Source organism: Ranitomeya variabilis, chromosome 5, assembly GCF_051348905.1.
Source record: "Ranitomeya variabilis isolate aRanVar5 chromosome 5, aRanVar5.hap1, whole genome shotgun sequence".
Lineage (NCBI taxonomy): Eukaryota > Metazoa > Chordata > Amphibia > Anura > Dendrobatidae > Ranitomeya > Ranitomeya variabilis.
The window spans coordinates 667,449,333-667,571,228 of record NC_135236.1 but is presented as its reverse complement, the minus strand read 5'-3'; the positions used below and the strand labels follow the sequence as shown (position 1 = coordinate 667,571,228).

Sequence of the window (121,896 nt, the reverse complement as noted above, 5' to 3'; positions counted from 1 at the left end):
CCCTAGCAACCAGGCAACCCCCACATGTACTCAGGCAGGCTAACAGCAGTAAATCATCCAGCTGAGGCAAAGAAAACGAAATCTCCAAGCAGTCATAAATACTCGGAGAACCCCCGAGCGTGCTTGGGAAATCTCGAGTAACGAGTATATTCGCTCATCACTAATGATAAATAGAATCCACCTGTGTGTAATCAAGTCTCCGTATAAATGCACCTGCTCTGTGATAGTCTCAGGGTTCTGTTTGAAGCACAGAGAGCATCATGAAGACCAAGGAACACAACAGGCAGGTGCGTGATACTGTTGTGGAGAAGTTTAAAGCCAGATTTGGAAACAAAATTATTTCCAAAACGTTAAACATCCCAAGGAGCACTGTGCAAGCGATCATATTGAAATGGAAGGAGTATCATACCACTGCAAATCTACCAAGACCCAGCCATCCCTCTAAATTTTCATCTCAAACCAGGAGAAGACTGTTCAGAGATGCAGCCAAGAGGCCCATGATCACTCTGGATCAACTGCAGAGATCTACAGCTGAGTTGGGACAGTCATAGGACAACAATCAGTCGTACACTGCACAAATCTGGCCTTTATGGAAGAGTGGCAAGAAGAAAGCCATTTCTCAAAGATAGCCATAAAAAGTGTTGTTTAAGGTTTGTAACAAGCCACCTGATCTAACAACAAAAAACACCATAAGAGGAAAAACCTCCACTAACTATAGACAAAAAACACCAGTACACAGGCAAAGGTGCTTACCTGTCACGGCCTCTGAACAATTGCACTATCAAGGTGCAGCGGACCCAAGTTAAGATGGCAACTACACAGGTGCAGTATTATTATTATTATTTATTTATATAGCACCATTAATTCCATGGTGCTGTACATGAGAAAGGGGTTACATACAGAGTTATAGATATCGTAATACAGTATTTGCCGCCTCATCGGTATTACTGCACCTGTGTAGTTGTCATCTTAACTTGGGTCCGCTGCACCTTCATAGTGCAATTGTTCAGAGGCCGTGACAGGTAAGCACTTTTGCCTGTGTACTAGTGTTTTTTTGTGTTTTTTTTTGTCAACAAGCCACCTGGGAGACACACCAAACATGTGGAAGAAGGTGCTCTGGTCAAATGAACCCAAAATCGAACTTTTCGGCAACAATGCCAAACGATATGTTTGGCGAAAAGGCAACACAGCTCATCACCCTGAACAAACCATCCCCACTGTCAAACATGGTGGTGGCAGCATCATGGTTTGGGCCTGCTTTTCTTCAGCAGGGACAGGGAAGATGGTTAAAATTGATGGGAAGATGGATAGAGCCAAATACAGGACCATTCTTGAAGAAAACCTGTTGGGAGTCTGCAAAAGACCCGAGACTGGGACGGAGATTTGTCTTCCAACAAGACAATGATCCCTAACATAAAGCAAAATCCACACTGGAATGGTTCACAAATAAACGTATCCAGGTGTTAGAATGGCCAAGTCAAAGTCCAGACCTCAATCCAATCGAGAATCTGTGGAAAGAGCTGAAAACTGCTGTTCACAAACGATCTCCATCAAACCTCACTGAGCTCGAGCTGTTTGCCAAGGAAGAATGGGCAAGAATTTCAGTCTCGATGTACAAAACTGATAGAGACATACCCCAAGAGACTGCATCTGTAATCGCAGCAAAAGGTGGCGCAACAAAATATTAAGTTAAAGGGAAAAAAAGCCAACATGTTTATGGCAAGTGACAGGTCTTCTTTACAAGGAATGTCTAAAATTTGAAGAAAAGGTTCTGCTTTTCTTGGAAAGATTGACTTCTCTCTTGTCCTGTCGTGTTTTGCAGAATTGAAGTAATAGGGGTTGAGTGGTAATAGCAGTTTCTAGATTTTTGCATTATGGACAACTCCTTTAAAGATTAGGATCAATTTAAACAATCTTCCTTATTACTTCTGGGGGCACCACGAACACTATAACACAGTCCCGCGGTTTTCACGAGTCCTGTAGGCTTTTTAGTAGTGTCCACACATTACACCTTCTCACTAGACATCCATACTAGTATTTTTTAGGGTGGTCCCAGCAATCATAAATGTATCAGCTGTCATTAGGCTGTCACTCATTATACCACTAACTCCAACTATTCAGCTTTTTATTACCTTTATGAGCATAATTGTATGCAAACATTTGACAAAGGGATAATCTAACATCGAGATATAATCTGGCATATGCCTTAAAGGGGTATTCCCATCTCCAAGACGCTATACCAATATGTAGTAGGTGTAATAATAACAATATTAACAAATACTTTCCATTTGAAATGTAGTATAATTCACCTGATTAGCTATGTCGCTTACACCACGTGCAGGGCATTGCAGTAGCTTAGGTATCCATAGTTACTACCACTCATATAGTGACAGTCAGTTGCTAGTCGTCATAACCATGGATACCTAAGCTAAAGCAATGCCCTGTACATGAGGTGAGGGATATAGCTTATCAGGAGTACTACACCATATTTCTAAAAGCAGTTGAGTGGTCAACCAGCTTTTCCAAAATCAAATATTCAAGTGGGAAATGTACAAAAAAAGCAAAAAAAACCCCAATATATTAATATATTAATAATCAATGCGTATATAGTTATATTGTGAATTATATAGCGGTTTCTTTTATTTTTAGACATTTTTTTTAATAAAGCAGAAATAATATCATTGATAAACCATCAAACTCAATCAGCAGAAATCAGTGTTATTATAACGGCAAATACTCATGTACACTCTTCGGCCCAAGAAGACAACCCTTTTCTAAGAGAAAGTCAATGTAGCAATCAGTTGATCACCGTGGGAGTTATGACTTAGAGAATGTATAATTTTAGCCTATAATTTATAGCTAATTAAATCGAGATATTAATGTACATTGGATACAGGAAATTGTGGTCTGGAGGTCACGTATTGACTTTTATAGGAGCAATGTGATCGTGCTCTGTGACCTGTGCAGGGGTCATTGTGCAGAGAGGTCTACAGCTGTGTCCATCACCTATTATCAACCATGAATCCTGTATCATCTGTTACCTTTATTGTAATCCTGTCTGTGATGGTTTATTGACTGCTGAAAAGGAGAACAGTAAGTCAGTCTCACTGAGGCTCCGCGGCCAAAGCATAAACTCAATTTTTTGTATTCAGACAATACATTGAAAATCGTAAAAATGCTTACTATAAAAAAGTCACTTTCTCGTGTTATATTTCTCGTATGCTATTATCTTCAATGAGCTATCTATGTAGCACCTACCAAGTTGTACCTCAAATACACGTAATGCAGCATGAAGGGGCTCGGAGAAGGTGGCAGTGAAGGTGTGTAAGTGTCTGATGGGGTCACACAGCTCATAAAAGGACAACTGCCCGACCTCATAATCCAGACATATCCTGACTCTATCACTGGAGATCTTGTCAGGTAACCGGATCTCTTTACTGTCATGTCTCACTGAATACTGATTATTATAATATCTCCCCAAACTCCAGGACTTGTTATTATATCCAATCAGTGACTGATCTCCCCTCCTGTCTATACTGGGATAACACATCCCCACCCTCCAATCCCCTGATCTACTGCCCTCCACATCCCAGTAATGTCGTCCTGAGGTAAATCCTCTCCTGCTCATCACCTGATAATACTGGAATCTCTCTGCTGTTTCTGGACGTTTCTGCTCCTTTCTTGTCCAGGTTGCAGTTTTCAGGTCGTCTGATATAAGGACATTATTAGCAGCTGTGGTTACATCCAGTAATATGTCTGCAGGACCCTCCACATAGATCCCGCTCCTTATACCTGATATTACGTCACATAATGTGTGTAATGTGTGTGAGACCACAGCCACATCCAGGTCATCTCCATCATGGGGCTGTTTATCATGTCCTCCTGTGTCCTCATCACCTCCCTCCTCCTCAGGATCACACAAGTCACCGGTGTCTGGTTCCTGTAAGACAGTCAGTGGATCCGTCATGTTACACAGCTCCTCAATGTGTCTCATCTTCCTGGACAGCTCGTCCTTCTTTATTTCCAGCTGATGGATCAGAGCAGACAGTGACAGTGACTCTTCCTTTTCCTGCCTGGAGATCTCACTCAGGACCTTCTTCTCCAGGTCGTCCACCCGTCTCCTGATGTCTGTACACAGGGCAGTGACTCTCTCGGCTTCTCCAGCTGCTTTTTCTTGAGCTTTTCTCCTGCGCTCCTCCAGACTCCGGACTCTTTCCTCAGTCTCCCCTTTCTTTGTGATCAGTTTCTGGAGAACATTTCTCCATTTTTTCTTTTTCTTGCCTGAGGCCTCATCCAGTGACTCCATTTTATGTCCATTATGTTCCCCAATCAAACTGCAGGACACACAGATACAAGCAGCGTCCTCAGTGCAGTAATATTCCAGGATCTTCTTGTGGACAGAACATTTCCTTTTCTCCAGAGAAGTGCTGGGATCAGATAAGACGTGTTCTGGTGATTTGCTGTGAGCTCTCAGGTGTTTATCACACAGAGAAGCCTCACAGTGTAGACAGGACCTAACAGCAGGTACAGGAGAGTCCACACAGTAAGTGCAGTAGATCCCGGAGATCTCCTCTTGTTCTTGCTGAGTAATCAGGAAACGTTCTGCGACATTATGAAGATATAAGTTCCTCATCAGTACCGGCCGCTCCTGAAACTCTTCTCTGCATTCAGGACAGGAATAAACTCCAGACCCGTCCTGTGTATCCAGCACACGACCAATACAGACCCGGCAGAAGTTGTGTCCACATCTCAGCATTACAGGATCTTTAAAAATAGATAAACAGATGGAGCAGAGCAGCTCATCTCTCAGATCAGCAGACGCCATGGCTGATGGAAGAAGGAAGAAATGAAACTGAAAGTGTCTATTACTCAATACTTAGCAATGTTGTAGTTACACCCATTAACTTAACTTCTTGAAGGGAATCTGGCACCAGATTTTTTCTACCCCTGCTGAGAGAATCATGATGTAGGGACAAAGACCCTAATTACAGCAATTTATCACTTCCTTTAATGGGTCCTGTATGTTTTTATTAACCCTTTCACGTAATTTTAGATAAATATACGTCATGTTGGGGAAAGGGTTCACGCAAAATGACATACAGTACAGACCAAAAGTTTGGACACACCTCATTTAAAGATTTTTCTGTATTTTCATGGCTATGAAAATTGTACATCCACACTGAAGGCATCAAAACTATTAACACATGTGGAATTATATACTTAACAAAAAAGTGTGAAACAACTGAAATTATTTCTTATATTCTAGGTTCTTCAAAGTAGCCACCTTTTGCTTTGATGACTGCTTTGCACACTCTTGGCATTCTCTTGATGAGCTTCAAGAGGTAGTCACCGGGAATGGTTTTCACTTCACAGGTGTGCCCTGTCAGGTTTAATAAGTGGCATTTCTTGCCTTATAAATGGTGTTGGGACCATCAGTTGTGTTGTGCAGAAGTCTGGTGGATACACAGCTGATAGTCCTACTAAATAGACTGTTAGAATATGTATTATGGCAATAAAAAAGCAGCAAAGTAAATGAAAACGAGTGGCCATCATTATTTTAAGAAATGAAGGTCAGTCAGTCCGAAAAATTGGGAAATCATTGAAAGTGTCCCCAAGGGCAGTGGCAAAAACCATCAAGCGCTACAAAGAAACTGGCTCACATGAGGACCGCCCCAGGAAAGGAAGACCAAGAGTCACCTCTGCTCCTGAGGATAAGTGTATCTGAGTCACCAGCCTCAGAAATCGCAGGTTAACAGCAGCTCAGATTACAGACCAGGTCAATACCACACAGAGTTCAAGCAGCAGACACATCTCTACAACAACTGTTAAGAGGAGACTTGTGCAGCAGGCCTTCATGGTAAAATAGCTGCTAGGAAACCACTGCTAAGGACAGGCAACAAGCAGAAGAGACTTGTTTGGGCTAAAGAACACAAGGAATGGACATTAAACCAGTGGAAATCTGTGCTTTGGTCTGATGAGTCCAAATTTGAGATCTTTGGTTCCAGCCACCGTGTCTTTGTGCGACACAGAAAAGGTGAACGGATGGACTCTACATGGTTCCCACCATGAAGCATGGAGGAGGAGGTGTGATGGTGTGAGGGTGCTTTGCTGGTGACACTGTTGGGAATTTATTCAAAATTGAAGGCATACTGAACCAGCATGGCTACCACAGCATCTTGCAGCAGCATGCTATTCAATCCGGTTTGCGTTTAGTTGGACCATCATTTATTATACAACAGTACAATGACCCCAAACACACCTCCAGGCTGTGTAAGGGCTATTTGACCAAGAAGGAGAGTGATCGGGTGCTACGCCAGATGACCTGGCCTCCACAGTCACCAGACCTGAACCCAATCGAGATGGTTTGGGGTGAGCTGGACTGCAGAGTGAAGGCAAAAGGGCCAAAAAGTGCTAAGCATCTCTGGGAACTCCTTCAAGATTGTTGGAAGACCATTCCTGGTGACTACCTCTTGAAGCTCATCAAGAGAATGCCAAAAGTGTGCAATTTAAATATGCAAATTGCCTCTGCTGAAAAAAAGAGGACTTAACTATAGCGCCACCTATTGGAAGTAGCAATCCTACAAGTCACAATCAACCCTTTAACGAGTCGTGCAATATGACTTAGGATAAAAGCCAAATCAGTATCTCAATTCGCAGACACGGTGTTTAGGGCTGTTGGCCCTCGTCAGTGCGAAGCATGAGAACTGATTTGGCTAGGTGAGAGGCTCTGGACTGGGGTCTAAGGGGTAACGTTTCTCCTTATGGAGAGTGACATACCAGCTGGCTTGTCAAGGTAAAGAGGCTTATTCGCCGTGCAATGCTCCTCTGGGAATTTAAATATGCAAATTGCCTCTGCTGAAAAAAAGAGGACTTAACTCTATAGCGCCACCTATTGGAAGTAGCGATCCTACAAGTCACAATCAACCCTTTAACGAGTCGTGCAATATGACTTAGGATAAAAGCCAAATCAGTATCTCAATTCGCAGACACGGTGTTTTGGGCTGTTGGCCCTCGTCAGTGCGAAGCATGAGAACTGATTTGGCTAGGTGAGAAGTGTAAAGTGTGCAAAGTAGTCATCAAAGCAAAAGGTGGCTACTTTGAAGAACCCAGAATATTGTTATGATCCTTAGTGGTTGAGGATCACAAATTACTCAGCTAAGTAACAAAACATAGGACAAGCTCTAGGGAGGTGGTAAACTGGACTGACCGCAAATCTGAACCTATCCAAACACACTAGAGGTAGCCGGTGAACGTGCCTAAAATCCTAGACGTCTCGAGCCAGCCTGAGGAACTAACTACCCCTAGAGAGAAAGAAAGACCTCACTTGCCTCCAGAGAAATAATCCCCAAAGATATAGAAGCCCCCAACAAATAATAACGGTGAGGTAAGAGGAGGGCACATACATAGGGGTGAAAGCAGATTCAGCAAATGAGGCCCACTAATACTAGATAGCAGAAAATAGAAAAGGGATCTATGCGGTCAGTAAAAAACCCTTACAAAATATCCACGCTGAGATTTCAAGAACCCCCACACCAACTAACGGTGTGGGGGGAGAAACTCAGTCCCCTAGAGCAACCAGCAAGTGAGGAAATCACATTTTAGCAAAGCTGGACAAAAACATGATGAAAACTGATGATCAAAAAATGAACAACAAAAACTTAGCTTGTCTTGGAGAGACTGGGAGCAAGGTAGTCACAAGGAATCTGAAGAGCACTGAATACATCGATAGCAGGCAAGGAACTGAGTATCCAGGTGAGCTAAATAGGAAACTAACCCAGGATAACGAGACAGCTGATGCCAGCCAACCTGCAGAAAGACAGCACTACACAGTACCGCTCGTGACCACTAGAGGGAGCCCAAAAACAGAGTTCACAACAGTACCCCCCCCCTTGAGGAGGGGTCACCGAACCCTCACCAAGACCCCCAGGGCGATCAGGATGAGCCGCGTGGAAGGCACGAACCAAATCGGCCGCATGAACATCAGAGGCGACAACCCAGGAATTATCCTCCTGACCATAGCCCTTCCACTTAACCAAATACTGAAGCCTCCGTCTAGAGATGCGAGAATCCAAAATCTTCTCCACCACATACTCCAATTCGCCCTCGACCAGCACCGGAGCAGGAGGCTCAACAGACGGAACCACAGGTACCACATACCTCCGCAACAAAGACCTATGGAACACATTGTGAATGGCAAACGATGCTGGGAGGTCCAAACGAAAAGACACGGGTTAAGGATTTCCAAGATCTTATAAGGACCGATGAAGCGAGGCTTGAATTTAGGAGAGGAGACCTTCATAGGAACATACCGAGAAGACAGCCACACCAAATCCCCAACACGAAGTCGGGGACCCACACCTCGGCGGCGTTTGTCAAAGCGCTGAGCCTTCTCCTGTGACAACTTCAAATTGTCCACCACATGGTTCCAAATCTGCTGCAACCTATCCACCACAGAATCCACCCCAGGACAGTCAGAAGGCTCAACCTGACCCGAGGAAAAACGAGGATGGAAACCAGAATTGCAGAAAAAAGGCGAAACCAAAGTAGCAGAACTAGCCCGATTATTAAGGGCAAACTCGGCCAATGGCAAAAAAGTCACCCAATCATCCTGATCAGCAGAAACAAAACATCTTAAGGGCTTGTTCACACGATCCTTTTTTCACTGCGTATTTTTCAGGTCCTTTTTTGGGAAAATCCGCAGTGAAAACCGCGGTGCTTTTCACCGCGGATTTGTGTCCTTTTTCTACTGCGGATTCCACTGCGGGTTTCCAACTGCAGTTTCCTATTAGTGCTGTTGGAAACCCGCAGCGGAATCCGCAGAAAGAATTGACATGGTACTTCTTTTTTTCTGCAGGCAAATCCACGCGGATTTGACTGCGAAAAAAAGGATCGTCGGCACAGCGGTTTTTGTTTTCCATAGGGTAACATTGTACTGTACCCTGCATGGAAAACTGCTGCGGATCCGCAGCTGCAATTCCGCTGCGGATCCGCAGCAAAAACCGCATCGTGTGAACATAGCCTAAATAAGTTTCCAACGTCTGATTAGTTCGCTCGGTTTGGCCATTAGTCTGAGGATGGAAGGCCGACGAAAAAGACAAATCAATGCCCATCTTAGCACAAAAAATCCGCCAAAACCTGGACACAAACTGGGATCCTCTATCAGACACAATATTTTCAGGAATGCCGTGCAAGCGAACCACATTCTGAAAAAATAGAGGAACCAAATCGGAGGAGGAAGGCAACTTAGGCAAGGGCACCAAATGGACCATTTTGGAAAAACGGTCACACACCACCCAGATGACAGACATTTTCTGAGATACTGGAAGATCCGAAATAAAATCCATGGAAATGTGCGTCCAAGGCCTTTTCGGGACAGGCAAAGGCAAAACCAAACCGCTGGCACGAGAATAGCAAGGCTTAGCCCGAGCACAAATCCCACAAGACTGCACAAAGGAACGCACATCCCGCGACAAGGAAGTCCACCAGAAGGACCTAGCCACCAAATCTCTGGTACCAAAAATCCCAGGATGACCCGCCAACACCGAAGAATGAACCTCGGAAATAACTCTGCTGGTCCATCTATGCGGGACAAACAGTCTCTCTGGTGGACAACGGTCAGGTCTATCCGCCTGAAATTTCTGCAGCACTTGTCGCAAATCTGGGGAAATGGCAGACAAAATCATTCACTCTCTGAGAATACCAGCCCGCTCAGAAACTCCCGGAGAGTCAGGCACAAAACTCCTAGAAAGTGCATCAGCTTTCCCGTTCTTCGAACCAGGGAGGTATGAGACCACGAAGTTGAAACGGGAGAAAAACAACAACCAACGAGCCTGTCTAGGATTCAGGCGCTTGGCAGATTCGAGGTAAATCAGATTTTTGTGATCAGTCAAGACCACCACACGATGTTTAGCTCCTTCGAGCCAATGTCGCCACTCCTCAAATGCCCACTTCATAGCCAAAAACTCCCGATTACCAACATCATAATTCCGCTCGGCAGGCGAAAATTTTCTTGAAAAGAAAGCACATGGCTTCATCACAGAGCCATCAGAGCTTCTCTGCGACAAAACAGCCCCTGCTCCAATCTCAGAAGCATCAACCTCGACCTGGAAGGGAAGAGAGACATCTGGCTGACATAAGACTGGAGCTGAAGAAAACCGGTGCTTCAGCTCCCGAAAGGCCTCCACGGCCGCAGGAGACCAATTAGTCACATCAGAACCCTTCTTGGTCAAATCCGTCAAAGGTTTAACCACGCTAGAAAAATCAGCGATGAAACGACGGTAAAAATTAGCAAAACCCAAGAACTTCTGAAGACTCTTAACAGACGTGGGCTGAGTCCAGTCATGAATGGCCTGGACCTTGACTGGGTCCATCTCCACAGTAGAAGTAGAAAAAATAAAACCCAAAAAGGAGACCTTCTGTACTCCGAAGAGGCATTTTGAGCCCTTCACAAATAAAGCATTAGCACGCAGGACCTGAAACACCATCCTGACCTGCTTCACATGGGACTCCCAATCATCAGAAAAGACCAAAATGTCATCCAGATAAACAATCATAAATTTATCCAGATATTCTCGGAAGATGTCATGCATCAAGGACTGAAACACAGAAGGGGCATTAGAGAGTCCAAAAGGCATCACCAAGTACTCAAAATGGCCTTCGGGCGTATTAAATGCTGTTTTCCATTCATCTCCCTGCTTAATGCGCACAAGATTATACGCACCACGGAGATCTATCTTGGTGAAACAACTGGCACCCTTAATCCGAGCAAACAAATCAGACAATAGTGGCAAAGGATACTGAAATTTGACCGTGATTTTATTCAGAAGACGATAATCTATACAAGGTCTCAAAGAACCGTCCTTTTTGGCCACAAAAAAAAAAATCCTGCACCAAGAGGGGAAGAGGAAGGGCGAATATGTCCCTTCTCCAAAGACTCCTTTATGTAACTCCGCATCGCGGCATGCTCTGGTACAGACAAATTAAAAAGTCGTCCCTTAGGGAATTTACTACCAGGAATTAAATTTATAGCACAGTCACAATCCCTATGAGGAGGTAGGGCACTGGACCTGGGCTCATCAAATACATCCTGGTAGTCAGACAAAAACTCAGGGACCTCAGAAGGAGTGGAAGAAGCAATAGACACCAACGGAGTATCGCCATGAATTCCCTGACAACCCCAACTTGACACAGACATAGCTTTCCAATCTAAAACTGGATTATGAGCCTGCAGCCATGGCAGACCCAAAACGACCACATCATGCAAATTATCCAGAACAAGAAAGCGAATCACCTCCTGATGTACGGGAGTCATGCACATGGTCATTTGCGTCCAATACTGAGGCTTATTCTCAGCCAATGGCGTAGCATCAATTCCCCTCAGAGGAATAGGAAATTCCAAAGGCTCCAGGACAAAACCACAGCGCCTGGCAAACGACAAATCCATCAGATTCAGGGCAGCACCCGAATCCACAAAAGCCATAACCGAGTAGGACGATAAAGAACAAATCAAAGTAACAGACAAAATAAATTTAGGCTGTATAGTACCAATGGTGACAGGTCTAGCGATTTTTTTCTAAGCGTTTAGAGCATGCTGAGATAACATGAGTAGAATCACCACAGTAAAAACACAACCCATTTTGACGTCTATGACTTTGTCTCTCAATTCTGGTTAGAGTTCTGTCACATTGCATAGACTCAGGTCTCTGTTCAGAAAACACCGCCAAAGGATGAGCAGATTTGCGCTCCCGCAAACGCCGATCAACCTGAATGGCTAAGGCCATAGAATCACTCAGACTTGTAGGGGTGGGAAACCCCACCATAACATTCTTAATGGCTTCAGAAAGACCTTCTCTGAAATTTGCAGCCAGGGCACACTCATTCCATTGAGTAAGCACCGACCATTTCCGAAATTTTTGACAATACAACTCTGCTTCATCTTGACCTTGAGAGATAGCCAGCAAAGCTTTTTCTGCCTGATTCTCAAGATTTGGTTCCTCATAAAGCAGTCCAAGCACCAGAAAAAATGCATCTACATTCAGCAATGCAGGATCTCCTGGTGCCAGGGAGAAAGCCCAATCCTGAGGGTCGCCACGCAACAAGGAGATAACAATTTTAACTTGCTGAGCGGAATCACCAGAAGGTCTCAGAGATAGAAATAACTTACAATTATTCTTAAAATTTAGAAACCGAGATCTATCTCCAGAAAACAACTCAGGAATGGGTATTTTAGGTTCTGACATAGGGCTATGAATAACAAAATCCTGAATGCTTTGCACCCTTGCAGTAAGATGATCCACAGTAGAAGTCAGAGTCTGAATATCCATGTCTGCAGCTGAGCCCAAAACCACTCAGAGTTCAAGGGGATGAAAGAAGCCAGACAGACTGCAACAAGGAAGAGCGGGAAAAAAAAATGTACTCAGGTCTTCTCTTTATCCCACTTCAGCGATGCATTAAACACTTTTTGGCCTGCTATACTGTTATGATCCTTAGTGGTTGAGGATCACAAATTACTCAGCTAAGTAACAAAACATAGGACTTAACTCTATAGCGCCACCTATTGGAAGTAGCGATCCTACAAGTCACAATCAACCCTTTAACGAGTCGTGCAATATGACTTAGGATAAAAGCCAAATCAGTATCTCAATTCGCAGACACGGTGTTTTGGGCTGTTGGCCCTCGTCAGTGCGAAGCATGAGAACTGATTTGGCTAGGTGAGAAGTGTAAAGTGTGCAAAGTAGTCATCAAAGCAAAAGGTGGCTACTTTGAAGAACCCAGAATATTGTTATGATCCTTAGTGGTTGAGGATCACAAATTACTCAGCTAAGTAACAAAACATAGGACAAGCTCTAGGGAGGTGGTAAACTGGACTGACCGCAAATCTGAACCTATCCAAACACACTAGAGGTAGCCGGTGAACGTGCCTAAAATCCTAGACGTCTCGAGCCAGCCTGAGGAACTAACTACCCCTAGAGAGAAAGAAAGACCTCACTTGCCTCCAGAGAAATAATCCCCAAAGATATAGAAGCCCCCAACAAATAATAACGGTGAGGTAAGAGGAGGGCACATACATAGGGGTGAAAGCAGATTCAGCAAATGAGGCCCACTAATACTAGATAGCAGAAAATAGAAAAGGGATCTATGCGGTCAGTAAAAAACCCTTACAAAATATCCACGCTGAGATTTCAAGAACCCCCACACCAACTAACGGTGTGGGGGGAGAAACTCAGTCCCCTAGAGCAACCAGCAAGCGAGGAAATCACATTTTAGCAAAGCTGGACAAAAACATGATGAAAACTGATGATCAAAAAATTAACAACAAAAACTTAGCTTGTCTTGGAGAGACTGGGAGCAAGGTAGTCACAAGGAATCTGAAGAGCACTGAATACATCGATAGCAGGCAAGGAACTGAGTATCCAGGTGAGCTAAATAGGAAACTAACCCAGGATAACGAGACAGCTGATGCCAGCCAACCTGCAGAAAGACAGCACTACACAGTACCGCTCGTGACCACTAGAGGGAGCCCAAAAACAGAGTTCACAACAGAATATAAGACATAATTTCAGTTGTTTCACACTTTTTTGTTAAGTTTATAATTCCACATGTGTTAATTCATAGTTTTGATGCCTTCAGTGTGAATGTACAATTTTCATAGTCATGAAAATACAGAAAAATCTTTAAATGAGAAGGTGTGTCAAAATTTTTGGTCTGTACTGTAAATTGATTGCAAAACTATGGAATAAACTCAGAGCTGACCTTCCTCTGTCACGGCCAGGTGCAGGGCCCGCACAACCTCGGGGCCATTTAACCCTCTAAATGCTGTGATCGATATCAATCCAGCATTTAGGAGGCTGCGACAGGGAGGGGTGCTGCTTGTCCATTCAGATTGGCGCCCCTGCGATGTTATCGTTGCCATCGCAATGAGAGGTCATACTGACCACATCCTTCACCCAGCTACCGCAAGCCTCTTAGACCATGCTTAGAGCATGGTGTAAGAGGCTTGTGGCAATGCAGCACTGACAGGTATAATGCATTCTATTGCATTATACCAAGGATCAGACTAATTAAAGTTAAAGTCATATAGAGGGACTAAGCAAAAAAAATAAATTATAAAAATACTTTAAAAATAATAAAATTAAAAAAAGCTCTATTTTGTATAGTGCTATGTTATGTATAGTGCTGTACATAAGGGAAAAATTTGCATGGTGTGCATAGCGTGCCGCTATCTCTTACGTTTTCCATGTACAGATATCTACCAGAGCATCCGATTGTTACTCATATGACCTATCAGGCTATCACATGTTTTATCAAAGGAGACAATGTCACGTGATACATCAGGGTGGGGGGCTACGCATTCTAAACCCGAGGCCATGGCTATTCTTAATCTGCCCCTGACCGGCTAAAATTTATCCTGCTGTCTACACTGAGCTCTGACACTGGAGTTTACGTGTAAATCTCTGAAATATGTGATTCAGGAGGAATCCATGGCTGAAAATTCCATATATAAAGATGGAGACGCTGTGGACGCCGTCTGACCTTTGATACGGCAGTGTCCGTCTTTTTAAGAGTGCATGAAAAAGCAGTCCATCTGAAAAGAAGGACACAGCTGAACAGAGGCTGATGAAGTCCATAGTATGGAACCGTCCAGGGTTTAATCTGAATCCCATCATTCGTAGGTTTGGATGGGAACAGAGATGTAAGTGCTCAGCGTAGAGCACAGGATAAATGTGATCCGAAATGTTTTGTAAAATGTTCCTAATAATTGCTTCAACTCAATCCACAAAAAAGCAAGTCCCCAATCAGGTCCGTCAGGAGTCAATGGAAATATAGGGGCTTCCACACAAAGGTTCTGGAAAAGAGCTATGGCTCCTTGCTCCGCAAATGAAATCCAGTGAAGTCTGCTCTTCCAAATTCAAATGTACCTCTCCCTTCTGAACCCCAGTGTGCCTAAACCACATTTAACATCCACATGTTTGCCATTTCTGTAGCAGCAAAAGCCTGCTTAATTTATGGGTGCATGTCTCCAGAAGCACGAGTTGGGCATAATGTATTGGTCACTACAACTTATCTATGCAATGGCAGCTTGCCATTTTCATTTTGCAACATCCACTGCTGTTTGTTTCTGAAAAATACCTATGAAGTCAAGATCGTCACTCACTACACCTGTAGAAAAATTCTACAAAATGAGTTCACTTGAGGGGGAATGTGCTTTTCTGGCACTTAGGGGCTCTGTATATGGAGTCCGCAAACTGTTCTACGATAAATTGTCAAATAGAGCGCCGTCCCTCCCGAGTCTCGCTGTGTGGTTAAGCCGCACTGTACAGACACATATGGAGTATTTCCACTTTCAGCAGAACATTTGTGCAAATTTTGGTGCCATTTTTATCCATGTCTCCTTGTGAAATTGTAAAATTTGGGGCTAAAACAACATTGTTATGGTACAATGTAATTATTTTTTCTTCACTTCCCAATGGTATAAAATTCTGTGACCCACCTGTAGTGTCAATATGATCACTGCACCCCTAGATGGATTCATTGAGAGGTGTACTTTGTAAAATGGGGTCACTTACGGAGGGTTCTGCTGTGCTGCCACCCCAGACGCTCTCCCAGTGGGTCATGGCTCCAAACCACGACAGTAAAATCAGCATTATAATATGGTTCTTCTTCCCTTCTGAGCTTTGCACTCTGCCAATGTGACATGGTACCCTCAAACCAGTGCAGCAAAAGGTACTCCAATATGGTGCTCCTTCCCTTCTGAGCTGTGCACTATGCCTCAAATATAGCTTTCAAACACATATGGGGTATCGATGTACTCAAAAGAACTTGAGCAACAAATTGTACCATTCATTTTCTACTATTACCCCTTTTCAAAATGAAAAACTTGGGGCCAAAATAATATTTCAGTGGAAAAAATGGTAATTTTCCATTTACTCTGCCTAATGTTATACAATTTTGTAGATTAAAAATGCTTATTACAACCCTAGATGAACTCATTGAGAGGTGTAGTTTCCAAATTGGGGTCACTTGTGGGGGTTTCTGCTTTTTTGGCATGTCAGGGTTTCTTCAAATGTAACACGGCATTCACAATCTATTCCAGCCAAAATTGAGCTCCAGAATTTAATTGGTGCTCCTTCCCTTTCCGAGCCTTGCCGTGTGTCCATACAGTAGTTTTCCACCATATATGGGGTTTCGGCGTACTCAGGAGACATTGCAAAAGAAAGTGTATGATCCATTTTCTCCTGTTACTATTGTGAAAATAAAATTTTTTGGACAAAATCAACATTTTTGTGGGAATTTTTTATTTTTATTTTTAAGTCTTAACGTTATAACACTCTGTGAAGCACCTGTGAGTTCAAGGTGCTCGCCACACATCTAGATAAGTTCCCTGAAAGTGTAGTTTCCAAAATTTGGTCACTTGTGGGGTGCAATTTAGCCTGTTATCCTTGTGAAAATGCAAAATTTGAAGCAAAAAAACTATTTTGTGGTAAAAATGTAATTTTTTTATTTTTATCTAGATAAATTCCCTGAGGGGTCTAGTTTCCAAAATGATGTTACTTGTGGTGGTTTGCCACTGTTTAGACACATCAGGGACTCTCCAAATGTGACATGGTGTCTGCTATCTATTCCAATTTTGTGTTCCGAAAGTCAAATGGTGCTTCTTCCCTTCCGAGCCCTGCCATACTCTTAAACAGTAGTTTTCCCCACATATGGGGAATCAGCGTACTCAGGAGCAACTGCATAACAAATTTTATGGTCCATTTTCTCCTTTGACCCTTGTGAACATGCAAAATTTTGAGCTAAACTAACATTTTTGTGGGAAAAACTAAAATGTTTATTCTTTCCTTCCACATTGCTTTAATTCCTGAGAATCACCTGAAGGGTTAATAAACTTCTTAAATGTGGTTCTGAGCAAAAAGACAACATGAGGTGGGAAAAAATAAAACATGTGTTTGGGCCAGGTTTAAAAATTAGGCAAAGATATGTGTATGAAAAAAAAGATTGATGTAAAGTGATCTTCAGAACAGAATTTAGATGGCACAGTCTGTCTGGGGACAGTTGATAAGTTGGTCTTGTTGTTATGGTAGTTGGTCAGTTAACGGCCAATGTGGTATATCTCAGAGGCCGGCCAACCATTAGTTGGTGAGGAAATGGCTATAGTTATAATGCTGCACCACTATTTTGAGTACTATTCTTGGCTGCAGTTGCATAGTCTGCACCTAACAATTACATTGCACACCAGTGAAGCACAGTCCAAGGTCACTAGTTGGCAAACAGTTATCTGTAAGCCCCCAGTAGAAGACCGTAGAGCAGTCAGCCACGCTGCATAATGCCGAGACCCCTATTTGGTGCCAATCTGTCCCTTATTATGAGGTCTTCTACCTTCTCCAAAGATTGTAATGGAAATTAGGCCTCAGAACATTTGACAGTAAATCAGTGTTGGGCTGTGAGTAAAGGTACCGTCACACTAAACGATATCGCTATCCGTGACGTTGCAGCGTCCTCGCTAGCGATATCGTTTAGTTTGACACGCAGCAGCGATCAGGATCCTGCTGTGATGTCGCTGGTCGCTGAATAAAGTTCAGAACTTTATTTGGTCGTCCGATCGCCGTGTATTGTTGTGTTTGACAGCAAAAGCAACGATACCAGCGATATTTTACACTGGTAACCAGGGTAAACATCGGGTTACTAAGCGCAGGACCGCGCTTAGTAACCCGATGTTTACCCTGGTTACCAGCGTAAAATGTAAAAAAAAACAAACAGTACATACTCACATTCGCGTCCCCTGCCGTCTGCTTCCCACACTGACTGAGCGCCGCAAAGTGAAAGTGAAAGCACAGCGGTGACGTCACCGCTGTTCACCGCTGTGCCCTGCTACTGCCGGCGCTCAGTCAGTGTGGGAAGCGGACGCCGGGGGATGCGAATGTAAGTATGTACTGTTTGTTTTTTTTACATTTTACGCTGGTAACCAGGGTAAACATCGGGTTACTAAGCGCGGCCCTGCGCTTAGCAACCCGATGTTTACCCTGGTTACCCGGGGACCTCGGCATCGTTGGTCGCTGGAGAGCGGTCTGTGTGACAGCTCTCCAGTGATCAAACAGCGACGCTGCAGCGATCGGCATCGTTGTCGCTATCGCTGCAGCGTCGCTTAGTGTGACGGTACCTTTACCCTAGGTTGAAACTAGATTCCATCTCCTCTAATCTGGTAATGAGGTAATACTTCACTGTTCACCTCAGGCACCAGAAAGTCTAGGGGCACCAATGTCTTCAGTAGTGCAAGTAGCCCCGAGTCTAGATTCATAGCAGCAGACTTCCCTTTTAAGGGGCCATGTAGATGGTCCGACAACGGCCTTTAAATGCCCTCCAATCTGCAATATGTAAGCCAATGCGCAGTCGTTTGTTAAACGTGTTTAAAGCCAACCACACTACTATATGCATGGAACATCTCCTCTTGACTCAGTACAATGTGCTGCCGAGCATGATAATTTGTAAGCTTGCTGAAAAGTCATCTCACCTGATGAACGAGTGTTTTGCTCATTAGTCAGATGACTGCCGACCTGTTTAATAATCATGAAACGAGCATCGATTGGCACACACGTTCCCAATTATCAACCTGTATAAATAGGCCCTAAGGATCCTTTGCCACTATCTTTCCATCTTCCTGAAAAAGTCATCTCAAGAAATGTGCGTTGGGGCGGTGGGAGATCCCACATACCCTGCTCAGCACATGTAAGTTCTTACTACTATTTGGTTCCTTTATTTTGATGCACACTTTTTTGCAGCACCTTAGACTTTATGCACTTTATTAAGGATCATTCATATTAATTACCTACATCTGTATTAACTTTCCTCTGCTCTACTGTGGTCTAATATTAAGCAGGATCTCCTGCATTTTCTCTGTGGTATTGCAGCCTCTGACTATTTCTGTGTGAGTTTGCTGGCAACATGTCTAATATCCATATTTTCCAAGATATCGTGTAATTTGTCATCCTGATTGTGTGCACAATACTAAGTTGTGATACGGATCATCAAAAAATACATCTCCATGTTTACAGGAAAGATATATATCTTGGTACCGTGTTAGCCAGTAGATAGAAAAATGTTTAGAATTGAGAGTCCTCAGTGGTTGATACCTTTTAATGGCTAACTGAAAAGATGGTAACAAAGTGCAAGCTTTCGAGACTACTCAGGTCTCTTCGTCAGGCATAGACTAATACAAATTCTGAAGAATCACATATACTATGTTGTGCATAAATATGTGGTTCTTCAGAATTTGTATTAGTCTATGCCTGATGAAGAGACCTGAGTAGTCTCGAAAGCTTGCAATTTGTTACCATCTTTTCAGTTAGCCATTAAAAGGTATCAACCACTGAGGACTCTCAATTCTAAACATTTCCCTATGTTTAACCCCTTCCTGACATCCGACGTACTATCCCGTCGAGGTGGGGTGGGCCCGTATGACCGCCGACGGGATAGTACGTCCAGCGCGATCGGCGGCGCTCACGGGCGGAGCGCAGCCGATCGCAGCCGGGTGTCAGCTGCCTATCGCAGCTGACATCCGGCACTATGTGCCAGGAGCGGTCACGGACCGCTCCCGGCACATTAACCCCCGGCACACCGCGATCAAACATGATTGCGATGTGCCGGCGGTGCAGGGAAGCATCGCGCAGGGAGGGGGCTCCCTGCGGGCTTCCCTGAGCCCCCCGCAGCAACGCGATGTGATCGCGTTGCTGCGAGGGTCTTACCTCCCTCCCTGCCTGCTCCAGACCCGGATCCAAGATGGCCGCGGATCCGGGTCCTGCAGGGAGGGAGGTGGCTTCACAGAAGCCTGCTCAGAGCAGGCACTGTGAAGCAGCCTGCACTTCTCGCAGATCGGTGATCTGTCAGAGTGCTATGCAAACTGGCAGATCACCGATCTGTATTGTCCCCCCCTGGGGCAAAGTAAAAAAGTTAAAAAAAAAATTTCCAAATGTGTAAAAAAAAAAAAAAAAAATTCCAAAATAATGAAAAAATAAAAAATAAATATTCCCATAAATACATTTCTTTATCTAAATAAAAAAAACAAAACAATAAAAGTACACATATTTAGTATCGCCGTGTCCGTAACGACCCGACCTATAAAACTGGTCCACTAGTTAACCCCTTCAGTAAACACCGTAAGAAAAAAAAAAAAAAACGAGGCAAAAAACAACGCTTTATTATCATACCGCCGAACAAAAAGTGGAATAACACGCGATCAAAAAGACAGATATAAATAACCATGGTACCGCTGAAAGCGTCATCTTGTCCCGCAAATAACGAGCCGCCATACAGCATGATCAGCAAAAAAATAAAAAAGTTATAGTCCTGAGAATAAAGCGATGCAAAAATAATTATTTTTTCCATAAAATAGTTTTTATCGTATAAAAGCGCCAAAACATTAAAAAATAATATAAATGAGGTATCGCTGTAATCGTACTGACCCGAAGAATAAAACTGCTTTATCAATTTTACCAAACGCGGAACAGTATAAACGCCTCTCCCAAAAGAAATTCATGAATAGCTGGTTTTTGGTCATTCTGCCTCACAAAAATCGGAATAAAAAGCGATCAAAAAATGTGACGTGCCCAAAACGTTACCAATAAAAACGTCAACTCGTCCCACAAAAAACAAGACCTCACATGACTCTGTGGACCAAAATATGGAAAATTTATAGCTCTCAAAATGTGGTAACGCAAAAAATATTTTTTGCAATAAAAAGCGTCTTTCAGTGTGTGACGGCTGCCAATCATAAAAATCCGCTAAAAAACTCGCTATAAAAGTAAATCAAACTCCCCTTCATCACCCCCTTAGTTAGGGAAAAATAAAAAAAATGTATTTATTTCCATTTTCCCATTAGGGTTAGGGTTAGGGGTAGGGTTGGGGCTAGGGTTAAGGCTACAGTTAGGGTTGGGGCTAAAGTTAGGGTTAGGGTTGGGGCTAAAGTTACGGTTAGGGTTTAGATTACATTTACGGTTGGGAATAGGGTTGGGATTAGGGTTAGGGGTGTGTCAGGGTTAGAGGTGTGGTTAGGGTTACTGTTGGGATTAGGGTTAGGGGTGTGCTTGGATTAGGGTTTCAGTTATAATTGGGGGGATTCCACTGTTTCGGCACATCAGGGGCTCTCCAAACGCGACATGGCGTCCGATCTCAATTCCAGCCAATTCTGCGTTGAAAAAGTAAAACAGTGCTCCTTCCCTTCCGAGCTCTCCCGTGTGCCCAAACAGGGGTTTACCCCAACATATGGGGTATCAGCGTACTCAGGACAAATAGGACAACAACCTATGGGGTCCAATTTCTCCTGTTACCCCTGGGAAAATACAAAACTGGGGGCTAAAAAATAATTTTTGTGGGAAAAAAAAAGATTTTTTATTTTCACGGCTCTGCGTTATAAACTGTAGTGAAACACTTGGGGGTTCAAAGTTCTTACAACACATCTAGATAAGTTCCTTGGGGGGTCTAGTTTCCAAAATGGGGTCACTTTTGTGGGGCTTCTACTGTTTAGGTACATTAGGGGCTCTGCAAACGCAATGTGATGCCTGCAGACCATTCCATCTAAGTCTGCATTCCAAATGGCGCTCCTTCCCTTCCGAGCCCTCCCATGCATCCAAACGGTGGTTCCCCCCACATATGGGGTATCAGCGCACTCAGGACAAATTGGACAACAACTTTTGGGGTCCAATTTCTCCTGTTACCCTCGGGAAAATACAAAACTGGGGGCTGAAAAATAATTTTTGTGGGAAAAAATTTTTGTTTTATTTTTACGGCTCTGCATTATTAACTTCTGTGAAGCCCTTGGTGGGTCAAAGCACTCACCACACATCTAGATAAGTTCCTTAGGGGGTCTACTTTCCAACATGGTGTCACTTGTGGGGGGTTTCTACTGTTTAGGTACATTAGGGGCTCTGCAAACGCAATGTGACGCCTGCAGACCATTCCATCTAAGTCTGCATTCCAAATGGCGCTCCTTCACTTCCGAGCCCTTCCATGCGTCCAAACGGTGGTTCCCCCCCACATATGGGGTATCAGCGCACTCAGGACAAATTGGACAACAAAGTTTGGGGTCCAATTTCTCCTGTTACCCTCGGGAAAATACAAAACTGGGGGCTGAAAAATAATTTTTGTGGGAAAAAATTTTTGTTTTATTTTTACGGCTCTGCATTATTAACTTCTGTGAAGCCCTTGGTGGGTCAAAGCACTCACCACACATCTAGATAAGTTCCTTAGGGGGTCTACTTTCCAACATGGTGTCACTTGTGGGGGGTTTCTACTGTTTAGGTACATTAGGGGCTCTGCAAACGCAATGTGACGCCTGCAGACCATTCCATCTAAGTCTGCATTCCAAATGGCGCTCCTTCACTTCCGAGCCCTCCCATGCATCCAAACGGTGGTTCCCCCCACATATGGGGTATCAGCGCACTCAGGACAAATTGGACAACAAATTTTGGGGTCCAATTTCTCCTGTTACCCTCGGGAAAATACAAAACTGGGGGCTGAAAAATAATTTTTGTGGGAAAAAATTTTTGTTTTATTTTTTACGGCTCTGCATTATTAACTTCTGTGAAGCCCTTGGTGGGTCAAAGCGCTCAAAACACATCTAGATAAGTTCCTTAGGGGGTCTACTTTCCAAAATGGTGTCACTTGTGGGGGGTTTCAATGTTTAGGCGCATCAGTGGCTCTCCAAACACAACATGGCGTCCCATCTCAATTCCTGTCAATTTTGCATTGAAAAGTCAAACGGTGCTACTTCCCTTCCGAGCTCTCCCATGTGCCCAAACAGTGGTTTACCCCCACATATGGGGTATCAGCGTACTCAGGACAAATTGTACAACAACTTTTGGGGTCCAATTTCTTCTCTTACCCTTGGGAAAATATAAAATTGGGGGTGAAAAGATAATTTTTGTGAAAAAATATGATTTTTTATTTTTACGGTTCTGCATTATAAACTTCTGTGAAGCCCTTGGTGGGTCAAAGCGCTCAAAACACATCTAGATAAGTTCCTTAGGGGGTCTACTTTCCAAAATGGTGTCACTTGTGGGGGGTTTCAATGTTTAGGCGCATCAGTGGCTCTCCAAACGCAACATGGCGTCCCATCTCAATTCCTGTCAATTTTGCATTGAAAAGTCAAACGGTGCTACTTCCCTTCCGAGCTCTCCCATGCGCCCAAACAGTGGTTTACCCCCACATATGGGGTATCAGCGTACTCAGGACAAATTGTACAACAACTTTTGGGGTCCAATTTCTTCTCTTACCCTTGGGAAAATATAAAATTGGGGGTGAAAAGATAATTTTTGTGAAAAAATATGATTTTTTATTTTTACGGTTCTGCATTATAAACTTCTGTGAAGCACTTGGTGGGTCAAAGTGCTCACCACACCTCTAGATAAGTTCCTTAGGGGGTCTACTTTCCAAAATGGTGTCACTTGTGGGGGGTTTCAATGTTTACGCACATCAGGGGCTCTACAAACGCAACATGACGTCCCATCTCAATTCCTGTCAATTTTGCATTGAAAAGTCAAATGGCGCTCCTTCCCTTACGAGGTCTCCCATGCGCCCAAACAGTGGTTTATCCCCACATATGGGGTATCAGCGTACTCAGGACAAATTGTACAACAACTTTTGGGGTCCAATTTCTTCTCTTACCCTTGGAAAAATACAAAATTGGGGGCGAAAAATAATTTTTGTGAAAAAATATGATTTTTTATTTTTACGGTTCTGCATTATAAACTTCTGTGAAGCACTTGGTGGGTCAAAGTGCTCACCACACCTCTAGATAAGTTCCTTAGGGGGTCTACTTTCCAAAATGGTGTCACTTGTGGGGGGTTTCAATGTTTAGGCACATCAGGGGCTCCCCAAACGCAACATGGCGTCCCATCTCAATTCCAGTCAATTTTGCATTGAAAAGTCAAATGGCGCTCCTTCACTTCCGAGCTCTGTCATGCGCCCAAACAGTGGTTTACCCCCACATATGGGGTATCGGCGTACTCAGGACAAATTGTACAACAACTTTTGGGGTCCATTTTCTCCTGTTACCCTTGGTAAAATAAAACAAATTGGAGCTGAAGTAAATTTTTTGTGAAAAAAAGTTAAATGTTCATTTTTATTTAAACATTCCAAAAATTCCTGTGAAGCACCAGAAGGGTTAATAAACTTCTTGAATGTGGTTTTGAGCACCTTGAGGGGTGCAGTTTTTAGAATGGTGTCACACTTGGGTATTTTCTATCATATAGACCCCTCAAAATGACTTCAAATGAGATGTGGTCCCTAAAAAAAAATGGTGTTGTAAAAATGAGAAATTGCTGGTCAACTTTTAACCCTTATAACTCCCTAACAAAAAAAATTTTGGTTCCAAAATTGTGCTGATGTAAAGTAGACATGTGGGAAATGTTACTTATTAAGTATTTTGTGTGACATATCTCTGTGATTTAAGGGCATAAAAATTCAAAGTTGGAAAATTGCAAAATTTTCAAAATTTTCGCCAAATTTCCATTTTTTTTGCAAATAAACGCAGGTAATATCAAAGAAATTTTACCACTATCATGAAGTACAATATGTCACGAGAAAACAATGTCAGAATCGCCAAGATCCGTTGAAGCGTTCCAGAGTTATAACCTCATAAAGGGACAGTGGTCAGAATTGTAAAAATTGGCCCGGTCATTAACGTGCAAACCACCCTTGGGGGTGAAGGGGTTAATCAGGATGACAAATAACAATATTCTTACATTTCGTCATCTGTTCAGGGACATTTGCATATTTGTGACTTGAAACTGTGTGGGAATTTATGTCCTTTTGTTTAGCAGTTTGTAAATTATTATTGTATATACAACTTGTCTTATTCACTCACTATTGTTTTTAATGAACTTGTCTTTATCTTTCCGTGTGTCATGGGTTATCATTCCAACCGGTGATTTCACTTTGAATTTGGAATTAACAAACCCACGTGGTGAGTGATGTGTCAGTGTGGCCTGGCAGTGATATATATATATATAAGTAAGGCCAATGCACACTGATCCACAACCATGAATAAGACTCTTCTGAGCTGAAACGCGTCGGTGTATCCACACAGGCCAGAGCCGCATATCACCATCATTTTATTCATTTGATTCTTCAATAACTACTGGACTTTGTATCCACTTACCTACCATCACGCTGGATTCTTTTCTTTGTGCATTTTGAAGACTTTTTGGCTTATCAAAAACGTCAGCGACCACCACAAGACAAAAAAAGAACAGTGACTTCAATAAATCAGAACTGATGAATTTGGTCCGTATTTTTCTTAGATGTTTGTACATTGTACTTTAGGGGAGAATCCTATCTTAACTGCAGGTTACATTTGTTGAATTCATTTATTCCCTGAAGCGGCCCATCCCAGATGACTACTCCGGCATTTAGTAATGAGCAATATTTTTGGGAATTGCCCACCGTTCACCGTAGCTAATAGAAAGAAATAAACCTTAATATTTACTTGCACCAGAAATTCTGCTTTACTTATTCTTGACGAGCCCTTCTTTCCCATTATCGATGGCCTCAAACCACAACTTACCTTGTACATAGGACTCTTCTAATGTAGAACTTACACAAATGACATGCAGAAAGCTGGATGCAACACACAGAGAACATGAGAGAAGCACAGTCAGTGACCGGTGTAATTTACAGTAGCCATAGACAATTGGTATTGCTATTAAACAATCAACCATGAACCATATAATGATGCAAAGAAAGTAATAATGAACACTCTTCACTATGTGAAGTTAATGTTCTCTTTACAAGGGGGTTACGCCCATTCACGGGAGTTACCACGTAAGTTCTAACTATAATTCTGACCCTACGAGGCTCACTGTTATTTCCCGCTAGGATGCAAGTCTTTCTGACAAAGTCTATTAAAGCGCGTTGTGCCTCCCATGCACCAACCAGCCCCTTCCCCAACTGATGTCCTAATCTAGGCCAACCCCAGTACTGTAAGTTATAGCTGGACGTGATAGCCCTCCTCACTGACCTTCTCCAACTGTAGGCATGCTCCTCTGATTGTCATCTTCTAGCAGGCCTTTGGCGCTGAACCTCTGGCAGACGTCTGAGCTTGGGGTGGGAAAGACTGGGTCTCAACTCTTGATAAGTGTCGTCTGATCCCTGGAACTTAAACGGCAGGAGGCACAGATCCTGGTCTTGCTCAGCGCAGTGTGGACTCTGGGTTTTGGCTGGCGCAGTTCGAGACTCTAGGTTTTGACTGGTGCAGTCTGGAGTCTGGATCTCACTCTGGATCTGGACTTTGTCAGGCATTGACCGGCACCTTAGTGGTGTAGACTTTCCGCTGAGGCCTGTTATGTTTGCTCCGGTGCCATCCCTCTGAGCTTTTATACCCAGGAACTCTATCATGCGAGCCACCTAAACAGGCCCAGTACAATAACTTGATCATCCCATAATTCTGCTGGTACAACTTGGTTCCTCCTGGTTTTTCCCAGCCAGCAGATGGCAGTCTTCCCTCACTAATTTTAATTAAAGTGGATGTTTCAACTTAGCAAGTTATCATTTATCCATCAGTGGAACCACAAGCGATCAGCAAGGTATCACCTATCCAGCAGTGGGAATGCCAGCGATCAGTGGCTAGGTTCACATTGCGTTAGTGGGTGATCGCTAACGGACAGCGTTGCACGGCGAAAATGTCGCAATTAACGCCGTGCAACGGGTCCGTTAGCGCACCCATTGACAGCAATGTAAATTTCGCCTGTAGCGCATCACTAGCGCGTGCCTTTTTCGGCTCGCGCTAGCGATGTGCCGTTCTTTTGTAGCGCGCCTCGGACGCTGCTTGCAGCGTCCGCGGCGCGCCCGAGGTCCGTTCCCCGCTCTCGCAGATCGGGGATCTGCGAGAGCGGGGACGTTAGCGCGACCCCTAAATGCGGCCCCTACAAAAACATTGCGTTAGCGCAATCCGCAAGCGCTAGCGCTAAACGGATTGCCCTAACGCAATGTGAACCTAGCAGTAATCATTTATCCAGCAGTGGGACTGCTAGCGATCAGTAAGTTATCTCCAATCCAGCAGTGGGACTGCCAGGGATCAGTAAGTTATCATCTATCCATCACTGGGACCACCAGCGATCAGTAAGTTATCATCTATCCATCAGTGGGACCACCAGCGATCAGTAAGGGTACCGTCACATTAAGCGACGCTGCAGCGATATCGACAACGATGCCGATCGCTGCAGCGTCGCTGTTTCGTCGATGCCGAAGTCCCCGGGTAACCATGGTAAACATCGGGTCACTAAGCCCAGGGCCGCGCTTAGTAACCCGATGTTTACCCTGGTTACCAGTGTAAATGTAAAAAAAAACAAACACTACATACAGGGCCGTATTTGCCACTAGGCACCCGAGGGCACGTGCCTAGGGCGGGGCGATGCGGGGGGGGCGGCACCTGAGCAGTGTGTTTTGTTTTTTTTTTTTTTGTTTTTTTTTTACAGTCTGGTCCGGCTGGTCACCTTAAGACAGCACAACCCCCCCCCCCCAAGCCCCCCCCCCCCCCCCCCCCGTCGCCGCTTATGCCTCCCTGTCTCATACTCACCTCACCTGCTCCAGCGGTGCCGGCTGGTCTGCTCTCAGCGACTGCACGACTGCAGCTCGCCCTGTGTGAGCGGTCACATGGTGCCGCCTCATTAAGGTGATGAATATGCATGAATATTCATCATCTTAAATGGCCGTTACCATCTGACCGCGGCGCTCACACAGGACGAGGAGGACGGTGCAGTGCTGCGCAGGGACAGAGCGAGGTGGAGGATTCCGTTCTTCTGCTACGCGGTGTGTGAGGTGACTCAGGTGAGTATGAATCATTCCAGCCAGGGAGGACGGGGGAGCCGGCGGGGAGGAGGAGGTCCGCGGTGGACGGCCAGGACAGGGAGCCATGCCCATGATACAAGATGGGACTGGGAGCGTCGGGGAGCCGGCGATGAGCCACGCATGGGGGGGGGGCGGGGGGGGTGGGATGAATCATGAATCATCCCAGGCAGCCAGGGAGGATGAAGGGAGTCGGCGGGGAGGATGTAGGAGGTCCGCGGTGGACGGGGAGCCATGATACAAGATGGGACTGGGGAGCCGGCGATGATCCACGCATACGGGGGGGGGGAGATGAGCCAGTGCCTGACCCACCCATCATCTCCCCCTCCCTGTATGCATGGGTGGGTCAGGCACTGGCTCATCTCCCATCCCCCCCCCTGTATGCGTGGCCCACACATACGGGGGGGGGGGATGGGAGATGAGCCAGTGCCTGACCCACCCATGCATACAGGGAGGGGGAAATGAGCCACGCATACAGGGGGGGGGGATGAGCCACCTATGCATACAGGGAGGGGGAGATGAGCCACGCATACAGGGGGGGATGGGAGATGAGCCAGTGCCTGAGCCACCCATGCATACAGGGAGGGGGAGATGAGCCACGCTGCACATACAGGGGGGGGGGATGGGAGATGAGCCAGTGCCTGAGCCACCCATGCATACAGGGAGGGGGAGATGAGCCACGCTGCGCATACAGGGGGGGGATGGGAGATGAGCCAGTGCCTGACCCACCCATGCATACAGGGAGGGGGAAATGAGCCATGCATACAGGGGGGGGGATGAGCCACCTATGCATACAGGGAGGGGGAGATGAGCCATGCATACATGATGGGAGGGGGGGCCATTATACAGTATGCATGGAGCATAATATGTGGCCTTTATACAGTATGGAGCATCATGTGTGGTCATTATACAGTATGGAGCATCATGTGTGGCCATTATAAAGTATGGAGCATCATGTGTGGCCATTATACAGTATGGAGCACTGTGGCCATATTTTTTCGTTTATAATTATTGTATATAAAACAGTGTGATCAGCAGTGCTAAATGGGTGTGGTTGGGACGTGGATATGGGTGTGACTAGTTGTGAAATGGGTGTGGTCAGAGGCGTGGCCTAAAATTTGCCGCGGCGCGCTACGCGCGCTGCACACTTTGTGCCTCCTTCCCTTCTTCAAAAGTTGGGAGGTATGGTACCGCATTTGCCAGATCATGGCAAGTGCCGCAAATCCCATAGGGAATGAATGAGGCCAAACGCAGTGTTGCCGTAAGGCTACGTTCACACTAGCGTTGTGCGCCGCTGCGTCGGCGACGCAACGCACAACGCACGCAAAAACGCGGCAAAACGCACGCAAAAACGCTGCGTTTTGCGACGCATGCGTCGGTTTTTGCCGAAAATCGGACGCAAGAAAAATGCAACTTGTTGCGTTTTCTTGGTCCGACGCTTGCGGCAAAAAAGACGCATGTGTGGCACAACGCAACAAAAAAAAACGCATGCGTCCCCTATGTTAAGTATAGGGGGCGCATGACGCATGCGTCGCCGCTGCGTCGCCGACGCAAACCCGACGCACATTAGCCAAACGCTAATGTGAACGTAGCCTAAGTGATCTGTTACGCGGCACATGCAGAAAAACTACCGGATCTGCTGCAAAAGGCGACTTTCACATCAGCGATTCTTGCTAAAGTCACTGCCGATAGTGTCATACTCACCAATGGGGGGGGGCAGCACTAAAAGTGCCTAGGGCAGCAGAAACTCTAAATACGGCCCTGCCTACATACTTACATTCCGGTGTCTGTCGCGTCCCCCGGCGTCCGCTTCCCTGCACTGTGTAAGCGCCGGCCGTAAAGCACAGCGATGATGTCACCGCTGTGCTCTGCTTTACGGCCGGCCGGCGCTGACACAGGATGCAGGAGGAGTGCAGGGAAGCGGATGCCGGGGGACGCGACAGACATCGGAATGTAAGTATGTAGTGTTTGGTTTTTTTTACATTTACAATGGTAACCAGGGTAAATATCGGGTTACTAAGCGCGGCCCTGTGCTTAGTAACCCGATGTTTACCCTGGTTACCAGTGAAGACATCGCTGAATCGGTGTCACACACGCCGACTCAGCGATGTCAGCGGGAGATCCAGCGACGAAATAAGGTGCTGGCCTTCTAGCTCCGACCAACGATGTCACCGCAGGATCCAGATCGCTGCTGCGTGTCAAACACAAAGATATCGCTATCCAGGACGTTGCAACGTCACGGATCGCTATCGTTATCGTTGTTAAGTTGTTCAGTGTGAAGGTACCTTAAGTTATCATCTATCCAGCAGTGGGACTGCCAGCGATCAGTAAGTTATCATCTATCCATCAGTGGGACCACCAGCGATCAGTAAGTTATCATCTATCCATCAGTGGGACCACCAGCGATCAGTAAGTTATCATCTATCCATCAGTGGGACCGCCAGCAATCAGTAAGTTATCATCTATCCATCAGTGGGACCGCCAGCAATCAGTAAGTTATCAATGCTGGAGACACTGGGGCAGATTGCTGGACACACTGGTGGTAATATGCTGGACACACTGGTGGTAATATGCTGGACACACTGGTGGTAATATGCTGGACACACTGGGGGACCGCCAGCGATCAGTAAGTCATCATCTATCCATCAGTGGGACAGCAGGCAATCAGCAAGGTATCACCTATCCATCAGTGGGACCGCCAGCGATCAGTAAGTTATCATCTATCCATCAGTGGGACTGCCAGCGATCAGTAAGTTATCATCTATCCATCAGTGGGACAGCAGGCAATCAGCAAGGTATGACCTATCCAGGAGTGGGACCATCAGTGATCAGTAAGTTATCATCTATCCATCAGTGGGACTGCCAGCGATCAGTAAGTTATCATCTATCCATCAGTGGGACTGCCAGCGATCAGTAAGTTATCATCTATCCATCAGTGGGACTGCCAGCGATCAGTAAGTTATCATCTATCCATCAGTGGGACTGCCAGCGATCAGTAAGTTATCATCTATCCATCAGTGGGACTGCCAGCGATCAGTAAGTTATCATCTATCCATCAGTGGGACCATCAGCGATCAGTAAGTTATCATCTATCCATCAGTGGGACTGCCAGCGATCAGTAAGTTATCATCTATCCATCAGTGGGACTGCCAGCGATCAGTAAGTTATCATCTATCCATCAGTGGGACCGCCAGCAATCAGTAAGGTATCATCTATCCATCAGTGGGACCACCAGCGATCAGTAAGTTATCATCTATCCATCAGTGGGACTGCCAGCGATCAGTAAGTCATCATCTATCCATCAGTGGGACTGCCAGCGATCAGTAAGTTATCATCTATCCAGCAGTGGGACCGCCAGCGATCAGTAAGTTATCATCTATCCATCAGTGGGACCGCCAGCAATCAGTAAGGTATCATCTATCCATCAGTGGGACCGCCAGCGATCAGTAAGTCATCATCTATCCATCAGTGGGACTGCCAGCGATCAGTAAGTTATCATCTATCCATCAGTGGGACCGCCAGTGATCAGTAAGTTATCATCTATCCATCAGTGGGACTGCCAGCGATCAGTAAGTTATCATCTATCCATCAGTGGGACCGCCAGTGATCAGTAAGTTATCATCTATCCATCAGTGGGACTGCCAGCGATCAGTAAGTTATCATCTATCCATCAGTGGGACTGCCAGCGATCAGTAAGTTATCATCTATCCATCAGTGGGACTGCCAGCGATCAGTAAGTTATCATCTATCCATCAGTGGGACCGCCAGCGATCAGTAAGTCATCATCTATCCATCAGTGGGACCGCCAGCAATCAGTAAGGTATCATCTATCCATCAGTGGGACCGCCAGCGATCAGTAAGTCATCATCTATCCATCAGTGGGACTGCCAGCGATCAGTAAGTTATCATCTATCCATCAGTGGGACCGCCAGTGATCAGTAAGTTATCATCTATCCATCAGTGGGACTGCCAGCGATCAGTAAGTTATCATCTATCCATCAGTGGGACTGCCAGCGATCAGTAAGTCATCATCTATCCATCAGTGGGACCATCAGCGATCAGTAAGTTATCATCTATCCAGCAGTGGGACCGCCAGAGATCAGTAAGTTATCATCTATCCATCAGTGGGACCGCCAGAGATCAGTAAGTTATCATCTATCCAGCAGTGGGACCACCTGCAATCAGTAAGTTATCATCTATCCATCAGTGGGACCGCCAGCGATCAGTAAGTCATCATCTATCCATCAGTGGGACTGCCAGAGATCAGTAAGTTATCATCTATCCAGCAGTGGGACCGCCAGAGATCAGTAAGTTATCATCTATCCATCAGTGGGACCGCCAGCGATCAGTAAGGTATCACCTATCCATCAGTGGGACCGCCAGCGATCAGTAAGTTATCATCTATCCAGCAGTGGGACCACCTGCAATCAGTAAGTCATCATCTATCCATCAGTAGGACTGCCAGCGATCAGTAAGTCATCATCTATCCATCAGTAGGACTGCCAGCGATCAGTAAGTTATCATCTATCCATCAGTAGGACCGCCAGCGATCAGTAAGTTATCATCTATCCATCAGTAGGACCGCCAGCGATCAGTAAGTTTTCATCTATACAGCAGTGGGACCACCTGCTATCAGTGTCATCTATCCTGTGAATGGGTGATAATTTAGTAAGCTGAGACAACTTCATTAATGTCCATCATTTTATTTTTAGTTCCTAAATTTATTCTTTAATAATTTATTTGTAACTGTATGATGATTTTCAGTTATTCTGGCCACCACCAAGGGGAGTTAAATGTTAACAGATGAATACAGCCATATTTGAACTTAGAATGGTTTTCCACCTATAGAAAAGTGGTCCACAAACGTTTCCCAGCATGTCCTATAACAAAGTTAGACAGTACTCATCCTCACCCTGTTCAGCACCAGCTTTCCAATACCAATTAGGTTTGTGGGTTTGGCTGCACCGGTGACAAATGAATGCAACAAGCACGTCGCTGGGTCCAGACGCTGGACTGGGGAGGGTGAGTACTAACATAACTTTGATTTAACATGCTGGGAAACTTTTAGGGATCACTAGTCTATAAGTGGAAACCCCCTTTAATGAGAGCTGTATAAATCTGTCAGGAGTTCCCCTTCGTAGTGGCTTAAAGTAGCTGCTGTGACAGCGATATGGCAATCAGGGTATAGGTTGGGGGACTTTGATTTATTTGGCACATGTTAACCCCTTAATGCCACTTGATGGATAAATACTGAAATGACTTCTGTTAATGTTGTTGTTAATCACTGACAATGGCATATAAGCTCAGAGATCGAGTGCCCATTGGCCCTCCTGCAGCACGATTTTGGGGTGTTGATGAGCTGCCATGACAGCCGGTGACCTACTGAAAGTCCATATTCCTGTCAAGTTAATTTTCCTGTAATGTCTAGCCATGAGCTATGATTTTTACTATACTCAATACCATAGAATCATAGAATGGTAAAGTTGGAAGGGACTTCCTGGGTCATCTGGTCCAACCCCCTGCTCAAAGCAGGTTTCACTAAATCATCCCAGACAGATGTCTGTCCAGCCAATGTTTTAAGACTTCCATCGAAGGAGAACTCGTCACCTCTCATGGCCGCCTGTTCCACTCATTGATCACCCTCACTGTCAAAAAGTTTTTTATAATATCTAATCTGTCTCCTCCCATTCAGTATCATCCCATTGCTTCTAGTCTTTCCTTGTGCAAATGAGAATAAAGATGATCCTTCTACAATGTGACAGCCCTTGAGATATTTGTAGACAGCTATTAAGTCTCCTCTCAGTCTTCTTTTCTGCAAGCTAAACATTCTCAAATCCTGTAACCGTTCCTCATAGGACATGGTTTGCAGACCGGTCACCATTCTGGTCGCTCTTCTCTGAACTTGCTCCAGTTTGTTGATGTCTTTTTTTAAATGTGGTGCCCAAAGCTGGACACAGTATTCCAGATGATGTCTGACCAAAGAGGAGTAGAGGGCAATAATGACTTCGCGTGATCTAGACTGTATGCTTCTGTTAATACATCCCAGAATTGTATTTGCCTTTTTTGCTGCTGCATCACACTGTTGACTCATGTTCAGTCTGTGATCTATTAGTATACCCAAGTCTTTTTCACACGTGCTGTTGCTTAACTCTACTCCTCCCATTCTCTATATGCTTTTTTCATTTTTATTGCCCAGATGTAGTACTTTGCATTTTTCCTGGTTAAAAACCATTCTGTTAGTTGCTGCTCACTGCTCCAGTTTATTTATATCTTTTTGAATCTTCTCTCTTCTCTAGTATTAGCTATCCCTCCTAGCTTTGTGCCATCAGCAAATTTAATCATTTATCCTCAATTCCTTCATCTAAATCATTGATAAAGATGTTGAACAATACAGGGCCCAGGACAGAGCCCTGTGGTACCCCACTTGAGACATTCTTCCAACTGGATGTGCAGCCATTTACGACCACTCTTTGGGTCTGATCACTAAGCCAGTTATGAATCCATCTAACAGTTGCCTTGACCAGTCCATACTTATTCATTTTTTCAATAAGGATGGTGTGAGATACTTTGTCAAAGTACCGTATTTTTTGGGCTATAAGAAGCACTTTTTTCCCAATTTTTTTTGGGGGGGAAATGGGAGTGCATCTTATAGTCCAAATGTACTTACCAGGAGTGTGGTGTCAGCAAGAGTTGGGCGATTCTGTCGGTCCTGGGCTGGGAAGAGGGGGTGTTCGGTGGTCCAACTCTTCAGGGCAATGATCGCCCTCCCATCCCAGGTTGGTTTGGCACTGCAGGGCCCCCGTCGACATTTTGTGAACGCCTGGAGTCCCCCACACTACCACTGCTGCAATGCGGTGGCCTCAAGGCTGCACCCTGATCTCATTTTTCGAGATCTCAAGAAGAGATCTCGAGACGAGATCTTGTTTCCAAGATCTCAATCTGGATGGTCATTTTCAGGGGACTCCAGGCTTTCACAAAATGTCAATGGAGACCCCACACCACTGAACCAGCCTGGGATGGGGATGGGATTTCCCATAGGCCACCGCATTGCAGCAATGGATATGTGGGGCTTTTACAAAATGTCAGCAGAGCCCCCGCACCACCCTGCACCGCCGAACTTGTGCTCCATCCTGGGATGGGATACAGATCAACGCCGGACCACCGAAAAACTCCTGTGACCCTGCTCCACCATCACTGCCAATTTCCCCCCAGTAAGCTAAATTCAGACTGTAAGACGGATCCCTATTTGATGCATTATTTTTTTCCCTATTTTCCTTCTGAGTATTTGTGGTGCGTCTTATGGTCCGGTGCGTCTTATAGTCTGAAAAATATGGTAATACTTGAGCAATGCTGTGTGTACTATAAGAGATCACAGGTTAAAGTCCCTATTGAGGACTTAAAACAAAAAAACTAAGAAATAAAAAGTAGTTTTTTTAAAAATGTATATATAAAAAATCAAATCAACCTTCTTTTCCGGAGTTAAAAATAAAGATATGTAATAAATAAATATATACAGTACAGAGCAAACGTTTGGACACACCTTCTCATTTAAAGATTTTTCTGTATTTTCAGGACTATGAAAATTGTAAATTCCCACTGAAGGCATCAAAACTATGAATTAACACATGTGGAATTATATACTGAACAAAAAAGTGTTAAACAACTGAAATTATGTCTTATAGTCTAGGTTCTTCAAAGTAGACACCTTTTGCTTTGCACCTGACTGCTTTGCACACTCTTGGCATTCTCTTGATGAGCTTCAAGAGGTAGTCACCGGGAATGGTTTTCACTTCACAGGTGTGCCCTGTCAGGTTTAATAAGTGGGATTTCTTGCCTTATAAATGGGGTTGGGACCATCAGTTGTGTTGTGCAGATGTCTGGTGGATACACAGCTGATAGTCCTACTGAATAGACTGTAAGGGTATGTGTCCACGGTCAGGAAACGCTGCGTGTTTGACACTGCGCAGAGCTGCAGCGTCAAACACGCAGCGTCCAGATGTTTGTGATACAAATGAGACAAGAATGTCTGAATGTATGTGTAGATAGTGATTTCATGTATCTATTGCCATTAACTGAGTAAAACAAGACAAAATGGAAGCGGGGAAGTGCCCTCTGAGTGACCTATTTGTATTACATGAGGAGATGTGGCATGAACAACCATGTACGCACGCGAAGCAGCATTCTTGTAGTATGAAGAAAATATTCTCAGAGCGAATAACAAGATAAGCGCGAGATTTGCACAATAACAACTCGTGATCTGCACAATAATAAGAAAAATGCCAGTACGCATGACCAGACTAGATCCAGTTTTAAGTGTATAAAACGAGACGACATCTAGGTGGGGGTAGGGACTTTTCCAGACACTTCAAGTGGACGCACTTTGGTCTGTGATGTAAGCCGGAATTTTTTCCTCCCCCTGCCGATGCCGAGGTCCCCCGGTCAGGAGAAGTGATGCTACAATATCCGGTAATGTATTGATGCTTACTATCTCTATGTATATGTAGCGCCCCCACTGCCGCAGGACCGAGGGGTACCCGGTACCGGGCCTCTGAGTCTCTGCTCTGGGGTTGTCATGGTGGCTAGACCCGGTCCGTGACCCTGCTGAGGGGCGTATAGTAATAGATGTGGATGGTGGTGGTGGTGCGGTGCAGTAAATAACGAGGACACCAGGTTGCAGTCTCTTTACCTCTTTACTGAAGGCTTCTGGGTCCTCAATCCGGAATACGGTTAACAGGGCTGCGCAAGTCCGGCCGGTCCGATGGCACCTCCAGAGTTCCCTTCGCAGGTGGAAATCTGTGCCTTCCTTCTAGCGCTTATGTGTTGTGGTCCTCCCCTGCTGTGCTTACGGGATAGTCCCCACAACTGTTGTGTCTGTTTCTCGTGTTCCCTCACAACTCGATTCTGATGTTCTTCTTCTTCTCGTCCCCCAGATCTTATGGTAGGACGCACCCGTATGACGGGAAGGCTCGGAGCTCTTCCGGGACCCTAGAGTCGCCCCTCTCCACAAGTTGCCCCCTATGTCTGCGTAGGTGATGTAGGTGAGACAGCCAGCCTATAGCTCTCTGCCCTGCCGTTGGTTTGAAGTAATGCTTAGAGCTCTGTACTTCCTCAGCGTTCCGGCCACCGGTTATTTACGCCTAGGTAGGATGTTGCCTCGGTCTAACAGCACGACTCCTACTGGTATTTCTCCCTGTTGCGTTGATCTCGTTTCTCACTCAGCACAATAAATCTTGCTTCTTTTCCTTTCTTAGGGCACCGCCGCTATGAAGTGCAGGCGTGGTCCCGTAGCTTTCTCTCTGTTTGCCAGGTGTTATGGTTCTCAATGGCAAGAGAACATAGCCCAGCAAACATAAGTACTAGCTCTTGGAAGGATGGAAACTAAACTGACCATGAACTAAACCTGCCGCACAACTAACAGTAGCCGGGTAGCGTTGCCTACGTTTTTTATCCCTAGACGCCCAGCGCCGGCCGGAGGACTAACTAATCCTGGCAGAGGAAAATATAGTCCTGGCTCACCTCTAGAGAAATTTCCCCGATAGGCAGACAGAGGCCCCCACATATATTGGCGGTGATTTTAGATGAAATGACAAACGTAGTATGAAAATAGGTTTAGCAAAATTGAGGTCCGCTTACTAGATAGTAGGAAGACAGAAAGGGCACTTTCATGGTCAGCTGAAAACCCTATCAAAATGCCATCCTGAAATTACTTTAAGACTCTAGTATTAACTCATAACATCAGAGTGGCAATTTCAGATCACAAGAGCTTTCCAGACACAGAAACGAAACTACAGCTGTGAACTGGAACAAAATGCAAAAACAAACGAGGACTAAAGTCCAACTTAACTGGGAGTTGTCTAGCAGCAGGAACATGCACAGAAAGGCTTCTGATTACAATGTTGACCGGCATGGAAGTGACAGAGGAGCAAGGTTAAATAGCGACTCCCACATCCTGATGGAAACAGGTGAACAGAGGGGATGATGCACACCAGTTCAATTCCACCAGTGGCCACCGGGGGAGCCCAAAATCCAATTTCACAACAGTACCCCACCGAACCCTCACCAGAACCACCAGGGCGATCAGGATGAGCCCTATGAAAGGCACGGACCAGATCGGAGGCATGAACATCAGAGGCAGTCACCCAAGAATTATCCTCCTGACCGTATCCCTTCCATTTGACCAGATACTGGAGTTTCCGTCTGGAAACACGGGAGTCCAAGATTTTTTCCACAACGTACTCCAACTCGCCCTCAACCAACACCGGAGCAGGAGGCTCAACGGAAGGCACAACCGGTACCTCATACCTGCGCAACAATGACCGATGAAAAACATTATGAATAGAAAAAGATGCAGGGAGGTCCAAACGGAAGGACACAGGGTTAAGAATCTCCAATATCTTGTACGGGCCGATGAACCGAGGCTTAAACTTAGGAGAAGAAACCCTCATAGGGACAAAACGAGAAGACAACCACACCAAGTCCCCAACACAAAGCCGAGGACCAACCCGATGCCGGCGGTTGGCAAAAAGCTGAGTCTTCTCCTGGGACAACTTCAAATTGTCCACTACCTGCCCCCAAATCTGATGCAACCTCTCCACCACAGCATCCACTCCAGGACAATCTGAAGATTCCACCTGACCAGAAGAAAATCGAGGATGAAACCCCGAATTACAGAAAAAAGGAGACACCAAGGTGGCAGAGCTGGCCCGATTATTGAGGGCAAACTCCGCTAAAGGCAAAAAAGCAACCCAATCATCCTGATCTGCAGACACAAAACACCTCAAATATGTCTCCAAGGTCTGATTCGTCCGCTCGGTCTGGCCATTAGTCTGAGGATGGAAAGCAGACGAGAAAGACAAATCTATGCCCATCCTAGCACAGAATGCTCACCAAAATCTAGACACGAATTGGGTTCCTCTGTCAGAAACGATATTCTCCGGAATACCATGCAAACGGACCACATTTTGAAAAAACAGAGGAACCAACTCGGAAGAAGAAGGCAACTTAGGCAGGGGAACCAAATGGACCATCTTAGAGAAACGGTCACACACCACCCAGATGACAGACATCTTCTGAGAAACAGGAAGATCCGAAATAAAATCCATCGAGATGTGCGTCCAGGGCCTCTTCGGGATAGGCAAGGGCAACAACAATCCACTAGCCCGAGAACAACAAGGCTTGGCCCGAGCACAAACGTCACAAGACTGCACAAAGCCTCGCACATCTCGAGACAGGGAAGGCCACCAGAAGGACCTTGCCACCAAATCCCTGGTACCAAAGATTCCAGGATGACCTGTCAACGCAGAAGAATGAACCTCAGAAATGACTTTACTGGTCCAATCATCAGGAACAAACAGTCTACCAGGTGGGCAACGATCAGGTCTATCCGCCTGAAACTCCTGCAAGGCCCGCCGCAGGTCTGGAGAAACGGCAGACAATATCACTCCATCCTTAAGGATACCTGTAGGTTCAGAGTTACCAGGGGAGTCAGGCTCAAAACTCCTAGAAAGGGCATCCGCCTTAACATTCTTAGAACCCGGCAGGTAGGACACCACAAAATTAAACCGAGAGAAAAACAACGACCAGCGCGCCTGTCTAGGATTCAGGCGTCTGGCGGACTCAAGATAAATTAGATTTTTGTGGTCAGTCAATACCACCACCTGATGTCTAGCCCCCTCAAGCCAATGACGCCACTCCTCAAAAGCCCACTTCATGGCCAAAAGCTCCCGATTCCCAACATCATAATTCCGCTCGGCGGGCGAAAATTTACGCGAGAAAAAGGCACAAGGTCTCATCACGGAACAATCGGAACTTCTCTGCGACAAAACTGCCCCAGCTCCGATTTCAGAAGCGTCGACCTCAACCTGAAAAGGAAGAGCAACATCAGGCTGACGCAACACAGGGGCGGAAGAAAAGCGGCGCTTAAGCTCCCGAAAGGCCTCCACAGCAGCAGGGGACCAATCAGCAACATCAGCACCCTTCTTAGTCAAATCAGTCAATGGTTTAACAACATCAGAAAAACCAGCAATAAATCGACGATAAAAGTTAGCAAAGCCCAAAAATTTCTGAAGACTCTTAAGAGAAGAGGGTTGCGTCCAATCACAAATAGCCTGAACCTTGACAGGATCCATCTCGATGGAAGAGGGGGAAAAAATATATCCCAAAAAGGAAATCTTTTGAACCCCAAAAATGCACTTAGAACCCTTCACACACAAGGAATTAGACCGCAAAACCTGAAAAACCCTCCTGACCTGCTGGACATGAGAGTCCCAGTCATCCGAAAAAATCAAAATATCATCCAGATACACAATCATAAATTTATCCAAATAATCACGGAAAATGTCATGCATAAAGGACTGAAAGACTGAAGGGGCATTTGAAAGACCAAAAGGCATCACCAAATACTCAAAGTGGCCCTCGGGCGTATTAAATGCGGTCTTCCACTCATCCCCCTGCTTAATTCGCACCAAATTATACGCCCCACGGAGATCTATCTTAGAGAACCACTTGGCCCCCTTTATGCGAGCAAACAAATCAGTCAGCAGTGGCAACGGATATTGATATTTAACCGTGATTTTATTCAAAAGCCGATAACGATAATCAATACACGGTCTCAAAGAGCCATCTTTCTTAGCCACAAAGAAAAAACCGGCTCCTAAGGGAGATGACGAAGGACGAATATGTCCCTTTTCCAAGGACTCCTTTATATATTCTCGCATAGCAGCATGTTCAGGCACAGACAGATTAAATAAACGACCCTTAGGGTATTTACTACCCGGAATCAAATCTATGGCACAATCGCACTCCCGGTGCGGAGGTAATGAACCAAGCTTAGGTTCTTCAAAAACGTCACGATATTCAGTCAAGAATTCAGGAATCTCAGAGGGAATAGATGATGAAATGGAAACCACAGGTACGTCCCCATGCGTCCCCTTACATCCCCAGCTTAACACAGACATAGCTTTCCAGTCAAGGACTGGGTTATGAGATTGCAGCCATGGCAATCCAAGCACCAACACATCATGTAGGTTATACAGCACAAGAAAGCGAATAATCTCCTGATGATCCGGATTAATCCGCATAGTTACTTGTGTCCAGTATTGTGGTTTATTACTAGCCAATGGGGTGGAGTCAATCCCCTTCAGGGGTATAGGAGTTTCAAGAGGCTCCAAATCATACCCACAGCGTTTGGCAAAGGACCAATCCATAAGACTCAAAGCGGCGCCAGAGTCGACATAGGCATCCGCGGTAATAGATGATAAAGAACAAATCAGGGTCACAGACAGAATAAACTTAGACTGTAAAGTGCCAATTGAAACAGACTTATCAAGCCTCTTAGTACGCTTAGAGCATGCTGATATAACATGAGTTGAATCACCGCAATAGAAGCACAACCCATTTTTTCGTCTTAAATTCTGCCGTTCACTTCTGGAAAGAATTCTATCACATTGCATATTCTCTGGCGTCTTCTCAGTAGACACCGCCAAATGGTGCACAGGTTTGCGCTCCCGCAGACGCCTATCGATCTGGATAGCCATTGTCATGGACTCATTCAGACCCGCAGGCACAGGGAACCCCACCATAACATCCTTAATGGCATCAGAGAGACCCTCTCTGAAATTCGCCGCCAGGGCGCACTCATTCCACTGAGTAAGCACAGCCCATTTACGGAATTTCTGGCAGTATATTTCAGCTTCGTCTTGCCCCTGAGATAGGGACATCAAGGCCTTTTCCGCCTGAAGCTCTAACTGAGGTTCCTCATAAAGCAACCCCAAGGCCAAAAAAAACGCATCCACATTGAGCAACGCAGGATCCCCTGGAGCCAATGCAAAAGCCCAATCCTGAGGGTCGCCCCGGAGCAAGGAAATCACAATCCTGACCTGCTGAGCAGGATCTCCAGCAGAGCGAGATTTCAGGGACAAAAACAACTTGCAATTATTTTTGAAATTTTGAAAGCAAGATCTATTCCCCGAGAAAAATTCAGGCAAAGGAATTCTAGGTTCAGATATAGGAACATGAACAACAAAATCTTGTAAATTTTGAACTTTCGTGGTGAGATTATTCAAACCTGCAGCTAAACTCTGAATATCCATTTTAAACAGGTGAACACAGAGCCATTCCAGGATTAGAAGGAGAGAGAGAGAGAGAAAGGCTGCAATATAGGCAGACTTGCAAGAGATTCTATTACAAGCACACTCAGAACTGAAGGGAAGGGGGAAAAAAAAAAAAAAAAATCTTCAGCAGACTTCTCTTTTCTCTCCTTTCTCTGTCAATTAATTTAACCCTTTTGGGCCGGTCAAACTGTTATGGTTCTCAATGGCAAGAGAACATAGCCCAGCAAACATAAGTACTAGCTCTTGGAAGGATGGAAACTAAACTGACCATGAACTAAACCTGCCGCACAACTAACAGTAGCCGGGTAGCGTTGCCTACGTTTTTTATCCCTAGACGCCCAGCGCCGGCCGGAGGACTAACTAATCCTGGCAGAGGAAAATATAGTCCTGGCTCACCTCTAGAGAAATTTCCCCGATAGGCAGACAGAGGCCCCCACATATATTGGCGGTGATTTTAGATGAAATGACAAACGTAGTATGAAAATAGGTTTAGCAAAATTGAGGTCCGCTTACTAGATAGTAGGAAGACAGAAAGGGCACTTTCATGGTCAGCTGAAAACCCTATCAAAATACCATCCTGAAATTACTTTAAGACTCTAGTATTAACTCATAACATCAGAGTGGCAATTTCAGATCACAAGAGCTTTCCAGACACAGAAACGAAACTACAGCTGTGAACTGGAACAAAATGCAAAAACAAACGAGGACTAAAGTCCAACTTAACTGGGAGTTGTCTAGCAGCAGGAACATGCACAGAAAGGCTTCTGATTACAATGTTGACCGGCATGGAAGTGACAGAGGAGCAAGGTTAAATAGCGACTCCCACATCCTGATGGAAACAGGTGAACAGAGGGGATGATGCACACCAGTTCAATTCCACCAGTGGCCACCGGGGGAGCCCAAAATCCAATTTCACAACAGCCAGGCCTCTGTCAGGATCCCACCCCTGACAGGGACCCTACCAAATCTTCCCCTACAACACCCTCTGCCTCAAGGTGTTGCCTGGTTCCAACCCAGTCAGCGTTCTCTCTAACTTCCTGCCTAACCCCCAGTTTTACCAGACTGTGAGGAGTGGCCTAATGAATAGTACCCTTAGCTCCCCCTGGAGGCCAGACTGTGAAATGTATTGGTGTATGTGATACCTGGTCAGATGAACTCCTTCAGTGCCATCAGACGTACCATAGCCCCCCTTAGCGGCGGAGCCACAGTACTGCAACGACCAGGACTCTGGGGCGCTGCACTCCCCCCCGGTTAAATGCAGTACTCCTGGACTGGGAAGAAAACAATACACGTCAGCAAAAAGACTTACAATTTCGAAAATGCAAGTACAAGTCAACTTTTTAACAGAGCTTCCCTTTATGGGAGGTGAGGACTCTTGAACGTTACAAACATGGTTAAATACTTTTTAAATAACTTTACTATAAATAACTTTTCTTACCCAACCGGGTATTCTACTAAGTGCAAAATTTTGAACATTAATCCAACTTTGCCTTTAAGGACGTACTCGCTAAATCCACTAAAGACCTTCTTATATCACATATAAGGCTAATTAACTTTTACGCATTCTCCTACTTTAAGTCTGCAGGACCGCCTGTCCTAACTGCTCCAGACCTACTGCCTCTCCTTTCTGTTACAGGACCGCTCCTTTCCGCCCGAGCCTACTGTCCTTCCACTACTATACACAGTATAGAACATATCATTTTTCTTTCAGTTTAAGATCACTGAGCCATCTCTATATGGCTCCTAGGAGGACTCACTACTAACCCCTACGGGTTCACTTCCTGTCCTCATTCTTCTATTAACATTATTGAACATTTCTTACAATCAACTAGTTAGTTACGTTTAACTTTCACATATCAACATCATCAATACTTTCTTTTCAAGACATTATTGCCATTCAACCATCTTAAGGCAACACTGTTCATAAGTGCAGGATGTGAACATCCCCTTTAAGAGGGGACCAAGTCTCTATGAGGTAGTGCAACTTCTCAAGCCGCAAGTCCGTATGCAGCAAGGACTCCAGTGCAAGTTCCAAGAACCGTATCTTCGCAAAGAGTCCGTCTTTTATATAAAACCAGTAGAGAGCACCTTTAAGAAGGTGCAAACTATATACAAGGAGTTTGTATCATGCATTGTTCATGATTCAGCAGTTCTTGATAACTGGTGCAAAAACGTAGAAAACAAACAAAAACAATAGGGATCCCTGGTCAACAAAGGGATCCCTTTAAGAGTTAACCCTGGACGGGTTTTAGCAGCAAAATAGCAGAGGAAAACAATGAACTATGTACAATCATTAAAGCATTTTTGCTTACTCTGATGGTGGCTGTGCAGGGGGTGGTCTTCTTCCAGGCCTCACCCGGCCAACGGGTCGCGTTGGTGCAGCAAGGACCGGTCCTGGCTCCAGCAGTGACAGGATCCCTCGTCGGGATGCCCTCCTTGCTTGTGGGCGAGCGCGACCCAGAGGCACGCAGTGGACCCGGACCTCCTGAGGTTCCGCGGGGACGGGCTCCGGCACGTTCCCTGCAGATGGCTCGTCCTCCGGCGTCCCGGCAGCAGCCTGGAGGGCGACGCACCGCTGGACGCCTCGAGCTATCCAGCCAGTCTCGCCAGTTTCCCTCCTCCACCGGGTGTAGGTCACTGCATCGCCAGGCTCCAGATCGGAATCGTACCTTCCCCCGCAGGGCTCCACTTCTTCCTGATCCACACGGACCTGCAGTGGCTCCCCGATCTCCTGGATAACTCCCCTTCCTTTCCGGGAGTTAAAGGATATTACTACACCCCAGTGTGACAGTGGAACCTCCTCAACGCTCCTCAGATCGACCTGGGCTGCCGGTTGGGGCCTCTTCCGCCACGCTGTCATCAGGCGCTGCAGGTGCTCCGCCTCCGGCAGGATCCTCAGGCCCTGTGCCTGCAGCTCACACTCCGCCGCGGCCGGGATAAAAGAAGCGGGGGACACCGGAGACAGGCGGACCTCCGTAGGTTGGCCCAGCTGAGCGATCACACGGGCATCGGCTTCCAGGCGGCAGGCTATCTGCCGGGCCTCGGCTGCAGCCACACACTCCTCGGACATCGGCCATGGGGGTCGGCCTATCGGTAGCTCCGCCAGGGTCAATTCCCGCAACGATGGCGTGTCCGGGGCTGTGTCGGGTTGTACAGCCTCTTGCTGAGTCGGGTCATTCCCACGCGGTGCTTCCGGCGTCGCCATTTTCGCTTCCTCTTTGGTGTCCTCTTCCCGCGGTCTCTTTCGTGGGCAGCCCCGTCTCCATGGTCTCCATCCTCCAAAGAGAATGAGGAGGCGGACCTCGGCTGCTGACGGACACGTCCTCAGGACACAGAAATATTTAGACTGGGCGGCCATGGTCGTTCGCGCTCTCCAGCTTGTCTACGCCCACTCCACGCCCTTCTTCTTCTCCTGCGCTCTCCTCAGCGCTGTAATGGCGGCGGATTTTGGCGGCAAGTGGCACAGCACAGTCTTTGCAATAAAGTACAGTCCAAGCACAGTAAATCACAGTTCCAAGGCACACATGACCCGATTCTCCAGGCTGAAGTAGATCCTGTTCGTGACGCCAAGTTTGCAGCGCCCCCACTGCCGCAGGGCCGAGGGGTACCCGGTACCAGGCCTCTGAGTCTCTGCTCTGGAGTTATCACGGTGGCTAGACCCGGTCCGTGACCCTGCTGAGGGGCGCCCAATGAAAGGTGGTGGTATGGTGCTGATGTTATGGTGCGGTGTAGTGCCGGTCGCAGTCAATAACGAGGACACCAGGTTGCAGTCTCTTTACCTCTTTACTGAAGGCTTCTGGGTCCTCAATCCGGAATACGGTTAACAGGGCTGCGCAAGTCCGGCCGGTCCGATGGCACCTCCAGAGTTCCCTTCGCAGGTGGAAATCTGTGCCTTCCTTCTAGCGCTTATGTGTTGTGGTCCTCCCCTGCTGTGCTTACGGGATAGCCCCCACAACTGTTGCGTCTGTTTCTCGTGTTCCCTCACAACTCGATTCTGATGTTCTTCTTCTTCTTCTTCTTTAGGACGCACCCGTATGACGGGAAGGCTCGGAGCTCTTCCGGGACCCTAGAGTCGCCCCTCTCCACAAGTTGCCCCCTATGTCTGCGTAGGTGATGTAGGTGAGACAGCCAGCCTATAGCTCTCTGCCCTGCCATTGGTTTGAAGTAATGCTTAGAGCTCTGTACTTCCTCGGCGTTCCGGCCACCGGTTATTTACGCCTCAGTAGGATGTTGCCTCGGTCTAACAGCACGACTCCTACTGGTATTTCTCCCTGTTGCGTTGATCTCGTTTCTCACTCAGCACAATAAATCTCGCTTCTTTTCCTTTCTTAGGGCACCGCCGCTATGAAGTGCAGACGCGGTCCCGTAGCTTTCTCTCTGTTTGCCAGGCCTCTGTCAGGATCCCACCCCTGACAGGGACCCTACCGAATCTTCCCCTACAACACCCTCTGCCACAAGGTGTTGCCTGGTTCCAACCCAGTCAGCGTTCTCTCTAACTTCCTGCCTAACCCCCAGTTTTACCAGACTGTGAGGAGTGGCCTAATGAATAGTACCCTTAGCTCCCCCTGGAGGCCAGACTGTGAAATGTATTGGTGTATGTGATACCTGGTCAGATGAACTCCTTCAGTGCCATCAGACGTACCATAGCCCCCCTTAGCGGCGGAGCCACAGTACTGCAACGACCAGGACTCTGGGGCGCTGCACTTATATAGTTGTATAATAAAGATATTGATCATTGCATGTCAGAACTTTTGAACTAATCTTGTGCCAAAGGTCAAAATAAATCTTTTTAATCACAATTAATAAATTTTATAATCTTGTTTTACCGAAAAAGACTTTTGTCTGTGCCTAATTAGTATATTAGTGAGCGCTTCGTAAGTAAGGTGTAAACACCTCTTCATTTATGACTCGGTAAGACATAAATTGGCGTAGTCGGCAGGATTTTATGAAAGTAAGGTTTTTGGGTTTTTTTGCTAAAAAGAATTTTGTGATAGATAATAGATGGATTTTTGTAAGTTTGATTGTCTAGACAAAGGAAATTGTTAAGTTGCTAGAAGATTGTTTCTTTTTGGCACAAAGCCAATTTTTAGAAATCCTTATAACTTTTTGTCTGAACATAATTTTAAAATTCTGTTTTTATCAAAGTGATATGTTTTGATTGATAATTCTTCGTGCAAAAAATCAGAATTTGGCATTTTGCCAAAAAAATGTTTAAAAAGCGTAAGGAAAAAGCTGAAGAAGTTGTCGAGGTTCTCGGCTGGACTGCAGCCCCGTACAACATTTTGGCACAGCAATTGGTAAATTCGGGTCTGGCGGAGCAATGGTCAAGTAAGCTCAAGGGAAGTGAACCCACTGATGTTGTTGAAGTACTCAGGGGGGTCCCCGCAAAGGCGGGTGATGCAGTGTCGCTTGGGCGACGTGCATGGAACTAAGTGAACCCCATGATGTTGTTAATGTACTCATGGGGATCCCTGCAAAGGCAGGTGATGCAGTTAACCCCTCGATGTTGTTAAGTTACTCGAGGGTGTCCCTGCCAAGGCAGGTGATGCAGTGTCTCTATTGGGTGTTGGCCACCGCCTATAGAGCAGTTCACAAGAAGAACTCTCTGTTGTTGAAAAAAATTATCTTAAGCTGAACAGAGATTAACTGAATCTGAAGGAAGACGGGTAGTGCTGGAATGCAGTAAAAAAAAATTTACTAAAGGATAAATTGGAACACTATCAGGGTGTAGCAGAAAAAGCTGCCATCAAAGTTGCTCAAAATAAATACCGTAAACGAAAAGGAAAAATCAATAAGGAAAAAGTATATAAAAGTATAGCCGCTGCATCTGTAAATTGGGACCCGGATAAATGGGACGGGGATGTGTGGGATACCTCATCATCAGACGATTGGGAGGACCCACCAGCTCCTGTTATTGATCCTCCAAAAGGTTCATCAAAATTAAAAGCTAATCCTATTCAAAGGCGTATGGAACGTACGGAAAATGAAATAATCCGGGAGCAAGCCCGTGATGCAGCTGGTCACCTTCAATTTGGAGATGACGGACAGTCCATTATGGTGGAACGAGGTGTTCCCCATACTTGAACCAGGATCTCAACTGAGGATTATACTCAAAATGAAGTAGATAGCATCTTAACCCAGTTTAAACAAAAACCTGGAGAAACAGAAATTGCATGGTTGGTTAGGATGCATGATTATGAAGGTCCAGGATGAATGAGTTGTGGATATGTCTATATGTGGTTTGGCCGGACGCGGTCAGAATCAGCTTATTCAAGTTATGTAGTGATGTGCCTGTATAGAGAAACTGTTTTTAATTCCGAGAGGATGAATGTTTTATAGAGATTAAGTCTGAAAACTGCTGCATTCTGTTTCTGTGTGTGTGAGGTACCAAGCTCTTATCTCAGTGCCGTGTACCAGATGGGAGGAGGGAAGCGAGCCCCTGCGCGACTTGTTTGTGATTCCTCATGTCTGTGCTGTGGGCCAGCAATCTCTCTCCTGGATCTGTCCATACCTCTGGGTAAAAGGCTGCGAACACGGTTCAAAGAATCCACATCGCCAGTGAGTTTTGTGTCTTGTCTGTTTATGTCCGTATGAGAGTTGAATAATAGAGAAATAAGATCTCATCTGTAATATCTGTCAATATATTAATTGGTTGTGTATTTGTATAAGTGTGTAATACAGAGCTGGGATAGACTGTGCAGTGTTGTTATTTTGGTCATTTTGGATTGGCAGTACATTATATGAAGCTGTATTTTGTATAAGGCTGTGGTTTTTGTTGTTTGGCCTTAAAGTGCTTTCAGAGTGTCAGTGGACACTGCTGCAGTTTTATTTCTATAGAGGTAATGTGTTAATTCCAAAGTGCAAAATAGGCAGGCTGTGTGAGCCTTGTATGTATGTATGTATGTATGTCAATGAGACATTATTCAACTCAGTCTGAGCTGAATTAGGTGGAGTGATTGAGGTAAGGGATTTTCTTCTTGTAAAAATCAACTGAAAAGTGAAAGGAAAAAAAGAGAAAAAACAATCCCTGAATGCAGGGCCGTATTTGCCACTAGGCACTCGAGGGCACGTGCCTAGGGCGGCGGCATTGCGGGGGGCGGCACCTGAGCAAGTTTTTTTTTTTTTTTTTAAGTCCCGGGTGACGGGTCACAAACGCGACCGCCCCGCCCCGCCCCCGAGTCCCACCCACCCTCCTTGAAGAAGATACTCACCGTCACCCTGCTCCAGCGATGCCGGCTCTCAGCATCTATAGCGCGTCCTGAGTGAGCGGTCACGTGATACCACATGACCGCTCACTCAGGAAGAACTCGCACAAGTGTGACTGGGGCGCTCTGGCCACTCTCTCCAGCCACGAGCCGGTGCGGGGCCTGCCCTTCGCCAACGTGTTCTCCGTGAGTGACGGTCGGCGGGGCCAGAGCGTCGGCGTGCTGTACTTCTACCTGACCACCATGGAGATCTCCGTGCAGGACCTGCAGGTGAGCGGCCGCCGCCGAGGTGACGTCATGGCTTTCCCGGGAGGCCCGAGTGTGCTGTCAGCTCAGGAGGGGTTAAATGACTTTCTAGGTCTGCTGTTATTGCAGTCCGATAATCCGGAATATTCGATAATCCGGACGAGCAGGAGGCGGTGTAGCAGGGCGCGTTACTGGTGACAGTGGTAACATGATATTCCCTGCAGCGGCGGGAGGAGAAGCGTTATCAGCGCCGGCCTGCAGGGGGCGCCGCTTATCTCACACTGTGCAGCGAAGAAGGCGCTGCGGCGGGACAGAGCCAGAGGGAGGATGTCGGCGCAGCGTGTGGGACAGCTGACAGGTGAGTATGAGGGGCGGGGGGATGAAGGAGTTAGGTAAGCCGCCCGAGCCATGCAAGATGGGAGAAGGAGCGGGGGAGGGGGTGGAGAGATGAGCCATGCATACTGGGGAGTATGAGCCATGCATACAGGGGGGGGGGAATTAAGAGCTATGAGCCATGCATACAGGGGGGGGGGAATTAAGAGCCATCAGCCATGCATACAGGGGGGGGATTAAGAGCCATCAGCCATGCATACAGGGGGGGGGGAATTATGAGCCATGCATACAGGGGAATATGAGCCATCAGCCATGCATACAGGGGGGGGGAATTATGGGCCATGCATACAGGGGAATATGAGCCATCAGCCATGCATACAGGGGGGGGAATTATGATCCATCAGCCATGCATACAGGGGGGGGGGAATTATGAGCCATGCATGATACAGGGGAATATGAGCCATCAACCATGCATAGGGGGGGGGGGAATGATGGGCCATGCATACAGGGGGGGGAGAGATGAGCCATGCATACAGGGGGGAGGTGGAATATGAGCCATGCATACGGGGGGGGGGGGGAATATGAGCCATGCATACAGGAGGGGGGTCATTATACAGTATGGAGAAGAGAACTGTGTGTGGCCATTATACAGTAAGGAGCATCATGTGTGGCCGTTATACAGTGTGGAGCATCATGTATGGCCAATGGCCATTATACAGTATGGAGCATCATGTGTGGCCATTATACAGTAAGGAGCATCATGTGTGGCCGTTATACAGTGTGGAGCATCATGTGTGGCCAATGGCCATTATACAGTATGGAGCATCATGTGTGGCCAATGGCCATTATACAGTATGGAGCATCATGTGTGGCCAATGGCCATTATACAGTATGGAGCATCACGTGTGGCCATTATACAGTATGGAGCATCACGTGTGGCCATTATACAGTATGGAGCATCATTTGTGGCCATTATACAGTATGGAGCACTATGTGTGGCCATTATACAGTATGGAGCATCACGTGTGGCCATTATACAGTATGGAGCATCATTTGTGGCCATTATACAGTATGGAGCATCATGTGTGGTCATTATACAGTATGGAGCTCTGTGGCCATATTGTTTCGTTTATAATTATTGTATATAAAACAGTGTGATCAGCAGTGTTAAATGGTTGTGGTTGGGACGTGGATATAGGTGTGACTAGTTGTGAAATGGGTGTGGTCAGAGGCGTGGCCTAAAATTTTCCGCGGCGCGCTACGCGCGCCACACACTTTCTCCCTCCTTCCCTTCTTCAAAAGTTGGGAGGTATGGTACCACATTTGCCAGATCATGGCAAGTGCCACAAATCCCATAGGGAATGAATGAGGCCAAACGCAGTGTTGCTGTAAGTGATCCGTTATGTGGCACATGCAGAAATACTGCCCGATCTGCTGCAAAAGGCGACTTTCACATCAGCGATTCTTGCTAAAGTCACTGCCGATAGTGTCATGCTCACCAATGGGGGAGGCAGCACTAAAAGTGCCTAGGGCAGCAGAAACTCTAAATACGGCCCTGCCTGAATGAGCATTTATGAATGAGTGATCACATAAGTATCATTACTTATCTAACTGTTGTTGAAGGTCCAAGGACCGCCCAAGTGGTGAAATTTTTAGGAATTCAATGGAACAAAGGACATAGGGAAATCTTGCCTAAAGCTAGACAGAAAATAATCAGTTTTCCAGTTCCTAGATCTAAACAGGAAACTCAATCATACATTGGGTTATTTGGATTCTGGAGGCAGCACATTCCCCATTTCGGACAACTGTTGTCCCCATTGTATAAGGTAATTTGGAAAAAAAAAATATGAGTTCCACTGGGGAGAGGAGCAACAAGTTGCTTTTGAAATGGTAAAAGAAGCTATTCAACAGGCCGTAGATTTATGGCCAATGACACCCGGAGGGGTGGAACTACACGTGTCTGTATAAAATATGTATGCAAATTGGTCTCTGTGGCAGAAGCAACAAGGGATTCTGGAATCGCAAGCTACCTGATGCAGGGGAGAAATACACTCCCTTTGAACAACAATTGCTAGCCTGCTACTGGGCACTAGTGGAAACAGAACAGCTAACACTAGGCCATGAAGTGTTACTAAGACCGGCAATACCTATAATGCAATGGGTTTTGTCCAACCCAAAAACCAACAGAGTAGGACATGCTCAAGAACAAAGTATCATTAAGTGGAAATGGTACATTTCAGAGAGAGCTAAGAAAGGAGAAACCGGGATCGCTGTTCTCCATGAGAAACTAGCTGATGTGGGGGAAAATGAATCGTCTCCCATAAAACCCACTGTTCTGGAGGAATCCCCAGTGAAATGGGGAAAATCATATGAAGATCTTACTGCTGAACAACAACAGCATGCCTGGTTTACTGATGGTTCTGCCAGATATGTGTGGCGCCCCTAGGGGTATTTGCCACAAAAATAGTTATTGACACCAAATACAAATATTAAAATAGCAAGACTGCACTACCATCTCCGGCCAGAAGGGGGAGCTCCAGAGACTCCCCTTGATCTATTCTGGTCTGAGAGAGGGACTGGCAGTTGGGCTGAGGAGCTGAAAGTGAGAGGTCGTATAACTGAACTCCTAACAGCCCTATGACGGATTATAGGCCCGTAATACCCATAGTAGGAAAAGAGGAATAGAGAAAAAGGACATTGTGAGAACCGGGTAGCAATAATTTCTACCCAGAATAGGTGCAGAGACGGATACCGGATCCGTGGCTATATTCATTATATATAATACAGCAACCGGAAGGGAGGTGATATCAGCTTCACCAGGGTAAGACGCAGCAACAGACACAGAGTTCAGCAGTACTCCCAGAGGGGGTAAGCCGACAAAAAAGGACTCAGGTTGTCCGTCGAACCAGAGCACAGAAGAGACAGATTGGGTCGGCAGCCAGTTCACACACAGCAGCAGGGCCATACAGAAACTGCGCATAATAAGAGGTGGAAATCCTGACAGGGTCAAAGTAATCCAGAGTTCTTAAACAGACTCCGGTGACAGTATTGGTTGTAAATCCCTTTTGTTGAAGTAAACTGGTTATACGTTTCAGCGCCTCAGTCTTTCATTTGGACAATAGCCATCGATCCAGGATCGGGGTCATCACAGCTGAGAGGACCTGCTGCTGATCAAGTAAGTGTCTGTTCCTTCATGATATCCCTTACATTGTGCATCGCCTGAGGCCACAGCACCGGGTCAAGCCACTAGTGACATCCCCCTCAAGAGACAGACCTCATTGATCTGGTGCTGGGTACCTCGGTCTCCCGGGCGTCACATATGTCAATGGCAAAAGACAATGGAAAAGTGTGGCATATAATCCCAAATTGGAAAAACATATAAAAATGGAAGGTCATGGTAAGAGCAGTCAATATGCGGAATTGTATGCAATTTTCTTAGCTCTGAGTTTTGAGCAAGGACATGAATGTCACTTGTATACAGACTCTTGGTCAGTAGCAAATGGACTAGCCACCTGGATGATGGGGTGGAAAAAATATGGGTGGCTTATCCATGGAAAAGTATATGCAAAGAGAAAAAAAAAAAAAAAAAATTGCGGCAGCACTCACCAGGTGGCGTGGTTCATTCCTTTATTGAAGATACGAATTCCATTAGAGTAAATGCACGGCTCGGGGGAGTGCGGACATGGTGGAAGTGAGCAGGGAAGGACAACAGCTGTTTCGCGCTATACCAGCGCTTCTACAGGTCTAGCAAACTGGGAAGTGATGTCGGCCTAAGAAGGTGAGTCACAGATGGATCCTCCTACTATCAGCCTGCATTCACAACACAGTATTGCATGGTACACCTTGTGCAAAACATAAATAAATAAGTGACTACATATTCTAAGTGAATCATACATTAGATAAAAACAAATACAGAGACAATAATCATACCTAAATACCAACACTAGAAACAGTAAGCGGACTAACCATAGGAAAAAACTTGTTGTTATCCTATTAATAATTCATGACTCAGTATTATAATGGACTCAATTTTTTATAATTTATAGTACGACAAAAAGAGACAAAAAATAATAATGATGACAATTTGACTATTTAAAAAAAAAAAAAACCTGATGCAAAAAAAGTAAAAAAAGTCCTCCCTTACGGTGGATGAGTTAATTTGGCTATTATAAATAATACAACAACATGACATTAGATCATTCAGAGGCGGGCGTTCTTACCTAATCACTTAGAGAATAACAAAGATTAACGGAACACAACAAATCAGAGGAAGGACAAGTGGGATGGAGCAAACCGCACTGATCATAAAAAAACAGACATATCAGTTCTTTCATTAAAACCGGCAGCCCCTGCCGCCTGTGCCTGCAAGATCCACCACGCTTCTCGTCTCAGGAGAAGTCTATGGAGATCCCCTCCTTGTGCGGGTAATTTAACTCTCTCTATCCCTGCAAACATGAGAACGTCAGACCTCCCATCATGTGTGTCCCTGATGTGATTTATGAGGCGGGGTACCCCTTTGCCTGTACGGATGGACCTAAGGTGCTCCCTAAAGCGTACGAACATCTGGCGTTTAGTTTTTCCTATGTAATATCTCTTGCATGGACAGAACACGGCATACACCACATAATCCGTCCTGCAAGAGATAAATTGTTGGACCTTGTGTTGTATCGGTCCCACATTCAGAACTTGCCCAGTGAGGTGACTACTGCAGAAATTGCAATGGCCAATCGGAAGTTGCCTTTAGGAGACAACTGTTCCAACCAATTAGACCTTGCATCTGACAGACGATTCCGGACCAGCACATCTCTAATCCGAGTGCTACGTCTATTTGAAATTAGAGGGCCCCCTTGAACCCTCCCTGAAAGATCCTTATCACGTTCTAGAATATGCCAGTGTCTACGGAAGGAGGCACGTATTGCTGAGTCTAAAGGGCCGTATCTGAAAAAGAAATTAAACCGGGGTTCATTTATTTTTTTAGGTTGTGGAACATCACGTACCCGATTACGAGCATCCTCCAAGAGAGCATTAGGGTAGCCTCTATCTCATAACCTTTGGCATAGCTCAGCTGACTGTCGTTCGAAACCTTCTTGTGTATTATTTATTCTCCGTGTACGGAGAAGCTGGCTATAGGGCAGAGCACGTTTAGTGTGGACAGGGTGATAACTATTATAGTGCAGTAGGGCATTGGAGGCAGTCGGTTTTCGGTAAATGGATGTACAGATCTCACCTTCATGAATTGTGACAGACACATCCAAAAATTCTAATTTTTCCCTCCCAAAAACGGAGGTAAAACGCATCCCCATGTTATTGGTGACATTCAGATAGTCTACAAATTCTCCAAAGGCTTCTTCAGTCCCGTCCCACACCAGGAAGACATCATCAACATAACGTAAATAAAGTCTAATGTGTTTTAGGAAGACATTCCTTGCGGAATAAACAAAATCCTCCTCGAAAACCGCCAAATATAAATTGGCGAAAGTACATGCAACCGGGGTCCCCATGGCAGTCCCGGTGGTCTGGAGATACCAATTCTCCAAGAAAGTAAAGGCATTGTGAGTGAGGATGAAAGTTAACCCCTCACACACAAAATCAATGAAGGTGTCACTCCTATCAGTCGTGTGTAGAACACGTTGGATGGTGTCAACCCCCAAACGCTGCGGAATGCTGGTGTAAAGATTGACCACATCAATGGACGCCATGGAGAACCCCGGCTGCCAAGTAAAGTCACGAATGTACTTCAAAAATGAGTTGGTGTCCCTGGTGTAGGAAGGGACCGACCGAAGCAAGGGATGCAAAAGCCATTCTAAATACTGGGAGAGTGGTTCGGTAAGGGATCCCACCCCTGACACAATTGGTCTACAGGGGGGTTGAGAAATTGATTTGTGTACCTTGTGGAGGTAATACCAGTATGGTTTAGTGGGAAACTGTGGAAATAGCTTTTCTGCTTTTTTCTGAGTTATAATTCTATTTTCAACCGAAATCCTAAGAAAGGATTGTAGTTCACTATCCATGGAAAAGAAGTTTGGGGGAAAGAGGTGTGGGAGAGTGTGGGAGAGTATTGAGGAAATAATACAAACCACGCCTACCACTGTTTTTCATGTTGATGCACATGTACCTGCTGATTCACTTGAACGTTTGTTTAATTCCGAAGCAGATAGAGCAGCTGCCATTCGACAAACAACAGCGGAAACCGATAAAGCAAAAGAAACATGGCTTCACGGTACGGCCGTTTGGGCACATCAGAAAAGTGGACACCTGGGAGAAAAAGCCACTTACAGGTGGGCCCAGGAAAGAGGAGTTCCCCTCACCATGGACATAATGAAACAAATTATTGCACAGTGTCCTGTTTGTCAACATTCCCAAAGGAGAGAGGTGCCACACACAGTAATGGGACACATAGGGAGGGGGCAATTACCTGCACAAATTTGGCAAATGGACTTTATAGGGCCACTATCAGAAAGCAGAGGGTGTAAGTATGTCTGTACCGCAGTAGACACATACTCAGGCCTGATGGTAGGTTTCCCATGCAAGGCAGCCACACAATGGAGTACATTGAGTACTTTAGAAATCATAACACAGTATTATGGGGTCCCACTACAAGTACAGACAGATAATGGGTATATCACATGCCTTATTACCCTCAAGCAGCAGGGTTAGTAGAGAGAATGAATGGGTTACTAAAGGTCACCCTAAAAAAGTTGAACCAATCTGATACTTCATTTGGGCAATGGAGGGATAATCTAAGTGATGCCCTCCAGATAATAAACAATAGGCCCATAACTGATTCCATGACTCCTCTGATGAGGATGCTGACACCCAATCTCAGAATACATGAAGCACATGTAGTAGAGACTATTATCTACTGGAAAATACATGAAGAGGCCAGGATCCCTGAAAGGGCAACACCCCTGTCAGCCGGACTGGATTTGAGTGCACTAGATGTAACAGTCATTCCTTCAGGTAAGGTGGTTCCAATTTCCACTGGATTGGGTTGTCAGATCCCTAAAGGTCACTATGGTCAGATTGCTACTCGTTCCAGTTTTGCATTAAAAGGGGCCATAGTGGTGGGAGGAATTATTGATGCAGATTATCAAGGAGAGATTAAAGTATTGATGTTAAATTTGGGAACAGAGCCATTGATCATTGAGAAAAAACAGAAAATGGCTCAGATGTTATTAATACCCGTAAACTTATCTCTGGGGGAAGAAGGTCATGCCCCCACTGAATTAACTGTAAGAGGAGATAAAGGTTTTGGCTCCTCTGAAGTAACTAATGTTGGAGCTAAAATTTGGGTACAAAATGCTCAAGGACCGCCCTCAGAAGCTGAGGTAATTGCAGTAGGCAGGGACCGCACCTTGCTGATCATGAGGCCAGGTGTAGAAAAATGGGAGTATATCCCACAGGAAAAAATGTTATTTGCGGGAATAAAAGTGTTATGTTCTGATTTCTGCAGATTTCCTTCCTAATCGTATGTGGAATCCTTGGAGGCGTATTTTTTGGACATCGTTGAAGCATGGACTCCCGGTGTCCAATTAACAAGTGAGCGAGTGCCACCTTTGAGGTCACCCGGTGATTGGAATGTCTACAATTACACAAAGGATGAAAAAGGGAAAAACTTTAGTGATATACTGGCTACTGTAAATATAACTTTATCTAACACCAGTTCTGTATGGATGTATGGACCTGTAATTGAAGAACCGGCTCCATACAATTATCCAGGAAGGAAGTATTGGCCAAGTACTGTTTTGACCAACGGAACTGGAACTGTAAAGATAACACATGAAGAAAATATAGCATGTTGGGAAGCTAATAAACTAGGATTGTAAAATGGACGATATGTACTATGCAGACTATATATCAAATACAGCAAAAGAATAATATGCAAACACAACTAATGACAGGAAATGAACAAATTTGGAGAACTGTTTTTAACAAAACTATTCCTATATCTAGTTGGATTAAAATTGAAGCTCCTAAAATGGTCTGCAGTGATACAAATTGTTCAGGAATAATTCAAATGTATAATGTTAACGATATACAGGTAATGTGTAGGTATATAGTATTGCCATTGATGTTGGGGCTTCCGGGGAATATATTTTTCTGGATGCCAAAATTCAATGGACCTTATGTTGATAACAATAACAAAACTCATGATTCATCTATCTGTGAAGATACTCTGGAAGGCAAAATTTGTAAAATACACTCAGCAGTTTATGAACCATGTCTGCTACAAAATAGTATAAATGTATGTGAATTTACTATTTTGCCCATATCTTATAAAATGTTAGTAGAAATAGCTCCTCAAGAAGTATGTGCAGTTACAAATGAAGCTATAATTCCTAAAATGACAGTTCCTTTTGTAGGATGTTTGCAAAATGTAACCACCCTCATCTGGGACAATGACACATTTCAACTGAATCCAAATCAACAAACAAGTAGTAATGTTATATGGAAGCCAAAAAGTTTAGAAATACAGGCTTGGTATTTGAATTTAACTAGGCTAAAGCAAATAATTGAGCAATCCGCAGAGGGAAAAGAAATAATTAAGCAATTAAATCAAAGTTTGCAAAATCATATAATCACTACTACGATTATAAGTAATAAAATGGTTAAAATGGGTTCAGTAATAGCAGATGCCACTTCTCATCATTGGTATGATATTTTTCTTGGGTACTCGCCATCTGCTAAGAAAATGTTGGACTGGGTAATCCACCCACTCCTAGTGGTCATGGTAATAGTTATCATATTATCAATATGGAACTGTTATATGGCTTGCAAAGTGTTCTGTAGGAGACCTAAGGTCCTAATGGTCACCTATGGTAATGGCAAATAGTTACATGATATCAAGGACCGTTTGTGATACAAATGAGACAAGAATGTCTGAATGTAAGTGTAGATAGTGATCTCATGTATCTATTGCCATTAACTGAGTAAAACAAGACAAAATGGAAGTGGGGAAGTGCCCTCTGAGTGACCTATTTGTATTACATGAGGAGATGTGGCATAAACAACCATGTACGCACGTGCAGCAGCATTCTTGTAGTATGAAGAAAATATTCTCAGAGCGAATAACAAGATAAGCGCGAGATTTGCACAATAACAACTCGTGATCTGCACAATAATAAGAAAAATGCCAGTACGCATGACCAGACTAGATCCAGTTTTAAGTGTATAAAACGGGACGGCATCTAGGTGGGGGTAGGGACTTTTCCAGACACTTCAAGTGGATGCACTTTGGTCTGTGATGTAAGCCGGAATTTTTTCCTCCCCCTGCCGATGCCGAGGTCCCCCGGTCAGGAGAAGTGATGCTACAATATCCGGTAATGTATTGATGCTTACTATCTCTATGTATATATAGTTGTATAATAAAGATATTGATCATTGCATGTCAGAACTTTTGAACTAATCTTGTGCCAAAGGTCAAAATAAATCTTTTTAATCACAATTAATAAATGTTATAATCTTGTTTTACCGAAAAAGACTTTTGTCTGTGTCTAATTAGTATATTAGTGAGCGCTTCGTAAGTAAGGTGTAAACACCTCTTCATTTATGACTCGGTAAGACAATGTTCCAGCATAGTGGAGGGGATTTTATGAAATCCCGTGTCCACTATGCGTGGAAACACGCATCCGGCTTCCCTGCGACTCCGGACATGCTGCGCGTCTTTTCAGATCGCAGCATGTCCGTTTACCTTGCGGGGACGCTGCGTCCCCGCAAGGCATAACACAGGGCCCTATGCGAGGGGTGCGATGAACCCGGATGTGTACAATGAACACATTCGGCATCATCGCGTCCCAGAAGGGGGCGGGGCTTAGCGCCGAGCGGCTTTGCCGCTCCGACGATACCGCCGGCCATCCTGACCGTGGACACATACCCTTAGAATTTGTATTATGGCAAGAAAAAAGCAGTTAAGAAAAATGAGTGGCCATCATTACTTTAAGAAATTAAGGTCAGTCAGTCCGAAAAATTGGGAAAACTTTGAAAGTGTCCCCAACTGCAGTTGCAAAAACCATCAAGCGCTACAAACTGGATCACATGAGGACCGCCCCAGGAAAGGAAGACTAAGAGTCACCTCTGCTTCTGAGGATAAGTTTATCTGAGTCACCAGCCTCAGAAATCGCAGGTTAACAGCAGCTCAGATTAGAGACCAGGTCAATGCCACACAGAGTTCTAGCAGCAGACACAGCTCTACAACAACAGTTAAGAGGAGACTTGTGCAGCAGGCCTTCATGATAAAATAGCTGCTAGGAAACCACTGCTAAGGACAGGCAACAAGCAGAAGAGACTTGTTTGGGCTAAATAACACAAGGAATAGACATTAGACCAGTGGAAATCTGTGCTTTGGTCTAATAATGAGTCAAAATTTGAGATCTTTGGTTCCAACGACCGTGTCTTTGTGCGACGCAGAAAAGGTTAACGGATGGATTCTACATGCCTGGTCCCCACCGTGAAGCATGGAGGAGGAGGTGTGATGTGTGGGGGTGCTTTGCTGGTGACACTGTTGGGGATTTATTCAAAATTGAAGGCATACTGAACCAGCATGGCTACCACAGTATCTTGCAGCGGCATGCTATTCCATCCGGTTTGCGTTTAGTTGGATCATTATTTATTTTTCAACAGGACAATGACCCCAAACACACCTCCAGGCTGTGTAAGGGCTATTTGACCAAGAAGGAGAGTGATGGGGTGCTATGCCAGATGACCTGGCCTCCACAGTCACCAGACCTGAACCCAATCGAGATTGGGGTGAGCTGGACTGCAGAGTGAAGGCAAAAGGGCCAACAAGTGCTAAGCATCTCTGGGAACAACTTCAAGATTGTTGGAAGACCATTCCTGGTGACTACCTCTTGAAGCTCATCAAGAGAATGCCAAGAGTGTGCAAAGCAGTCATCAATGCAAAAGGTGGCTACTTTGAAGAACCTAGAATATAAGACATATTTTCAGTTGTTTCACACTTTTTTGTTAAGTATATAATTCCACATGTGTTAATTCATAGTTTTGATGCCTTCAGTGTGAATATACAATTTTCATAGTCATGAAAATACAGAAAAATCTTTAAATGACAAGGTGTGTCCAAACTTTTGCTCTGCACTGTATATATTTATTTTTTACGTATCTTTTTTTAACTCCGGAAAAGGAGGGTGATTTGAATTTTTATATATACATTTTAAATCTATATCTATATATAATTGTCTAAGGGGTACTTCTGTCTTTCTGTCGACAACTTCCGTCACGAAAATCCCGCGTCGCTGATTGGTCTTGCCAGCTGCCTGTCATGGCTGCCGCGACCAATCAGCGACGGGCACAGTTCAATTAGTCCCTCCCTACTCCCGTGAAGTCAGTGCCCAGCGCCCGCTCCATAATCCCCTCCAGTCACCGCTCACACAGGGTTAATGCCAGCGGTAACGGGCCGCATTATGCCGCGGTGTAATGCACTCCGTTACCACTGCTATTAACCCTGTGTGTCCCCAACTTTTTACTATTGATGCTGCCTATGCAGCATCAATAGTAAAAAGATGTAATGTTAAAACTAATAAAAAAACAAAAAACCTGCTATTCTCACCTTCTATCGTCCGACGATGCGCTCGCGCCAACCGCCATCTGCCGTTCCCAGAGATGCATTGCGAAATTACCCAGAAGACTTAGCGGTCTCGCATCGCCAGAGCTTCGCTGGATCCCGGCGGGTGAGTATATAACAATTTTTTATTTTAATTATTTTTTTTAACAGGGATATGGTGCCCACACTGCTATATACTATGTGGGCTGTGTTATATACTGCGTGGGCTGTGTGATATACTGCGTGGGCTGTGTTATATACTACGTGCCCTGTGTTATATACTACGTCGCGTGTGTTATATACTGCGTGGGCTGTGTTATATAGTATGTGGGCTGTGTTATATATTGTTTGTGCTGTGTTGTATACTGCGTGGCCACTGTTATATACTGCGTGGCCTGTATTAATGCATCGGGTATTCTACAATATGTGTGTATGTGTTGAGGAGAGCCATAAGATCAAATACTTAATTAACCTCAACACATAAGGTAATTGAGAGAAGCAACCCATAACATGTACAAATACAAAAGAAGATATGCGGCAGCACTCACCAGATGACGTGGTTCAGTCCTTTATTGAAGATAAAAGATTCATTACAGCATGTTCACGGCACGGGGGAGTACGGACATAGAGGAAGTGAGCAGGGATCGACAACAGCTGTTTCGCGCTATTCCAGCGCTTCTACAGGTCCTGTAGAAGCGCTGGAATAGCGCGAAACAGCTGTTGTCGATCCCTGCTCACTTCCTCTATGTCCGTACTCCCCCGTGCCGTGAACATGCTGTAATGAATCTTTTATCTTCAATAAAGGACTGAACCACGTCATCTGGTGAGTGCTGCCGCATATCTTCTTTTGTATTTGTACTGGAATGCCTGTTTTTCATGCGAGCACCTCCAGCTACTGAAGTTGCAACCAGAGAGAAAAAAACACCCACAATTGACTCTGTTTTATACATTGCGCTCAGTTCAGAGGCTGTGCAGCGCCACATTTTTTCTTGACCACTGACAACCCATAACATGTATTGTTTAACCTTACATAAGTTTTCCTCAGACAAAGTGAGACACTAAATATGGCCGCCATCTCCTGTTCCAGAGCCGTGTGCTCTGGTATCCAAGATGAACAATGAAGACACTGAAGATGGCCGCCATTTCCTGTATCAGCATGCCGTGTGCTCTGGTATCCAAGATGACACCCACCCTGATGACCTCATGGATCCACCCACAGCGACGCCCACCCTGATGACCTCACGGACCAACCCACCCTGATGACCTCATGGATCCGCCCATGGACTTGCTCATGCCCAACCCACTAACCAATGAAATACATCCGATCACTCCCATTTTAGAGCTAACCGAGCCCCCTTACAGGAGATATATAAGATGTGTTTTCACTAATAAAACCCCTTCTTGGAGCTGAGCCACACATTGATCAAGGAGAGTTACAGCTGACTGTGTCTGGTGTATTTCTTTAGTGCACATGATCAATATCTATTAGGCCAGGAGTAGGCAACTAGAGAATTGAACATTATATTAATTGTTCGACTCTAATATTTGGCCGCCCAACCTGGGGCCAGCAGAGGAGAGCCCTGAACCCTGAGGACCGGCGAGTGGAACGGCTGGATGCATTGAGTACCCCGAACCTGGAGACTGATCACCTCCTTAACAGAACACGGTAAGTCTGCTGATTTTTATAATCTGTAGTCTTTACCTGTGTCCTTCGGGGTATCCTGTGCAGATTGCCTGACCGTGTCCGGTTTTCTTGGTATCTGTAAGACGGCAGAAAGGGTATCTCCGCTGCTGGTCATTTAATTGCAAGAACCGTCACATATTTTAGTTGCCTGCTGCCTGTTACATGTTGTGAAGAGGGGAGATGACTAGTAGTTAAGAGAAGCAATGTTTTGTTTTTTTCTACAGAGGGAGAGGCAAGTGATAAAACAGGAAAAACAGGTTTTTACAGAAGGGGATGACTGGTAGTTAGGAAAAGCATTGTGTTTGGAACAGGAATAGCAGGTTTCTAGGAAAGAATAAGCAAGTGTTTACAGAAGGAAAAGCATGTGGTAGGACGGGAAAAACAAGTTTGTTTTTAGAGAAGGAAAGCAAGCAAGTAGAAAAAAAAAAATAACAATTTTTGTCTGTGGTATACGGTTGTCTCCTGTGATAAGATTTTCAGTTCTGTACAAGAGAGACTAGGACCTGGAGTGATTGACTCGGCCTAGGGGGGCCCGGTAAAGCTTGGAGTGATTGACTCAGTTCGGGCATAATAAATTGTGTAGCGGCTCATTGAAACTTGGAGCGAATTGGCTCAGTTCGAGCCAATTAAATTTATAGTTTTTCTTTTTTTTTTGCCCTGTGACATCGAGTGAGTTGACTCTGCACGGGGACCGGTAAGTTAGGGAGCAATTTGACAAAGTAGGGAATAATTGGTTTGTAAAGTACGGAGCACGGAAGTCAGACAGGGACCACGTGACAAGAAGCAATAGGAACTGAGTACTGTAGACTCAGTTCCCTTTAGAATCTCAGGTTTGAGTCATCTCCCCCGTCTTATTGTTTGTTTGGTGTTTGTTATCTTGATAGATAGATATATATACTGTATATCTATAGGAAGATGGAGAAATTAATGCAGTTCTGCCGTATGGGCACTAAGCCAAATTCAGATGGCAAGTTAGACTCATGCACATTAGTGGAAATTGTGTGGAATGCCAGAAGGGGGGATGGTTACAGCCCCTGGAGTGGAAGATTGTCTTAGAAAAAAAAAAAAAAAAAAAAGAAAGAAAGAAAAGGTATCCTAGAAGATAATGGATTGTTGTCTATTGCTAGGGCAGGAGAAAGAGTCTCTGAAAGTCTGTATAGAGAAAATTGGGTAGAGGAGGAAAGGAAAAAAAAAAAAAAAAGAGGTAAAGTTTTGACTTATGTGTATTACAAAAATATATCCTGTGAGCGGCCACCACCGTATAATGGTGGCCCAGAGCCATGTGCTAAATGTAATGGCGGCCATTTTGTTGATGGCGAATGTGTTAAATGTAATAGCAGCCAAAATGGTGGCCCAGAGCCATGTGCTAAATGTAATGGCGGCCATTTTGTTGGTGGTAAATATAATTCTGACGGCGGCCATTTTGTTGGTGGTAAATATAATTCTGACGGCGGCCATTTTGTTGGTGGTAAATATAATTCTGACGGCGGCCATTTTGTTGGTGGTAAATATAATTCTGACGGCGGCCATTTTGTTGGTGGTAAATATAATTCTGACGGCGGCCATTTTGTTGGTGGCAAAGGTGTTAATGCTAACGGCGGCCATGTTGTGGATGGCAAATGTAATTCTGATGGCAGCCATGTTGTGGATGGCGAATGTGCTGCTCCTGGTGGTGAACATCTCAGATTAAGGCTACACACCACATCACCAAATCCTTGTTACCCAGTAATGACCACTAACGGCCAATACTATATTCCTTCGGGAAGTGAACAGGCTTTACCCATGTTTCCTATCTCAGTTGTTTCCAATGGGGCACCAACCCTTTCCCCTATCACTCCTGTTGTGAATCCAGCAGTCCTCCCACCTGGATCGTCCCCAGCACCTACCCTTTCTACTGTCACTTCCACTGCCAATTTAGCCGCACACCCACATGAGATGCTCCAAGCAGCGGCCTCTCCTCCCAATGCTTCCACAACAGCACTCTCACGCAGTCTACATAACCCTATACCCAGTACCTCACAGGCTGTCTCGCAGCCAAGCGCACACCTGTATGGGACGGTGGCGACTGTATCAAGGGGGGGCTCAATGTGGGAGGGGGATACCAATAGCACAGGAAGCACAAAGGGGAGGGAATGTTGGCAACCTATTTTTGAAAAAGAACTTCCTGAGGGACCCTTGTTAGTGGTGGGAAAGGGTGACATAACAACAATGGAGACAGACGCTATTGTTAATGCTGCCAATTCTCGGTTAGAGCACAATGGAGGTGTAGCTAGAGCTATAGTGGAAGCAGGAGGGGAGACTATTCAAGCTGACAGTCGAATCATTGAGTCACGTGGTCAGATAGCTGTTGGGGACATAGCGGTGACTAAAGCTGGCAATCTCCTGTGTAGAATGATCATACACACTGTGACCCCTACTTATGACCCTATTCATCCAGATGTTAGTGCTCAACAACTTCATGCAGCAATAACTCGCATTAATGAGGACAGGACTGTTAAAGCTTTTAAGACTGCCTGCGTCACCTGGAGCCCACACCATGATACTGGAGCTGCCCAAATAGAGCCCCTCATTCCAGGACTGTTACCTCCTCCGGCTCCTCATACACAAGTGATTACATCTGTACTCGCGGTGCCATCTCTACTCCCGCCTCAGGTGCCACCACCAACAGTGCCAATGCTCATGTCTGAGGAGCCCACCCTCTACGTCAAGTTTACACCCCAGCAAGCTGCTACTCTGTTGAACCAAGTTCTAGATCCAGAAAAACAGCCGATGCCTTTCTACAGGAGCATGACGAGACATGGGACTCTGGTATTTTGTTCTGCCAAGAACCTAAGACAAGGGCCTCGGATGAGTTGGCTGACCTATCAATGATTATTGTTGCCAAAGGTTTCCAGATGCCTCAAAGCTGATGCAGCCATTGTACGATGACCTCAAGACGTCAGCGTTTCCACTATGTACTAAATCCGTGGAAGCTTTCTACGCTCTTAAACAGGCCATACAGTCTGCACCAGCTCTTTGAATCCCAAATCCTGATATCATCTGAGGACATCCAGTTCTCTTAATGGCTCTACACGACATAATTGCTATTGTTGGAACCTAAACATCTGTTGGTGCAGCATCATATGAGACTCCAATGTTCGCTCTTGGTTCCGGATAATGTCACTCTTGTCCGCTGCAGCATCTTCAAACTGTCCACGCTGCTTCCTCTTTCCAGGGGGGATGTGGATGATGATACTGATGCTCTCGGAGAAGATGCCTCTACACACTCAGAGGATCATGACTGTCTCAAACAAATGCAGGAAGAAGCAGCCTCCAAGAAAAACGTGTCTGAAGACCCACTCCCACATGCTGACCTGACGTTCTTCACTGATAGTTCCAGATTTGCAGATGAAACAGGAAGGTTCCATACGGGATATGCCATGGTTACACATGACCAGGTCATCTCAGCCGGATCCCTACCACCGCACGTCTGCACAAGAAGCGGAACTTAAAGCTTTGATGTTGGCTTGTCAGGAAGCGACGGAGAAGGTGGTCAACATCTACACGGATTCAAGATACGCTTTTGGAGTGGCTCATGACTTCGGCAGTATCTGGGCAGCCAGAGGATACCTAACGTCCAGTGGAACTCATCTAAAACATGCTGCTACCATGCAAGAACTTGTGGTCACTCTGGATCTACCTTCAAAGGTTGCAGTGATCGAGATCAAAGCTCACGGGAGACTGGATTCTCCAGAAGCAAGGGGAAACTAGTTATTTGCTGACAAAACAGCAAAAACCTATGCTGTGGATCCATTTGGGAAAGAGAAAGCAGCGGTGTACGTGACACAAGACACTGAAGAAGGGACTAAAGGCTCTCTTATGCTCTTATGAGGATCATCCATCTACATCAAGACAAGACATCAGATGATGAAAAGAACTCATGGCAGAAAGGAGGAGCTAAAAAAGGATGAAGATGGAGTCTGGAGGATGAACAAAAAGGTCTGTCTACCCCGTAATCTGTACCCTTCAGTGACAGAATGGGCACACGGTATCACCCACAGAGGCAAGAATCGGATGAATGACCTGATTTGGAAGACTTATATGGCACCTGGGATCTCTACTGTCACCCAAAATTATTTCAAGTCCTGCCTTGTGTGTGCAACATGCAATCCAGCACCACCTCAGAATGTTACTCAGAAACATTTGGCTAAACCACTTTATCCCATTCAGAAAATTCAGATTGACCACATTCGAATGCCAAAAGTAGGGAAGTGCGAGTATGTACTGGTAGTGACTGACATGTTTTCAGGATGGCCCGAAGCCTATCCAGTAACAAACATGACAGCCAGAGTGACTGTTCATGAAGTAGGAAGCAGATATGGGGTCCCAGAGGTAATTGAGAGTGACCAAGGACCTGCGTTCACTGCAGCACTGACTAAGGAACTATGGACATTGGTGGGAGCTGATTTGGGTTTACATACTCCATATCACCCACAGAGCAGTGGGAAAGTAGAAAGACTGAATAACGCCTTCAAAAATAAAATACTGAAAGCCAGTTAGGAGGTCAGACTTGGACAGACATTTTGCCCGTTGCCGTTCTACTAAACTCACACCATTCGAGATCCTTTTTGGGGGGGCCTCCAAGGTTGGGTCAATATTTTCCACAACAGCTAGCCTTAGGAAGTGATACTCTTGTAAATTATGTAATTGTTGTTACTAAAGAACTGTCAGTAACACATGTACAAGTTTTATTATCCATTCCAGGTCCAGATTCCAGTGACGGTACCCATGCTTTCCAACCTGGTGACTACATGCTGGTAAAGAAGTTCATCAGAAAAGACATGCCTGGAGTCGAGATTTAAGGGTCCCTACCAAGTGCTCCTGACTACTCCTACTTCGGTCAGGATTGCTGAGCGCCTCCTGGATCCATCTCTCACATTATAAATTTGATAGACAGTTAGGGACAGAGTAGGATCTGACCTGCTTGTCAAAGTCCAGCTACAAAGGGAGGTTTTCCACAAGGGAAAACTTGTCTCAAACTGGTGAAAACTCCAATTTCCCCTCCCGGGCAAGACGGTCAGATCTAGGATGTGTACATCAGGGTTAGTCACACATGTGTATTTTACTGTAAGTAACCATGGAGATGGGAGATTGGAGAGTAATACATCCAGCAGGTAGGGAAGTCCCGAGGACATGGGTAACGCGCTCCGATATACCTCCGCACTATACCCATAATAAGTCACACATTATCTGGTGTCAGTAGCATCCATATTGTCATGAAGCTTCTGATGTCATAATAACACTTAACATAGATGGGTTAGGGAACCACGGTGGGATCAAGATAAAAGAAAAGGTTAATAAAGTATTTAGGGGGGACTGTTGAGGAGAGCCATAAGATCAAATACTTAATTAACCTCAACACATAAGGTAATTGAGAGAAGCAACCCATAACATGTATTGTTTAACCTTACATAAGTTTTCCTCAGACAAAGTGAGACACTAAATATGGCCGCCATCTCCTGTTCCAGAGCCGTGTGCTCTGGTATCCAAGATGAACAATGAAGGCACTGAAGATGGCCGCCATTTCCTGTATCAGCATGCCGTGTGCTCTGGTATCCAAGATGACGCCCACCCTGATGACCTCATGGATCCACCCACAGCGACGCCCACCCTGATGACCTCACGGACCAACCCACTCTGATGACCTCATGGATCCGCCCATGGACTTGCTCATGCCCAACCCACTAACCAATGAAATACATCCGATCACTCCCATTTTAGAGCTAACCGAGCCCCCTTACAGGAGATATATAAGATGTGTTTTCACTAATAAAACCCCTTCTTGGAGCTGAGCCACACATTGATCAAGGAGAGTTACAGCTGACTGTGTCTGGTGTATTTCTTTAGTGCACATGATCAATATCTATTAGGCCAGGAGTAGGCAACTAGAGAATTGAACATTATATTAATTGTTCAACCCTAATATATGTATGTATATAGCAGCCACTTAGTATATAGCACAGGCTACGTAGTATTTGCTATATACTTCATGGCTCCTATATACTATGTGGCCTGTGCTATATACTATGTGGCTGCTATATACATACATACATACATATTCTAGAATACCCGATGCATTAGAATCGGGCCACCATCCAGTATATATATAAATATATATATATATATATATATATATTGTAGCGTGGCTAAAGGTTGTATAGTCGACGGGAGGTATGTATCACAGAGAAGGCTTGTTGCTGTGATGTAACCCGGAGTGTTTTCTTTAATACACATAAAGCAACAAGGAATTGTTTAGTATATTTGGGTCCGGGTTACGGGTAGCTATGAGAGATGGGAGGGTCTGGCTACCCATATACCTCACCCCTGGGTAAGGGGCATAACCATGCCTAGCTATGTTTGTTTCAGGACCTGTGGTGATGTCAGAACCACATGTCTAATCATGTGATGTTACCTCACCAATGGGTGTGGTTTCAGGCTACATAATGGAAATTGTAAACAAAGAACCAACCACCTCGAGCAAGGATACCAATCCCAGAAAAAAGGATAACAGAGCAGGGTATACGTATTAAAATATATAAATCTTTATTAGTAGTAGTGATACATATAAATAAAAAGTGCACATGTTGGATAATATAATTGAAATAAAATCTCCAAAAAATATATATATAATAGCCAATATAGGCATACGGTGTACCAATAAGAAATTTAGCAGTTATATAGTATCTCTATGTATATGTCTCCAGGGAAGGTAAAAAAAATGTGTAAAATCGTGAAATATTAAAAATGATAAAGAAATAACCCGTAATAGGGTTAAAAAGGAGAAAAACCAGTGTAAAATATAAAGTGCCAGATGTGCAAAGTGCAATCGTGCAACATAGGTTGGTGTAAATCACTCACACATATATCAAGTGCATTGCACACAAAAAGAGGTAAAGAGACCGAGATAAAAATGGAGGACATATACCTTATGGTGTCACCGTATCCAACAAAGCGCACCCCGACGCGCGTTTCAGATACACGATCCTTCGTCAGGATCCACCCCCAAAAGGGGGTGGAGTCCAAAAGGGGGCGGCAACCCAAATAAGGGTGGTGGCCCAAAAAGCGGCGGCGGCGAATGCGCTGATAGACTGTTGCCGGGTTCAGTATTCGAACAGCGCATGTTCAGAATATTGTACTGACTTTTCGTCTGACAAGATGACACATAGCTGTTCTGTAGAAGTCAATGGAGTGTGCGTGACTGGACTTCTGGACTCAGGGAGCCTGGTGACGCTGGTGAGCGCCACACTCCCTGTCTATCTGATTCCCGGAAGGAAGATGGAAGTCCACTGCGTTCATGGGGTCGCTAGGGATTATCCGGTGTCCAGGGTAATCATTGAGACGCCCACTATTATTGCCAGCCATGATGTACCTGTAGTCTCAGACTTGCCATTCCCTGTTGTAATAGGCCAGGACTTTGAAAGGTTTTGGGACTTGTGGGAGGAAAGGGGAGTGTCTGATTGCTCAGAATGGAGTCGGAATGACCCTAAGGGAGCCCCACCACAACAGGCGGATGTAGTGATTCCGAGTGGTGTGATGTATGAAAAGGAGATAGCGACACCTAAGGTTGATTGTTCAGAGTTCCGGGTGACTGAAAGAAAGTGTGGGTTTGACACTTGTTTAAATGGGGAATTGCTGTTCCAGGATGACAGAGTGAGAGGGGGTGACTCCTATCCAGACTGTGACTCGAGCGCAAAGGGAAAAGAGTGCAGTAAGGAGGAGCTGAGTAAAAATCACAGATCTTCATCTCGTCGCGGGGGCCGCAGAAAGGCGGGACAGGTTACACCCTCTGAAAAGAGATGATGAGGAAGAGACAGGGTCAGGTGCAGATAACATTATTGTCCTTGATGAGGAGGTCACTTTATCTCTGACAAACCCTAGCACTGAGGTAGTTAGTGACGGGCTGGGGTTAGAACAGACCTGTAGTAGACCCACATCTGCAATGCCCAGAAAGAGTGAAGTGGATCAGTATGATGAAGTACCTGATGCTGAAGAGATGGAGAACTCTGAAGTTACCAAGCGTTCAGAGGTACTTAAGAGTAAACAGACAGAAAGCCCAGGAGAGACCATAGAGGTGGATGCAGAAACAGGTAGAACTCTGAAGAGGCAGAGTGTGAGTGGGCAAGAGCACCCGTCTGAAAGTTTAATTAAAGAACTGGTGGTGCGACATGTGCTAGCCAAAAGAGAGCAGGACCATAACATAGAGCTGCTTAAAGAAACAGTCAAACAAGAAAGGGTCCTGAGGCAAGCAATTGAGCACAAAGTGGGAGACCTAGAGAAGGAGGTCTTTGAACTCAGACGTCAGCTGTCGGTGTGTCAGGCCATGAATAGGGCCATATTGAAAGATATGGACGTGCTCAGAATGGCTCAAGAGAAGCATCAGCACGAGCTTCTCCAGAGAGAGGAGGAGAGTCGCTGCCTGGCAGAGGAGTTGCCAATGCCCATCTTGGCGAAGGCTCAAGCAGAAGAAAAGACTGAGGAAGAGTTTGTGCTAAAAGCGGAACAAGACAGTCACCCGGTCATGGCAGATGTCCGTGAAGATGAGAGTCCGCTTTTCAAGAGCATAATAGAAGTACCCGAAGACATGCGAGAAGCGTGCGCCAGGAAGGGTGTGCATGAGGCATTTAGAAAGGCAGTAGAGGCGTGTAGTGTGCACTGGGCGCCTGAGACTCAGCAATTGGTCATACTGTCGACTAGGAAAGTCAGTGAAGCGGGTGGCTGTCCTGAGGGATATGCACCTACACTGCCTCCGTACAAAACGGAGGATCATTTTGAAGAATGATGAAGCCGTTCGACGTTTGGAGCGTGAAAGGAAAGCTCTTAGTCGGCTGGGCTTAGTGGAAGACACAGTCCAAGTACCCAAAGTTCTGGTGGCAAAAGTCATTGGGAAACTTGGGAGAGTGATGCAGGAGATGGTGGATAAATCCGGTCTGAAGAGACTGAGGATACCGGCTGATGAAGAGGTCCAGGTCATGGGTGAAGATGGGAAGGTTCCATTCCTGGTTGTCGGATCCAGAGAGAGTCTTGGGAATATCCGCATGCTCCTGGAATATCGCATGGCATACCTAAGGGAGGTAGAGCAGCTGAGACTTGAGAGACTGAAAGTTAATAAACAGCTGCCAGAGAGGTGACAAAGTTTGCGTAAGACCGGAAGTCCTCAAGCTGAAGCTAACAGAGGACATAGAGAAAAGTGGATGGATTGCTCTCCAGGCAATAAAGACCATGGGAGAAGGTGGTCTGATGAAACAGGTAGAAGCAGTGATGCCTCAGTTAGCTCAGGGTTAAGTGACCTAAGCAGGAGATCCTGTAGCAGACAAGATGACAAGGGGTCATCGTTATCAAAGGATGTGACGGAAAGGGATGACGAATGCCGACGAAAGGGTTCAATAACAGGCCCTGACTTAGACAGATGGTTTGACTGTCAGGGACGACTGAGAGGGGTCTCTAGTCGGTTTAGGACAAGTGCCAAGCCCCACGGCTTTAGGCAGAGGGGGGAGGTATGTAGCGTGGATAAAGGTTGTATAGTCGACGGGAGGTATGTATCACAGAGAAGGCTTGTTGCTGTGATGTAACCCGGAGTGTTTTCTTTAATACACATAAAGCAATAAGGAATTGTTTAGTATATTTGGGTCCGGGTTACGGGTAGCTATGAGAGATGGGAGGGTCTGGCTACCCATATACCTCACCCCTGGGTAAGGGGCATAACCATGCCTAGCTATGTTTGTTTCAGGACCTGTGGTGATGTCATAACCACATGTCTAATCATGTGATGTTACCTCACCAATGGGTGTGGTTTCAGGCTACATAATGGAGTTGTGTTTGGCACATGGGGGTGAGTTTTAAGGAGTCTGTGTGTGTGGAGGAGAAAGCCTCCACAGTGTGTTAAGGCTTCAGGACTGAGTCTGAAGGACTGGACATTTGTATTTTCCTTTCCTGAGCTAAAGGCTATTTGTTTTCTCCACTTACTATGTGGTTTATGGAGCAATAAACCTGTGAACTTTTAGTGAAACGTGCCTCCAGAGTGTCATCCTCCGCACCTAAGCGAGTACAATCCCTACAATACATATATATATATATATATATATATATATATATATATATATATATGTTATTGCAGCATCCGGAATAGTCCAGTCTCTCAAAATCTAAAAGAAATTTGCCCAATCTGTAAAGTCTATAAAAAACTGAAGTGCCGGGATTGTGAATTTTCAGTTGCCCCAACAGCGTAAAAATACAATAACAAGTGATCAAAATCTCCTGTGTATGTCAATATGCTCTAAGTATGAACACCAGATCCTCAAGCAAAAAAACAAAGCAATTGATGGAACAATAAAAAAAATGAATCTCAGAAAATATGGAACAAAACAATATTTTATTTTTACAATATTCAGATTTTTTTTTTAAGCAACTGAAATAGTAAAATAAAACTACAAGTTTAGAATCAACATACGGTAATTGTAGTAACCTGTAAAATCTTGTTGTCAGCACATTTTCATCATGCAAGTAACTATAAAAATAGAACAAAAAACAAAAACTCAGAATTGCATTCTGTCACCATTACACCGCACTTTGAATTTTTATGACTTTTTCCCTAACTCTATAGAAACTCTATCTGAAAAAAATGAATGTTATCAGTAAAATCTGCAACTCGTCCCGCAAAACACAAGCTCCTATAAGTCTGTGATGATGAAGAAATAAAAAAGTTATGGCGATTTGAAAATGTTTGAGAAAAAAATGAAAATCTGAATACTCTTTAAGTTTCTGTTATCTGAGAATTAAATGATATTATTAAGTTTGATCCATTATCTTTAACTCATTTTTATGTTGGATTATGCATTTTTATATTTTATTTTCTGGACATAATCATGGGGGCAATCATTATCTGAGCTGCTGCTTTTCCATCTAAAAGAATTCAAAGATGGTCTCCGCAGCAGACACATGGATGTGGGAAAGTGTAATCTAGAGAGGACTTGTGGGCATGCTCTGTGACCTGTGCAGAGATCACTGTGCGGGGAGGAGGGAAGCTGTTGTCAGTGATGGATCCTACGTTATCGTCCTCCAACTTTATAACAAACGTGTTATGTTCCATTACATTTTAATCCTTCCTGTGTTGATAATGAATGAGCCTGATGAGAAGCGAGATCTGTGGAAAAAGTATTGTGGGGTTCAGTGACTTCAGGAAACACTGGAAGATTTCAGAAAGCTCCAGTGGTAAATATATTTTATGACATAGAAGATCAGAAAAATGTTTCTCGTAAAATGTAGTTTAAAAACAGGTAATTTTCTGATGCTACTTTCTCTTTAAGTTATAATCTTCACCGAGCTATAGAAAACATGTTGCCCAAATACACGTAACACAGCATGAAGGGGCTCGGAGAAGGTGGCAGTGAAGGTGTGTAAGTGTCTGATGGGGTCACACAGCTCATAAAAGGACAACTGCCCGGCCCCATAATCCAGACATATCCTGACTCTATCACTGGAGATCTTGTCGGTTAACAGAATCACTTTCCTGTCATGTATCACTGAATACTGATCATTATATCTCCTCAAACCCCAGGACTTGTTATTATTTCCAATCAGTGACTGATCTCCCCTCCTGTCTATACTGGGATAACACATCCCCACCCTCCACCACCCTGATCTACTGCCCTCCACATCCCAGTAATGTCGTCCTGAGGTAAATCCTCTCCTGCTCATCACCTGATTATACTGGAATCTCTCTGCTGTTTCTGGACGTTTCTGCTTCACTTTTGCCTCGGTCGCAGTTTTCAGGTCGTCTGATATAAGGACATTATTAGAAGCTGTGGATACATCCAGTAATATGTCTGCAGGACCCTCCACATAGATCCCGCTCTTTATACCTGATATTACGTCACATAATGTGTGTAATGTGTGTGAGATCACAGACACATCCAGGTCATCTATATCATGGGGCTGTTTATCATGTCCCCCTGTGTCCTCATCACCTCCCTCCTCCTCAGGATCACACAAGTCACCGGTGTCTGGTTCCTGTAAGACAGTCAGTGGATCCGTCATGTTACACAGCTCCTCAATGTGTCTCATCTTCCTGGACAGCTCGTCCTTCTTTATTTCCAGCTGATGGATCAGAGCAGACAGTGGCAGTGACTCTTCCATTTCCTGCCTGGAGATCTCACTCAGGACCTTCTTCTCCAGGTCGTCCACCCGTCTCCTGATGTCTGTACACAGGGCAGTGACTCTCTCGGCTTCTCCAGCTGCTTTTCCTTGAGCTTTTCTCCTGCGCTCCTCCAGACTCCGGACTCTTTCCTCAGTCTTCTCTCTCTTTGTGATCAGTTTCTGGAGAACATTTCTCAGTTTTTTCTTTTTCTTCCCTGAGGCCTCATCCAGTGACTCCATTTTATGTCCATTATGTTTTCCAATCAAACAGCAGGACACACAGATACAAGCAGCGTCCTCAGTGCAGTAATATTCCAGGATCTTCTTATGGACAAAACATTTCCTTTTCTCCAGAGAAGTGCTGGGATCAGATAAGACGTGTTCTGGTGATTTGCTGTGAACCCTCAGGTGTTTATCACACAGAGAAGCCTCACAGAGTAGACAGGATCTAACAGCAGGTACCGGAGAGTCCACACAGTAAGTGCAGCAGATCCCGGTGATCTCCTCTTGTTCTTGCTGAGTAATCAGGAAACGTTCTGCGACATTATGGAGATTTATGTTCCTCGTCAGTGTCGGCCGCTCCTGAAACTCTTCTCTGCATTCAGGGCAGGAATAAACTCCAGACCCGTCCTGTGTATCCAGCACACGACCAATACAGACCCGGCAGAAGTTGTGTCCACATCTCAGCGTTACAGGTTCCTTAAATGTAGATAAACAGATGGAGCAGAGCAGCTCATCTCTTAGATCAGCAGACGTCATCTCTGACAGAAGAAGGAAGAAGTGAAACTGAAAGTGTCTCAGTACTTAGCAATGTTGTAGTTACACCCATTCACTTAACTCATTAAAGGGAACCTAGAACCTGCTTATGTTACTCCATTGTGAGAGTATCATGCTGTAGGGGCAAAGACCCTGATTCCAGCAATTTATCACTACCTTTATTGGATCCTGCATTTTTGATTAAAATCTGTTTTTAATCCCTTAAGGGCAGTAGCATAGCTACCAGGGGGCAGAGGGTGCGGGCGCCCCGGTTCCGGTGCTCTGAGGGGGCCCACCCAGAGCTACGCTACTGTAACTGTATCGGCATGCGCAGCATTCTGCGGCAGAGCAGGGAGAATCGATCTCCCTGCTCTGCCGCTATGGGGCCCCTGAGCAGGCGGGGGGGCCCGGTGCTAGCAGTGGGCCCCCCGCCGTCATCAGAAGGTCAGCTGTATCGGCATCTAGCTGATACAGCTGACCGCGGTGATGAGGGAAGGAGCGCTGCGCTGCGCTCCTTCTCCCATCATCCCCCACATCGTCTGACAGTGGGCGTGATGACATCACTGCCTGGCGCCCACTGTCAGGAGATGAGCGGGAGCAGGGAGCGCCGCTGGAACAAGGAGGAAGAGAGGTGAGTATTGTGTTTTTTTATGGGGGTGCTGTATTATATACTGGATCTGCCTATGGGGGGTGTGCTGCCTTTTATATAGGATCTGCCTATGGGGGTGCTGCCTTATATATAGGATCTGCCTATGGGGGGGGTGCTGTCTTATATACTGGATCTGCCTATGGGGGGTGTGCTGCCTTATATATAAGATCTGCCTATGGGGGGTGCTGTCTTATATATAGGATCTGCTTATGGGGGGTGCTGCCTTATATATAGGATCTGCCTATGTGGGGGTGCGGTCTTATATATATGATCTGCCTATGGGGGTGCTGCTTTACATACAGCATCTGCCTATGGGGGTGCTGCCTTATATACAGGATCTGCCTTTGGGGGGTGCTGTCTTATATACAGGATCTGCCTATGGGGGGTGCTATCTTATACTACAGGATCTGCCTATGGGGGGTGCTGCCTTATACTACAGGATCTGCCTGTTATGACCCCAATGGCGAGGGTCTCAGAGGAACGTGGAAGTCTGCAGAATACAAAAATCCAGCTCATAGGGCAGTGGTAACTGGGTTGACCATATATCTACTCCTAACGCCAACACTAGAAGTAGCCGGGGATCATTCCTACGTTGATTCTAGATGACACGCGCCAGCCGGAGAATCTAGCTACCCCTAGTAGAGGAAAACAAAGACCTTTCTTGCCTCCAGAGAAGGGGACCCCAAAGCTGGATAGAAGCCCCCCACAAATAATGACGGTGAGGTAAGAGGAAATGACAAACACAGAAATGAACCAGGTTTAGCACAGAGAGGCCCGCTTACTAATAGCAGAATAAAGAAAGGTAACTTATATGGTCAACAAAAACCCTATCAAAATCCACACTGGAAATTCAAGAACCCCCGAACCGTCTAACGGTCCGGGGGGAGAACACCAGCCCCCTAGAGCTTCCAGCAAAGGTCAGGATATAGATTTGGAACAAGCTGGACAAAAATACAAAACCAAAACAAATAGCAAAAAGCAAAAGGCAGACTTAGCTGATATAACTGGAACCAGGATCAGTAGACAAGAGCACAGCAGACTAGCTCTGATAACTACGTTGCCAGGCATAGAACTGAAGGTCCAGGGAGCTTATATAGCAACACCCCTAACTAACGACCCAGGTGCGGATAAAAGGAATGACAGAAAAACCAGAGTCAAAAAACTAGTAACCACTAGAGGGAGCAAAAAGCAAATTCACAACAGTACCCCCCCCTTAGTGAGGGGTCACCGAACCCTCACCACGACCACCAGGGCGATCAGGATGAGCGGCATGAAAGGCACGAATTAAATCGGCCGCATGAACATCAGAGGCGACCACCCAGGAATTATCCTCCTGACCATAGCCCTTCCACTTGACCAGGTACTGAAGCCTCCGCCTGGAGAGGCGAGAATCCAAGATCTTCTCCACCATGTACTCCAACTCGCCCTCAACCAACACCGGAGCAGGAGGCTCAGCAGAAGGAACTACAGGCACAATGTACCGCCGCAACAAGGACCTATGAAATACATTGTGAATAGCAAACGACACAGGAAGATCCAGACGAAAAGATACAGGATTAAGGATTTCCAATATCTTGTAAGGCCCAATAAAACGAGGTTTAAATTTGGGAGAGGAGACCTTCATAGGAACAAAGTGGGAAGAAAGCCATACCAAATCCCCAACGCGTAGTCGGGGACCCACACCGCGGTGGCGGTTGGCAAAGCGCTGAGCCTTCTCCTGTGACAACTTCAAGTTGTCCACCACATGATTCCAGATCTGCTGCAACCTATCCACCACAGAATCCACCCCAGGACAGTCAGAAGGCTCCACATGACCCGAAGAAAAACGAGGATGGAAACCAGAGTTGCAGAAAAAAGGCGAAACCAAGGTGGCGGAACTAGCCCGATTATTAAGGGCAAACTCAGCCAACGGCAAGAATGTCACCCAATCGTCCTGATCAGCAGAGACAAAACACCTCAAATAAGCCTCCAAAGTCTGATTAGTTCGCTCCGTCTGTCCATTAGTCTGAGGATGGAAAGCAGACGAAAACGACAAATCAATGCCCATCCTACTACAAAAGGATCGCCAGAACCTGGAAACGAACTGGGATCCTCTGTCTGACACAATATTCTCAGGGATGCCGTGCAAACGAACCACGTTCTGGAAAAACACAGGAACCAGATCGGAAGAGGAAGGCAGCTTAGGCAAAGGAACCAAATGGACCATCTTGGAAAAGCGATCACATATCACCCAGATAACGGACATGCCCTGAGATAGCGGAAGATCAGAAATGAAATCCATGGAGATATGTGTCCAAGGTCTCTTCGGGACAGGCAAGGGCAAGAGCAAACCGCTGGCACGAGAACAGCAAGGCTTAGCTCGAGCACAAGTCCCACAGGACTGCACAAATGACCGCACATCCCTTGACAAGGAAGGCCACCAAAAGGACCTGGCCACCAGATCTCTGGTGCCAAAAATTCCCGGGTGACCTGCCAACACCGAGGAATGAACCTCGGAAATGACTCTGCTGGTCCACTTATCCGGGACAAACAGTCTGTCAGGTGGACAAGACTCAGGCCTATCAGCCTGAAATCTCTGCAACACACGTCGCAGATCCGGAGAAATAGCTGACAAGATAACTCCATCTTTAAGAATACCAACAGGATCAGCGACTCCAGGAGCATCAGGCACAAAGCTCCTAGAAAGAGCATCGGCCTTCACATTCTTTGAACCTGGTAAATACGAGACAACAAAATCAAAGCGGGAGAAAAACAATGACCAGCGGGCCTGTCTCGGATTAAGGCGTTTAGCAGACTCGAGATACATCAGATTTTTGTGATCAGTCAAGACCACCACACGATGCTTAGCACCCTCGAGCCAATGACGCCACTCCTCAAATGCCCATTTCATGGCCAACAACTCCCGATTGCCCACATCATAATTTCGTTCGGCAGGCGAAAACTTCCTATAGAAAAAGGCACAAGGTTTCATAACAGAGCAACCAGGGCCTCTCTGCGACAAAACGGCCCCTGCCCCAATCTCCGAAGCATCCACCTCAACCTGAAAGGGAAGTGAGACGTCAGGCTGGCACAAAACAGGCGCCGAAGTAAACCGGCGTTTCAACTCCTGGAAAGCCTCCACGGCAGCAGGAGCCCAGTTAGCTACATCGGAGCCCTTCTTGGTCATATCCGTCAAAGGTTTCACAATGCTAGAAAAATTAGCGATAAAACGACGGTAGAAGTTAGCGAAGCCCAAGAACTTCTGAAGACTCTTAACTGACGAGGGCTGAGTCCAATCAAGAATAGCTCGGACCTTGACTGGGTCCATCTCCACAGCAGAAGGGGAAAAAATGAACCCCAAAAAGGGAACCTTCTGTACACCAAAGAGACACTTTGAGCCCTTGACAAACAAAGAATTTTCACGCAAAATTTTAAAGACCAACCTGACCTGCTCCACATGCGAATCCCAATTATCAGAAAAAACCAAAATATCATCCAGATAAACAATCAAAAATTTATCCAGATACTTCCGGAAAATGTCATGCATAAAGGACTGAAAAACTGAAGGCGCATTGGAGAGCCCAAAAGGCATCACCAAGTACTCAAAATGACCTTCGGGCGTATTGAATGCGGTTTTCCATTCATCACCTTGCTTAATGCGCACAAGGTTGTACGCACCACGAAGGTCTATCTTGGTGAACCACTTGGCACCCTTAATCCGGGCAAACAAGTCAGACAACAGCGGTAAAGGATACTGAAACTTGACAGTGATCTTATTTAAAAGCCGATAATCAATACAAGGTCTCAAAGATCCGTCCTTTTTTGCCACAAAAAAGAATCCCGCACCAAGAGGGGAAGAAGACGGACGAATATGTCCTTTCTCCAGAGACTCCTTGATATATGAACGCATAGCGGTATGTTCAGGTACCGACAGATTAAACAGTCTTCCCTTAGGAAATTTACTGCCTGGGATCAAATCTATAGCACAGTCACAGTCCCTATGAGGAGGCAGTGCACTGGACTCAGACTCACTGAAGACATCCTGATAATCAGACAAATACTCCGGAACTTCCGAAGGCGTAGAGGAAGCAATAGACACAGGCAGGGAATCCCCATGAATACCACGACAGCCCCAACTTGAGACTGACATAGCCTTCCAGTCCAGGACTGGATTATGGGTCTGTAACCATGGCAGCCCTAATACAACCAAATCATGCATTTTATGTAAAACCAGGAAACGTATCACCTCGCGGTGTTCAGGAGTCATGCACATGGTAACCTGTGTCCAATACTGCGGTTTATTTGCTGCCAATGGTGTAGCATCAATACCCCTAAGAGGAATAGGATTTTCTAATGGTTCAAGAGTAAAACCACAGCGCTTAGCAAATGAGAGATCCATGAGACTCAGGGCAGCACCTGAATCTACAAACGCCATGACAGGATAAGATGACAGTGAGCAAATCAAAGTTACAGACAGAATAAATTTAGGTTGCAAATTACCAACGGTGACAGGACTAACAACCTTAGCTATACGTTTAGAGCATGCTGAGATAACATGTGTAGAATCACCACAGTAGTAGCACAAGCCATTCCGGCGTCTATGAATTTTCCGCTCATTTCTAGTCAGGATTCTATCACATTGCATTAAATCAGGTGTCTGTTCAGACAACACCATGAGGGAATTTGCGGTTTTTCTATCACATTGCACCGAATTAGGTGTCTGTTCAGACAACACCATGAGGGAATTTGCGGTTTTGCGCTCCCGCAACCGCCGGTCAATTTGAATAGCCAGTGCCATAGTATCATTCAGACCTGTGGGAATGGGAAAACCCACCATAACATTCTTAATGGCTTCAGAAAGGCCATTTCTAAAATTAGCGGCCAGTGCACACTCGTTCCAATGTGTCAGCACGGACCATTTCCGAAATTTTTGGCAATACACTTCAGCCTCGTCCTGCCCCTGAGACATAGCCAGCAAGGCCTTTTCTGCCTGAATCTCAAGATTGGGTTCCTCATAAAGTAAACCGAGCGCCAGAAAAAAACGCATCAAGATCAGCCAATGCCGGATCTCCTGGCGCCAGCGAAAAAGCCCAATCCTGAGGGTCGCCCCGTAAGAACGAAATAACAATTTTTACTTGCTGAGCAGAATCTCCAGATGAACAGGGTCTCAGGGACAAAAACAATTTACAATTATTCACGAAATTCCTAAACTTAAACCTGTCTCCGGAAAACAGTTCAGGAATCGGTATTTTAGGTTCTGACCTAGGATTTCTGATAACATAATCTTGTATGCCCTGCACACGAGTAGCCAGCTGGTCCACACTTGTAATCAAGGTCTGGACATTCATGTCTGCAGCAAGCATAGCCACTCTGAGGTAAAGGGGAAAAAGGAAAAAAAAAAAAAACTCAGAATCTTCTTTCTTATAATCCCTCTTCTGCAATGCATTAAACATTTAATACTGGCCTGGCAAACTGTTATGACCCCAATGGCGAGGGTCTCAGAGGAACGTGGAAGTCTGCAGAATACAAAAATCCAGCTCATAGGGCAGTGGTAACTGGGTTGACCATATATCTACTCCTAACGCCAACACTAGAAGTAGCCGGGGATCATTCCTACGTTGATTCTAGATGACACGCGCCAGCCGGAGAATCTAGCTACCCCTAGTAGAGGAAAACAAAGACCTTTCTTGCCTCCAGAGAAGGGGACCCCAAAGCTGGATAGAAGCCCCCCACAAATAATGACGGTGAGGTAAGAGGAAATGACAAACACAGAAATGAACCAGGTTTAGCACAGAGAGGCCCGCTTACTAATAGCAGAATAAAGAAAGGTAACTTATATGGTCAACAAAAACCCTATCAAAATCCACACTGGAAATTCAAGAACCCCCGAACCGTCTAACGGTCCGGGGGGAGAACACCAGCCCCCTAGAGCTTCCAGCAAAGGTCAGGATATAGATTTGGAACAAGCTGGACAAAAATACAAAACCAAAACAAATAGCAAAAAGCAAAAGGCAGACTTAGCTGATATAACTGGAACCAGGATCAGTAGACAAGAGCACAGCAGACTAGCTCTGATATCTACGTTGCCAGGCATAGAACTGAAGGTCCAGGGAGCTTATATAGCAACACCCCTAACTAACGACCCAGGTGCGGATAAAAGGAATGACAGAAAAACCAGAGTCAAAAAACTAGTAACCACTAGAGGGAGCAAAAAGCAAATTCACAACATCTGCCTATCCAATGGGGGGTGCTGTCTTATACTACAGGATCTGTCTATGGGGGGGGGTGCTGCTTTATACTACAAAATCTGCCTATGGGGGTGATGTCTTATACTACAGGGTCTGCCTATGGGGTGCTGCCTTATACTACAAAATCTGCCTATGGGGGTGATGTCTTATACTACAGGGTCTGCCTATGGGGTGCTGCCTTATACTACAGGGTCTGCCTATGGGGGTGCTGCCTTGTTTTATATTGATGACTATCTGGCACATTATACTATATGGAAGTTATCTAGTGGGCCATCATACAGTGTGGAGATTACAGTGAAGGGGTCATTATACAGTGTTGGAGACATCAAACAGTTTGGAGGCTACTAAGGGGGTCAGTATACTGTGTGGATGGTACTATACAGTGAGGGGGCATTATACTGTGTATAGGGGAAATATACAGGGGGAGACTCGGGACATTATTAAATGTAAAGTGGGCACTTATTGTTATAGGGGAACTCAGGTTATTGTGACTATCAAAGGGGCACACAGGGCAATATTACTTTCTAGGGGGCACAATGTGGGCATTGTTTTCTAGGGCACTTGCACCCGGCATTACTATATTATTAGAATTTAGAGGGTACAGAGAACCACGCAGCAGGTGCAGTAATAGGGTCACAAACAGCAGCAGAGGCTCAGTATTGGGGTATCAGGGGCAGTAATAGGGTCACATACGGCAGCAGCGGCTCAATATTGGGGTATCAGGGGCAGTAATAGGGTCACATACAGCAGCAGCGGCTCAATATTGGGGTATCAGGGGCAGTAATAGGGTCACATACGGCAGCAGCGGCTCAGTATTGGGATATCAGGTGCAGTAATAGGGACACATACGGCAGCAGCGGCTCAGTATTGGGGTATCAGGGGCAGTAATAGGGACACATACGGCAGCAGCGGCTCAGTATTGGGTATCAGGGGCAGTAATAGGGACACATACGGCAGCAGCAGCTCAGTATTGGGGTATCAGGGGCAGTAATAGGGACACATACGGCAGCAGCGGCTTAGTATTGGGGTATCAGGGGCAGTAATAGGGACACATATGGCAGCAGCGGCTCAGTATTGGGGTATCAGGGGCAGTAATAGGGACACATACGGCAGCAGCGGCTCAGTATTGAGGTATCAGGGGCAGTAATAGAGACATAAGGCAGCAGCGGCTCAGTATTGGGGTATCAGGGGCAGTAATAGGGTCACATATGGCAGCAGCGGCTCAGTATTGGGGTCTCAGGGGCAGTAATAGGGACACATATGGCAGCAGCGATCCAGTATTTGGGGTATCAGCAGGATGAGGAGTTTGTGCAGGTTGGGAATAGATGGTGATGGGGCTGGAATGTGAGAAGTGAAATGTGTCTTTGTTATATTCTCTGTAGACGAGTTGTAGCTGGAAGAAGTTGTCGTGTCGGTCTGGGCCAGATGGAAAAGACGGGATAAGTGAACGATTCCATCAAAGAGAACGTCAGCAGTAAGAGATAATCTGTAACTGTGCTGTAATCTCTTATATGTTCTGTAGGACTGGTATCTACCACTGACCATATGGCGGTAATATCCATGTTGGTCTTTATATAGAGATTATTTTCAGTAATAGAGCGGTCAACTGCTGAGGTTCTCCTCCGCTATTAGGCCGGGGTCACACATGCGAGTTTTACGGACGTAAGAGCGCAGAAACTACGTCCGTAAAACTCACATTACATACGGCACAATTATTCTCAATGGGGCTGCTCCTATCAGCCGTATATTACGGTTCAGTATTATACGGCTTTCTACGGCCGTACAAAATCGCAGCATGCTGCGTTTGTCAGCGTATTGTGCAAAAAAATCGCCAATGAAAGTCTATGGGGGCGAGAAAAATACGGATTCCACACGGACCATGCGTGTGCATGGCGAGAAATACGCAGCGGTGTTAGTGAAAAGTCGGTAATTCAATTGCCGGCTTTTCATTTCTCCTGCCTAAACCCGACAGGATATGAGACATGGTTAACATACAGTAAACCATCTCATATCCCCTTTTTTTTGCATATTCCACACTACTAATGTTAGTAGTGTGTATGTGCAAAATTTCAGCGCTGTAGCTGCTAAAATAAAGGGTTAAATGGCGGAAAAAATTGGCGTGGGCTCCCGCGCAATTTTCTCCGCCAGAATGGTAAAGCCAGTGACTGAGGGCAGATATTAATAGCCAGGAGAGGGTCCATGGTTATTGGCCCCCCCAAGGCTAAAAACATCTGCCCCCAGCCACCCCAGAAAAGGCACATCTGGAAGATGCGCCTATTCTGGCACTTGGCCATTCTCTTCCCACTCCCTGTAGCGGTGGGATATGGGGTAATGAAGGGTTAATGCCACCTTGCTATTGTAAGGTGACATTAAGCCAGATTAATAATGGAGAGGCGTCAATTATGTCACCTATCCATTATTAATCCAATTGTCTGAAAGGGTTAAAAAACACACACACATGATTTAAAAGTATTTTAATGAAATAAACACAGCGGTTGTTTTAATAATTTATTGCTCTCTCAATCCATCAGCAACACCCTCGCTTGGAAAAATAATAAACGCACAATATACATACCTTCTAATGTCCGATCACGTCCCACGATGTAATCCATCTGAAGGGGTTAACTAATATTACAGGCACGAGCTGCGATAAACCACTCGCTCGTGTCTGTAATCCCCGGGTGCTGAAAGGAAAGCTGGATCTGTACTTACATTGAGTCGCGGTGATGCGCCCCCTGCTGGATGTTCTCATGAACTGCAGCCTGGGAACTTTTTCCCACGCTCCAGGTCATATGAGGACATCCACCAGGGGGCGCATCACCGCGACTGAAGGGAATGTAGGTCAATGACCTACATTTCATTAATTCTCCGGGGAATTACAAGCTGCATTTGCAGGGCTCCTGCTTGTAAAATATTTTAACCCCTTCAGATGGATTACATCGTGGGACGTGACGGTTCAGCTGAGGGTATGTATCTTGTGCATTTATTGTTTTGCCAAGCGAGGGACTGCAAATGGATTGAGAGAGCAATAAATTATTAAAACAACCGCTGTGTTTATTTCATTAAAATACTTTTAAATCATGTGTGTGTGTTTTTTAACCCTTTCATACAATTGGATTAATAATGGATAGGTGTCATAATTGACGCCTCTCCATTATTAATCTGGCTTAATGTCACCTTACAATAGCAAGGTGGCATTAACCCTTCATTACCCCATATCCCACCGCTACAGGGAGTGGGAAGAGAGAGGCCAAGTGCCAGAATAGGCGCATCTTCCAGATGTGCCTTTTCTGGGGTGGCTGGGGGCAGATGTTTGTAGCCACGGGGGGGCCAATAACCATGGACCCTCTCCTGGCTATTAATATCTGCCCTCAGTCACTGGCTTTACCACTCTGGCGGAGAAAATTGCGCGGGAGCCCACGCCAATTTTTTCCGCCATTTAACCCTTTATTTTAGCAGCTACAGCGCTGAAATTTTGCACATACACACTACTAACATTAGTAGTGTGGAATATGCAAAAAGAAGGGGATATGAGATGGTTTACTGTATGTAAACCATGTCTCATATCATGTCGGGTTTGTGCAGGAGAAATTAAAAGCCGGCAATTGAATTACCGGCTTTTCACAGATATCGCGCTGAATGAAATCTAAATACAGAATATATATATATGTGTCTCAATTACATATATATATATATATATATATATATATACTGTATATATGTTTTAATGAACATTTGAGCACATAAATCCATTAGATGTCGGTTTTGCAAGCCTGCGCGAAAATCTCGCAGTACGGATGCCATAGGGATTACATACGGAGGATGCCATGCGCAAAATACGCTGACACACCCTGACTACGGATCAATATTTTGGGAACATTTCTCCGTATTACGGCCGTAGTACGGACGTATAATACGTGGCGTATTGTCTTACGCCAAGTGTGACCCCAGCCTTAGGGTGCGTCACCCAGTTGTTATCAAGGCTACCTGGTTAGGGGCCCACTCAGAAGCTTCGCTCCCCCTGAACCAAAACCCTTGCTACGCCTCTGCTTAAGGGCCAAGCCACTTTGTAGGTTAATGACAGTGCCTCATTTTTTTAAATCTGTCGAGTGTCACGTTATAAGGTTATAACTCTTGAACACTTCAACGGAGCCCAGTGATTCTGAGGTTGTTTTTTCTAGACTTATTGTACTTCATGATAGTGGTAAAATTTGTTCAATATGACTTAGGCCGGCGTCACACTCAGCGTATGAAAATACGGTCCGTTTTTTTACAGCCGTAATACGCAGAAATGTTCCCAAAATAGTGATCCGTATGTCATCCATAGGCAGGGTGTTGCAGCGTATTTTGCGCATGTCATCCTCCGTATGTAATCCGTATGGCATCCGTACTGCGAGATTTTCTCGCAGGCTTGCAAAACCGACATCTAATGGATTTATGTGCTCAAATGTTCGCTAAAACATATATACAGTATATATATATATATATATATATATATATATATATGTCATTGAGACACACATATATATATATTTATATATATATATATATATATATATATATATACTGTATTTACATTTAATTCAGCGCGAGATAGCAGACAAGCCGGTAATTCAATTGCCGGCTTTTTCTTTCTCCTTCACAAACCCGACATGATATGAGACATGGTTTACATACAGTAAACCATTTCATATCCCTTTTTTTTGCATATTCCACACTACTAATGTTAGTAGTGTGTATGTGCAAAATTTGGGCGCTCTAGCTGGTAAAATAAAGGGTTAAATCGCGGAAAAAATTGGCGTGGGCTCCCACGCAATTTTCTCCGCCAGAGTGGTAAAGCCAGTGACTGAGGGCAGATATTAATAGCCTAGAGAGGGTCCATGGTTATTGCCCCCCCGTGGCTAAAAACATCTGCCCCCAGCCACCCCAGAAAAGGTACATCTGGAAGATGCGCCTATTCTGGCACTTGGCCACTCTCTTCCCACTCCCGTGTAGCGGTGGGATATGGGGTAATGAAGGGTTAATGTCACCTTGCTATTGTAAGGTGACATTAAGGCGGGGTCCTCTCTTTCCTCTCCACATGTATTTTACAAGGAATTTAAAGCTTTAAGTATTAAAATTTGTGTACATTTATTTACCACAAATCAAATTTTTTGGGAAGTTTTGGCAAAGTCAAATTTTAAATTATTCTCTCATCTTTGTGCAGATTTTGTTTTTATCTCACCTTGTTTTCCAGGACCTCCCTCCTGACAGCATCATGGAGGTCGTCCTCCTCCTCTTACAGTGAGAGGAAACACACAAGAGGTTAAAAGGCCCCTCCTCACCCATTTCCCTCAGTATTTTTTCCTGTCCTTGAATGAAGGGACGCACGAGAGGAGCAAGCAGGATGCTTAGCGTATGGGCTCAGGGGTATCGTGCGACACAGCTAATCCTTCCCCCTGTCAAGAGGCCCAGGGCTGACACTCTCCAAAGTGGAGTCCCTAGGTCGATGGGGGGCTCTCGGCTCCAGCACCAGCAAACAGGGCACTGCATCTTCCGGAAGAGGTGCGGTGAGTATCCGTCGCACTTCAGGTGATGTCAGATGGAGCGCCGGATGCCGGGGTCAGCGGGCATTCCAGGCTGGAACACGAGTGATTGGAGACAGGTAATAAAACCATTACCTGAGTCTCCAGAGATGCTCAACATGCACAGGGCTATGAAGGAAGCAGGCAGAGGAGAGCAGGACTTCGGGGTAAGTGTGAATAATGTAGTTCCACCCTGTTTGCAGCAGCCTGATTATGCCTTCTCTTTACACTAAAATAGGATAAGGGAACCCCTGCCATTTTCCTCCCTATGTCTAAGAGGTCTAGCAAGGCCTCGAAAAAGTCGAAGAAGTGCCCTGTTTGTAGCGTAATGTTGCCAGAGGCATATGGAAGAATTCTGTGTGAAGGCTGCACCACCAAGGTGGTGAGGCAGGAACAGCTGTCCCTGCTGTCCAAGATGAGGTCCTTAATTCGTGAGGAGGTCCAGGCCTCTATGTCTAGTCTCACCTGCCACAGTCTTCCAAATCCAGGTCCAAGACCTTAGAGACCTCGCTGGGAGATGGAACTAAGCTCTGGAGAGGAGTTCGAGTTCCCCAGATCAGACCAGGAGGATGAAGGCGAAATACTGATGGAAAATCCAGAAAGGGGCCGGAGATATTTATTTGCCTCTGAGGATACTGATGAGCTGGTTCAGGCGGTTAGGAATACGATGCAGGTGGAGGAGATCCCAAAGCTGCAGTTCATACAGGACAAGATGTTTGAGCCAAGAAGCAATGGGTGTTCCAAGTGAATGACCACATCCGAGCAATGGTCCTGGAGGAATGGGAGGATGCGATGAAGCGCCTAGTGATACCCCGAGACTTTAAAAACCATTTGCCATTTGAACCTGCTGACGTTAAGATCTGGGAGGAGGTTCCCAAGATAGATGTACCGGTGGCTAAAGTAGCAAGGAAGACGTCCATACCCTTTAAGGACTCCTCGAGTCTGAAGGACCCTATGGGCAGAAAGGTGGATAATCTGCTGAAGCGGGCTTGGGAAACGTCTGCGGCATTAATAAAAACAAATATAGCCACCACTTCAGTTGCCATGTCCATGTTTTTATGGATGGGGCAAATGGAGGAGCATTTAAATAGTAAGATTTCTAGGGAAGATATAATAGCCTTCCTCCTGCTGATGAAGTCGGCAACAGCTTTTTTGGCAGATACGTCCGCGGAGTCAGTAAGGTTCTCAACTAGAAACAGTTCTTTGTCTAATGCAGCCCGCAGGGCCAACTGGATGAAGACCTGGTCAGGGGACAACGCTTCTAAAAATAATGTTCCATTCCCTTCTCATGGTTAAGGGTGTTTGGTCCGACCTTAGACGATATCTTAGCGAAAGCATCGGATAAAAGAAAGGATTTCGCGAAGATAGGTTTAGAAGTACTCAGTCCTTTCGCAACCTGGGCCGTCTCGGAGATAGTCCGATTATAGGGGCCAGGGGAGGTCCAGTAGAGGAACCTACCACAAAGGAAAAGTAAAGGATCCCTATTCGGGTCAGGCTCAAGATCAAGGAGGCAATGACGTCCATCCTGGTCGGGGGGGGCGACTCAGGCAGTTCTCAAGAAGTTGGCACCATATTGCCCAGGACCAGTGGGTTTTGAGGGCCATTGCGGACAGGTATGCAATAGAATTTACAGCGTCCCCCCGAAAGGTTTATTGCTCCCCGTACCTTGTCGACAGATTCTTTTATGGTCGCAGACGTAAGAGAGTTGGTCGACACAGCTGTTGTAATCCCAGTCCCTTGGTCGGAAGAGGGCAAAGGATATTATTCAGCGGTATTCACCATCATAAAGCCATCGGGCAAATCATGCACTATAATAAATCTAAAGCCCTTTAACTTTTGAGTAAAATACAAAAGATTCAGGATGGAGTCAATAAAATTCCCCTTATAGACAGGGACGCATTTATGTGCACCCTGGATCTTAAAAGTGCGTATTACCAGGTCCCAATACACCCGGCGTCCCAAAAATGTTTGAGATCTGCAGTAAAAATCCAGGATCGAACCTGCCACTTTCAATTTCAATGCCTTCCATTCAGCCTAGCCTCGGCTCCTCGGGTATTTACCAAATTGATGTCAGAGATCGTAGGCTATTTAAGGAACAGGGGGATAATTTTAGTTCCATATCTGAACGATTTCCTCATGGTGGCGAGTTCAGTGGAGGAGCTCCGGTCCCACAGGGAAAAGACCATATCCACCTTGGGGTACCTAGGTTGGATCCTCAATTAGCAGAAGTCGGACTTGGTGCTGGGAAGCAGGAAGATTTTCCTGGGAGTGCTGTTGGATTCCAGATGCAGAACATCCTTCCTGCCAGAAGAAAAACAGGAAACTGTGAGAAAAACAATCTGAGAGTTCTTGAGAAGTCGGGCTTCAATCAGGTCAGCATTGAAGATTTTGTACCTCCTGACAGCTTGATCCCGTGTCCTGTGTCCTATTCGCGACCAGAAAGAATTCAAAAGTCACCAGATTCTACTCTCTGAATCCCGCGGACAATCTAGAAGTGGTCGACGCGTTGAGTCAGAGGTGGGACAGGTCACTGTCTTATGCCTTTCCTCCAATGGCACTCATCCCAAGAGTATTCAGGAAGATCCAGAAGGATCAGGTGAGGGTACTTCTGATCATACCGTATTGGCCAAAGAGAAGTTGGTTCCCGCTGCTAAGAACTATGGCCTTAGAAGATCCTGTTATGCTTTCCCAGAGGGAAGATTTAATTCACCAGGGTCCGGTCTTCCACCAGAACCTGGAAAGACTTCATCTGTCGGCCTGGATCCTGAGCGGAGCATCCTAAGGTCTCAGGGGTTATCAGACCAGGTTATTTCCACGATTCAGGCTAGCAGGAAGCCAGTAACTTTGGCAATATACAATAAAATCTGGAAAAGGTTCTGTTTGGAAGGTGGCAGGTTCGATGTTGTGCCCAGCAGGTTCGATATTCCAACGATCTTAGATTTTCTTCAGGCGGGATTTAATAAGGGTCTCAAACCAGGCACCCTTAACGTCCAAATATCAGCTTTAAGTATATTCTTTGATCATCCCTTGGCCTCTCACTTGTGGTTAGCTAGGTTCGTCAGGGCAATACAAAGATTGCAACCTACTATTAGGCGGTCATGCCCATTTGGGATTTGAATCTAGTCCTTAAAGCCCTTTTTGAAGATCCTTATGTACCTGGGGAGAATATATCTTATATCTGACCATCAAAACAGCGTTTTTAGTGGCCATTGCTACCGCAAAGAGGGTAGGAGAGATTCAGGCCCTGTCCACTCGGGATCCGTATCTTCGGATATAGGATGATTGCATAGTGCTTAAATTAGATCCTGCATTTCTACCAAAGGTCTAAACCAAGAAATTGTCTTACCTTCCTTTTGTGAGAATCCGTCAAATCAAAAAAAGCAGGTCTTTCACGCGTTGGACATTAGACAGGCGGTCATCGAATATTTAGAGGCCACCCATAGTTGGAGGCAGGATACTAATTTGTTTATTTTATTCAGGGGGAAAAATAATGGGAAAAAGGCCTCAAAACCACTATTGCAAGATAGATAACTTCGGTAACTTCCCTAGCTTACCATTCAGAAGAGATTACTCCCCTCGAAAGACTAAGAGCCCACTTGACGAGAGCAGTCTCCACATCCTGGGCTGAGAGGGCGTGGGCATCAGTCAGGCAAATTTGTAAGGCCACAACCTGGGCCAGATTACCGTAGATACTTTTTGCAATTATTATAAATTAGATGTATTATGTAGACAACAAACTGCCTTCGGGAGAAAGGTTCTCCAGGCAGTGGTCCCACCCTGAGGAGGTACTTTGGTATTCTCCATGGTGCTGTCAGGAGGGACGTCCTGGAAAATAGGTATTAAACCTACCTGTAACTATGTTTCCAGGAGTCCATCCTGACAGCACAGTTAATTCCCTCCCTGTTGGTGTTGTTTCATGATGTCTTGATATGATATCGGTTATAATAAATTTGTTAAGTTGCATCAATCATGGTGTGGCACTTGTTAAAACACTAAGGGAGGTGAGGAGGGGCCTTTTAACCTCTTGTGTGTTTCCTGTCCCTGTCAGGAGGAGGAGGACGACCTCCATGGTGCTGTCAGGATGGATTCCTGGAAACATAATTACCGGTAGGTAATACCTATTTTTTATGTTTTTTAGTCTATTTGTTAATATCATTATTTTGGAGATTAAGGTAGGGAATACATTTTATTATTTTTTTTTGGATGACAATAGAAATAGAACAGCAATACCAATTCCTCATCTTCCGGGGGATTTGTTTTTCAGGCATTACCTTTGTGAAAATATAAATAGCTTTGTATATTAATGATGCAATTTGTTAAAATTACAGCAATGCTCCCTTTATACAGAGTTTGTTTGATTTATCACATCATCACATTACTTGTAACATTAAGATTTTTATGTTTCCATTGATGGATCCTTATAAAGTCTTCTTTGTATGGCGACTTGTTGATATCATTGGAAAATTTTGGACACAGACTACTTATATTGACTAAGTGATTATTTCCAAGGCCAATTTTTCAGCCTTTTTTCATTCTGCTTAAAGGGGACTTTTCACCAAATGTTTCATGTTGAACTGAACACATGATGTAATGGAGGATGCAGAGCAGAAAAAAATGTCGTCTTATGTTTTGTTTTTTTTAAATCTTGCCTCTCTGTGGCTGAGCTATTAGCAACCAAAGTATTTGGAACCTAATGATCAGTTACCATTCATTGTGGGCGTGTACTTCTTCCTCCTGCATGATGCTGACCAATCATAAACAGGCAATAACACACAAAGGAAATAGCACACCCTCATCATGGCTTAAAGCAGGTTTCTCAGTTTGTTACCTGTAATGTTACAGCCCTGAGCTCCTGGTCTAACCTCCTGCATGCTTGCAAAATGCTGGGAGTAGATCACAGGTGACTTCCTTTTATAGAAGATCAGAGCTGTATCCCTACATCTCACAAACTGAGAAACCTGTTTGTGTTCTTCTTTCTCCTGTATGTTGCTGCCTGCTTATGATTGGTCAGTGTCATACAGGGAGAGGAAGTACATGACCCAGGTGAAAACTATCTGATAACTAATTAGGTGACAAATACTTTGATTGCTAAAATCTCTGCAGTAAAGAGAAGTAAAAATGTAGTAAAGATGCGAAAAAAATGTTTTATACTATTTTGCATTTACTATTACATTGTATGTCCAGTTCAACATCAAAAGTTTGATGAAAGGTCATAATGAAAGCGAATTGGTCACCAGGTTTTTGTGTAATCTGAGAGCAGCATAATGTAGCGGCTGAGTCACTTACTTTACTACTTGCTGTACTTTTGATAAAATCTGCAGGAAATTATTACCAGAGGACTAGTTAAATTACTGCATGTAGATATGTTTATTCATGAGCTTCCACCACTGATTGGCTGCTTTCTGTCTATGCACAGTGTAGATAGAAAGTTGCCAATGATCAGTGTGGGTGGGGTTATAAATTGCTCAGCTTTTATAGAACTGGTAGATGTGCGTCAGATTTAAATTATTAAAAGTGCAGCAAACAGCCAGTAAGTGATACATCGCTGGAATGGGGGTCCCTGCCCCTACATCCTTCTGCTCTCAGATGGGATAATAAAAACTTGGTGACAGATTCCCATTAAGCAATGTCCTCAAACGGGACTATATATTGACCTTATTGTAGTCAATAACTCGACTTTGAAAGCGGAAAAAGGCAGAGTTGGGATCTCTTGAAAAATGTCATAGCAAGTACTGTTCACTGGATGGAAATTGCCGATTGAAGGAAATTGGGACCAAAATAATCCGATTTGTTAAATGGATCATAAATAAACTTTCGATTTTGATCTCTTTAACCCATTTCCGACATCTGGTGTAATAGTACACTGATGTCGGACTCCCCCCTGAGCCCACGCCTTTCCTGGCACATGATATATACAGTTGATATATGTCCGCAACAGCCACGGGTGGAATCGCGATCCACCCATGGCTGTTAACTAGTTAAATGCCACTGCCAATCTCTGACAGCTGCATTTAACTCGCGCTTCCGGGAAGTACGCCGGAAATCCCGCCCATCAGTGACCCCCGTCACGTGATCGCGGGTCACCGATGGGTCGGCATGACAACCAGAGGTCTCCAGCAGACCTCTATGGTTGTCACTGCCGGGTTGCTATGAGCGCCGCTCATGGCAAGTGACCATTTCTGCTACACACAGGAAATCTGATCATCGCCTGTATGTAGCAGAGCCGATCAAAGTACTGCAGCTTCTAGTCTCCCATGGAGACTATTGAAGCATGCAAAAAGTAAAAAAAGTTTCTAAAAATAGTAAAAAAATATAAAAGTTCAAATCACCCCCCTTTTGCCCCACTCAAAATAAAACAATTAAAAAATCAAATATACACATATTTGGTATCGCCGTGTTCAGAATTGCCCGATCTATCAATGTATAAAAAAAAATAACCTGATCACTAAACAGAGTAACGAGATAAAAACTAAAAATGCCAGAATTAATTTTTTTTTGTTGCCGCAACATTACATTAAAATGCAATAAGGGGCGATTAAGATTAAAAGATTTTATTTGCACCAAAACGTTATCAATAAAAACGTCAGCTCGGCACTCAAAAAAAATAAGCCCTCACCCAACTCCAGATCACGAAAAATGGAGACGCTACGGGTCTCGGAAAATGGGGCATTTTTCTTTTTTTTTTGTTTAACAAACGTTGGAATTTTTTTCACCACCTCATTAAAAAAGAACCTAGACATGTTTGGTGGCTATAAACTCATAATGACCTGAAGAATCATAATGGCAGGTCAGTTTTAGCATTTAATGAACATTATAAAACAAAATGCAAAAAAACAACTGTGGGATTGCACTTTTTTTTGCAATTTCACTGCAGTTGGAATTTTTTTCCCGTTTTCTAGTACACGATATTTTAAAACCAAAGGAGTCGTTCAAAAGTACAACTCGTCCCGCAAAAAACAAGCCCTCAAATGGCCATTTTGACTAAAAAAATTAAAAAAAGTTATGGCTCTGGGTAGAAAGGGAGCAAAAGACTAAAATGCAAAAACAAAAATACCTCTGGTCGTTACGGGGTTAACAAAACTGATTTTAAAAGTGACAAATCTCTTGTTTTTCTTCTGGATAAAAATGGATGATTTTTGCTCTATATAGTCATCCGAATTTATGTTTTTATGTCCATATAATGTCCATTGTACACCTCAAAAGTTTAATAAATACATATAATAATATAATAATGAGAAATATAATAATACTAGATGGTGGCCCGATTCTAAAGCATCGGGTATTCTAGAATATGTCGCACTGTGACTGACAGAACTTGTTCAGTAAACGTGAGTGAACTACGTGGCACTGTGACTGACAGAACTTGTTCAGTAAACGTGACTGAACTACATGGCACTGTGACTGACAGAACTTGTTCAGTAAACGGGACTGAACTATGTGACACTGTGACTGACAGAACTTAATGGAATGGAGTGAATGAATGGAGAAAAAAAAATCAATCTCTCCATTTTTTATGCCATTTATCAATCACGCATGCTCACATTCCTTCTCTGGGGCCTCTATTTCTGCCCTTTTGCATGCTGCATTGTCTTCCATTTCTGCCTTCTCATGTGCTATGCTGTCTTCTATATCTGCCTTCTCGCGTGCCGCGCTCGCTTCCATTTCTGCCCTCTTGAACGCTGCGCTCGCTTCCATTTCTGCCTTCTTGCGCTCTGCTCCAGCTGCTTCCACTTCCACCTCACTTTTCTTTTGCTTGTATCATAATAGCCTCAGCTTCTGCATGTGCTCTTATAAGTTGTTCAGTGAGTGTTGAAGGTTTTAAAGAGCGTTAGATAGATGATCGTTTGGACTCCCTGGCAAACCCAGCAATGTAAGGCCTCTTTCACACTTCCGTCTTTTGTCTCACGTCGAAATCCGTCGAGTTTTGAAAAAACAGGATCCTGCAAATTTTTCTGCTGGATCCTGTTTTTTCCCATAGACTCAAATTAGCGACAGATTGTGATGGATGGCCATCAGTTTCATCCGTCGTGCACTGGATCCGTCAGAAAATAGCGGTTCGTCGTTCAGAGGAACGTTTTTTGTGCACGTCGGAAAATCGCTCAGCGACGGGTCCTGCGCTGTCCGTCATCGGCTATAATGGAAGCCTATGGATGCAGGATCCGTCGCTGAGCGTCACACACAGGAATCCAGCGATGTATCCCGTTTTTCCACTCTGAGCATGCCCGGAAAGATTTGAAGTCCGGGAAAAAAAAATATCTCTCTCTTCTCTCTCCTCTTTTCTTCTTCTTCTTCTTCTTTCTCTCTCTCTCCCCTCCAGAATCTTATATTATATATTTCGGCCAGGAACTCAGTCGACGCATCAGTCATAATACTGGATGCGTCACACACATTTTCCTCTATTTTCACAACATCCATCGACGCCTCATTTCACTGCACTATGACGCACAGCCAACGACGGAAGTGTGAAAGAGGCCTAAGTATTTATTTAGTATTTATGCAATTTTTGTCTCTGTGTTAGCTTTAATATCACCATGCATTCCCTTAGAATTAACTTGTTGGAAAACTTGCAGTTCTTCAAGAGAATCAGATGTATTAGGCTATGTGCACACGTTGCGGATTTTGCTGTGGATACGCAGCGGATTGGCCACTGTGGATTCGCAGCAGTTTTCCATGAGTTTACAGTACCATGCAAACCTATGGAAAACAAAATCCGCAGTGCACATGCTGCAGAAAAAAAACGCACAGAAACTTAGCGTTGTTTATTCCGCAGCATGTGAATTCTTTGTGGGGATTCCGCAGCAGTTTACACCTGCTCCATAATAGGAATCCGCAGGTGTAAAACCGCAGGTGGAATCCGCACAAAATCGGCAAAAAAATCGCGGTAATTCTACAGGAAATCCGCAGTGCGGTTTACCTTTGGGATTACCAAAATCAGTCCAGAAAAATCCGCACCACTTTCCGCAATATGTGCACATTGCCTTAAGCCTCTACAGAGTTGTAATGTATTTGTTCCCCTTTCTGGTATAGATATCATTAACTGAACACAGTTGTCCTAGAGCTCCCTATAGCGGTAGTTCGAGAGAAGCAGCTGGGATATGCTGAGTCTGATATATCACAAAGTTCATATTTAATAGTTTCAACATTCTCTCTAATTTTCCATATAAGCTTAGTAGAGCACTTAGCCTTCTCACTGGATTCTGGATTAAACTCTACACTGGAGGAGGGGTTGTGCTGTTCTGCTGTTACATCGATGATTTCCCATTTTCTGTAGGCAGATGGTCGGATTTCTGTTCTGTAGCTTTTGTGATGGGTCACTGGCACTGTATGTGAGGGGAGAGATGTGTCATGAAGATTGCTTTCTTCCGTGAGCTAAAATCCCATGTATCTTTCCAGCATGCTATGTGCTGAAGGGGTTAATCAGCCATGATAAGGAACCGTTTTTTTTAGGTGAGTAGGTCAGAGATGAGCGGGATGCCTACTCACCACATCTCCACCTCAAGGATGTGGATGGGAAGTTAAATGCTCAGCCATGTTTTTTTTTTCTGTGTTGTGGTTTAGAGAGGAAAGTGTCCAGATGTGGCTCCAGGAGGAGCTGAAGACATATTCTGGTCTGAGCAGGTAAACCCCTCAGATATAAGGACTTTGCTGTGATTTATCTTTTGTTTTGCCGGTATGACAGAAAGGCCATGTTTACTTTATTGAACCTTGCTATGGTTTATGCTGTTCCATAGTAAACCAGCAGGTGAGTTACCTAAGAAGCGTTCCTGAGTCTACTTCTAAAAGCCGCTGAGTCAACCCCTCACACTTTATAGAAGTTGTAGACTGGCTTTACAGATGTATCTGGCAAAAGTCTTTTTTACTATTTTGACTCTATAACAAGGCTGAAAGTGTAGGGCACTGGAGACACATTTTCTAGGCTGCCTGTATGAACCAATACTTACACATACAGGTCCTTCTCAAAAAATTAGCATATAGTGTTAAATTTCATTATTTACATAATGTAATGATTACAATTAAACTTTCATATATTATAGATTCATTATCCACCAACTGAAATTTGTCAGGTCTTTTATTGTTTTAATACTGATGATTTTGGCCTACAACTCCTGATAACCCAAAAAACCTGTCTCAATAAATTAGCATATTTCAACCGTCCAATCAAATAAAAGTGTTTTTTAATAACAAACAAAAAAACCATCAAATAATAATGTTCAGTTATGCACTCAATACTTGGTCGGGAATCCTTTGGCAGAAATGACTGCTTCAATGCGGCGTGGCATGGAGGCAATCAGCCTGTGACACTGCTGAGATGTTATGGAGGCCCAGGATGCTTCAATAGCGGCCTTAAGCTCATCCAGAGTGTTGGGTCTTGCGTCTCTCAACTTTCTCTTCACAATATCCCACAGATTCTCTATGGGGTTCAGGTCAGGAGAGTTGGCAGGCCAATTGAGCACAATAATACCATGGTCAGTAAACCATTTACCAGTGGTTTTGGCACTGTGAGCAGGTGCCAGGTCGTGCTGAAAAATGAAATCTTCATCTCCATAAAGCATTTCAGCCGATGGAAGCATGAAGTGCTCCAAAATCTCCTGATAGCTAGCTGCATTGACCCTGCCCTTGATGAAACACAGTGGACCAACACCAGCAGCTGACATGGCACCCCACACCATCACTGACTGGGTACTTGACACTGGACTTCAGGCATTTTGGCATTTCCTTCTCCCCAGTCTTCCTCCAGACTCTGGCACCTTGATTTCCGAATGACATGCAAAATTTGCTTTCATCAGAAAAAAGTACTTGGGACCACTTAGCAACAGTCCAGTGCTGTTTCTCTGTAGCCCAGGTCAGGCGCTTCTGCCGCTGTTTATGGTTCAAAAGTGGCTTTACCTGGGGAATGCGGCACCTGTAGCCCATTTCCTGCACACGCCTGTGCACGGTGGCTCTGGATGTTTCCACACCAGACTCAGTCCACTGCTTCCTCAGGTTCCCCAAGGTCTGGAATCGGTCCTTCTCCACAATCTTCCTCAGGGTCCGGTCACCTCTTCTCGTTGTACAGCGTTTTCTGCCACATTGTTTCCTTCCAACAGACTTACCATTGAGGTGCCTTGATACAGCACTCTGGGAACAGCCTATTTGTTGAGAAATTTCTTTCTGGGTCTTACCCTCTTGCTTGATGGTGTCAATGATGGCCTTCTTGACATCTGTCAGGTCGCTAGTCTTAGGGTACCGTCACACATTGAAATTTCCATCGCTACGACGTTACGATTCGTGACGTTCTAGCGATATCGTTACGATATCGCAGTGTCTGACACGCAGCAGCGATCAGGGATCCTGCTGAGAATCGTACGTCGTAGCAGATCGTATGGAACTTTCTTTCGTCGCTTGATCACCCGCTGACATCGCTGGATCGTTGTGTGTGACAGCGATCCAGCGATGTCTTTGCTTGTAACCAGGGTAAACATCGGGTAACTAAGCGCAGGGCCGCGCTTAGTAACCCGATGTTTACCCTGGTTACAAGCGTAAACGTAAAAAAACAAACCGTACATGCTCACCCGTCGGTGTCCTTCAGGTCCCTTGCCGTCTGCTTCCTGCTCTGAGTGCCGGCCGGAAAGTGAGAGCAGAGCGCAGCGGTGCTGCGATCTGCTCTCACTGTACGGCTGCACTCAGAGCAGGAAGCAGACGGCAAGGGACCTGAAGGACACCGACGGGTGAGTATGTACTGTTTGTTTTTTTACGTTTACGCTGGTAACCAGGGTAAACATCGGGTTACTAAGCGCGGCCCTGCGCTTAGTTACCCGATGTTTACCCTGGTTACCCGGGGACTTCGGCATCGCTCCAGCGCCGTGATTGCAACGTGTGACCGCAGTCTACGACGCTGGAGCGATATTCATACGATCGCTGCGACGTCACGGATCGTGCCGTCGCAGCGATGAAAATTTCAATGTGTGACGGTACCCTTACCCATGATGGGGGTTTTGAGTAATGAACCAGGCAGGGAGTTTTTAAAAGCCTCAGGTATCTTTTGCATGTGTTTAGAGTTAATTAGTTGATTCAGAAGATTAGGGTAATAGGTCGTTTAGAGAACCTTTTCTTGATATGCTAATTTATTGAGACAGGTTTTTGGGGTTATCAGGAGTTGTAGGCCAAAATCATCAGTATTAAAACAATAAAAGACCTGACAAATTTCAGTTGGTGGATAATGAATCTATAATATATGAAAGTTTAATTGTAATCATTACATTATGGTAAATAATGAAATTTAACACTATATGCTAATTTTTTGAGAAGGACCTGTTTATCATCAGATAGCTGGAACTCGACTGCAGGAGGCACAAATGAAGATTCCAGAAGAAAGTTTATTTTCCAGCTGAATTATTGTCTAAGCTGCAAACACATGAGCTTCTAAGATGGCTGATAGACAGAAAATGAAGAAAAAGTGAAGGATGACTGACATCAGAGCAAGAGGGAGAGACAGGGAGAAAAGGACAAACTTCTAAAGAGAGGCAAACCTTATTGCATAGCAATGAAACAGCACAATATAACAACACAATAATACAATACTGTCTGTAGGTTTCCCAAATCATGGGACATGAGAGGGTCAGTGGCTTCAGGAAACACAGCAAGATTTCAGGAAGCTCAGGTGGTAAATATATTTTACATCATAGAAGATCAGAAAAATGTTTACCATAAAATGTAGTTTTAAAACAGGTCATTTTCTGGTGCTCCTTTGTCTTTAAGTTTTAATCCTCACCCAGCTATCTAAATAGCGTCCAAAAAAATGTTCCCCAAATACACATAATGCAGCATGAAGGGGCTCGGTGAAGGTGGCAGTGAAGGTGTGTAAGTGTCTGATGGGGTCACACAGCTCATAAAAGGACAACTGCCCGGCCTCATAATCCAGACATATCCTGAACCTATTACTTGAGATCTTGTCAGGTAACCGGATCTCTTTACTATCATGTATCACTGAGTACTGATACTTATATCTCCACAAACTCCAGGACTTGTTATTATTTCCAATGTATGATCTACCTCCCCTCCTGTCTATACTGGGATAACACATCCCCAGCGTCGGACTGGGGTGTCTGGGGCCCACCAGAGGAATGGACTCTAGGGGCCCACCCTACAGCTATATGCAAATATCTGTCATTATAGTGGAGCATCGGCTGTAAAACACTGGCGGCTGCTGCACATCTACCGTGTGCCCCAATAACTGGGATGTATAATTACGGTAGTTTACATTAATGTGGTTCTAGGTAAAACAAGTTATCACTGATCCATGGGCTCCACAGGATAGGTGATCGCTTAGATCCGACCATTAGAAACTGGGGAAGTTTTATCCCTGACAGGACACTTTTATCACTATTTTAAAATGCAGCGGCAGGTGGGATTTCTGACCGCAGCTCCATTCATTCTCTTTGGGGCTTCCAGAAAAAAACAAGTGCAGCCACTGAGGGAATGAATGGATCAGTGATCTAGTCGGACATGCTACTCCAGTCTAATGGGGATGAAAAGTTCCACATTTTGCTGAGTGGGTCCAAGCAGTCAGACCCCCACCAATCAATATGTTATCACTTATCCTGTGGAGAGGTGATTACTTTTTTCCACAGGAAACCCCTGTAAGTGCATCTCCGCCGCTGTGTACAAAGCATTAAAACTCTAATGGAAATAAAGAATCTTCTCCTAATTAATATCAGAGAGAACAAATGACTGCCATACACAACACAATCCACTATACCAAGACCAATAATACCACATACAGGAAGAAATACCACCACACCATGACCAGACCACAGTGACCGAATAATACTACATACAAGGGACAAATACCACCGCACCGTGTCAACACCACATATTACCACCACTTGGTGACCAAATAGCACATACAAGGGACAAATACCACAACACCATTTCCAGACCACATATTACCACCACATAGTGACTGAATACTACAATACTGATCAGAAATAAAAAAAACAAAAAAAAACACAATACTATCACCATAAGGCTGCTGTCACACTAGCAGTATTTGGTCAGTATTTTACATCAGTATTTGTAAGCCAAAACCAGGAGTGGAACAATTTGAGGAAAAGTATAATAGAAACATATGCACCACTTCTGCATTTATCACCCACTCCTGGTTTTGGCTTACAAATACTGATTTCCACATATAGTGGGATCTATGCAATAAAGCGATCTCCACTATGGTACTAATATAAAATAAATTTTATTGAACATAATGTTAAAAACACAAATAGGATAAAATTACTACATGTAAGAAAGGTACACAATCCAATAAAAGGGACTATACTGCCATGGGAGATTGCAAGATGGCTCAGGCTGAATGCAGTATATATACAATGAGAAATACCTATGCTATGATATGAGAGTCCATGGATGGAAAGCTGCCTCTATCAACGATACCTAGCTTAATAATATGGTGTCCTAAATCAGACCCCTCAAAAATACATGGCATATGCTAGAGGTAGTAAAAGGATATTACCTTACTGTTCGCCTGCTGCAATGACCCCGGCGTCCCTCTAGCATATGCCATGTATTTTTGAGGGGTCTGATTTAGGACACCATATTATTAAGCTAGGTATCGTTGATAGAGGCAGCTTTCCATCCATGGACTCTCATATCATAGCATAGGTATTTCTCATTGTATATATACTGCATTCAGCCTGAGCCATCTTGCAATCTCCCATGGCAGTATAGTCCCTTTTATTGGATTGTGTACCTTTCTTACATGTAGTAATTTTATCCTATTTGTGTTTTTAACATTATGTTCAATAAAATTTATTTTATATTAGTACCATAGTGGAGATCGCTTTATTGCATAGATCCCACTATATGTGGAAGTTTTGCTGGGTGGTACATATACCCTTCGTTTTGAAGGGATTTGTCTTTGTAAAAACATAGAGCAATTACGTGTGATTACAAATACTGATGTAAAATACTGACCAAATACTGAATGTGTGACGGCAGCCTAAGTGACATTATACACAGGAGATCTGTACTTAGTATGCAGTGTCTGTGTAGAGGTAATACAGAGATCACTGGTGGTATTATACACAGGAGCTCTGTATATAATGTATAGGTAATACAGTGATCACTGGTGACATTATACACAGAAGCTCTGTATATAGTATACAGTGTGTAGTGTCAGTGTATAGGTAATACTGACTCACCAGTGACGTCTCTAGGTGAAGTCCTTCATCTTTCATCCAGCACAGACCGCCATCATTTCTTCCAGCCAGGACTCATTTCTGCAGGAAATAACACAGTTATCTCGAGCTCCACTTGCAGAACACATTACTTAATTTTTCACAACTTCTGCATTACACCACATGAAGAAAAAGAGGCGACATAGTGTCACTCTACACAGTAACAGGACCGCCCCCCCCAATTAAAACAGTATACTCAAAAAATAAAATAAATACATCACTGCAGTAATAATATCCCTTAATTAGCCCCTATAGTAATAATATTCCCCACCCTGGCCCCGTTTATCTCATTCCTGGCTCCAGCCATATGTTCTCGCATCCTGCCCTCATGAGTATCCATTCTACCCCATATGATCTCCCCATCCTGCCCCATCTGTCTCCATCGTATCCATCCTGCCCCATGATCCAATCCTGCCCCATGTCTTTCATTCTGCCCCGTGTCTCCAATCATGCCCTGTATCTACATTCTGCCCATGCCTCCAGTCCTGCCCTCAGTGTGTCCAGCAATCTACCCCAGTGTGTCCAGCATATTACCCCCAGTGTGTCCAGCAACCTGCCCCAGTATGTCCAGCATATTGCCCCAGTGTCCAGCAATCTGCCCCAGTGTGTCCAGCATTGCCTCCAGACAGTGTATCCAGCAATCTGCCCCAGTATGTCCGGCAATCTGCCCCAGTGTCCAGCAATCTGTCCCAGTATGTCCAGCATTGCCCCCAGACAGTGTGTCCAGGAATCTGCCCCAGTATGTCTGGCAATCTGCCCCAGTGTGTCCGGCAATCTGCCCCAGTGTGTCCGGCAATCTGCCCCAGTGTGTCCAGCATATTACCCCCGTGTGTCCAACAATCTGCCCCCAGTCTGTCCAGCGTTCTGCCCCCAGTCTGTCCAGCGTTCTGCCCCCAGTCTGTCCAGCGTTCTGCCCCCAGTCTGTCCAGCGTTCTGCCCCCAGTCTGTCCAGCGTTCTGCCCCCAGTCTGTCCAGCGTTCTGCCCCCAGTCTGTCCAGCGTTCTGCCCCCAGTCTGTCCAGCGTTCTGCCCCCAGTCTGTCCAGCGTTCTGCCCCCAGTCTGTCCAGCGTTCTGCCCCCAGTCTGTCCAGGGTTCTGCCCCCAGTCTGTCCAGGGTTCTGCCCCCAGTCTGTCCAGCGTTCTGCCCCCAGTCTGTCCAGCGTTCTGCCCCCAGTCTGTCCAGCGTTCTGCCCCCAGTCTGTCCAGGGTTCTGCCCCCAGTCTGTCCAGCGTTCTGCCCCCAGTCTGTCCAGCGTTCTGCCCCCAGTCTGTCCAGGGTTCTGCCCCCAGTCTGTCCAGCGTTCTGCCCCCAGTCTGTCCAGCGTTCTGCCCCCAGTCTGTCCAGGGTTCTGCCCCCAGTCTGTCCAGCGTTCTGCCCCCAGTCTGTCCAGCGTTCTGCCCCCAGTCTGTCCAGCGTTCTGCCCCCAGTCTGTCCAGGGTTCTGCCCCCAGTCTGTCCAGGGTTCTGCCCCCAGTCTGTCCAGCGTTCTGCCCCCAGTCTGTCCAGCGTTCTGCCCCCAGTCTGTCCAGCGTTCTGCCCCCAGTCTGTCCAGCGTTCTGCCCCCAGTCTGTCCAGGGTTCTGCCCCCAGTCTGTCCAGGGTTCTGCCCCCAGTCTGTCCAGCGTTCTGCCCCCAGTCTGTCCAGCGTTCTGCCCCCAGTCTGTCCAGCGTTCTGCCCCCAGTCTGTCCAGGGTTCTGCCCCCAGTCTGTCCAGCGTTCTGCCCCCAGTCTGTCCAGCGTTCTGCCCCCAGTCTGTCCAGGGTTCTGCCCCCAGTCTGTCCAGCGTTCTGCCCCCAGTCTGTCCAGCGTTCTGCCCCCAGTCTGTCCAGGGTTCTGCCCCCAGTCTGTCCAGCGTTCTGCCCCCAGTCTGTCCAGCGTTCTGCCCCCAGTCTGTCCAGCGTTCTGCCCCCAGTCTGTCCAGGGTTCTGCCCCCAGTCTGTCCAGGGTTCTGCCCCCAGTCTGTCCAGCGTTCTGCCCCCAGTCTGTCCAGCGTTCTGCCCCCAGTCTGTTCAGCGTTCTGCCCCCAGTCTGTCCAGCGTTCTGCCCCCAGTCTGTCCAGCGTTCTGCCCCCAGTCTGTCCAGGGTTCTGCCCCCAGTCTGTCCAGCGTTCTGCCCCCAGTCTGTCCAGCGTTCTGCCCCCAGTCTGTCCAGCGTTCTGCCCCCAGTCTGTCCAGCGTTCTGCCCCCAGTCTGTTCAGCGTTCTGCCCCCAGTCTGTCCAGCGTTCTGCCCCCAGTCTGTCCAGCGTTCTGCCCCCAGTCTGTCCAGCGTTCTGCCCCCAGTCTGTCCAGCGTTCTGCCCCCAGTCTGTCCAGGGTTCTGCCCCCAGTCTGTCCAGCGTTCTGCCCCCAGTCTGTCCAGCGTTCTGCCCCCAGTCTGTCCAGCGTTCTGCCCCCAGTCTGTCCAGCGTTCTGCCCCCAGTCTGTCCAGGGTTCTGCCCCCAGTCTGTCCAGCGTTCTGCCCCCAGTCTGTCCAGCGTTCTGCCCCCAGTCTGTCCAGCGTTCTGCCCCCAGTCTGTCCAGCGTTCTGTCCCAGTGTGTCTCCAGCAATCTGCCCCCAGTGGGTGTCCAGCATTCTGCCCCCCCCTCCAGTGTCCCCCACTGCTCCAGGGGCACCCGCTGCTCCGGGGGCCGCTCTGGGGGCCCCCCGGCCGCCACCCTCCCACCCTCCTTGAAGACGATACTCACCCTGCTGCCTGCTCCAGCGATGGTCTCGGCGTCTGCTCTGCACTGCATCTTCTTCCTGCTTGTGCTTGTGCGGTCATGTGATACTGATTAAAGTCATGAATATGCGCATATTCATGGCCTTAATGAAGCGGTACCACGTGACCGCACAAGCAGGAAGAAGATGCAGTGCAGAGCAGACGCCGAGACCATCGCTGGAGCAGGGTGAGTATCGTCTTCAAGGAGGGTGGGTGGGGGGCGGCCAGGGGGGCCCCCGGAGCAGTGGGGGCCCCTGGAGCAGTGGGGGCCCTGCCAGCAGGTGTCAGTGTCTGGGCCCACCGGGGGATCCACCGATTCCCCGGTGGGCCAGTCCGAGCCTGCACATCCCCACCCTCCAACCCCCTGATCTACTGCTCTCCACGTCCCAGTAATGGCGTCCTGAGGTAAATCCTCTCCTGCTCATCACCTGATAATCCTGGAATCTCTCTGCTGTTTCTGGACGATTTAGTTCCTCTTGTGTCCCTGATGCAGTTTTCAGGTCGTCTGATATAAGGAGATTATTAGCAGCTGTGTTTACATCCAGTAATATGTCTGCCGGACCCTCCACATAGATCCCGCTCCTTATACCTGATATTACCTCACATAATGTGTGTAATGTGTGTGAGATCACAGCCACATCCAGGTCATCTCCATCATGGAGCTGTTTATCATGTCCCCCTGTGTCCTCATCACCTCCCTCCTCCTCAGGATCACACAAGTCACCGGTGTCTGGATCCTGTAAGACAGTCAGTGGATCCGTCATGTTACACAGCTCCTCAATGTGTCTCATCTTCCTGGACAGCTCGTCCTTCTTTATTTCCAGCTGATGGATCCGAGCAGACAGTGACTCTTCCTTTTCCTGCCTGGAGATCTCACTCAGGACCTTCTTCTCCAGGTCGTCCACCCGTCTCCTGATGTCTGTACACAGGGCAGTGACTCTCTCGGCTTCTCCAGCTGCTTTTTCTTGAGCTTTTATTCTTCGCTCCTCCAGACTCTGGACTCTTTCCTCAGTCTCCTCTTTCTTTGTGGTCAGTTTCTGGAGAACAGTTCTTAGTTTTTTTTTCTTCTTCTTCCAGGCCTCATCCAGTGACTCCATTTTATGTCCACTATGTTTCTCAATCAAACTGCAGGACGCACAGATACAAGCAGCGTCCTCAGTGCAGTAATATTCCAGGTTTTTCTTATGGACAGAACATTTTCTTTTATCCAGAGAAGTGCTGGGATCAGATAAGACATGTTCTGGTGATTTGCTGTGAGATCTCAGGTGTTTATCACACAGAGAAGCCTCACAGTGTAGACAGGATCTAACAGCAGGTACAGGAGAGTCCACACAGTAAGTGCAGCAGATCCCGGTGATCTCCTCTTGTTCTTGCTGAGTAATCAGGAAACGTTCTGCGACATTATGAAGATTTATGTTCCTCGTCAGTGTTGGCCACTCCTGAAACTTTTCTCTGCATTCAGGACAGGAATAAACTCCAGACTCATCCTGTGTATCCAGCACACGATCAATACAGACCCGGCAGAAGTTGTGTCCACATCTCAGCATTACAGGGTCCTTAAAAATAGATAAACAGATGGAGCAGAGCAGCTCGTCTCTCAGAATAGCAGACGCCATGGCTGATGGAAGAAATGAAACTAAATGTGTATGATGTGGGATGAACAGTAAAGTCTTAGTTACACCCCTTTTACTTAACCCCTTAAAGATGCAGCATTTATTTTTTCATCTCTCCATTGTAAAGCCATAGCTGGTACTATTGTTCCATCGATGGAGCCGTATTATTGCAATTTTTAATGGAATTAGTTGGAAATTGTAAAGGCTAACAGAAAAAAAGAATTATTTAAGCTGAAAGTATCCTGTTGTCGGGTGTCCCGAGACCAGGGACTCCTTCCCTATCCCTAATGTTAGAGGCGCCCTAGCTTGCCCTGCTCTCCGGTTTACTTCTGATGGTGAAGATGTCGGGGTCACGTACCTTAATTTAGCTCCTGAATCCGCACTCAGTGTGTACCCTTTGCCCACCCAGGCAAGAGGGGATAAGTAGTGTACGGTAATACACCAACCAGACTAACAAGGTAATATGAACAGGGGTAACGAAAAATAACAAACATACAAATACAGTTGTGCTTTAAAGTTTACATACCCTGGCAGAATTTTTGCTTTCTTGGCCTTTTTTCAGAGAATATGAATGCTAACACCAAAACGTTTTCTCCTGTCATGGTTAGTGGTTGGGTGAAACCATTTCTTGTCAAACTACTGTGTTTTCTCTTTTTACATCACGACAACCCAGAGTTACCAATCTAAACCTCTATTACGAGATGGAGTGTTTAATACTATGATATGGACTTTTAACATGTCTCATTAGAAAATTTCTTCTAGATATCCCCAGTGTCAATCACATCTCATTAACACGGAAATGGGAAGAGAACAATGGTTTTGAAAAAGAACTTCAGCACAGGTTAAAAGCAAGAGGTGAGTATTAGAAGGTATTTTGGGGGGATTAGTACCAGTGGGAAGTTTAATTAACACTATGGACATTCATACACTTAAATCAGATCTGGAAAATATTGGGTATATTGGGGTAAAGGGATAAAGATTCAGAAAAGTTTGAATCAAGTCCTTGAAAAGATGATTTTGAACACTGCTGCCGTATTGCGATCTTCGGTATCAGATTTCCAAGATGCTACTTTAGCTTTAATGGAAAGTCAACAGGAATATCAACTGGCCAAAACAGGTTTAGAAATTCAGATTGAATATTCCACCAATCTGAAAATGATTGCACATGCATTTCAAAGTGGAATTACACCTTTAGGATTAATGAGAAATTTACCTAAAGAATATAATTTTGCAATAAATCATTCAGATTTGTGGGTTAGTAAGTGGTAAAGATGTATAGGAACATCACTAATTGCAGTGTCAGGAAGAGAAGAAGCCATGGTTCCTTCAACTGTTCTGGGAATGCCTGTTAGTAATACACAATTACAGTACACAGATTTTGCATTTGACGGTAAAAACATTGAAAAATTAGACATTAATTCATGCTTAAATTTTGTTTCTAAGGTAATGTGCCTACCTGGAGAGGATAAAGTCATTTATCGATCATGTTTCCATAATCATATCTCATGTCATGCCAGAGTTGAGAATGTACCCACGATACATGACTTGGTGACACCAATAAGCGCTACCAAAATTTGTTCCCAAGTTATGTGAGAAAAATTATTTGTTTCTGTATTCTTTTCGTCTTGCGTACGTGCTGAAAATCTAACAATAGGTTTGCATTGTATTGAGGCAAATGTGAAAACTCTCAAAGAACGAAGAAAGTATTAATGTTATGGCAATAGGTACAAGAAATCTGAAAATCCTTCCGATACCGTACAATTTTTCAAAAATAAATCATTTTCCTTGGGATATGTGGACAAATCAGATAAAGAGAAGGGTTTGTTAAGTTTGTTAACAAAACAACTAAAAGAAACTGAAATTATATTCACACGCGAGCAAGGGAATTTAAAGGATATTGGTCAAGTATGTCACGCTCATCTTGGTGGAAAAGTACATCAGATACATCAGTTCTCTGTTTGTCAGAACTACAGGACTTTTGTCAGAACTGTCAATATAGCTTTTGGAGATTCCGTATTCCGTATGGAGCAATAATATATGGGGCCCATTCTGTATGGAGCAATATATGGAGCCTATTCTGTTCGGAGCATTATGAGGTCCATTATTCTGTATGGAGCATTATGTGGGGTCCATTATTCTGTATGGAGCATTATATGCATGGTGTACATGACGCCATGAGATAATAATAACCGGATGGTGGAAGAGGAGATAGAGGATATAGAAAAGGGGACTAAAAAGAATCACACGTATACCAATGAAAACAGAGCAGGAAATGATCGTGTGGACGGAGGAAGGAATACAGTGTGATACCAAACTACATAGAAGTGAAGTGAAAAAAGGCTCAATCACAAGAATAGGAAGGGAAAATTAGTTTTGCCAAGGGGAAGATATAAGATAAAAATACTAATGTAACATGTAAACATAAAAAAAGTGAACAGAAAAAAAATGTATTCTTGCCCGGCGGGCAGAGAGACCTGCACCGCCCCCGCAAGTGACGTCACTGGTCTCTTTGAACGGCTAATCTGACAGCGCTCTGTTGCCAACTCATTACTGCTGATCTGAGCTGACAACAGGCTGCGCGCTGTCATTGTGCACAGCGCACAGGGACTAGCCCAGTCCCTGAAACGAGCATCACTGATGGCACTTCATTTTAGTGACTGCAGCCTCTGCCCCCTGATGACACTTTGTTTTAGTATCCCAGCATGCTCTGGGAATCTCAAATGAAGTGTCACCAGAAAGGAAGTAGGCAAAAAAATAAAATAGCAGTTAGGTAGTGTAGTTAGGGAATGGTAGGGAATTTGTAAGGCAAGTACATTCAAAAATAGTTTAGATTATGGAATCAAATAGATAAGGATTTTAAATTTACTTTGCCTTCGGACCACACCCAAAAATGTTGACTTTCTCTGACTTTTTGATATGTTTCCCAGAAGAAAAAAAAAAGCTATTGGTAACCCTACATGAAAACTAAGCAGATTTTTACTACTATATTCTCGTGGTGTTGAGTGACGAAGATCATTTCCACATATCTGTGAAACATGGACTCTGCTCACATTGCAACAGCCAGAACAACCGCCATTACAACAGCTGGAAGAACCGTCATTACAACAGGTGGAAGAACCGACGTGTCTCCTGAACTGACCTAAGTGCCTCATGTATCTCTATGTGGCTGTTGAGTTCTGTTCAGGAGAGCCGCGACCAGTCCATACATGACAAATTATACTCAGATTGTGAAACATGGATTTACTGTATGAACCAAGCCTTAGGGGCCACCTCCTCCCTCTGCCGCTCCTATGTAACTATGTTATCTAAGGGGTTCAATGTCCAGATACTTTGCTATCTCCACTCCTGGACTTTGCAGCATAGTGTCAGCTGTATTCTGTAGTTGACTCAAACTGCTTATATGTAATAAATAGTCTCTAGACCACGCGCCATCCTCAATCTGCACAGAGCTCCATAATGTGATTGCTCTCACAGACTACAGATCAGGCGTACACAACATTTTCTCTTCTGAAGGCCAAAAATTTCACATTCTGCCGCTCCCAATGCCGACAATAAAACATAAATGTGTCCTTCCACCTGGACACTATATTTGAGATGAGCGAATAAATTTGAGTGGGATTTTATCTTACTAGAATTTTACAAATTTCCGCGTTCACCAAAATGTAGATTTTTTTGTAATATGCTTCAAATTTCTGAGCCATAACTGGCCATCAAAAGGTTAAAAAAATAAGAAAATGTTCCTATGTACCTCACCGCTCACCTACTACAGGTCCACCGATACTCACCGCCGTCTGGTCCTAACCGCATCTTCTGATCCCCATCCATCTTGATGGAATATTCTGTACTTCCAAGTGTCATGGTGCCTGGGATGGTTCAGCGCAGGTGCATGCAAAAGTCGTAACATCATGACATTGTTGACTTCCCGCACTCCTGCCCAGAACTCTCTCAGGGACATGACACGTGGAAGTACGACAGTGCAAGAGGACCAAATATCAGAAGATGCAGAAAAGACCGGACAGGTGGCGGAAAGTCTGAAAAGGTAAGTGCTGAGATGAGTATAACAATTTTATTTGCTCTGAAGAGACACCAAAGAATAAGGGATATTTAATACCATCTCCGTGAATCAACTTTTAGGGAAGACCTGCGCAATCAGGTGAATTCCAATCTTGCATGATCCACTCATCTCTGTTATACAGTGGGGCAAAAAAGTATTTAGTCAGTCAGCAATAGTGCAAGTTCCACCACTTAAAAAGATGAGAGGCGTCTGTAATTTACATCATAGGTAGACCTCAACTATGGGAGACAAACTGAGAAAAAAAAATCCAGAAAATCACATTGTCTGTTTTTTTAACATTTTATTTGCATATTATGGTGGAAAATAAGTATTTGGTCAGAAACAAAATTTCATCTCAATACTTTGTAATATATCCTTTGTTGGCAATGACAGAGGTCAAACGTTTTCTGTAAGTCTTCACAAGGTTGCCACACACTGTTGTTGGTATGTTGGCCCATTCCTCCATGCAGATCTCCTCTAGAGCAGTGATGTTTTTGGCTTTTCGCTTGGCAACACGGACTTTCAACTCCCTCCAAAGGTTTTCTATAGGGTTGAGATCTGGAGACTGGCTAGGCCATTCCAGGACCTTGAAATGCTTCTTACAAAGCCACTCCTTCGTTGCCCTGGCGGTGTGCTTTGGATCATTGTCATGTTGAAAGACCCAGCCACGTTTCATCTTCAATGCCCTTGCTGATGGAAGGAGGTTTGCACTCAAAATCTCACGATACATGGCCCCATTCATTCTTTCATGTACCCGGATCAGTCGTCCTGGCCCCTTTGCAGAGAAACAGCCCCAAAGCATGATGTTTCCACCACCATGCTTTACAGTAGGTATGGTGTTTGATGAATGCAACTCAGTATTCTTTTTCCTCCAAACACGACAAGTTGTGTTTCTACCAAACAGTTCCAGTTTGGTTTCATCAGACCATAGGACATTCTCCCAAAACTCCTCTGGATCATCCAAATGCTCTCTAGCAAACTTCAGACGGGCCCGGACATGTACTGGCTTAAGCAGTGGGACACGTCTGGCACTGCAGGATCTGAGTCCATGGTGGCGTAGTGTGTTACTTATGGTAGGCCTTGTTACATTGGTCCCAGCTCTCTGCAGTTCATTCACTAGGTCCCCCCGCGTGGTTCTGGGATTTTTGCTCACCGTTCTTGTGATCATTCTGACCCCACGGGGTGGGATTTTGCGTGGAGCCCCAGATCGAGGGAGATTATCAGTGGTCTTGAATGTCTTCCATTTTCTAATTATTGCTCCCACTGTTGATTTCTTCACTCCAAGCTGGTTGGCTATTGCAGATTCAGTCTTCCCAGCCTGGTGCAGGGCTACAATTTTGTTTCTGGTGTCCTTTGACAGCTCTTTGGTCTTCACCATAGTGGAGTTTGGAGTCAGACTGTTTGAGGGTGTGCACAGGTGTCTTTTTATACTAATAACAAGCTTAAACAGGTGCCATTACTACAGGTAATGAGTGGAGGAAAGAGGAGACTCTTAAAGAAGAAGTTACAGGTCTGTTAGAGCCAGAAATCTTGATTGTTTGTTTCTGACCAAATACTTATTTTCCACCATAATATGCAAATAAAATGTTAAAAAAACAGACAATGTGATTTTCTGGATTTTTTTTTCTCAGTTTGTCTCCCATAGTTGAGGTCTACCTATGATGTAAATTACAGACGCCTCTCATCTTTTTAAGTGGTGGAACTTGCACTATTGCTGACTGACTAAATACTTTTTTGCCCCACTGTATATCTTAAATGTCTGATTGTGTTCACAGAGCTCAGATCCATGGCCAGTAAAATGGGGTGCCAAGCAAAGAACACATTAATATATGACTAGACTGTGTATGTATATATACAGTCTCGGTCGAAAGTGTTGCCACCCTTGAAATTGTTCCAGAAAATGAAGTATTTATCCCAGAAAATTATTGCAATTACTCATCTTTTGTTATACATATGTTTATTTCATTTGTGTATATTGGAACAACACGAAAAAAAAAAAACAGAATAAAAAAGGTAAATTGGCCATAATGTCGCACGAAACCCCTAAAATGGAACGGACAAAACAATTGAGTAAACAACTTTGTTTCAAGCATGTGATGTTCATTCAGACTCACCTGTGGCAAGTAACAGGTGTGGGTAATATGAAAATCACACCTGAAACCAGATAAAAAGGGAAGAAGTTGACTCAGTCCTTTGCATTATGTGTCTGTGTGGGCCACACTAAGCATGGAGAATAGAAAGAGGAGAAGAGAACGGTCTGAGGACTTGAGAACCAAAATTGTCATATCTAATACATTAACTCATTTACAATAGAAATTTGCCTTCCTTTATGTTCTGGCAGTCCTTCCCACTCGCCGGACACCTTGATACCTAAACATAATGGACACAGCTCTGTTCATACATCGCTTATTTCTGGTGGAAGAACATATCTACAAACCACATAGGAAGAAGCTAGAAAATCAGCTGCAGTTTGCCCATGTGAGGGTGGGGGGGTACTTATTTAAAGGGTTATTATCACAATATCAATCACAGCTCATTGGCTTAAAATACTAAAGTAAATAAAGTTGTGAAATGCAATCAATTTCCAAAATTGCTCACCACTCCAGACATCACCCCCTGAAAAGAGGCTTTTACCCACCTGGTTGCCCATGGATACGTCCGGTAGTTCTTTCATGGATGGTCGCACATGCTCAGTAGATGCTCAGTAGATATTGGCTTATCTTCTAAAGTGGGTGTGTGAATGTACCGTCCTCAATGTACAAGGTTGGACATGAGCACTGTGAGGCGACTCCAATAAAATGGAGGAACAGGGATCCTCTTCCCAAACCGTGCCACTCAGTGGTGTGATAGACAAAGCCAATGATTTTTCTCATATACAGAATTGATATTTCTGTCCATATTTGTTATAATGGCCGCTTCCTATCTATAAATATAACTGGGCATTCATCTGTACTGTCCGAAAGAGAATCTGTCTTTGATACCTCTAGTGACCAATCAGAGTTCAGTTTTCATGGTTTAAACAGCTCTGGTAAAATGAAAGCTGCACTGTGATTGGTTACTATGGTTAACAAAGAGATGAGAGAGGATACATAGAGGAAAGATATCTAAACACATACAGAATTGGAGGAAAGAGGAGTAGAAGCTTTTCCACACGATGGTCGGGAGAGACAAGAGTGACATTACCACCACGTCCCCTTCTGTTAGCTTTAGAAGATAACAGAGGAGTTGAAGGGGCAGCTAAAATCTTGCAAGGGGGAATGCTGGGAACTTGGAAAAGAAGCAGGTGCTTGTGGGAAATGTAGTGGTCACATGAGCAGCAGTGAAGGACCGCCCACTGCACACTGAGCACCGAGACGTACAGAGAAATATGGAGGAGAAGGAGCCAGAAAAAGACGTAAAAAATTACCCAGCGAGGATCTGAAGATATGGATGGGTTACTTCAGAGAAGTTATTACTGTACAGAAAAAAAATATAAATTCAGGGATAAATCCTTTAATTTTCAAATCTTGAAGAGTTCACACCCACACACACATAATAAACCACAACGGCTCTAATATACAAGGGTTTATCTGTTTATTACACACAGACTGTGGAACAAAGCGGATATTACAAGCGGGGGTGTAACTATAAGGGGTGGGGGAACTACAGTCACTCATAGGAAAGATGTGGCAGCCGTAAAAATCGGTAGAACGTCACCAAAACCAGATATATTAGTGAGAAGTGTATGATAGAGGAATACTTCATACCCCTTATACATATTACTATATAGTGGCATCATTAATAAGCAGCAATGTACATACAATATTGTAAGGATATAATCAAAATGATAATTAGTTCATGTTCCTCCCACACCCAATTATCATTTTTTTTCACTTTCCGTTACGTGTCTACCTTTATTCCCAAAAGCTATAACAATTTTTTTTTTTCATTTTGTAATCGATATAGTCATTTATACATGTGTAATAAAAAAATTTGGAAACCTGTAAAAAAAAATTGATTTCTGTCACCATTTCCTGAGACTCGTAACCTTTTTGTTTTATGATTATATTTTTGTCATTTTTTTATTTAGATTTATATAACATATTTATTTAATTAATATTTTTTGAATATTTGAGTTTCAATTCTCTATTTTTAGTCCCCTTAGGCTATATAACCTGCAGTTGTGATCTGGATCATGTGGTGAATAAAGCCAGTCTTTTTTCTAGTCAGTACAGACTTCACAGTCACAACTTAATAGTGAGACGGAACGTTCTATATGTAAATTTAAAGGATTAAATGTGGATATAAAAAGTTAGGTCTCTCCTATCATGTTCTGGTAGAAGAGAAGGAACATACTAGGGTCTAACTGCTTTGGTGAAAAATTCAGATTTTGGGAAGTGATCATATGTACTAGATCCAGAGCTTTAACATTACCTCTGAGCAAAAATGTGTCATCAGAAAACTACTTAAAGAGGTTGTCCACTACTTTTTGATTGATGACCTATCCTTAGGATAGGTCATAAATGTCTGGTTGGCCGGGGTCAGACAATTGACACCCCGCCGATCACCTGTTATCGGTGGTGCCAGCCACCAGCCAGAAGTATTCACTTGTGGAGCTGGCCATCTTCTGATAATGGCCGACGCAGGGTACTACACATCCGCCTCCGATTGATTTGAATAAGAGGCAGATGTGTAGTACCAAGCCTCGCCCACCACTAGAAGACAGAGCAGCGCCGCAAGTGAGTACTTCTGGCCAGCAGCAGATCGCAGGGGGTGCTGGATGTCGAACCCCGACTGGTCAGACATTGATGACCTATCCTAACGATAGGACCCCGACGGTCAGACATTGATGACCTATCCTAACGATAGGTCATCAATCAGAAAGTAGTGGCCAACCTCTTTAATGTTGAAATTAAGTTTTGGGGTTTAAATTAATTTTCTAAACTTTTTTTTTACATTATTTTTCATATCACAATCTGTATTTTTTAAAAAAACTAGAAATCTTGCAATTTTCACACTGCAATGATGAATAAACTCTGACCAAATCTTTTGTATCTAAGTACTGGGTGAGTTTGTGCAAAGATCATCATAAAAGGAGGTAGGGTCAGCTGTGACATCACCTAGAGGTGAATAGCAAGAATACTAATTTTACTTTATAATAGAGATTGTGATATGAAAAAAAAATTAAAAACATTGCCAAATTAAAAGAAAAATACATTTAACTACAACCCTGATTTAAACGGTAGGCCATTTTCTGATGATACCTTCCCTCTAAGATGTCCCTGAGGACTGGTGGTTTAGTAGATGTGCGATGCCTGGACCAGAGAAACTAAATGTAATGGGCTGGGTGTAGGCTTTTCTCTAGTGTGACATGTTTGGGGGTACTTCAGGGGAAATAAGATCTAACCACCTAGACGAATAGTTTGCCTTATACTAGTAATAAAAACTAGGGCGAATCCTCTGCCTATTTGGGGGACAAAAATGAGTCTTAATTGTCCATCAGGCCGTAGAAAGGAGTTAAAAAGGATGATGACTTGATGGAGAAGGACTTTAGAGAGATAGGAGATATTATATAGCAGAAGATAATTTTTCTTCTGTAACTGTATTCTGGAGATTCATACTCTAAAATAAGTGAAAGGTGAGGTCTAGTATTAAAAGAGAAGATCATGGTTGGCCTAAATGTGCACTCTTAACGTTCTGACTGAGACCGATTGTTATAGTAAAGAGAGAGATTAATGTAATGCAATGTAGGATGAGGGACAGTAAAGTTCAAAATTTAGATTTTCCACAAGTTAATTTTTAAATTGGAGGCTCGCCTGAACTTGATGAAGATAACTAGAATAAATCTGAAATGTGTCCAACAGTATGCCATTAACGATGATCCAACCACTGTTAATTGGCTCAGGCCTCTTAAAGGTAGCTATTCCTTAACTTCTAATCCTTAACCAGCTATCTACATAGTATCCTTTGACCTTTCTCCAAAATACACAAAAAACAACATGAAGGGGCTCAGAGAAGGTGGCAGTGAAGGTGTGTAAGTGCCTGATGGGGTCACACAGCTCATAAAAGGACAACTGCCCGGCCTCATAATCCAGACATATCCTGAATCTATCACTGGAGATCTTGTCAGGTAACAGGATCTCTTTCTTGTCATGTCTCATAAAATAATGATTACTATGTGTTCTGCACAAACTCCAGGACTTATTATTATTTCCAGCGTATGACTGACGGCCTCTTCTGTCTATACTGGGATAACACATCCCCACCCTCCCACATCCTGATCTACTGATCTCCAGATCCCAGTAATGTCGTCCTGAGGTAAATCCCCTCGTGCTCATCACCTGATAATCTTGGAATCTCTCTGCTGTTTCTGGACGTTTCTGCTTCTCTTCTTTCCAAATTGCAGTTTTCAGGTCGTCTGATATAAGGAGATTATTTGCAGCTGTGTTTAAATCCAGTAATATGTCTGCAGGATCCTCCACATAGATCCCGCTCCTTATACCTGATATTACCTCACATAATGTGTGTAATGTGTGTGAGATCACAGCCACATCCAGGTCATCTCCATCATGGGGCTGTTTATCATGTCCCCCTGTGTCCTCATCACCTCCCTCCTCCTCAGGATCACACAAGTCACCGGTGTCTGGATCCTGTAAGACAGTCAGTGGATCTGTCATGTTACACAGCTCCTCAATGTGTCTCATCTTCCTGGACAGCTCGTCCTTCTTTATTTCCAGTTGCTTGCTAAGAGTAGAAAGTGACACTTCCTTTTCCTGCCTGCAGATCTCACACAGGACCTTCTTCTCCAGGTCATCCAGCTGTCTCCTGAGGTCTACAAACAGGGCCTTGACTCTCTCGGCTTCTCCAGCTGCCTTTTTTTGAACTTTTCTCCTGTGATCCTTCAGAGTCTGGACTTTCTCCTCTGTTCTCTTTTTCTTTGTGGTCAGTATGTGGAGAACATTTCTCAGTTTTTTCTTTTTCTTCTCCGAGGCCTCATCCAGCATGTCCACCTGATGTCCCCGATGTTCTCCAGCCAAACTGCAGGACACACAGATACAAGCAGCGTCCTCGGTGCAGTAATATTCCAGGATCTTCTCATGGACAGAACATTTCCTTCTCTCCAGAGAAGTGCTGGGATCAGATAAGACGTGTTCTGGTGATTTGCTGTGAACCCTCAGGTGTTTATCACACAGAGAAGCCTCACAGAGTAGACAGGATCTAACAGCAGGTACAGGAGAGTCCACACAGTAAGTGCAGCAGATCCCGATGATCTCCTCTTGTTCTGAATGGGTAATCAGGAAACGTTCTGCGACATTATTGAGATTTATGTTCCTCATCAGTGCCGGCCGCTCCCAAAACTCTTCTCTGCATTCTGGACAGGAGTAAACTTCCGACTTCTCCTGTGTATCCAGCACAAGATCAATACAGACCCGGCAGAAGTTGTGTCCACATCTCAGTATTACAGGGTCCTTAAAAATAGATAAACAGATGGAGCAGAGCAGCTCGTCTCTCAGATCAGCAGACGCCATGGCTGACACGGAAGAAGGAAGAAGTATGACGCCAGTTAAACAGTAAAGTTGTAGTTACGCCCATTTACTTAACCCTTTAAGGAGACAGCATGCTATTTTCTGTTATTGAATTACTGCAGTATAAAAGCCATAACCTTTTTCTTTTTTTTGTTAACTTTGCCATTTAGTGGGGTTTTTTTATGAGTCCAGTTATGTGTCACTAGTTTGTGTTACATGTAATATATTGTATAACTTCAATACTTTTCTTTATTTTTTTCCATCGAGAAGGGGCATGCAATATCAACACTGTATTCTACAATTTATTTATAAAATATTCACTTTTCAATGCCATAATTGTAACAAGCATTATATTATAAGGATTTTTTGCAATAATAGCATTGCAAAATGTATAACTTTTTATATTTAGCACAATTAAAAAAGCTTTTTTTAAATATAATTTCAATTTGGACTACTGCATTTCAAGTACCAAAATCCATCTATTTTTCGATTTATAGAGCTTTTTGAGGGTTTGCTGTTTGCAGGCTGACTTGTAGTTTTCAGTGATACCTTTTTAGTGCAAATACAATTTATCAATTATGTTTTATTTCATTTTTTGTCAGACAACAACAAACAAAAATCTTTCTAAATTTTTTACAACGTTCACTAAGCTTGTAAAAATTTGGTTGTAGCATCAGTCATGGCAGTGATTTCACTTATTGATATATTGTTTTTTGAACAGTTTATGAAATAATACAACACTTCATAGAAAGAAAAAGATTTTTTTACTTTATTTTTTTCCCCCCACCAGGGGACTTAAACATGCAATTCTTCGATTGGTTCTATAAAATTACATAATAATGCAATACTCCTGAAACAGAGTATAAATTCATAGACATTCTGTAAATATAGACCTCATTTTTTAATTGACCATAAAAAAAATGGCAGTCTGCGATTTTTTTTTTGTTCTCTTTAAAAAAAATCTTAAAACATTTTTAAAAAAGAAGGCGCAAAAACATTTTTGGCAACAGAAATATAATGCAGGGGGATTGCCCAAGGAGGAAAGAAAGTATCTGTATTCAATGAAAAAAATGTTGGTCCACAAGGAGAAGCCAAGGCAGGTACAAAGTTGTTGAGAAGTACAAGTCAGGGTTGGGCGATAAAAAAAATACCAATCTCTGATGATCCCCTGGAGCATTATCAAATCCATTATCATCATATGGAAAAAAACATAGTACCACAACAGAGAGGGAAACCCCCCAAAACATTCAGCAATGGCATGGAGGGCATTAATCAGAGAGGCAGCACAAAGACCAAAGGTAACCCTGAAGGAGCTGCAGAGTTCCCAAGCAGAGACTGGAGTATCTGCCAATACAACCACAAAAAGTCATAGACTCCATAGATGAGGCCTTTATGGAAGAGTGGGCAGAAAAAAAGCTTTCACTTACACACAAAAATTTTAAGGCTCATTTTAAATTTGCCAAAAGACATGAGGGAGACTCTCCAGATGTATAGAGGAAGGAGCTGTGGTTAGATGAGACTAAAATGTAACTTTTTGGCCACCAAGGTAAAAACTATGTCTGGCGCCAAATGAACACAGCTCATTACCCCAAGAACACCATCCCCACAGTGAAACATGGTGGTAGCATCATGCTGTGGAGATGTTATTTGGCAGAATGGACAAAGAAACTGATCTTAGTTGAGTGGAAGACGGATAGTGTGAAATACAGGGATATTCGTGAGCAAAACTTGTTTCAGTCTGTCTGTGATTTGAGACTGAGACGGAATTTCACCTTCCAGCAAGACAATGACCCAAAGCATACTGCTAAAGCAACGCTCGAGTGTTTTAAGGGGAAACGTGTACCGTATTTTTCGGATGATAAGAAGCACTTTGTTTCCCCCAAATTTGGGGGAATAATGGATGTGCGTCTTATAATTTACCTTACTGGCCACGGTGGAGCACAGTCACTGCTGGAGGAGGCAAGAGTGGTGTGTTGCTGCAGACAAGAATGGCGTGTTGCTGAGATCTCATCGGGAGATGAGATCTGAGCGCCAAGATCTCCGTCTGCCCATGTGCCGCCCCTGGCCGCCATTTTCCCAGAGTCAATCGCAAAGTAAACCATGGAAGTATGGGGGCTCTGGGCTTTCACAAAATGTCGGCGGAGCCCATGCACCACCAAACACCCACCGCGTCGCACATCCAAACACCCGTTTCTCCCAGTCTGGGGTCCACAGTATTGTCACACTCCTGCCTCTGCCAGCAGCAACCCTGGGACCCAGCTTCACCGCAGCTACCATCCCTGGTAAGCATTAAGACACATGAATTGTAAGAAGCCCCACCATTTTATTTAAAAAAAAGCTTTTTTCCTATTTTTCTCCTCAAAATTTTGGGTGCGTCTTATAATCTGGTGAGTCTTATAAAACGCAAAATATTGTAATGGTCGGTTATAATGTTGATGTTATATTTTTCCTTCACTATGTACATA

At 44.9% G+C, this 121,896-nt stretch overlaps 4 protein-coding genes and 1 long non-coding RNA gene across 5 annotated transcripts; 1 reads left to right on the top strand and 4 right to left on the bottom strand.

Moving 5' to 3' along the window:
* Positions 1–2,125: 2,125 nt before the first annotated feature.
* Positions 2,126–4,890, bottom strand: LOC143776879 (E3 ubiquitin/ISG15 ligase TRIM25-like). The gene has a single exon (XM_077266697.1). It carries the CDS (start codon positions 4,823–4,825, stop codon positions 3,194–3,196), a length of 1,632 nt encoding a protein of 543 aa, XP_077122812.1. The 5' UTR covers positions 4,826–4,890; the 3' UTR covers positions 2,126–3,193.
* Positions 4,891–36,283: 31,393 nt separating this feature from the next.
* LOC143774023 (uncharacterized) lies at positions 36,284–57,224 on the top strand. Its single transcript, XR_013215461.1, has 3 exons — positions 36,284–36,300; positions 55,881–56,007; positions 57,183–57,224. It is a non-coding gene; the product is annotated as an uncharacterized LOC143774023 (long non-coding RNA).
* A 16,129-nt stretch (positions 57,225–73,353) lies between these two features.
* On the bottom strand, positions 73,354–75,903 carry LOC143776878 (E3 ubiquitin/ISG15 ligase TRIM25-like). The gene has a single exon (XM_077266696.1). It carries the CDS (start codon positions 75,898–75,900, stop codon positions 74,308–74,310), a length of 1,593 nt encoding a protein of 530 aa, XP_077122811.1. The 5' UTR covers positions 75,901–75,903; the 3' UTR covers positions 73,354–74,307.
* A 24,770-nt stretch (positions 75,904–100,673) lies between these two features.
* LOC143776877 (E3 ubiquitin/ISG15 ligase TRIM25-like) lies at positions 100,674–107,875 on the bottom strand. The gene is made up of 2 exons (XM_077266694.1): positions 106,605–107,875; positions 100,674–101,413 (listed from the first exon to the last, which is right to left on the bottom strand). Exons 1-2 carry the CDS (start codon positions 107,873–107,875, stop codon positions 101,071–101,073), a joined length of 1,614 nt encoding a protein of 537 aa, XP_077122809.1. The 3' UTR covers positions 100,674–101,070.
* A 7,527-nt stretch (positions 107,876–115,402) lies between these two features.
* On the bottom strand, positions 115,403–119,456 carry LOC143776876 (E3 ubiquitin/ISG15 ligase TRIM25-like). The gene has a single exon (XM_077266693.1). It carries the CDS (start codon positions 119,432–119,434, stop codon positions 117,833–117,835), a length of 1,602 nt encoding a protein of 533 aa, XP_077122808.1. The 5' UTR covers positions 119,435–119,456; the 3' UTR covers positions 115,403–117,832.
* Positions 119,457–121,896: the final 2,440 nt, after the last annotated feature.

Excerpts from the sequence above, each read along its gene's own strand:
- LOC143776879 (XM_077266697.1), bottom strand. The coding sequence starts at position 4,825 with ATGGCGTCTGCTGATCTGAGAGATGAGCTGCTCTGCTCCATCTGTTTA.
- LOC143776878 (XM_077266696.1), bottom strand. The coding sequence starts at position 75,900 with ATGACGTCTGCTGATCTAAGAGATGAGCTGCTCTGCTCCATCTGTTTA.
- LOC143776877 (XM_077266694.1), bottom strand. The coding sequence starts at position 107,875 with ATGGCGTCTGCTATTCTGAGAGACGAGCTGCTCTGCTCCATCTGTTTA. Across the intron at positions 101,414-106,604 it reads GGGGGTTGGAGGGTGGGGAT|TCCGACGCTGGGGATGTGTT; the intron begins GTGCAGGCTCGG and ends CAGACACCCCAG.
- LOC143776876 (XM_077266693.1), bottom strand. The coding sequence starts at position 119,434 with ATGGCGTCTGCTGATCTGAGAGACGAGCTGCTCTGCTCCATCTGTTTA.